This window comes from Puntigrus tetrazona, chromosome 15 (genome assembly GCF_018831695.1).
Source record: "Puntigrus tetrazona isolate hp1 chromosome 15, ASM1883169v1, whole genome shotgun sequence".
NCBI lineage: Eukaryota > Metazoa > Chordata > Actinopteri > Cypriniformes > Cyprinidae > Puntigrus > Puntigrus tetrazona.
The window spans coordinates 1,096,517-1,226,139 of NC_056713.1; the positions used below are offsets into that span (position 1 = coordinate 1,096,517).

Genomic DNA, 129,623 nt, shown 5'->3' on the forward strand with positions numbered 1-129,623 from the left:
GTGGCTGTATCCACATGCGCAAACAGGTAGAAACTGCAACTGACCCTTAAATAGGCACAGACAGAAGTATAGACTTCACACACAAATTTAGACGCACGAATAAACAAACAAGGCTCTAGAGATAGAAAGTCTTGCCGACAGTCACAAATATGACAAATCACTCACACTACACCCTAAATTTAGATGCTCAGACATTCGCACAAATAACCCTCCCTGCGCTCTTTCTTTTTTACTGTCTCTTTAAATGTCTATCTTCCATAGGAACACACAACACTATATCCTGGCCGCTGTGCACAAGAATTTGTAGAGCTCTTTTCATTTTTATACACAACGTATTAAAAAAACGAAAGACTCCTTACAAAACATTTAATGGAGAAATCGTGTGGTGAACAGAATGTGCATTTCATAATGAAAAGTTAGCGTTAAGTTTGTAAAACCTTAAAAATGGCTGCTAAACAAAAACCCTTCCACTTTAAAGACATCGTATAAAAACAAACGTTCTCTCATCATTTACTTTCCCATACGTCATTCAAACCTGTAAGAGCAGATGTTCATTTGAGTGTCCAAGCTGCGCTTTACATTGAAAGCATGTTTGCAACCAATTTGTTCGTATTTTATGAGGTGGCTAATTCACACAAATTCATACGATCACACTCCTACATTTTTGTGCGTTTTCTTAAAGGGGTATTTAGGGGAGAAGTGGTCATTCGTACAAATTCACATACATTTTTGGCCTTTTAAAATATGTGCAATTTTTAGAAAATGTACAAATTAGTACGATTGAGATTGTTGCCAGATGTTGCCAGATTTCATAATGTTCATCCATTTACAATTTTAACAATTGACTAATAAATATTTCAAGTGTATGCTAGCACTTCTGTTGATGGGTTTTTAGCTTTTAAGCTCCCTACAGGCAAAATATGTTACAATACGGAATGTGTCTATAAAAAGTCTATGTGTAAATAATTGAAATAATTAATTGCCTTAATTTAATCAGGACGAATCTCTTGATTAAATCCATTCTGTTTTACTCCTCTCACGTCTCTGACCTGATGTCTTACTCTTCACAACTTCTTTTCTACTAATAGCTGAGACTCTTCTAGACAAGACAGCACTGTACAGAACGGAGCAGATGTTTCTTTATGACCCCTTGACTCATGGGCCCCATCGGCTGCCAGCTGAGGAGTGACATCACTCAGGGACCTAGGCCCTGTTGATGGAAACCCCCTTTTCCTCAGACACTTTGCAGGGCTTGAGATTTGGGGGAAGGGAAGCTTCATGAATCTTTGCCCACTGAAACAGATACATGCCATAAAGGCAATCTGTCAGGCCTTGTGATAAATATCTCTGTCCCAGAATCAGTCGACGGCACTTTGAAGCATTAACTGTGTGGAAAAAGGTAGATGGAAGAGGCTAGCGAAAGGGTGGGCTATATAGAATTAATTTCGACAGAGGGTTCTTCATCAGCTGATAGCCTTGACTTTGTCCATGAAACTGCTAAACAATCAGTTGGCTTCAAAGAGCTACAGTACCATACTTTATGGCCTGTCGTGGAAGTGGAAGCCTCGGACTTCTATCAACCCTTTGCAGTGCAGTGTGCTTTCGACCGTATTGTTTGGTTTCCAGCGATAAGAGGTTGTGCATAATCCCAACTGCCGCGGCGAGTCAAGTTACAAAGACATTTCTATCTCTGTTCACGTTTTATTGTGCCGTTTAAAGTTCTTTATTACAGCTACAAGGAACAAGGAATTGCAAGAGGAATTCCACTGCAAAACAACACATGAATTATGATTTGTGTTGCTTTTGGAAAGGATGCGTTTCACACCCCAGGTTGGGATTTGAGCTTAGTCTACCACACGCAAATCTCATAAACATAAGAGAGATGAGTGTGTGACTGACAAGTGTGAAGGTGTAGTGGTGGGAAAAGAGTTGTGAGGTGCCACAAAACTGGTGTGAGCATAAACATTGCACTTCAACACTTGTTCTCTTGGTGGGAGACCGAGACCATTCCTTACTTCACAGCAGAGTTATTACTATTATTAGTTGTGCTTGGTAAGGCAATCATCACTATGTCTCCTACTATTTTGAAACTCAAAGTGTTACATTTAAATATGCATAGATAATATTTTGGAAAATAAGGATACTTTAAATTAGGTGACTTGTTGAGGAGTTTTTGACTGGTAGGTAAAATATCGCGTAGCAACAGACTGTAAGAATGACCTGAGCCATATTTAGGAACAAGAATATCATAGAGACTTGAAGGTGGACTCTTTTTAGGCCAGTAAGCAACCATCAAAAACTCCTAAGCAACCATATTAGTCAACAAAGTAGATAAAGGTTTATCTTATAATTGATCTGACCTAATACATAGTTGACCAAAACAATATCCTAAGCAACAACTAAGCAAGTTTTTCCTGATTTGAGGTCAGTGTTGTTTTTGGCAGACTAATGAAGCTCTCAGATTTCAGTAGGACATCTGTTGCCGCACACACCATTAGAGACCCACTGACCTCCTGTACAGTAAACCCTCCTGAACCCTAAGCCTCTGACCTTATGAGATTATCTGAAGTTGCTCTTTTGCGCCAGACTGGAACCAGTTTCACACTTTGTTTTAGTATATGTCTGATCACAAAAAGACATCTTGGATATGATATGATCTCTGATAACCACTGAATGTTGAGCTTGTGAGACATGAAGGTTGCCTTTTCAGAAGTTGTTCCACTAAAAGCAGAGATTGCACCCACAGGGTAAAACAGATCAGACCAGTCATAGGATGTTGTGGATTCCTTTAATGTTTTTCATGTTGTCACCCCTGGTTGCATAGATAGGAACAAATACCCTGCTTACATCTGATATTACTATGACTTTTTGTCAATTCGATCACAAGTAGACAATGCTAAATACAGGTGTAAATGGGATCCGAAATGCTTTGAGCTTGTACACTTTCAGCAGTTTTTTGTTATCCCCTGTCATGCTCTTATGTAAATGGCTCAGGCTTACTTTGCAATATTTGATCAAAAGATCAGAAAAGGTTCACAGATCCTCTTTAACAAATCAACAAAGTGCCTAAAAGCGAGCAAAGGATAGAGGGATTCAAACTCAGGGGTAAACGGGAATGTGTCTTGAGATTGATCGACCAAAACATTTAATCAAGACAATTTATCAAATGAAAATATTAAAGTCCCTCTATTATGGGTCATGAAGGGTTCATATTTAGGTTTTGGGCATCCCAAACAACAGGTTGACATGCATGCAAGGTCAAAAAACACTTTCATTTTCTTATAATATGCATTTATTTTACCTTATTTGTTCAACGACTCCCAAACAACTCACTTTACCAAACCTCTCTAGTGATTGGTCGATTTTATTTGATGCAGTATTTGTGAGCGTGTAACGCTCCAAAAGCGGCACCTAGCTGCAAAGAATACATTTGCATTTCATTCAGACCAACGTTAAAATCAAGTTTTCCCAGGTTAGCCCGAGCAACAAGGGGGCAGGCAATATGCTAATGTTTCATGTTGACATCAGTGTGAAACAGCTTGGGATTCATTTTAAAAATAACTAGTTTCAATGATTCAGATTACTTTATACATGGTTCACTTTCAGATTTAAATTGTTGCAGGATGTTTTCGTTCATTTAGGGCTGTGTTGCACACTGAAAGATAACTTTTAATTAAGCCCATTAATACTTCAGTTTCTACATATGTGTACGTTGTGTGTGACATGAATTTCATCATGAAGACCTTTATGGCATCCTACTGTAGGTGTATGACTTTTTAAATATGGAAAAAAAAAAACTTTTTTTGCTACAGGAAGCCTTTATTTACTTTTGTTTAGGCATGTTTTAATATGGATGGATGCACTTTATTTGATGGACTGCTGAAAAAATACCTGCCCATGACATTATAATGCTTGAAAAGCAAGGACAACATAACTCCGGGCGACAAGGACGACATTTGATTTGTCTGAAAGAAGCAAGTCATATACACCTAGGAGGCTTGAGAGTGAATAAGGACTGATCTTCATTTTTGGGTGAAATAACCCTTGAAGGTCCTTTCCTGACCCTGTTTCCAATACTTATTACCTACTCCTGCTCTCCATGTCGAAAAAACATTATGCACGTTTGCTGGTTTGAGCTGTTCATGAGCTGGTTTAATCCGATCAATTTCTGGTCATGCACTTGACCGACACAAACCAGCACACGACCAGCTAAAGCAGCCCATGAAAGGATGAAAATATGCTGTAAAATCAAGTGACTTTCCACTTTTAGATAGTTAATAGACCTTGAGTAAAACGTAGAATCTCATACTAGAGTTGTCTGTAGACAGAAACCTTACCCCTCTCACTTCACTCCCATGTCAATTAATCAACAGCTTACCGCTGTAGGCACACACACGTACAGACACAAAAGCATACACACAAACTCGTTCCTGGGTTTCTATGAATGGTACACATTGAACCTGCTGTCTCTCTCTCTCTCTTTGAAGTGTTGTTGAACTGAGCAGGTAAGTGGGGCTGGGTAACCTGATCTCCTCTCTTCTCTCCCAGGGGCTTTTTTTACCGCACCCACACACGGCTTCCATTGTTCGCCAGCACGGATATTTCCACGTCCCACTGTTTCCTGGGCCCCTCCGCTACCTGCCGGCACATTCCTGCATCCTGCCGTCAGCTTTCCCAGGCATCTCAGCGTCTGTGGAGACCACAAACAAGGGACTGCTTCTATTGTTCACCTGCAGACGCATATCTAAACACGTTCAGGGAATTTTATCTCAGTAGGCTTCAATGACATAACATTTTGTGAATGGGACAACAAATTCATGCAAAGCAACTTACGCTGCATTATAAATGTATATTTTAATTTGCATTCTTGCTGGGAATTAAACCTGTGATTTTGGAGTTGCTAACACATTGCTGTGCTTTTTCAGCTATAGGAAACGTGTAATATTGCCAAAACTTTGGAGTACCATATAAGCCCCATGAGATCGTTGCCATATAGGCAGCTACATTAAAGAGTTATATCTGTCAATTTTTGGTTTCTTGATGACTAATTTACTGCGTAAAGCCCAAAACACACTGTGTAAAGCTCAAAAACACCAGCTGTCACAGATGAAAGATTAGCATTGTGAAAGAATTGTGGCAATTTTCTGATTGACCACAATATTTTGTCTGCGAAAATCATGCAGTGTATTTTGGGCTTTAAAGTCCTCATATGAGTGTCTGTATTTATATTTAATTTTAGACGGTTTAAACAGAAGAGTCTTCAGAGAGTTGTTAGTGAGGGCACAGGCACGTTGCCAGATTCCTTTATTATAAATGTCTTTGGACTTATATTTTTCCAATTAATTTAGACTTTAGAATGTTAAAACGTCAGCAATATCTTATCTTATTTACACTACTTTCAGCTTGTTAGTTTTTGTTTTGTTTTAATAGCAATATCTGGCAACACTGAATCAGCAGCACTTGGATAAAAGCAAAGGACATCATGATAATATCTGTTATAAATTATAGCATTTAACACAAGTAAATGAAATATGCTGAAAAAAGAAAATAAAGTAATAAAAGCACCAGACAAAGTCATCATCTATATAACAATGGGGATATTAACTAAAACTATGTAATGTAACATTGTTCATCCCTCCAAAACAAAGAAAACATATTACACAAACATCTACATCTCTCTTGTTTTTTTATGTATTACATATAATGAGTTGTATTTTTTATGGGTTAACCCCATTTCTTAACATCACCCCAGACCTCACTAATATTCAATTCCTGGTTATGGACATGTACATATTATCATGATAAAATTAAATTACCAAGGTACTGCCACAGTGCTGAGTCCTAATGTATCTGTTAAAGAGTTTAAGAGTGTGTAAATTTCCTTTTATAAACAGCAAAACCTACCAGGGGAACCAATTTGTGCACCTGTAACTACATAACCCCAGAAGTTATGGCTCTTAGCTGAAGTGGAAGTCTCAGGTAATGGAGATTAACTGACAGAAAGCATGGGGTGAAATCCGGCAGCTTTATTAGGGCCCTTGTCGTGTTGTGAAAAACCCCTGAGAGCATTATATGGCAGGTGATAAAGAGAGATTTAGAGGTGGACAGCTGACATTTATGCATCTCAATCCATCTCCCTCCTTCCAGAAAACATGCTACACTCCAAAATACACAGAACAAATGATCGGCCAGGCATGAAAACAAAGTTAATTATAATAAAACATTTTTATTTTATTTTGCAGTTATTCTTTTCAAAGATCTACCATAGACATAGTTGCTGCCAAAATGTTAACTTTTCTTGCCAAAATAAGCTGCTACTATTTTAGTCAGTAACAGGACTGCTGGGTCCAAGTAAATTTCCAAGCTCAAACCCCAAAAATCAACGAAAAGTACATTCAGTCAAATTCCCACAAATTAAGGGTAATGATTTTCTCAAACTAATCTGGCAATCATTGTACATTATCTGACTTTTTGGAACATAATGCATTGGCTCTATAGCGTTTACTGAATGAATTGTAGCTGCTTGTTGTTGAAGGTTGGGTTCACCCCTCTCTGCACTCTGACACACTGAACCTGATCTGTCCATAGCCGTGTAAACGGCCCCTCTGTAAGGGAAGTAGGGACAGATGTCAGCATTTAAATCTGACTGTTTCTCCAGCAGCACTTCATGAAGCCGGTGAGATCAATTACTCAGTGAAAGCAAGCAGGCATCACGTCAACCCAAACCCTTGCTCAAATCCACCACTCCCACAAAACTGTCTACCTTCTGAAATAGGTCTATTCAGACCTGAGCTCTGTGCTGCTGATCAAGTCCCTCCCTGAGGCTGGAGGAGGGGTGAAGCTCCCCAGGGGTGCCCCCTTAAGCCAGGCAGGGTGGTCCTGTTTAGCCTAACCTCTTTGGGGCTCTAAGGTCAAAGGTTCTGGCAGTGCTGTGTGGGAAACGTGCAGTGACGGTGGTTGTGGGAGGGGAGCCGACCTCTCAACTTCCCCCATGCAACCCTGTAGTGTACTGGATTGAATGATTGCTGGAGCTTTTAGCAGGGACAGACTGAAATATGCATTAGTGGTTAGTGGTTTGGTGCTGGTCTAGCTGGTAGATCAGTTTTGCAATGCTATTCACCAGCAAAAAATAGTGAGAAAAGTAAACCAGCAAAGATTTTATAAGAAGGTGATTTACCAAAGAAGACCTTCTGGTAGAATTTCCTGCAATAACCTTGAATAAGTAGCTACCTCACATGGGTCACCTCAGTTTAAAAGTGTACCCACACCACTTTTTTGGTCCGTATTTTGGTCCATTGATTCATTTATTCAACCATACCAAAGTTTGTTTCGATCCAGACCTCTTCAGCTGGGTCTCTTTATAGTTCTTTTGTCCGCACCCAAATGTAATTGCTGTATTCACACCTGCCCAAAAATTCACACCAAGGCTGGAAACGAACTTGAATTTGATTGAGTCAAAACAAGCGAGACATAAGTTTTTAACCTAAGTTACCTTGGACAAACGTGTCTACAAAATGCATAAACATGAAATTGTAATTTGACTTAGGTCAACCATTATTTTTGACCTTATGCATATCAGTTGTTCTTATTCACAGAGGTTTTCAATTAAAAAAATGCAAATATGGTTCATGTTACGTGACCGCATTTGTTTGCTTCTCTCCTCTTCTTTTCTGTGATTGGATAATTTTAGTGACGTCTTTTCTGTTATTATTTGCTGCTGTGTTCTTATTAGGTTTCTCTATTGGTTCGCCTGATCGTCTATGAAGATCTGGAGGTCCAATCAGAAGCCGTGATGCAGAATTTAAATGGAACGGTGTTCATGTTTCGGGAGGGCGGTGGAGTTGTTGCTAGCTTCACCGTACCTCATTTGTGCTGTGGTTTTCTTTTGAGTACTGTAATCGAACAAACAGATATGAGTTAATTTAATCGTGAGAAGAGGGAGTAAGTGATGTCACGTGACGTACATATCCCCAACACGTACAGTAGGTGTACCTATGTTTAACACACTAGTTTAGGAGCGGGTGCTGCTTGTGTATTTATGTTTCAGCTAGGGTAGTTTAGTATTTGTTTTCTTTCTTTTCAGTTAGGTTAGAGGAAAAGGGGGATTTCAGTTAGTATTGTATGTTTTGTTAATTTCTTTTATTTAGCACCGCTCGTTTCTTTTTCTTCTCTCTGTTTGTTTCCGTTTGTACAACCTGTGTGTATATATATATATATATATATATATATATATATATATATATATATATATATATATATATATATATATATATATATATATATTGATTCACTCACGATCATATTTTTGGCAAGAGCCAGATATTTAATAAACGAACCACTAGGTTTGTAGTGAAATCTCGGATTGTTTTGGTTTCTTTCTTCTCCCCCGTTCTCGGATGTCATTCAAAAGGTTTATTTCTCCCGGTTATGTGCGTCCTTATTTTCCCTAGACCATCACACCAATAGGGGACGTAACAGTTCACTTTGGGTTACAGAGTTTTTCACAGCATAATTCCACAAATGTAAATTTACTCTCCTGTCTCATTTGTTTGTCAGACAAGAATGGCAGATTCAGCAATATGAGTGGTGAGATCACCAGATCAATCAAACTCCCTGTGAAAGATCAACTGGGGGGAAAACAAAAACACATTGAAACTGAGCAACTGTTGATTTAACTAGTGCTACTTAGCTTGAGATATCTTTGACCACTATATGCCTCAATAGCTTTAGGCAGGTCCTCTGATATTGGTAGGAGAGGTAGATTTTCCAAGGCTTTTGTAACATATTTGCAGCTACATATTTCAGGCCCAATTTGAGGACTGAAAAATCAAAGCCATTTCCCAAATAGCAAAACTGATGTGGACCTTTTGTACTATATACTATGGACTATTTTAGTTTTTAGTGTGCAGTTCACAAAATGCTGTGTGTTCCATTTGTCATTATGTGATTTAAAGGAAACTCATGAGCATCCCTTTGTGGCCCAGTAATTATGTGGTTCTCATTACTGGCCCTCAAAATACTCCTGCAGAGTTTAGCTCAAGAAGTTACAGGTATGTGAGTTTGGTCAAGGTTGTAGCTAAACTCTGCAGGAGGCCTTGAGGATGAGAGCTGAGAATCCTTATGATAGTTTATGTGGCTTATGTCACACAAGTATAAACTCAAATGGGTGAAGGTGGCATTTAGGACAGGTCTAAAGATTACTGGACATCCATGGCCTAAGCAAATAAAATGTACTCTTCTAACACTATAATGTCTGTCAGGACTTTTCTTTAATTTTAACTGGTGTCAGAGAAGTGCAGGGCGAATGTTTTTCCATATGCATATAGTATGGAAAATATGCCTGAACACAATGTATCTTTGCTTGGAGTGTTGGCAGCCTCTCATGTTGTTTTGTTTGCGGATTGGAGAAGCCAGATGAACAGGTGAGTAAGCTCTTTGTTCTTGAGCTGTTAAAAATTTCAGCACATGTTCTAGTGCTGCCCTGGGCAAGAAGTTTATGAACTAAAAATGAAGGCACAGCAGATGTTCCAGGCCTCCCTTGCTCTCCGTAGTTTGACGTGATCTGTTTTCATCAAATATATCCTTCAAATCATTCATTAAAAAGACTTGAGAATGAAGGTTTCAGAGAGGAAACATTTACTATTGAGAGCTCTGTAATAAAAGAAAATACTACAAACAAATTAAAGGCAAAAACAGCCAGACATTAAAGAATAAGAATAAGAAACTAATTACAAGCAACAGAGGAAAAAGTACTGTAGAACAAATAAATGTTCTATAAAGTAAGTATAAAGTAAATATTACATTATTGAAGAGAGGTTATCTCTCTTTTGTTGTTTAATTAACATGAATGCCAGACAGTAGGAATATAAGACTGCTGTCACTTTAAGAGCTGCCCAGATTCAATATACTGTATATACACGTGTTTTCTTTCTTGGCAGTTTGCTTTCACTTAAGACCTAAATTACTGTTTACGAGGATACTTGCAAAGGCGTCCGTTTAGACACATACAAGTGTGTGTATTTAACCATTCAAGACCTATAAAGCAGCAAAAATCACTCTAATTAATATTCCTGCATTCTATGGGCACCTTCTTTATTTGTATGCATCTCTGACAGTAATCAGAAGCAATTTCTCAGGCAGCACGTGCATTTATCAAAAAGAGCTCATTTCAATGGCTTAAAAGAACTTGTTTTCAACCACCACGATACGATTTTTTTGACTATGTAGCACAGCAATGTCACGTAGGCATGTAATAGCAATAGAGATAATAATCCAAAATCTCTACTGGTTGATAAATTTCTACAGGATTTGTTGTGTCTACTGGTGTATCAAGTGTGCAAGTAGAAAATTTTAAATTCTCTACAGTGTTTTGTCCCAGGAGCCTGAATTAAATGACATTAAATGTGTTTCATATTATTTTTTAAATTATCTTTTGTGGTAATTGACAGGATGACATGGAAATGCTAGCTTTGTGGGCAGCACTGAAGCGTAGCCTGTTTTTATTGTGAAATAATTACACAAAATAAAAACACAAATTGTGCACACATGGTGAAATTAAAGTTAAAGGAGAAGAAAAGTTGACTCATGTGACTCTGAAAGGATTTGGTTCATTTTCAAGTCACTTAAGACCAAAGACAAACAGATTACGGCAAAACACACACAGAGCTACAACAAAGGAAAGGCAACGCATGGTACGTGATGACACAGGAACATGCTTTATTGCCTTGTTTTCAAGGAAAATTTATTGCTCCCTGTGAAAACAAACTTCCATGACCTCCCACTTTGATCTCAGTTTGGCATAGGAGCGAGTTTTCCAGCGCTGATATTGATTTTGTTGCTCACCAGGTGGAAAATGGAACATTGTGTGCATGTGATCAATTGTCAATTGTTTAAACAGGTAAAGACAGCCATGAAGTTGAAATGAAGATGATTGCTGAGCTCTTCTCTCATGCACACCTTCAGGGTGTGGTGTGTTTCTATGAATGGAAGAGGAGATGAATCAGCTCAGGGTGAAAAATCACACAGTTTCCTCAAAAACGACGAGTTGATGACACCTCACGCAAACAAATTTAGCCAGATAACTGCTTCAATCCATTGTCAAATTTTACTGTAGCTGTAAACCAACCTCATCTAGAAAGTTTATGGCGTCTTTGGTGGTCCATCTTTGCCACGTTCCACATAAAAAACGTGAAAAATGCTGTATTTTGGAAAATATCAAAGTTACAAATCAGATTTATTACTGTTAAAAGTGCCTCTTTGGCCTGAGGGATAAGCACCATCTGAGACGTATGCATTTAGACATTCCACTGGTAAGACTCAATCTGCTGTGGTTCAGACATGCTGAGGAAGCAGCATATATCACATGATGTCAAAATTAATGGAAAACTCCATTTGAGTGGGGAGGATACACAAGATACACAACACAGAGCATGTTGTACTGAATACAACAGTTCTTGTATACTTCATGAGTAAACAAGTTTGTGAAGGGATGATTTGTCTCCATTAGCCTGGCTAATGCTAGCAGCACCTTTGCACCCTTAAACTACCTTAAAGGGTTGTTGTGTAATTTATTCTGTGGCTTAACACGTCTAGAAATCTTACAACTCACTCATTTCAGCTATCTGAACATTTTTGGATTCAGCGTGAACAGTTTGTGTGCAGTCTTGTACCTTTTATATTTGCATGTTGTTGGCTTTGCTGAACACTCTTTTGTATTTTGGTCCTTATTTTTGGCCATAAATTAGCAAACCCTTTTATTGAAAGCATTTATTACATTGAATCAGTTCTTGCATTCTTTTGGAACCAAACCTTTGACCTTGATGTTGTTGCCATGCTCTGCTGTTTGAAGTACAGGAACAAAGTAGGCATAGCATGCATGAAAATAAAGAGATTTTTCAGTTAATTGTTTGAAAGACCGCTCATGTAAAAAAGCAAAAAAGTAAATGAATAGCACACCCGAATAATCCATACAATTTGTGCACAAATTATGTAATTTTGAACTGCGTTAGCAAGCATAACAATTTACTGTTGAATATTTAATGCAGCGAGCATAAAGCCATCTGTTGACAGTCTATATGTCAGCAGGGGAGTTATTCATTACACATTTCTTTGCATCATATTGTGCATGTGCCTCTAGGGTCACCATGAGGGTCCACCATGCTCTGCATGGGGTTATTATACTTATTTTGTCTAGCTATTGTGTCTGATGTGAATGTGTTACAGACAATGGAAGATACTATAGTATCTTATATACTGAGTGTGTGAAACAGTTGGGTAACAATTGTGGATGTAAGGAATAATCTGAGCTAGCATGTGTGCCCTCCCTTCCATTAGCTTGTGCTGAGTCATTGTTCATTGAAGTTGTGTAATTACAGTCCAGCCTAATGGGTGACTGAGGCAGTTTCTTTTATGTGAACTGGAACTAATAGAGATGTTGAGTGGGTCGGGTTTGCAGTTTAAAGGGTGTGGACATCCACACCTAGCTTATCCAAGGAGGGTCAGGCGGCAACTCAGTCCAGCTCGTGTTCCTAATGATAGGCCTTTGCTTTCTATTGTGTCCCCGTCATCACTGAAGCTCTCGGTGATGGAAAATCTAATTCTAGGCCTGTGTAGCATTTAGCTTTATTAAAAGAAAAACCTTTAGGGCTAATTTGTCAACTCAATACCACAGCAATTCATAGATGGGGAAAAATGTAGTGTTAAGGAAATGTCAGGGCAATTCTGGAAATGTTGGGACATTTTACATTTGAAAGAAATGTTCCTCAATGTCAAATGCAAAGAATTGAAAAAAGGATCGTCTACAGTGCATAAAGTCATCGAAAGATTCAGCGAAACTGGAGAGATCTCTCCGCGTAAGGTACAAGGACCTATGATTCTGTCATTGACATTACTAAATGGGCCCAGGAATACTTTCAGAAACCACTATCAATTAAACACAATCCGCCATGCCATCTGCAGATGCCACCTAAAGCTATATCATGCAAGAAGGAAGCCATATGTGAACAGAAGCACCATTGTGTCCTAGGCTCATTTGAAATGAAAAAAAATGTTACATTCTTGCTGAAAATGGACTCCGTGTCCTCTGAGCTGAAGAGGAGGGAGACCTTTCAGCATGTTATCAGTGTTCAGTTCAAAAGCCAGCTTCTCTGATGGCATGGCGGTGCGTAAGTGCACACGGTATGGGCAGCTCGCGGGATTTGGAAGGCGCTATGAATGCCGAAAGGAATATAAAGGTTTTAGAGCAACATAAGCACCCCTTCCAGATGACGTCTGTTTCAGGGAAGGCCTTGTTTATTTCAGCAGCACTATGCAAAACCAAATACTGCAGCGATTACAACAGAAGGGTCTGGGTGCTGAATTATAAAATTATAAATTACATTATAAAATAGGGTTACACTTCCTTTTGATAGTCAACGCTAGACATTCTACTGAATACAGGTAACTTTGTAACTACATGTCAACTAATTCTCAATAATTAGCAACTACACGTCTACTACATTTTAGAGAAGAGCGTTAGGGTAGGTTTAATATTAGTAGAAAAAGCTGACATATACTTGCAAAATTTCTATAGTGAGTAAATGTAAATTTAAATTGTAAACACTGTTGTAAGTTCCCTCTTGTAAACACTGACAAATTTTGTTATCCATGTACTCTGAATCTAACATGACATTTGTTAAAGACATTTCCTTCTCCATTATAATGCATACAGTATTATAATATTCACTTAATATTCACGCAACAGAGCTTTTATTATCACAATTCATTCCGGCATTGGGTTCTCAGTGACACATGCAGTATGTAATATGAAATGACTAAAGCAAAGAACAGGAAGTAACTTATCTTTTTTTTTAAAGAACTTTTTTAACAAAGGTAATGTATTACAAATAATAAAGAGCAGTGGGGCTCAACACAGTGGTACACAATGAACACACACACACACACACACACACAACACACAATTGCACAGTTTTATTTAGGGAAAATGATAGGCCTGGCACAATGACACATCCGCAGTCGCTATTATGTCTAATAACAGCAACAACGTTCAGGCATAAACACACTATTCATTGCCCGAAGGAGAAAGAGGAAAAAAAAAGGAAAGATTTGGAAAGTGGGACAGGGAGGAACCACCAGGTAGATGTTCACGTGTCTTTGAATGGATGAGGGGATGGAGAGAATAAATGCACGATCGGTGTGGTTTGGAAGGGGAAGGGGAACTACAAACAGCACTCAAGATTAAGAATGGAGTGACTGTACTGCAGGTGTGCCGCACCTGGTATTATGTCATCAGTATTGTGGAGGTAGACTCAGGCCTCAGGACCCGTGAGACCTATTTGTGACACAAACCTTTCTTTCACCATCAGAAACTAAAGGGACATTCAGAAAGAGGTCAATGGTGGATTGTTACTGCATCATAAAGCCTGATACAGGTGTGCATGCGGTTGTCTCAAGTGTCATACAAATATAGTTTATGAATAGGGATCTCAAAGGAAAACCTTTTTTCATTTCAATGTAAAAAACATTTAAAATATCTGATTTTAAAATGTAACATTAAAAGATGAGAAATATGAATATGTTATATTTATAAGTATAGGAGATAATTATGTTCTCATACTGAGCATTTGTTATGTTTTTATTGTTCATTTTGTTTTGCGTTTTTTTGTTTATAAGAAATATGATACAAATATTCATGTATTAAGTTTTTTACATGTTTTTTAACGTACTTGAATTTCTAACTTTAATTTGTCAATTACATTATTTTATTTGTGTTTTAAAACGTGAGATTCTTTAGAAATATGGAAAACACGATACAACTATGTTTTGCTGTGTAATGTCTATCTTTTTATTTTTTCTTATTTTATGAGAAATATGATACAAATAATCTTCTGGATGTTTTGAAATTTTTGCCATTTTTAGCATGAGAAATTTGAAATTTTATTTTTTTTTTACTGAATTCTACAATGTTTTGTCAATTACTTTTTTGTTTAAATTGCAAGATTCCTTATAAATATGCAAAATACGATGAAATTTGGTTTTGATATGTCTATCATTGTCTTTTTTATTTCATTTTGTTTTGCTAGAAAATATCAGAAGTATAATACAATTATTGTTTTGTTAATAAAGTTTTGACCCTTTTTTATCCTTTACTATTTACTATTATAATCCTTTCCTTTAATTATTTAATTTTATTATTAAATTGTATTTTATTTCAACTGTGAGACTGTCTCGCATCTGTGTGTGCACGTGTATCCTAAGTGCAGTGAATCCTAAAATAATATGAAATGATATATATAACGTTTCAATTAATATCTATATTCAGCAAAACCATTGCTGTGAGGGTTAAAGGAAGAAGTCAAAGGAAAGTCCCACCATGATAGGTGTGTGAGTGTGTGTGTGTGTGTGTGTGTGTGTGTGTGTGTGTGTGTGTGTGTGTGTGTGTGTGTGTGTGGAAGTGCAGGTGTGTAACGTCTGTGTGGATTAATGGACCGCATCATTCCTCACAGTCACTGACATCATCCTGACATCACTGAAGGCTATACCGTTTCTGTTTGTCCTGATTCATGCTGGGACAAGCTGCAGTGGAGATCTGCGTTTAAACCCAAGCGTGAATGACCCAGGTGCACACTAACAAACATATACGGCATTGCACCCGACCGTCCGGCAAGCATTATTGTATCAACAAACGATGGTGGTCTAGAGAGGAGATTTTGAACTCTTCCGGTATTTTCTGTCAGAAACACCCCGTCCGCTTCCTCGGTTAACCTTCAGGGTACGGCATGTTGCGCACGTAGCTGTCAGGGCGCTCGAGCGATCTGCTGAGAGATGTCTTACATTAGATTCCAAATCACTGTCCGTACGTGCCAGATAATAAATGTTCGAACTGAAAGAAAGGCACTTTAGAGTGAACTGCACTGCGTTTGCTGTCAGCGCTCTGTTTTGATCCATGCTTTAATTCGGGTAACGTGCGACACGATCTCTTTCTCGCATGAATTCCGAACATTTCCCGATGACATCATTTAAGGATTCCTCAACATGCTGCATCTAGTTGACTTTTGTACCGCCAAAACATCGGGTTGCAGAACACTTGAGACTTTTGATTGCTGAACTGTGCTGTATCCTGAGACTATATGACGGTTTCCACAGTTAATATCTCGAAACTATTCTTATGCGTTTTGGAAAATCAATATGCGTGCGCTTATAGTTAGCAATTGTTTATGGCGCGCTCACGTTTCTCTGGGAATTGTTGGCTTGTGGAGCTGTTGACAGCGCAGGAGAGGACTGGACTGATAAGAGAAACGCACTGTCATCGGTCTTATGGCCCTTCCTTTAGTCACTCTCTTCCTCTTCTTTTGTGTTCTCAAGTGTAGTTTGTTTTCAGAGCTTTTTCTGGCACAAAATACAATAGAAGCAAAGCCATTTCTGTCATTTCCTTACCTTGTTCCAGGGTGTTTTTAAAATAAATATTCTGTCATCATCTACTCGGTTTCATGTGTCAGCCAGAGCTTTCATATGGGTCGAAGCATCATTGGTTGTATTCATTTATTTATTTATTTATACTTTATATATATATATGTCATCTCAAACAGATTCAGACACTTGGGAGAGCTTCAAAAAGAGTGCTATATATATATATATATATATATATATATATATATATATATATATATATATATATATATATATATATATATATATATACATACAAACTTTTATTTTTGAATATGAATATTATATTGAATATAGACGATAATATCTAACCAAAAAATTATTCCGTTATTTTTTAATTTTAACAAAGTAATTGTTGGCCAATAACTACTGCTATTTAAAGTCTTATTCAGAAAAAAATCTGCATCAACAGGAATTATACAGAGTGAATCATTACATTTTTCAGTAGCACTGCATATCGGTTTCAAAACATTTCTTTTCTTTCCTTGCATATTGCATTGTATATGAAACATATAAATGTCGCAGCATAATATAATGTTGGTATAATTTAATTAAAGGAATGATTTTAATTGAAAAGTTTGAACTCATGCTGTCATTTAAAATGTTCTGTGCAAACTGTCAAAATCTTCATCACGCCAAAAATATTACGCCAAAATTGTATATTGATATTTTGGTATGTTTAAAATTTTATCGCTGGTTCATAAATTGTTTGGTGTTTTGCAATTGGTTTTCTGCTCGAACTCATCTTAAAAACGTGTAATAGTCTTGCTCTCCTCTATTTCAGTCTCTTCAGCTAATTTATGTACGTACACTTCCTCTCTTCAACCTTGGCTCATTTTCTTTTGTTTACTAAATCAGGAAATCCATGTGAAATAGCAACGGGTGACTTGGCGGCGTGTTTGCAAAGCACTTGAGAAGCAGTAACAAGCAATAGCCAAAACATCTCCCAGGATGTATCTTTATATCCGCTCTCCCACTCTTGCTTCCCAAGGCAGTGGGGCATGTCTCGTTGCAGACAGATAGCAGAGAGAAGCGAGTTTGTGTGTGTGTGTGTGTGTGTTTGGGGCTTTTGGGGGTTACACTGCTTCCAGCCATTACCCCAGTGCTGCTCACAGAAGGTCAGATAAAGATCAGAAACTGGCAGGAGGTCGGAGAGCTCTTTCCAGTGGACAGGTCTCGAAGCGTTCCCCGCTCCCGACCGATCGTCCCAGCTCCTCCAGGGCCCAGTTCACCCTTGTTGGCTTCTGCACACATAAACAGTACACACAGCTGTGACGTTTGATCAGCCTGTTTCAGTTTGTTGAAGTCGAGGCCCCTGAAGCTTGGCCACGGGCGTTTGGACATCTGGAGCAATGTCATTTTCCATTTGAAACAAATTGGCTTCTTGTCAAAGTGAATCTGTGAGCAGTTAACAGATAACACTCCATTCTTAAGCCTAAACAGGCACATAATTCAGGTTTTATTGACCTCCGGTGGTGGCCTGTCACAAAGGAAACATGGCCTCAACAACTTTAATACGATCATGCATTTCTGCATGGCCTAGGTAAAGTGAAACAACTGCAACAACTAAAACAAAATAACTGTTAAATTACTTTGACACATATTGATTTTGTAATGTTAGCATTGAGACTACAGTATGTACAGCTTTCTGTCGGCCCAAGTAACTGATACCAGGGCCATATGTTCATTTTTATGCCTCTTCCTCTTTAACACAACCAACCTGAATGTTTTTGTGTCCGCCTGAAGGGCCTTGATAAGATAAATGCCTTGAATAGGTTTCATATACTGCATTATCTATGTTCTTGTCCTTGCCCTTGGAATACAATAGGTCAAATGTATTTGTACTATTTTTTGCAAGAGAAAAAAATAGTTTGAAAGAAATGCTTGCGTCAGTCTCCGCCGTATTGAAATTTTCCCTTCAAAAGCGCGCTTGTCTCTAAGTCTTTGAAATCTGACCGAAGGAAGGGTTAAAAACACACACAATGCCCTATAAGCGGGATTTATTTAATGCATCTGCCCACCATGTCTATTTTAACCCTTCTCTTTCTTCTGTACTGAATGAAAAGGAGGATATTGGAGAGTATACGTTGCATTTCAGGCCATTTCTCTTTCTCAAAACCTGATTATTTTAGGCTTATTGTGTCGCTAGCCTGAGGATAACTTATCAGTGCTGGACTGACAATGCAGGGCCATAGAGGGAAGCAGTACTTAAAAAGCACTCAGGAAAAAAGCAGTGACCATGTTTTATTGCTATGTTATAGGCTTACTTAATACGCAGATTTTAATACAGGAGTTTGAAGTGGTTATATGTTTGTCCTTCTAATGGCAGATGAAGAAGTGATCGCAAACTAGAGTCTGTTCAGTCACTTAAGCTTTAAGGGGGCCTTAAATGCAGTATCTCAATCTATACTTATATGCTCATGTGGGGAGAATTTGCTAAACAAAGAATCATTCTAACTTGACTTTAAAAGGTAACTCGTTATCATGACGGAAAGTTTGGTGTTTTCACTTTTAAGTGTGAAGTGCAGCACTGACTCACGTTTTATCACTAAAGAGTTGTTAAGTACAGTCAACACGATACAGTCATGTTATTTTTCCTTGGATACACTAAATACAGGGGGCTTTCCTTTCATCAAAAAATACCAAGAGATTCCAAGAAATTCATTTTGAATAAATTAAATAACTCTGCCCCCTATTGGCACAGACTTCAATATATTTTGAACTGATTTGGCAGAATGTTAATTTGAAATTTAAATGGCAGAGAGAATAATGTACTGAAATGCATGTATAAAAAATGTATTATTTTATACAGCTTAAAACGTTTTTTAACATGAAGTAATTAATAAAGAAATAATTTTTTGGTTTATGAAAGGTTCATATTTTTGGGAGTTTTGGGAGTCCCAAACAACAGGCTGACATCCACGCAAGATCAAAAAATATGTTAATTGTCTTGTAATATGTCTTGTTCAGTGACTCCAAAAGGATTCGTTTAACTATTCATTGTTCCAAAGCCCTCCTGTGATTGGTCGATTTCATTTAAAGCAGTGTTTGTGAGCTTGTAATGCTCAAAGAGTTAGCTCTTGCAAATTTTTTTTTTGTTTTACCTTTTGTTTTTCTGACATGGTAAACTTGCTCAGAAGCCCACCTGGTGCAGCACTGCATTTCTTGAGAGCCACAGTGCATACGCTTGAGTCCCACAAAACCCAAGTCAAAATTAAAAAGAACTTAAACATGTGTAAAAGCACATTTTTTTTATCTCGCATTTGCTTTTGTTAATACCATCGGTTAGGTCTAGGGCTTATGGTGGTACGTTTTTTTCCAAATGCAACAGAGCATTACTAGTGCCACTTGCTGGACATTTGCTTTCTTAATACAACCATAATTACAATAACTAATATAATAAAAAATTCATATTGATCTTTCAGGTAACTTTATAAAAATGCTTAGTCTTCTAATACTGCATATGCCAGTTCACAAACCAAGGTAAAATTATGATTTCATTTTGTCGCTGTTTTTAGATATAAAAACCTGAGGGAAATTTCACTTTACGAAAAACCAAACCTGACCTCTATCTACCTAGGACGTGCATTTGGGCTGTTTATTCGTATGCCTAATTTTAAGGTCTGCAGTTTTCACCCTCCTGCACATGTCCTGACATGTCTCTTTAGTAACACACACAAACGCTAGAACAGGCCGACTGACCTGGTGATAATGTCGTACTGCTAACAGGTTTGTCCAAGGTCATGAACAGGGCAGGACTCATAGTCTAAACAATAAAACGTATTATAGTGTTACAGCCCTCTTATGAATACGGCAGAGGCTTCAGACCATGAAGCATTGTGGTCTGAAAAAAGCACCCTCTTTTTCTGCCTCTTCCATTCAAAGTTTAGACAGTTTTAAGAAAACATCCGTGCTCCGTACGGCAAGCTGACCCCCCCTCGCTTTAATCTCTGGCAGAAAAAGACCTTTCCAAAAAGTGCTGGGGAGAATCTGTCATGAGAGAACAAAGGCAGGGAGGAAATCATGTAGATAGTGGCACAGGGATCTGTAATTTATCACCTGTGAGCCCTGGGCGGTCTGCCAGAAGAAGGGCTTTGAAGACGCGTGCACTGGGCCCCTCGAAGTGTGCATGAAGGAATGCGTGGACAGAAGGGAATGGAAGATGACAATATCCCACACTCCAAAAAGAATGGGATCAGCAAAATCAAAAACATGCAACAAACTCTTTTATTAGGTTTTGTTAACGTCTTAATACAACAGCCATCCAATACAGCGGTGATCCTTGGATGAAATAATGACTTGTCAAATGATTTTTCTGTCTTTTATAATATAAAACAAACATATTAAATATAAACTAGAATTAAATACATTAATAAAATGTATATGTTAATCCTTGATCATGATGAAGTACATCATGTCACTGCAGAACGCTGAACATTTTTGATCACGTGGAGTTAGACTGCCATCGTGTGTTTATATTGTATGCTACATTGGGGTACTTTCAAATAGGCCTATTGAGAATATGTCTGAAAACGTATTGTAATTATTATTATTATATTATTATTAATATTATTATTTTTATGTGTTCTGCTAAATACATAAATAGAGAAACAGATAAAATGTTGATACGAAAAAACTAAATGACACAATAATATTTGTATTTATGTAAATCAGCATAAAAGCAGTTCAAATAAACACAAACGGGATGTTAAAACACTTAATTAACCATTTAATGTAACACCGTTTAAAAAAATATTGCTATATATTTTTATGCTTTCAGTATTTTGTTTTCGTTGTAGGTTCCTTTCTCGATCGTGACGTGGTGAGATGCGTCATGACGTCAGCTCGGTGTCTCGAGCACGTTGTGCACGCGCAGGTTTGTGTTGTAAAACAGGAAACGGTGAGAGGCGTTAGCAGCAGTTAGCCTGTTGGCTACCAGCAGTGTGTACAGAAACGAATACAGAGCATAGCGTTTGTCTGAAGTGGGGGGAAAAGAGCATCGTCTACCCAGTTGATTGGTTTCATCGGTGGGACCGACATGTCAGAGACGTACGGTAATGACAGCTCGTTTATGTTGTTGTTAGCGCCTTTACAGCTAGAGCTTGCGCGTGCGTGTGGGTGAGCGCGCGTGCTGGATCAACATCATCGGATATGCGATTCCTGACTCCAAACCTTTTATTTTTTACACATATATCTATCATTAGTACATCATATTACAATCAGATACCTTTAGACTCATTGCTTTAATTCTGGCCTGCTCAGGTTTTGTTTAAATATGTGTTTGTTGGGTAATTTCAGCACTCTCAGATGGGCCTGTCAAATCAGTTTGTATTGGTGATGATGACGATATGTACATACATACGCTATGTGTATGTCTAAAATGAGCTGCTAAACTGATTTGATCATTGATAAATATTCCACAACCTAGCATATACATCGTATAGACTTTTCCTATCTGCTCAGAATTGCTGTATTCAATTTATTTGTAATATCATACAGTACTACACAAATAGTATTTGTCTTTATTTTCCGACAGAGAAATCACACGTGCGTTTTCACGACAGTTCTAAGCTCTGTAGTTAGACAGCGGTAAAGACGAGGGGTGCGGTCCGCTCTTACTTAGCCAATCAAAAACCTTCTCTGCCTGTCAGTCATTTAAAGTGAATTGTTTTGTTTTTTTTCCCCCTCAGTATTGTGAGAGAAACTGTTGTAATGTCACAATTGCGAGATATTGGCTAAACTCGCAATTATGACTTTTTCCCCCTCTGAGTTAAAAATGTACATCTCACAATTCTGACTACAATGATGAAAAAGTGAGATTTTACAGTTACGAGTTCTGTGAGATCTGAACTTGAAAACATTCTCCCCAGAATTGGACTTCATAACTGAATTTTGAGTTTATATCTCACAATTCTGATGAAGAACTTCTCCGATATAAACTCGCAGTCGTGAGTTTTTAATCAGAATTGAACTTATGTCTAATTATTCAGAGAAAATGACTTTTCTGAGAAAAGAACTCCTAGTCGCTAGAAATAAAGTCACATTTCTGGCTTTTTTCCCCTCCGCAGTTGTGAGTGTATATGCTGCAATTCTGAGGAAAAAATTGAGAGATGTGAACTTGCTTTTGCGAGAAAAAAAGTCAGAATTGGGAGATAAGTCAGTTATCTTTCAGTGGTGAAAAAGACGTCCATAGTTTATCAACTTTATCTGCACCATTAGCAAAAAATTAGCATTTTTGTGTATCATTAAATCATTCACTTAACTGATTTATATATTTTAAAACGAGTTTTTCCATATATCATAAAGACACTTTTCTTCTAATGACGACAGTTCATGTCAGTCAATGTCCGCTCTTAGGCATGACTTTTATCAAGATATGTGGACAAAAGGCATAAAAGAATTGTAATTTTATTCGTTCGGACATTAGTCGTTTTAAAGCAATCATAATCCCTTCTTCTCTTTCTCATTTTAAATAAGATTCGGTTGCTTTTGTTCGGTCAGAAGATCTTCACGTACAGTTCTGTTATTTGAGGAGCTCATTCATAAACAACTTGTTTAGTTTGTAGATGAATGAGTTGTTATGTTAGGAGATGGGGTGGGTTTTTGAACGGTGTGGTGAAAGTTAACTGAAATGGCTTGCAGCAGCTGTGGTTTAAGGATAGTTTGTTTCAGTGCACTGACTTGGTGCATGTGATTTCCGTCATCAACATCACGCACCGTTGCTCTGCATGAACTGTGTCTAAGCTCTGTTTCATTTTTACACACCGAGAGGAAAATCACTTCTTTAAACAAACACCACTTGTCCTTGCTGTGGTGAGCACTTGATGAGTTGAAAAGGAAATGTTTGCTGAAAGAGGTACTGTGTTTTTCTTCTTTAACGTTGCACCACTGCTGCTACTAATTATTTTATTACTGATATTAACATTTTTATGCATATTTTGTTGCATCATGCAATATCCTGCATACAATCAAACTACACTCTAGTTGACCTAAAAAGGAATATTTAGTTTATAATCATCTACTGGTGACATTCATGTGTGAGCTTTAGCTGTAAAATGTTTATGTATGAAGGTAAGAAAAAGGCTCCTTAAAGGGATAGTTCACCTTCAGTTGCTGGTTCTCATGGACTTTAATGGAAAAAACAAGTCAATAGGGGCCAACTGAAGGTGAACTATCCCTTTAAAAAAATTTAATGAAGTTGATCCATTGATGGATGTTCTTCCAAAGAAAACAAATGTTTGTCTTCATAAGCAGCGGGTCATATCTTTAAAGCTTTGCTGTTAGGTTGTCACCAAATAGTCTCACTAAATAAAAATGGCTTTGTGAAACCAGTTTTATGTTGACTTCTTTCTTTTTTTAACGGCGTAGTGTCTGTTATGAATAGCATCCTGTTCTTACCATTATCAACGGTGTAATCAATAATGTATTCACTGTATGCAAATACAGTATGCAAATTAGAATACAGTATAAAATCGCACAGTGTTTGCCAAAATATAAAGTATAACATGGAGAACACTGCAAAAAATAGACCTACTTTATACTTGCTTTATTCTTTTAGGTTTTTTTTTTTAATATGTCTAGTATTAAGCATAAATAAGAAACATTATCAACTCGTTGTAACTCGACTTTTCTCTTTCTCAACATGCAAATAACCGTGCAGTGTGCAAGTAAGCAATAAAAGGCACACTAACGTAGGAAATGTTGCCATAAAGCCTGTGTGGCCCCTTTAAATCACCGGTTGTAGGCTTCAGACATGTCTTTTGTCTGATTATCGACTGATGTATTTGTGCTGTAGATGCTAAAATATTCATGTAGTTAATGTGGATAGTAGTTTCATGTTGCAGAACCCCCCCCCTCACTCTCATATCTCCTTTCTCTCCTCCAACCCCCGTCCAGCCCCTGTGAAACCGAGACCGTTTTAGTGCACTTGGCCTACAAATCACCTTTCCGTGACAATAGAGAAAGAATGACCATCTTACCCCGGCACTGTAATTGCTCTGCTATAGCGTATTGATATCCTTAGCCGATCTCCAGGGGCACACTTAACGACAATCTATCGCTCGTTCGGGGCACCCTCTAGAATACTGATCATCTTTTTAACATGACTTCACTCCAGTATTTGTCATGAGAGACGTGCGGTATGATTCATCTGTTCCACTGTAGCAGATCAAGCCTGAAAGACATTGAAATCATGTTTTATACTGTATTTTTTTTATAGATGGTATGTGTTTTGCGACAATAAACGTTAAAATGCGTGTGTTCACGAAGTATATGAGCGTATGCCATGTACAAACACACACACGCATGCATAAAACATACATATTATGTAAGCGTGTAGTTTTGGTTAGAAGGTGATTAATCACAATTGATAGATTTTATAGCCCTGAAAAAGAGGTATGCTACTTAATGTCTTAATTAAGTCTTAATATCTTCATTTTCAAATGTTAAACCATTCTTTTTTTTATTATTGTATTTACTACACACACACACACAAGGCACACATAACAGATAACATTCTTCACTCTTAAACATGCAGTGCATATAATTCATTACATCTCACACTTTGCTTTGATAATCTCACTTTAAGCCATATCACAATTTTATTAGATGAATAGCTTTTTAGTTTTATACAATAATTGTTGCAGTCCTATGATGACAGATATGGCATTTCATTAATTTAGGAGATCGTAATAGGAAGTGAAATATGAAAGTCATTTGTTGATCACATAATCTCTTGACTTACTTTGCCTTATAGCCGAGTATGGACTTTTACCATTGTTTGGAAGTACTTTGTTCTGGCTGTCTTACTAGTGGTGTTGTGAATTTAAACCAGCTGTTACGTTGGGCGTGAAATTCGGTCATTATTATTAATATTTTCATCACATTTACACCCTTTTACTTCGTTTTACAGTTCATTAAAGGGAACTGATACATCTTGCACATGTCAGATACAAGTCATTTAAATTTTAAACATTCAAAAACTGATGTTTAAGTTGCTCGTATCTGTACAGAAAGGCAGTGGAAATTTAGTCACGAACTGCTTTTCCATGAAGACAAGCTCAAGGTCATGTTGTCAGGGTACACACACACACACGCACACACACACACACCAGAAATAGCAACCATTAGCTGACTGTCTGAGTCTGGACCACTTCATTTAATATGATTTATTATGCCTAAATGTCATGTTGGAGTGATTGCGAAAATCATTTATCCATCGCAGGTCCTTGGCTTTTTACCTTTTTTCATTATGATAGAGTATTCAAGATAGATCAGTGCCAAAAATTGTCATTGTTGAAAACGGCTGTTTTTTCAGAATAGAGAGTTCAAAGGAAAAACAGTTCTTTGAATTACAAATATTTACTGTCACTTTTAATTAATGCATCCTTGCTAGGCAAAAGTACTAGTTTATCTAAAAAAACAACAAAAAAAACAATATAGACACCAATATTTTGAATTGCAGTTTATGTATAATTTGTGAATGTTGTCAGTTTTATAAAAAAAAAAAAAAAAAAAAAAAAAATATATATATATATATATATATATATATAAATAATGTTTAAGGTGCTATTTTACTTGTTTGTTTTGTTATTGTCTGGACCGGTTTGCTGCCTATGTAGACTTTTCATAATAGCTTTTGATGTCCATGACCGTTAAGAGACTGCATGCGTAGACAACAGACACCTTAGAAGGTTTTGAAACAGTTGATGTTTGTCCAGAATGTTCTGGCACGCTTTCAGTGAGAATATACATGCTGCTCTGTGATGATCCATACTTCCATACATCGTCCTCCTGCTGTAAGACTGAATCCCTTCTCAAACCCCGCTCTGTTCCAGCCACTGTGATCATATCCACACATGCAAATACTTCTTTCTCTCTACTCTTCTAATACAAAGAGCTTTTGGGACGCTCTTGACTCACCCTGCGGCCTGCTGAACTTCTACACCACACACTCCCTCACTACGGTCACATCCTGCTATCATGTCATTGTGTCTTCAGCAAGGACTTGCATGCATTTCTTCAAATTTTTGATGAATAGAATGATTTTATTGACGTTGTATCGATGAATGATGAATAGCCTATAAAAGTTTGTGATGTTCGATGAGCTAATGATATTAGAGGCAGAGTGATAGGAGTAGCAACCAATCATGGTTGTTTAATGGTCGACGCCGGTATCTAGAGAGCATTGTTGTTGTAATATATATCATATAGGGTAGTTAGATATCATAAATGTTAATGCCAATACAGTAATTAGAGATCAAGGTGAGTGATTTATACGTGATGGACATTGACCAGAATAAGTAGAAATTATAAGTAAATTATTATTATTATAAAAAAATTTTAATGCTGTCAAATGATTAATCGCATGCAAAAGAAAAAAAATTGTTTACTTAATGTGTGTACTGTTCGTGTTTTATATATATATATATATATATATATATATATATATAATATTGACATGTATATATTTATATTCATATAGTTTATTATATATAAATATTTAAAATATAAACACATTTTCTTAATAATATACATGCATATGTGTGTATTTACATATACAGAATAAACATACACAGTACACACTCATATATTATGTAAACAAAAACTTTTATGTTGTATGCAATTAATCGTGATTAAATGAAGTTAATAAAAGTTACTGGGGCTTTAAATTCTAATAATCCTGCATAAGATTTTATAAAAAAAAGTATTACACGTTACTGTCTTCACTGTATTATGATCAAACAAATGCAGCTTTGTTGAGCACAAAAATCTTTCTGCTGGATTCATCTTTGGCAGAATCAGGCCTGCCACATAATAGCATTAATATGAGCAATCTCCAGTCTAATGCATGTTTAGTCAGTTACTTGGCAACTCTTCTTGGAAGAACATTGCGTTTCACGATGGATTTAATTGTTTAAAGAACACTCTTCAATGTGACTGACATAAGAATGGCGATCTGTAGTTCAGATGAGGATGTTGTCTGAACAACATCCAAACAGCCTTTAAACATGTTCTCTGCACAGTGCAACAGCGATATTGATTCTGTTTCCTTTCTCTCTCTCTCTCTCTCGGTTTCAGATTTCCTGTTTAAGTTCCTGGTGATTGGCAGCGCTGGGACTGGGAAATCATGCCTCCTTCACCAGTTCATAGAAAACAAGTGTAAGCCTATATTAATGTCGCACTTTCACAAAGACTTGAATTAAAACACGACCTTTAATTCTCAGAGCGTTCAGGAGAGAGGAGGGAGGCGGGGGGCTTGAATGGTAATTCTTTGTGAAACCTGAGTAGCTTTACGCTCTTTTGAAACAAGAATAAAGGCATGTTAAGCAATAAATGGAAATCGTGTTGTTAGTGAGCTTAGAAAGTGCAATGCAATATCCTTTTATTATTTGATTTTGGACATTTAATTTTGCATGTTGTAAGCCTGGTAAGCTTAAATGCACAAAAACACAGTGTTCAGTCTCTGAAATGCAGTCAGACATTTTTGACGCTCCCTCATTGACTGACAGCATGAGATTTCACTGTGAAATGTAACTTGCATTCTGGGAATTCATATTTTTAATTTGATTGTAATATACAACTGTTCAAGAGCTTCGATTCAGTTACCAGTGCACACAAGTATTTTCTTCACAGTTTTCAAAGTAATTTGAAAGTGATAGCAAATATGTTATTTCTAAATACATTTTGAAAGAGATGTATCTTAAGAGAGCATGATTGTTTTGTGAACCAGTCACAATGTAACAGGTATTATTCTAGGGGATATATTATTGAAGAATGGAGCCAAAGTAAAACGCATTTGCCCTGACAGCAAATCTGCAACCCGTGAGAAAAAGCAATATCTCATTCCTGTATCTTATTTCCCATGCGACACCCATGTGTTTTTCTAAGAGAAGATTGTCACGAAGAATTCAATTATGTAATCTGGTATCCAGGATTACTATCGTTAACTAATAATATCGAAGACGTTGTTGTTAATTGAAATAATGCTGAAATAATACATTCAAAAATATAAAATATGTTGAAATATGTTAAAGTTGATTCTGTGAAATGTTAAAGTTTAACACATTGCCATAGCAACAGCTTTTACTTTATCATTATCCCTTTCCCAGTTTAACATCAGCTGTGTTTTCACATTATTCTGATGAAGATTTGCCAGATGGGGGTGCTATAACTTTGACTCCTAATAGTCCCATCTATGCGATCGGCATCATACAACAAACAAACTCATGAAGGTTGAGCAAAATCAGACAATGTATGTGGATGTTATTAGACACTTCCTGTTTCTCATTTCTTGCCATAATTTAATCTGTCCGCCACACGCAAACCTTCCGAGATATTAAACATCCCCAATGTCTTTAAGGTAACGTTCACCAAGTGATAATGTTCAGAGGAGTACATCAAATTCCTCAACATGCACTTTTGAAACGACCCTGAATCGCCAACTTCCTGTCGGGTGGAGCCAGAAAGTTAGAGGCTTTAAGTTGTCAGTTTTTGAGTATGTCAAGGCTCCGAAAGACCCCCAGAAGCTTGGGGGAGGGGAAAAGAAAAAGAATAATCCTTAGAAGAACAGTTAATAAAAATTTAAAGGGATAGTTCACACAAAAAATGAAAATTCTGTCATTATTCACTCATTCTCATGTCGTTCGAAACTCATAAGACCTTTGTTCATCTTTGGAACACAAATGATACTTTTTATACAAATTATACAAACATATTTTTGATTAAATCTGAGAATGTAGCAAAGAGATAAAAAAAAAAACTGTTTAACCGTAATTTTACAAAGGTGCGGAAATTCTTTTTGTGCACAAAGAAAGCAATATTAACAATTTATTCAGCAATTCTTATCCCCAGAGGTACCATCCTTCACCATTTCTGAGAATACCCCGGAATATTATTAAAATAATCAGCATTGTTTATATTCAGTAGACAGCTTGTGCATGTTAAACAAAGCCACCCTGATAACGCTTATTACGTTGATTACGTACTGTGGTACTCTTCAAAAGGGCAGAAGACAATAACTCGAAGAGATGAATCGCTGAATGTATTGTTATTGTTTTCTTTTAGCGGGGTAATATCCTTTCTGTGTAAGGAGGGTCAGAAAGCTCTCATATTCCAAGGATGATAGAAGGTCTTTCTGGTTTGGAACAACATGAGGGCAAGTAAATAAAGATAGATAGATAGAATTAACATTTTTGGGTGAACTATCCCTTTAACTAAAATTTAAATGAATACCGAAAATCTAAAAATAAATTCTAATTTAATCATTTTAATAAAAAAAAACTGTAATAGTTCAAAAACAGCACTGCTGGCATCAAACATCAATGAATTGATCTTTTTAAGCAGTTTGTCAGCTCAGCTTCTAACCAGTCATCTTCTATCACAGTCAAACAGGACTCAAACCACACCATCGGCGTTGAGTTCGGCTCCAGGGTTGTCAACGTCGGCGGCAAAACGGTCAAACTGCAGATCTGGGACACGGCCGGGCAGGAACGCTTTAGGTACTTGCCTGAGATCGGCTCATTAGCACGTCCTCGCTGGCCTGTGCTGACTTCGATTGGTTGAGGTCATTCTCTGTCTTACAGATCGGTGACCCGCAGTTACTACCGTGGAGCGGCGGGGGCTCTTCTCGTGTATGACATCACAAGGTAGGGCAGCAGCGGGGGTCCGCAAAGATTAATTTCTTGCGAAATGAAAAAATAAATCTTTTAGCTGCAGGAAAGGAAGTCAAACAGAGGCACATGGAGAGAATGACTGCGGCACTGAATTGAATGAGCTCCAGGTTGCCACGCAGCTGTCCTGGTAATAGAGACAAAGACAATGAAGTAATAAAGACTGACAGCGCTATAATAAAATGTCATCTTCTGGCGAGCGCCAACTCTCGGTCCATTAGACGGGGTGTGAGCACAGTGAGAGAGAAACATGAACAGAGTGATGGATTGTGTGCGTCCGATGAGGGTCGTCCTTCAGCACTGCAGCTGCAGAGCGTTTTCACTGCTTTACTCTCGAACACATTCACCACGCTCCCTTTCGTCTGTTGCTGTGGCCACGGGCTAATGGTTGCTCCGGAGACCAGTGACTCAAACAAAACAAGATTCCTTGAAAGCACGACGAACGCACAGCGAGGAAATGTGAAGGACGGCATTATGAGTCACGTATTGTCTCGCTGGTTCTCGCAGCGCTCGGAGGTCGTCGCAGGCATTGACTTCTGAGAAGCGGTATTAACAGTGAAGTACGTTAAGCGTTCGCTGTTATTGACTCACAAAAGCCGTTTCTCTGGAACCGATCGTAAATGGTGGAAATCAAAGTAAATATTGACTCAGAAAATTAGTATCACGCATGGCAATTCTCTCGAAGTCAACATTTAATAAAAAAAAGGTTGCCTTTTGGTAATAAGGCCTGTTCCATAGGCGAAGGGTGAACCCACTCCAGGGTGAGCAATCTTAATTTAATGCCATAATTGACACCGTCTGTTTGAAAAATCTTTCTTAGTAGTACAGAATAGCAGTTTTTCTGAATTATATTTTTTTTCTGTTTTCATATTTTTTGGCTGTTTGGTTACATTTTATCCATCAAAAACATGACTTACTAAATTCAAATAATGCTTTATGTGAGTACGATGACGTTGTAGATGCCTAACAAAGGTTGTTGTTGTGGTCATGGATTGTATGGATGAGATTACACTTTTCCCTCGCCATTGTAATGCGCTGCTTTTGCAAGGTTATGTGAAAATTTTTCAGCTTTTATTTTCATTTCACACCCTAAAGAAGATATCACTGGTTCATTAAGTTCATCGAATCACCTGACCTGAATACAGCGCGCTGATTCGCTAAAATGGATTTACCGGTTTCTGTTCACAGCGGGCTTGTCAGTTTTTTTGTTCAGATTGCTCTATAGGTGAAGAAGTTTTTTTTTTTTTTTTTTTAAGTGGCTTTTATCGGTTTTTACAGTAAAACTCTTCATATGTATGTCCAACTTCATCCACATACACATACAAAAATAATATAAACAGTAACATGATTTGTTTGTAAATCTGCTGTGAAAGTTTGTTATGGAAAAAAAAAAAAGAAGCAACAATCGATTAATTTGTCTTTGTGTTCATCTTTGTTCTCTAGCCGGGAGACCTACAATGCTCTGACTAATTGGCTGACAGATGCACGGACACTGGCCAGCCCCAACATCGTCATAATCTTGTGCGGGAATAAGAAGGATCTGGATGCGGACCGTGAGGTCACCTTCCTAGAGGCGTCTCGTTTTGCCCAGGAGAACGGTTAGAGCTGCTCTTTAGGCATAACACTTTTGTAGCTGAACAGTGTGGCACAGCATAGATTTTCTCTCATACATCTACATCTGCAGATGTCATACATCTACATTTAATGTATGTATATGTTCTGTTTGTATTCATAATTCCGAATTGGCCGAACAGATGTGTGCTGCTGCAGAATGTGTGCTTTTCTTCCTCTCTGCTGTTAGAACATCAGGGTGTTTATGAGCCGCTCAATTGCAAGCTCTTCTGTATTGGCCACAGGAGTGCTGTAGACACAGCTAAAGACCATAAGTTGGTTCTTGCGGATGATGCTCTTCACACTGAAGCACCCTCATGTAGCTGATGCTTAGCAAGCCTGATAACAGGCGTCCATATGGACCTTTACAACACCAAAGCATTTGCAGGGTGAGAAGATGATTGATTTTAATGTGTTAGCCTGATTCTGCCCGTCCTCAGAGCTGATGTTTTTGGAGACGAGTGCTTTAACTGGGGAGAACGTAGAGGAAGCCTTTCTGAAATGTGCTCGTACCATCCTCAATAAGATTGAGTCGGGTAAGTGAAAACTGCACTGGCAAGGCACTATTTCTTTTTCACTATTTCAGGATTTTATGGCTAATAAAATATGACAAGAGAGTATATTTAAGGGGGAAAAAGACAACTAATTTTCATTCAGAGGCCCAGATGGTCACACTTTTTATTTTAAGGTCAATTTCTCTCTACTAACAAACCATTAATTGTGGCTTTTGCTAATTTTTTGCTAAGGCACAGTCGTGGTTAGGTTTATGTGTTGGGTGGGATTAGGGTTGTAGAATACAGTCATGAAGAATATGTGCTTTATATGTACTAAAACAACCAATATGTTATTAATTGGCGTGCTAATAAGCAACTAGTGAATAGTGAGCCCCTATACTAGTGTTACCATCCAAACAAAGCAAAAATATAGAATTTGCTGCAGATTATGATAATAATATAGCTAAAAAGCAAGATGAAATACTAATGGCTTAAATCAATTACATCTTTACAACTGCAACTTGCATAAATGCATGCAAATATGTGTTGTCATCTTTTATTTCCCAGTATTATGTCTTAAAAAGATGATACTTAAATACTATGGTCAGAAGCTCAGTAGTTTTTTTTTTTTTTTTTTGTTGTCGTTGGTAAAACATGCATAATGCAATTCAATACAATAAAGATTGAGAGTATAATAAACATTCCTCAAAAGCCTGTTGCATTTTATTTAATACCTCTTTCATTTTACTGAGAAATTATGAATGACCCAATTATTCTAAGTTGCTTAGTACATGTTCATCTTGAAATATTACAAACAAGATATGTTGTTCTTACGCTTACGTAAAATTCACAGCAAAACATGCTTACCACAATATAAAGGTAGACATTTTACAATATAGGGTGCAACAGGGCTTGGCTATTACTTTCATGTCAACCACTAGATCATTTAGAAGACGTAGAAATGTGTCAAATATGATCTAGTAAGCTTAAGCTTTGTGATCTCTTTGTGCTCACACAGGTGAGTTGGATCCGGAGCGGATGGGTTCTGGGATCCAGTATGGAGACGCATCCCTGCGGCAGCTCAGACAGCCCCGGGGCTCTGCTGCACAGGCCAAGCAGCAGTGTAACTGTTAGGGGCCTGGACTCCCTGAACGCTACCAGACATCAGACCGTACACACACAACCTCCCCCTCAGGTCAGTTCTAGAGGTCCTTTCTAGGACAGATTTAAATTACCACCAAATAAAATCATTGACACACACGCATCTGATGTACAATAATGAATTTACAGTTTAAACCTGTGGGGCGATATGTTGCATCACTGTAATTATTAATAAACACAACTATTATGAAAGCATAATTACAAAACGTAATTGTTCATTACGTTCATCCATATTATTTCATATTTTGCTACAAAGGCATGCATTTTCTTGATCAAAAATACAGTAAAATCTGTAATATTGTAAAAATGGAGTGTTTTCTATTTTCATTTATTTCTGTGACGCAAAGCTGGATGTTCAGCATTATCCCTCACACATTATCCTTGAGAAATCTTTCTAATAGGCTGATTTGATGAACATGATGTTCAAAAGTTCTTTAAAAAATGTTTTACTGACCCCAGACTTTTTAACGATAATATCATGTATCTTATAGTGCTGTTAAATGACAAATAGCATTGAAAATAAGATTTTCTATTGTGTAATGTAAAAATACTTTTTACATATAGTTGTATTCATGTAATTTATATTGTATATTAGATTTATATATAAACTTATATAAGCTATATTTATTTATACACGTATGTAAACACATTATGCGAACAAAAACATTTATTTTGGATGTGATTTAGTGTATCATATTTCTTTATTTTGATTTGAAAATTCTTGATTTTATTTTTTTTTCCAGCTCCGGGTGTCTCTGGGTATGCACACCCCTTACCCCTCTCCCCGAATGTGACCCTTCCACACCCAGACACATCTGGATCATTTCTTATGATGAAGTCCATCTGCAAACTTTGACCTCTGACCTCAGAAAGCTGTTCACCTAGGACAGATCTCCCTGACTGCTCTGCGCTGGGCTGGGAGACCCCTAGCGAGGGCCACGGGCAGTAAGAGGTGATTCAACACCCGACTGAGAGACTGTGCGTGGTTTTAACTTCTCCTGTGATTCTTACACACACCGTTTCTTCTTATAAAGTAAGCAGCCATCATCTAGTCTTCTCTAGACTGGGATAAACCATTTAACAACAGCGCTAGATTAAACATTCCTAGATCTTGTATCATTTTATACATTGTGACATATCAGATCTTTGTTCGTGTTAAACTAAACTATTTTTTTATTATTTTTTTTTGGACATTCCCAAAAATGTCAAATAAGCATATTAGTGGTCTGTGCAGGTTATGCATTTTTTTTTACCTGCTAAAATATGACCAGAAAGCCAAACATTGATCTTATGAGAGAACGCATAGCTCTTAAAACCCATATATGCTGTTGCATTGGTTGTGCGTTTAAAGAGCTTCTAAAAGCACAAAAAAGGAGGGGAAGGAAAAAAAAATAAACATCCATTCAGATCTTGTCATTGGGTTGGCGCTATCTGGTGCATAACAGATGTTTCCCGCCATCTCAGTCTGGCTTGGGTTAGAGGTTATCATCTAACTTAACCTCTCCGTTCTTTCTGCACAGACCTCCTACCTTCAGATTCATTTAAATTAAAGACAACAAATCCTCTTCATTTTGGTGTTATATGCACTTTTGCACTTGTCTGAAAGACATACAGATATTAGAGCTGTCAAACGATTAATTGCGGTGCAAAATAAATCAATTTATGTTGACATAATATATGCGTGTGTACTGTGTATATTTATTATGTATATAAATACACACACTTACATGTATATATTTAAGAAAAATGTTTATATATTAAATGGATTTATCCGTACTATAAATAATATCAAATGTATACATATACATTTTTTTTAAATGTATAAAGTGTGTGTATTTACATAAACATAATAAATGTACACAGTACACACACACACACACACACACATCATGTGAACACAAACTTTTATTTTGGATGCAATTTAATCATGATTAATCTTTTGACAGCACTAATAGAAATATAAAATAATACATTTCTTAGAGATTGGTGGTTTGAAATGTATTGAAATGACATGAAATGACACAAATGACAAAAAAAAGAAAAGAAAAAAAAAACTGCATACAACAAAAATATTTAATTTATGCTTTTGGAGTCTGCATGGGTGAATCTCCCAAAAACTCCACACCTTGAATTTAAAAGAATGAAATTAGACCTAATGTTTCCCTAAAGAACATTTTACCATGTCTTTTGACGTTTCCTCCTAAATGTTCACAAATAAATGATGCTGATTTTAAAATATTTTATTAATCGATTATACTAATGCAGTTACTATTTTTAATGCTTCATTTTCACATGAAAAAATGTCACAATGCATAAAAAATTCTGCAAATTTTTTTTTTTTTCTTTTTTTTAATTGCCATTTCTTTGTGAGACCCAACCCTGTTATTATTGCGTTAAAGTCACGTAAAAAGTGTACACCGCAGCTTCTATTGTTAGAACTGAAGAGTATTCCAGCGCAGCGGCAGCCGTGGTGTTCAGTCGTCCGTATTTCAGGTTGATACGTCCGTTGCTTGCTCTGGTTACCCATGACAGGGAGATCTAGAGGTGATGAGCGGCGCAGTGCCCCGTTCCCTCAGTGACATCATCATTATGCACCACAGACAGACCCGTTTTGATCTGTGTTTTAAATACCGTCTACGTGATGTGTGGTTTTTCCTTTACTTTTCCCTCTGCAAGTGCACTTTTTTTGTCTGTTTATATACTGTACCTATAGAATTGTAAAATTTATAGTAATTTAATGATATTAAATGAGAGAATATTGTTTGAGGAGTGATCGTTCCTTACTAAAGAACAACCGAGACTGGTCCGACACCATTTCAGCCGCACGGAGTCGTCTTGTCCTCCTCAGCTGCGGACAAGAACATGCTGTTAGCCGTAAATATGAGGTGTTCTAGTTCAAGCGCGGCCTTAACTGACTATCCACACGATTGAGGCTGCCTCATGCTCTCGTAGTCGTCCAAGCTTTTAAAACGCACTTAAACTTTTTTTTATCCACCGTGATCTTTTACGAAATGTTTCGTTTGAGCGATTCAAACCATTTTTATCCAGCAAAATTGACTCAAGGGAATATTCCAGGGTATATACACGTTAAAGCTGCACTAGACTTGTGTGAGATTTGAAAGGATACTGCAATGTTGGTTATGTGACGTCACGCTCATTTTAAAAATATACTTCTGCATTTCAAAAATTCAACTGTCCTTCAAAGCCACTGCAATGCCGTCTTCTGGTCAAATGCTGGAATCCGGCCGACCTTGACCCTTGCAATTCATTATGGGTATTCTATATCCGTTAAGTGTGAATCTCGTGATGCTTATTGATGCGGTGCATTATGCTCGATAACGTCTAGACGTTCAGACACGGCCTAGTACATTTCTTTCTTTTAATGCAGCTAAGAGTCTTCTATTGGTCACGTGTCTTCATATATGAATTCGTAGAGCGGACTTTGCCATACTTCCGTTTTACATTTTCCACATTCGCATTTAATGTAGTTTGGCAAATTTTGGAAGGGTTTCACGTTGATGGAAAAAGATTTCCCGAACACTGATTTCGCTTCAGGTTCAGATTATTGCCGTGTTGATAGCGAAAGATTATTTTTAAGATCTAAAAGAGACTTGTTGCGCTGTAAAATTTTGCTAGCAGATTACATGAATTTCAGTAGGAATCTGTGCAATCCAGAGGTTCGTGCGAAAAAAAGTGTGTAAAAGTTCATCACGCTCATTTTCTAAAGTCAGAATTGTGTGATATAATCTCTTAATTGAGTTATGAATTCAAAATTGCTACTATTTTTCACGATCGTGTGATTCTCGTCGCAATTCAGATTTTTTTTTTTTTTTCAGAATTGAAGATTCTGAATTGAAGTGAGATTAGATAGTTATCTTAAAATATTTTTTTTATGTCAACCAATTATTGTTAATATCATACATTTCACTTTTTGTCTCGTAACTACAACTTTCTATCTCGCGATTCTGACATTATAACTTGCAATTGTGAGTTTATATCTCAGTTCTAGGGGAAAAAAAAAAAAACCTTTATATCACACCAATTCTGAGGAAAAAGTCAGAATTGTGAGAAAGTTACAAAACAACTTTTTTAGTTTTTCATTCAGTGGCAGAATCTGGCTTCCGTAGATAACTGCTTTGTTTACAAGCGACGATTGTGTGAGCTTTGCTATATATAGAGAGATATATCGCAAATAAAATTACCCATTTACGCAAAATTTCAAAATTGTAAAATTTTGTGGAAATTTTTACTTTTTTTTTTTTTTTTTTTTTTTTTTTTTAATAAAAAATTTTGGACTGATTTACGAAAATGGTTGACAGCAAGTCACTGATGCTGCCTAAGGTATTTCACCTGGAATATTCCTCATTGTGCCGATATTAGTGGGTGGGAATTTTACACGGCGACGTGGTGCACGATGTTTAAAAAGGGCGATCGCAAAATTAGCGTTTTTTTTTATTTTATCGCTAGGCAAAGTTTACCGTTTAGCTGTTTCCCCCCCTATTTTCCAGTGTGTGCGAAATCCATTCATTTGAATAGGAATCCACTCAAATTTTATTTAGTTTTTTACAGGAATTTCACATGACGGTGATAGATTTCCGCACACGGATTTCGCAACTGCTTCAAGCTGTGTGGTTTAAAAGTGACTCCAAATGTGAGCGCTATCGACAGCAGACAATTTCGACTTCAAAACAGCGCCACCGCTCGAGCCAGATGAAATTAATTGGCTTATGTAGTGGAGTTTGGTAGCGTTTCATAACCAAATATCAATATGGAGTGCATTTGAAGAGTAGTTCAAAGTACTGCATAAAACAGTTGTTGCTTAGTAACCGGTGTGATCTGGTCATTCATAAATACTGTATATCTGAATCATCTATGCTGTAAATAAGATTTGAATTTGTTTATCTGAGTGTTTGGGGGGAGGGGTGCTTGTTCGTTTGAAAGAGTAAGGTTATGATTAAAGTTTGCTTGTTTTTTATGTTACGTGAATATGTCTCTGTTTTGTGTGGGAGAGCGTGACGGTGTGCAAGTTGACATGTGTTGTTTGTTGTAATGTTTATTCAAATTAGTATCCAGTTATCTCTATTTCTATGGTGACGGAAGAATAAAATGTCAAACCTGAAGCTCAAATATTCCCAACCCAGAATATGTAATAATTTTAAGAGGTGGTGATTTCATATGATTTTTACAGAAATATAATTTTTATACATCTTGGCCAACAAATGTAAAATTACTGATTAATATGAGAGTTTTGCATACTCTAGCAGTTCAATAGGGTCTGGTTTGGATCACTGAAGTCTAGATAAATGGTAAGCTTTTAAAAATTAATAATTTTATTATTTTATATATAGACACAGTGTATAGTAAAAATAATTCTATATAATAATTCTTATTTGGTGTTATTTCAATTGTTATCATATATTTCAATAATAGTCAATAGTTACAATTATTAACTATTTATTAATTATTTTTTTCATTAATAGTTTTAAGATGTAAATTGTCACGACCTATAGTGTTAAATGAATGGTGTTAAATGCTATACACGCCATCTTCAGTTTACACATTAATTTGTTATTGGCATTTTTATTAGTGCTGTCAAACGATTAATCACTTTCAAAAATGAGTTTTTTGTGTATACGTGTTTGTATGGTGTATACACCTAAAACTATTTTTATTAAATATATACTTTACATATCTTTGTTTTGTAATATATTTATAACCATTTAAATATTTTCTAAATATATGCTAAGTATTTATATAAACATTAGATATAAACAACCCATAAACAAAAACGTGTTTGGGTTGTGACATATGTCAAGGTGGCGAATAACAGACCTACACATCAAGCTAATAATTTCTATTTTCCCATATTGTTTTTATTTTCCAAACTACAAAGACGGAGCGCCTCGTGCCGAACGCGGTAAGAAATATCCCTCTAAATAATCAATCACTCGCAATTATTCTGTTTTAAAGAGCTTTAACTTTGATCACTTACATTTAATTAAATTACTGGCACGTAACCGTGCATTAATAATATATTATTTTTACACTGGCCCGCTGACAGAGACCAAAAATATTAACTAAGTGACCTGGTCAGTTATTATAATCGTTAGTATCCGGTAGATGGCGGTATAGTACACGTAAAAAAACACATTCACGGTTTGGCGAAATATGAAATACACGCACTTGAAGTATTTTATTTTATTTAATTTTTTTTTTATTTCACCTGCATGTATATATATATATACACTGATAGCAACACACACGTGAGAGTAACACCACTGCCATCATCTTTTACTCAGCAAAATCTCACAGGAACGACTAGGCAGATCTAGAACAATCTAAGGCAGAAGGGACAAGAAGAAAGAAAGACGATATAAAACATACACGTACAAAAAAAAAAAAAAAAAGTCAGATTCTCATAGTAACTCGTGAATCGATCTGTAATGGAACGTTTCAAGGCTGAGCGGTTGCCATGGAGCTCTTGGCGCGGGAACGGGCGCCACAAAAGGGGAAATTAAAAGTAGACCATCTTTTGTCATTTCCCCCCTGAGTTAAATTCTTCCGCTCAGCCTCGTTCTCTAAAGCGCTCGCTAATCGCTGGCTCGAGTTCTCCATAAAACCCAGCAGACTTCAAAGCAATTACGACGAGCAGAAACCGAGTGTTTAGATGCCTGGAATGACTGCTTGCTTCAGAACATTTACATTTAAAATAGATGCGTATAATGTACACGATACAAAACGACTTTCACAGATTCTTAATATTTGATTTGAATATCTCATTAACTGAGCTAGACATATTTGGGGAAGATTTATTTGATAAAATCAAGTTTTTATATATATATATATAGAGAGAGAGAGAGGGAGAGAGAGTAGTGCAGCCCATGGATTTTGCATGTTGAGGACCTTGGCATATTTTGGCCGGCCTGATGCTATTATCTGTGTTAGTGTTAATGAACGGGCTTGGAGACGCTGAAGTCTACTGTGCTATAAAATTGCCGAAGTATTCGATTCTGGCCGTGCCAAAGAATAATTAGGACAATAACCAGGGAGGTTTTTTTTTTTTTTTTTTTTATGAACTTGAATGTGAAGAGAACGGCGGCGTCCTTCATCGTGGAACGTGGACTTTAAAGAAAGGATGAAATGTTTGTGGATGTATTTTAGCAAGACGACACGGATATTATGGCTTGGCTGCAGTGGGGTGGGCGGGGCCTGTGTTGGTGGGCGGGGCCTGTTGCAATGGCGATTGATTGATTGATAGGCTCCTTACTCCAAAGACTGCAGCATGAGGAGCTGCTTGAGCACCTTCGTCTGGCTGGTCTCTCTGATCTCTCCCGCCAGAAACATCTCATCCACCACCGTGTACACCTGAAACGCCACAGTTAGCAGTTAGTTTTACAACGGTTCAATAAAAAGCGTACCTTATATTTGATATGCAAAACCTCTTGACTTTTCAACACTGTATAAAACCTTTTTTTCATAATCTACGCATGCCTCCTGTCATATGAAATACAGCTTATGCTTTTTAAGCAAGTAAACAGACTTAGTATGATAGTAAAATAGCTCTCATGGATTTTTGCTTTGAAATAAAATTTTTTAATTTTTTTAATTTTTTTTTACATTATTTTGGCAACACTTCACAATAAGGTTCATTAGTTAACATTATTAAACATGAACTAACATTGAACAAGGCAGCATTTATTAATCTTATTTAAACTTCAGCATTTACAGATGCATTATTAAATCACAAATTATGTTTTGTTAACAATATTCATGTTAGTTCACAGCGCAAACAGTGAACAAATGACGTTGTATTGTAAAGTGTTTCCATTATTTCAGGCTTTTGATATTTTCTTCATGTCTCTATTATTTTGTTGAACAGCATTATATGTTTTGGCCCCACAAATGAAAACTAGAGAGCCTTGAACATAAGCTAAATATTTAAATATCTTCTATACAAGATTTTATTTATATCATTTTTTGATCGTTTTTTAAAACAACCAAATATCAGTTATATACTATAAGTAGCTTTTATACTATTATAAAGATTAACGGCATGCCGGCCATAAAAGCCTAATGTATCAAATATGAGATTTTGACATTTTGTCTAAAGGTTCAATAAATTCTTCCATTTCACAAAATCTGATATTTCTGACTGTAACTAAAGTAGGTTTCATAGGGTTAACAAAAACCAGATCTCATGAGCGTGGCTTTGGTGTGGGCCAAACTGTTCATGCAGTAGAAGAAATGAAGACATCAGGTAATTAGCTGAGCAGAAATCAAATGCAATTAACTCCTGCAACTTTTTTTTTCTATAATTACTTATGGTTTTCCTTCAGCGCCAGCCTCCCTCTCGTGCTGAAAGGATGGGGATGTTCTTAATTGTATGACTGTTATAATTATGCATAAAATACCTGTTGCCATGGAGCCGCGTTGCTGCTGAAATAGAGATAATTGCATCTTTTTCTCTCACTAGTTTTTGCCGCTCGGGCCCTTTTTCGGCTCTTTTTAAATGTTCCTTTAACTGAAGAACTGCATGAATAGATGCAACCCAGATATGTACCTTAACAATAACGCCTCTGATTGGTTAAGGCGAGACATATTGAATCACGTCACTACATTTTTTGTTTTGAAAAAAAAGAAAGATGCGTTTAAATAGATTTAATACCATAAATTGATCGAATTTGCCAACTAAGAAATGTATAATGTTAGAAAAGATTTCTATTCAAAGTAAATGCTGTTTTTTCAAACCTTATATTCATCAAATAATCCTAAAAAGGTCCTATCATGGTTTCCAAATTGATGATAATAACAATAATAAATGTTTCTTGATATTAAAGAAGGAAAACAGGATATTAGAATGATTTCTGCATTAATGATGCTGAAAATTCATCTGAGCATCACAGGAATAAATTGCATTTTAAAATATATTTAAATAGTTTAAACTGTAATTTTAGATTACAAAAATAGTTTGTGACCATAAAATGTTTTGGGGGAAAAAAAAATAACCAATACTTTCAATACTTTTACATAAAACAATTTTTTAATAGTGTTTTATTTTTAGCTTACCTTGTAGAAATTGAAGACCAGATCTAATTCACACACATTGTGGAAATACTCGTTCAAAACCTGCGAAAACAGAAAAATACAGATCTCATTGGTTCATAGCGTTAGTATCTTCTCAACCAATATTCACCTCAATAAAAAGCATCAAAATCAGCGACGGGCAGCGGTCGACCATTTTAGGTTGGTGACCCATGCATTTGTTTTTTATCCAGAGTTATTCAGCATAGCGGGCTGCTTTGGGCTCAAGTGATGTGGGAGTTGTTTACAGTAAGGGTCAGAGGAAGTCCTAGAAACCATGTCACGATGTTCTTGAACTCCTGGCTGCTGGTTTTCCCTCACGGCCACATTCTTCACAGTCTTTCAGACACAGAAGACTGCAGCAATAGAAGCGCTGCTCTTACTTCTCTCCCTTACTCACCAGGTGAGAGGTCTCGCTAAAGCCGTCTCCTTATCCGCGTTACGTTAAAAGGCATTTAGATTGGAAAAGTTTAGGATAACATCGAGCACTTACATTAAGAACAATACAATTCAGTACCATTTTGATGACAGTATAAAATAATGTCAGTGATTTTAATGCATTTCTCAAATGCTGCTTCAGTGGTTTAGTTTCGTGCCTGTTTGTGTCACATATTTCTGAATTGCAAAATTCATTGGAGACGAATTAGCCATTTTACAGAAAATGCATAAATATCGAGATATATGGCCCATCACAGTATTTCTTTTAATGACTAAGATCTCGATTATGCCGCTATTTGTGTTATTTGAGGAAGAACAAGCGGCAATCATTCTTAAAAAGGGACATTTATCATGCTGAACATTTCAAACTTTCATTAAAGTTAATCTCCTGACGTTTAAAAGCCAACAGCCCACACTCCCCTTAAGAGTCTGCATATCTCATTTTGATTTGTGCTTAATAAAAGTGCATGTAAGAGAGGTTTTTAATTATGGATTCTGTGCAGTGTAATCCATTTAGTACTCAGGAAGGGTGCTGATTACACCATTTAGCTGCTTAATTGAATGCACAACACATTAGATAGATGATGTTATTCGGCGGGATTTGAATATATATATATACAGTATGCGTATGTGTATATGTGTGCATGTTTAAAAAAAGATCTATATGAAAGAGTTTACCAAAAACGATCCAATATGTAGAAATGTAGCATTACATCACTTGTTCATCAATGAATCCTCTGCAGCGAATGGGTGCCGTCAGAACGAAAAATCAAACGGCTGATTAAAAACATCACAATTATCCGAATGAGTCCAGTCCAGCAATCAATATCTTGCGAAGAAAAAAAAAATTACCGTAACGTTACAGCATGAACAGCACCTGCTCGGTGCATGTTTTATCCTGATTCAAAGGAGACGACTTTTTAATAGCAAAAAGCTGTATTATTGATAAAGAACTCTTATTTTAAGTTAAAAATATGCTAATGATGGATGTATATTACACGCACTTAATACATATGTATTAAATAGACTGGAGTTATTGTGGTGGATTATTGTGATATATTTAATCAGGTGTTTGAACTGACTTTTTTTTTTTTTTTTTTGTAAGGTATCCATAATCTATCTTTTATGGCCCATATTCAGCAGATTTTCATTTTTGGGTGAACTATTAGTTTTAAAGCTAGATCTTCATTTACCTCAACAAAGTTGTGAATCGCTTCCAGGTAAGCCAGGTTATTGTCCGTCACATCCACACAGATGCAGAAGTACAGGCCAGCATACCGCCTGTAAATGATCTTGAAGTTTCTGAACTGCAGAAAAAAATAAATAAACGTTAAACACCTCGATTTGTGCATTCCCTTGAAAAGAACTTTAAAAAATACATTCGCACACGCAACGATGTTTCTACTAATCCTGTAAGAATTATACTCATATTTTAAAAGCTAAAAGGAAGTAGAAAATGTTAAAAGTGCTGTACCTCTACAAAGTTGGTGTGTTTGGCGTCTCGGACCGTCACAACGGCGTGAACCTCTTCAATCAGCTTCTGCTTCTCATCATCATCAAACTGCATGTACCATTTGGCCAGCCTGGTCTTCCCTGCCCGATTCTGGATGAGGATAAAGCGGATCTGCGCAAGAACAACAGGAGAAAAGTTTAGACCTTATAATATAATTCTCACAAATCAACCCATGTAATTCACAGAGGACATGTCACATGCTTTTCTGTATGAACGGCAACGCACTGAACAATTTTAAAAGCTCAAAATGCACGAGCTGTTGTTATAAATGTATTACGTTCTGTATAATTCACACGTAACTGAGAAAATATACAAAGCTTGGATCAAATAACTAACGTTAGCCATGAGCCTTTAGCTTCATTCATTTATTCAGCGCGATTTCTTTTTGGCCCGAAATAGAATAACGAAAGACTGATTATTTTTTCCTCTTGATATTAAAATCAATACTACGTGTCTATATGGTTTGATTTATGACCTTGGTTGTGTTGTTATAATCGACAAATATCACACTAGCCTGTTAGCGAAGAAGAACCGACGGAAGAACTACTCAAAATAAGTCACCGTAACAAGCAAAAAATAGGCACGTGAACTTACCATTGTGCTCGGTGTTTATCGTTCACGGTGGTCTGAGTTATTTCAATCAATGTTTAATTGATTTAATAACGAAATCCAGCAGCCTCAGACTGGGTTAGGTTCTGTATCACCGCTATCTTCACCGGACAGGACGCGAGCAGAGGCCGTTGGTGCTAAGAATGATGGGTAATGTAGTTTTCTAAGCTAGCAGATAACATATAAGCGTATCAAGAGAATACTGTTTCGTACTACAATTACAAGCTTACACCGGGGTTGAACTGTCAAGGAAAGCACATGACTTAAATGTAAGATTAAACGATGTTTGATACGACTTTTGCGTTATTTATCGTAAAAAAAAAAATCATACCTAATGGAAGTGTAAAAATAATATTGATGACAGATTTTATGATCATTAATTCCGTGGGTTCAACCTTTAGAGAACCAGGGATGCATAAATAGCTTTAAAAACGTAATATAAAATTATTGTACCATATTTGACAGTTTGAAAGGCAGGTAATATTTAAAAAATCCAAAGATCATTGTTTTTTGTGTTAATGTTGTCTACAATGCATTTACACATTTGTTTATTTTAAAAATGCATACTCTCTCTCTCTTTTTATATATATATATATATATATATATATATATATATATATATATATATATATATATATATATATATATATATATATATATAATACATTTCATTAACATGTTTTGATCCATGTTACATTGTTTTGTTTTTGTTTTTTTTTACCTTTTTGGTAGACAATATATTATCAATAATGATAATATTATCAATAATGTTGTATTATTATTACTATATGTCATTTTTGTGAGGCTTATTCCAACAGCTTATATGTACAATAGCATCTGGACAGCGGGCCATGCAGTGTGAGTTCAGTCTGAAAACATGCATCTTATCCTTTTACGCATTTTTTTTTTGCCATATTTCATATAAAACAGAGAATCAGTTCTGTGTTACATCACCACAACCTCTGTTCTGTACTTTTTTTTGTAAGGGTAGTAAGTTTGTCTTCCGCAGAACACTGTCCAGATAACTTGGACAGGGTCTCTGCACACAGTCAGAAGGGGGTTGGGGCTCTGATTGTTAAGAGATTGCACAACTGTGAGAGCGAAGAATGTGGTGGCCCTTGGGACTCAGAAATATTTCAGCTGCAGTCTAGAGGTGGGAGCAGAGACCTTTCTCAGTTTCTTCACTTCACCAAAAGCAGTGCGTGGAAGGCTGCTTTTTATATATATAGTTATGTATGAAACTGATAAACTGAAAATCTCTAGGTTTATCTTTAGTTATTGTAATAATAAAACCACACTGCATATATACTTACGTGTGCCTATTTATAGAATTACAAATGAAGACAGAAAGCATGAGAACCTTTTTATTAAAACGCAGAAAAAGCTTTATTAGCGCAATTTTGGGGCAATTTGTCGCAGTGAGACCTGCCATTGAATAGCATTCATTATAAACTTTTGTACAAAAGAAAATTTGATTTATTATTTAATTTTATAAACCAACATATAAACGAAACCACGCGTTTTTCTGTGACTACCCTGACTTTTGACTCAAAAACCTCACAGCTGCTTAGACTGAGCCTTTGTGGCAACTCTCCTATCTTCTCTCTCCTTTATGGAGAATGTTTGTTACTGACAAGCATCTTATTTGTTTTCATAAGAAAACACAACAATTATAACACCAGTCCTAATTCCGCCGGATAACAGCATCTTTAGTTACGTATGCTGGCGTTGTAATAATAACTCTGTGTGTGTGTGTGTGTGTGTGTGTGTGTGTGTGTGTGTGTGTGTGTGTGTGTGTGTGTGAGTGTGAGTGAGTGAGTGAGTGAGAGAGAGAGGGAAAGAGAGAGAGCGCGAGCGTGTGTGTGTGCGGTAATTGTGTCCATGCGCGAGACTACAGAGGAGGGAGGAGAGACCGAGAACGGGAGAAGGGCCGCCATTATTGGGAATCTGAAAAAACACATTAACGCGCACATCCACACACGCTCCGCCACCGAATTTCGCCTTCACGCTGGGAGAAGTCCCCTTTTTACCGCCCGGGACTCGCGCTGTTTCGCACAGACCGCGCGCCGAACTGCTTGAAAGGCGCGATAAACATGGACAACTCGAGATGTTTTGGACACAACAAAGGAAATTATAAGTGCTCAAAAACAACGTGGTGAACCCAAGGGAAGACACAACGATACAAAGCTGTTTTTCCCCCCTCTCTCTCTCTCTCTCTCCTTCAACGCCCCCCCCTCCTTTCCAACAAGAAACTGTGATCTGATATTCCAGTCTGGTTTTTCCTCGATGCTTTTTGTCTTTTGTGCCGCGTTTGGGAAGAGGACCGCGAATCAGATTGTTGAAAACTTTCAGAATACGATCAGTCACTGAAAGAAGAGATTGCGTCGCGATCGGACAGCCGCAGAAACGAAACGCCGATGTTTATGGGACTACTGCTGGACTAGTATTATTGTTATTTCTCATCTTGATGAATTTCCGAGCCGGTTACCGCTGCTGCAGATAAAGGAGCGAAAGAGAAGAGAGAGGGAGGCATGCTGTGGTATGCACCAGTCTTTTTCCTTCCCTTCTACATTTCCTAATTCCATGGGATCCTGTGAGCAAACTTGGGCTATTTATTGAGGGCTGTATGTAGATTTGTAATTCTGTTGAACTAAAACTGGTTTCAGTGAGGGATTTTGAGATTGGTTTCACATTCCTTGATCTGGATCAGGAGTTTGTTACATCTTTGCCTTTAAATGTGTTCTCATATCTGTGCTGAGAAACCCAACCTTACAGCTGTCAGGCAGCGTGCGGCGAAGACAAGGTTTCAGAGCAGTCTGCATGCTTTACGTCTGTTAAAATAGTTTCTGGTTAATTGGTTTATGAGAGCCAAAAGCCGGTTAAATCATAATCGTTGCTAGGTTTTGTGTAAACTGAGATGGGCGAATGATTGCCTGGCATCACCCGAATAAAACCCCGACGCTTTGACTGAGATCTTATAGTGTTCGTATGCACAACAGCATTCAGCGTTTTCTTTATATAAGACTCATGTTAATGTTAGAACGAATGCCATAACTGCATTATGCCAAAATGCTGGTTGAATAAATAGAATTTTGAGTCACTTACTCAGAATATCCAACAAATTCTTCACATCCGTGGGATTGTACTTTTGGATAATGTCACTTTTTTTTATATCAAAATATTTAATTATGTTATTTTCTACAGTGACTGTAATAGTAAATGATCTGTCAAGAATTTTCATAAAAGAACGCTCTTGACTTCATTTGGATTGTGAAGAATAGACAATAAATGCCTTTTTTCGGAATAAAGCTTTGACCAAAATATAGGCCCGGGGCTTTGATGAGACATTTTTGTGCGTGTAAAATTGGTCATTGTCAATCTTGAGGCTTTTCGGGAACATTGATTTTGACGTATTGCGGTGTAGTCCAGTTGAACTCTGATTTTGACATTGTTCTTTGGTACTGCATTACATTTTACGTTACGGAGAGAAAAGAATGAAGAAAGGCTTGACTTTGGTTGAATAATCCTCTAGCTGGTGACGTTCCAAAAACAGCTGGTAGTGACCTACTCCCTGTACGTTCAGAACAGGCTGGGGAACTGGTTTGAGGCCCGCTCCTGACCTATTGCTCGAAAGTTCACTGTGACCGGAGAAGCTATTTGCATACACTGAACTTTTCATGAAAAGCAGAGCGAATCTGTTATGTCCATTTGTGTCATATATATATTGTTGTGGGCTGAAGCTCAAATCGAGTGAGATGCAACCCACTCAGACCCCTGGCTTTCCAGACTCCAGATGTTACAGTGTTTTCCAGTAGGGACTAGCCAATTCCATATTGTAAGGCACTTAATTGGCTAATACTCAGTGCTTGGAGATTATTGGCACGTCTGATATCTGCCTGATTAATAGATTTATGTTTAAGAAGTGGAAGTAGCTGATTAATTTTTCATAACAAAAAAAAAAAAAATTGAGTTACTATTGTCTAAAATAAAGCCACTTGCATTATTTATATGATATGCATATATTATAATTGGCCAATGCAAATGTTAGAATTACTAGATATCATATTAATAAGTATCCTGACCTGTCTGATATATTGATATCAGCACACATGATACTTGATGATTATTATTTTTCTGTCATAAATTCCTGCCTAGACTTTATCTGGCGCAGTCCGTGTCAATGTAAATATTTCAAATTGGTGTTTGTGTGCTTTTTTCGACTCAACATCAGTTTAGATTAGACGGTTATTCTTAGCTGAAACCTTTGAGTGATGCGTTGGCGTCCTGCATTCAGGGGCGTAAGTTTTAACCCCCCACCTCTTGAAAACCTAATATCCGTTTAATATTGAAGGGAAGAATTGATGCAGTGAGTGAATGCGCAAGTCAGACAGTGAGGAATTTGTTGACGATGCTTGATTGAGTAAAAATGAGTCGGTATTCCTCAGATAAAGTCATGCAGATGAAAGTTCATCAAATCAGGAATGAACGATAAGGGTTGGAATGTCTGTTCAGTCAAACTCTGGGGCCATTTCCCATCGGAGTATTGGCAGAAAAACTTCTTTCAGTTATTATCTGGCACTTTTACAGGGGGTTTAAAGGTATAGTTCACCCTAAAATGAAAATGCTGGCATCATTTACTCACCATCGTGTCATTCCAAACCAGATTTTTCGACACGCTCCAAATAACATTCATAACTATTTAAAATTTAGTGCATTTAGTGGCTAAATTGCATACAATTTTTACATTTTCAGTGTGCTTGCAGTTACATTTAGAGGTGGGCCTTCATGTTTTTATTCTTAAAAATGACTTTAGTACGAAAAGTGTGAAATTGCTATCTCTAGATAGTGCACCTAATAATTTTCTCATTATGTTTTGGGTTGGATAGTTTGGAAATAAAAGCCAAGGGGTCCAATGTTGTTTGGACCCTGTAATTCTTTAAAAATGGCTTTTTGTGTCAGTCATACTGGTTTGGATCGACACGCAAGTGAGTAAATGACAGAATCCTTGGCTGAACTAATGCTTTAAAATATCTGTGCCAGATAAATTGCACATACTGTTGAATGACATGCTGTTCGTTTACTTAGTCGACTGTGAGTAAATATCACTTGTGCCTGCTTATCATCAGAAGTTTCTCTTTTGGTGGCTCGCTGGAAGTGCATTCCTCTAAACGGTGTACTTGGATGGCATGCGCTCGTATTTCTGTGCGTGCTTAATAAAGCTCATGCTTGTTGCGCTACCTTCCTGTTACAGAGAGCTTAGAAACTCGAAATCGTTCGAGCGAGGCATGTGTTCTTTCCTATGATCTTTCATTTCTGAACGCAGACCCCACGACCCCTCGGAGCCCCTTAGCTGAAATGTGAAGAATGCAGGAGGATTCAATGTAATCAAACTCTTCGGGCTTCAAGCACAACTGCCGTGTTCCTCCTCCTGTTAAACGGTTAAACGTTGAGATTTCGCAGCGAGTGAGATCACCCAAAAATGATAATTCTGTCATTTACTCAACCGCGGGTACCTTACCTTCATTTTGTGGAAAAGAGCAGCCTGGGACATTCCGCTAGATAACCGCTTTGCCCGATTCAAAACGCTGAACGAACGACTGTTTTGGAATTCGGCGCAGAAACTGTAGTGATTTGTTGTTGTGTCTTGTCCTCATAACTTTGAACAGGTAGAAGTCAGAGAGACGTGATTGCAATCTGCTGCAGGCTTTGCTTTCCCAGAAATTTAACAAACATTTTGAGCCGGCCGATGGAAACTCTTGATAAACGTCATGCGCTTATGAGAGTTTAATCTCTCATTCCTCAGCCCAGTCCACCTTATCTCACATATATATATTTCTGCTGACGTGAGCCAGTCACCATGTATGCGGTCCAGTCTAGGCATCGTATGCGCTATTTTCGTGCTGCAGTGGAAGATTTGGCCGTAATAAGCGTGATATTTAGTCGTTTGTACTTGACATTAGCGTTAATAGGGACATTTGCTAGACAAGCACACCTCTTAATGCTGTCCACCTTTGCTAATATATGTGTGATTTGCACGAACAGAAGCGTCTGTGATCTATCTAAGCCCTAGCCACTGTTCATCTGCCAAATGTCTGGCCCGTAAGACCTGTCCACTTGCCAAACATCGCAGAAAGGGTGATTGGTAATTTAATCTGTCTCATTTATTTTTCCAGTTTCATTTTCCCCTTGAATTCAGCATGTCACGACTGAATAATTGTGCTTGCTAAGGCAAGCATCATATCACAATTGCTCATACTCTTAGGGTTGGGATTTAAACAAACCTTTAGCCTTAGCAACCACCCTGAAACAATGTTGGGTGTATAGTGTTTCTGCAAAGAGCAAAGATACGCTTCTCATTAGTTTTGAAATGATGCAGGTTTTCAGTGGCAAATCTGTTTTAGTAATATATATATATATATATATATATTGGCATATATTTACCAAATCAAGTTATATCTGATTTGAGAGTGAATCCTTTTTTGTCAGTTTATCAGTCAGTTCTTTTCAATAAATCAGTTTGTTGATTTCAGATTAAACAACAACGTGGAGTTTAAATGTAAAAGGTTACTTTTGCCGTGCATTTTGTCTTAAAACTATTTTCTACCTACTTATTTAAGCTTTCTTTAAGCTTAGCCTAGCTAATTTTCAACCAATGGTAATCGCATGACAAAACCTTGGCAATAATCATGGACCAAAATAAAATTTAACCAAATGAAAGAACATTAGAAAATTTTATAATGTCAACAGAAAATAATGCAATTAAATTTAGGTCTTTGAATAATTGAGCTCCCCGTGCTGTCTATAGTATGATATTCTGGCAATATGTCACCTCTCAATATTTCAGCTGAAGAAGTTTAAAATTTGTTACATATTTTACAAATTGTAGGTATATTGCTGCTTTGATATTTTGGTCCACACCGCTGACATGTTTACCTTTGTGGCTTATCCATATTGTGAGATAGATGACGACGTAGTCAAAATGCGTCATCTGAGAAGCAAAATTGTTTTGTTCAATGATTTTTGTCCCCCTAAACCCAGAAATGACATTTCGTTTGCTTTTCTTTTGTTTGTTGGCCTAATACATTTGGTAGCTCTAGCACTCTAGCATGCTAGCGGTGAGTTTGAACAGTCAAGTGCTGCTTTGTAATGTAAAAATGTAGTCATGTCCTTGCGTTAATTATATCCTAAGATTGTTTATCGTAAACAGTATTTGGTTCAGATGCCTGCTCTCTTACAAAGGAATCCGAGCTTTATTTAGTCTTTGAGTTTGTATGGAAAAACAAGCAGATGGCTGAGATGTGGTTACTACAGGCATTGACCAGCTAGGCACTGTGACACGGTCTTAGTTTCCACAGGATTGTTATGTTTCTCAGAGTGACCTAAAAGTCATATAAACGCATATAAATCCTTGTTTTGAGGCGAATTGCTGCGAGAATGAAACCCTGAATGCTTTTTGAGTAGGCCTTTGTTTGATGCGAAGGAAAAAGTGAGCATGAATTGAGTTGAGAATTGGGTTGTGTTTGATAATGTAAAGAGCTAATTATAGCCGGTTTAGCATGCGTTCCCTAGATTACACCACTTCTGCTCTGAATTGCTGCCTTGTTTGAGACTGGATTACAAGGAAAGGAAACTGGCATTTTCTAATGAGTATCCGAATTTCCATGAGGAAATCTGCTCCTAACACCACCCCCCCTTTTTCTTGACACAAGGCATTTGATCATAGTGGGCAACAACGAGAGAGTCTCTGTGGGGGTAAGAAATGCTGCATTAAACATGGCTGCAAATTACCCAGAAAGCCCCAGTAGAGTCTAGATGTCTTGGAATTGATAAGAAAATCAAGTTTCATTTGCTTTCAGGAGAAATGAACACATTGTCGTGGGATTTGAGAGGGGGTGGCAACCCTCGCATCTACGGCGGCAGCTATCTTTTGTCAGAGAGTTTCGAATCGCCCGCTATAGCACTTTGCAACAATGGCCTGTCACATTGTTTTAAAGAATGGTGTCCATGGCGACGAAGTTCCTGGATGTTCTTTGGGTGTGACCTTTGCTATCAGCAGTTCTGCTTTCGTTTCCCAGGAATGCCTCTTAAATTGTATTAATTAAAATCGGTTTTAATTTTAATTCTACTTGTGCATCTTTTTTCAAAATTAAATCCAGTCCTATTGTATTGTATTTTGCACATGCAGCTAGTTATATCGCAAATTTAAAAACAAATAATAATAATTGTATTAATTTTGACAAATTACACTGCATTTATGGAATCAGTCACTTTTTCAACTCTGAAACTCTAGGTTTAAAAGTGTTTACCACTCAAAATTAGTTTGTTGCGGCCTTTATGTGTATTGAGCTCATACATTACTTTTTTCATATACAGAAGTACATAAATACATTAAATATTTCTAACACTACTTGAACGTCCCATATGAATGTAATCAGCACGTACTACATTTGTCATGTTGTCATTTCCCACTTCGGGTTACGCCGCTTCGCTGCCATTCGCAATTCCTTTAACAGTGGGATAGTGAAGTGTCCGTTGGACGAGCACTTTAGAAGCTCACCGGAGATAGCATGTCATTTGGGCACTTTTTGGCTGCTCTCTGTATTCAGATTTACTACTGTTTTGCTATCTAGCAAGGAAGTGTGTAGTTTTGGATGCAGCCCAAGCTTTCACGAAATGGTTTGGTAGCGTTATATATTCATAAAGCAGCCTCCCGACCCTTTCCCCGGTGCCGGTTCCCAGAAGCTGCATTGGCTCGTGCGGATCAGCAATGTACATTCTGTCAATAATCAGTCTCTCTGCGGTCTCCAGCCACTCCTGTGGCCCTGAGTGCAGCTCTCGGTGACTCAGCATTTTACCTAGAGATGAGAGCATTTGGGAAACGAGAGAGAGACAGGCAGAAACCGAGCAAAGATGGCCCACAGGAAGAACTTTCTGTAACATTCAGGAATTTCACCTCCCACAGACATGGCGGCCTCCCGCCAAACTGAAGCTATTTCTCCTTGCGTCTGTATTTCTGGGCTTGGGGTATGTGAGTGTTTGGTTCACACCAATGCAGAGAAATACGAGTGGATCGTCGCCACGGCCTCCTCCCACTCGCCACAGTTTTTTGCTTTATGACATGTTTTGGTGTCTCCAGTGTTTGTTGTTTTTATATTATAGAGAAGAAAACACTCGGCATGTGATTTCCAAAAAAGATTTTTTTTTTCTTCCCTTGGTCTCCCTTCTTTGTTTGACTTTTCAGCCTCTGTTTCCTCTGGAGTTGCCCTTGCAGTTTTTGTCGCTACTTTGCGATTGTTGGGATTCCCCTCTTTCCTTCAGCCGTGCTCGGTTTCCTGCAGGATGTCCACCAGAGATGCCCCTGGTAGGGGGTAAGAGAACAAACAAGGAGAGAAGGGTTGTAGACTGCCGTATGAAAGAGCTTAGCTAGATTTTAGGCCTCTCTGTGGGGGATGAGCATTATTACATACCTCTGTCTTTAATTTGCTAGCGGTCAAGGGATCATCAAAATAAAAAAATGTGTGCTTCGTTTGGAATCCATTTTATGGGTCAACGGCACGTTCTTCTTTGTCAGATTGGTTAATTTATTAATATATTGTAATAAGGATGGCTTTATTGCACTCTTCTATAATGAATGTGTGCTGTCTCTGTATTATATAATCTCATATGTCAGGGTGGTGCAACTGATATACTCGAGAAATAATGTTATTAAAATAAGTCATTTAAATAGGCTTAATCTTTTATTAAGAAGTTTATTATTGACAGACCTTTGGCTGGAGTCATTTGATCCATGCAGAGAAATGCAGAATATAAAAAACCGTCAAGGTCAGTTATGTTTTTGAAATATAAAATTTCAACTTGTTATATAAAAAATGTTTTAGATAAGGCAATATGTCATGCTGTCAAATTCCGTATGGTGTGACTTCTCTAAAACGTAATGACATTTTAAAATAAATAATTTATGATATTTCTAAAAACACGCTATTAGTCAGGGGTCAGTTTATTTATTTTATTCAGCAAGTGCACTTCAAATTAATAAAATGTGACAAGTACTTTTACAAAAGTATTTCATACTAATATATTTCTTATAAAAACTTTTTCGTACGTTCTTTAAAATACATGCAGTTCTTTTGAAGAGCACTAGCATGTGCTCGTAAGTGAACCTTCCTGATTATGACTTCATCAGATAAAAAGAAATTACATTACATTTACCGTTTAGAAACCCTTTTTATAGCTTAAACCGTGACTTGTTTCCACCTGCCAGGCAGAAATGGAGGAAGAGAGTTGTTGCAGTGTAACATATAATTAGATATGGCAGGTTTAATCACGAGAAGATGAGCAGTCATGAGAGAAGGGGGTTTGAAAATGCCCAAATGTGTGAACGAGTGAAGGCATGACGCTATCATGAGTTCCTGCAGTGGTCCTCTGATCTCACTTCCCTCTTCCCATCTCTTTACGTCTGTGCTTAAACTCCGGCAGGCGCCCAGGGTGCCGGAAGGCCAGCACCTTGTCAGAAGCTGTTAGATGAGGCTGTCTGCTCGCAGAAACTTCGTTACCATTGCAGTGGCCTTTAACACTGCCCAGTGCTTACGGAGCGAATTCAGTCACCACAAGGGTGGAGTGAAGCAATTGGTCGTCTTGAAATGACCTCGGAGGCAGACAGCGTTTGAATAAAATTAGGACTGGACAGAGAAGAGGCAGTCTGAGTAATATGTACAACTGTTGCACTGGTCTCTAAGCCGCCTTGATTTTCGGTTTGATTTACTGTTTTTTTGTGGTCATTTCAACAAGAGTGCATGCATGAGAGAAAGATCTCCCAACGCAAGTTACAAAAAGCTACTTAAACTACATTCGAAGTGACTTCTCTTTGAGGTGGGCTTTGTACTACACTAATGACGATAGAAAATAAATTCTGCCTGCAAAATTTCACTATATCGTGCCACTACATATTTACTAGAATTGTAATATAGTTACCAGTGATGGGTTTTATTTTTTTCCAGATTAATCATTTTTTAAATGACGTGGCTTCGATATTGATTTTCAAAAGCAGTGAATCGATCTTTTATTCATTATTTAATTTCTCTTTTCATTACGATCTTAGTCATTTTATTGCTACGACTTATTAACATTTATTTCAGTTTGTTGTTAAGGCAACATTTCAAATTATTTCTAATTCTTTTTCATCCACCATATTTTCAATTTTTTTTCAAAAATCTAATCTAATGTTAATCTAATGCTAATATTTTATTTCAGCTAAAACATTTGTCATTTATTTTATTTCCATGATAAAAAAAATAGCCAACTATCATCACTGGTGACATATTTAAGTAATTATATTATACTTTTACAACAAATTATTTGCAAGCTGAAGCTTTAAAGCAAAACTTGGCATGATGAGTGTTAGGAAAGAGTTATGCTAAAGTATAAGTCATTCTTTTGTGAGGTGTGTCTTGCTTCATAATGACAAACACATCTCCTAACATCGTATGATAAGAGAACCATCTGGGATGTTTTTTTTGGCCAGCTCTTTTCTTATCTGGTGACGGTGCGGGCCGCTCGCTCATGAGTAAGTGCTGCGTTGCTTAAAGGTGCTGGGTTTTGTGTTATCAAGCAGCCCTGCAACGGCTTGTCATCTTGGTCACACTTAGCTATCGCCAGCAAGCGGGAAAGAGCTATAAAACGAGCAGCGTCATGGCTGGGAAGATGGATGAGATTCATACGAGCCGGCAAGTCAAGTGCTTCTCAGGCTGGCGGAAAAAGGGCTTTCATTTTATTTCAGCACTTCCATATGGCTTCTCACAAGAGGGAATAGATTTGTGTTTATTTAGTTCTACTTCCAGTTTCTAAACGGTTATCTGTGCAATCTGGCTGGAAATTGAGAGCTCCAGAGCTGTCGTATCACTACATCTGTGTAGTTTTTTGAAAACGTTAACTGCTTTTGTACAGCCAAAGCTTGATTTGTTTCCTCTTTGGGGGCTGTCTACGATATTTTGATCTCTTGCTCCAAGTGTAGCATTTAAAAACGATTGTAGTCAGCCTCGGTGTCAAGCAGATGGCTTGTCAGGATCCAAGGCGACACATAGGAACGTCACGACCTTTGCTTCAGGGACTACTAGACCACAAAGAACAATTACTTCAAATGTCAGGAGCACTCTCAACCTCACTCCCACTGTAATAATAGTTATTAAATTTAAGACATGTGACGGGAGAGTTATTTCACCTTTTGTGCATCTATATGTAACTTGAATCAATTTTTAGGGTCTTGTTTTATGTTGGCTCAGAGCTTTATCTGGAGAATCAGCTGTGCAAGTGCAAGCAAAATTAAAAACTGTCCAGAAGGAATACGAGCGTCTATAAAACAAAAACCTGCCCCTATAATGACAAGCTTTGTTAAAAAACATCAAGACGAGTCCCGGTCTACTGATATATTCAGAGGTACTCTTTTGCTGTGATCAGTTCTTCTAATTTAAAAATGGATTTTGGGGGCATTAAGTGGTATAAGTGCCATGATATAAGGAAGAAAAGGCTGAAAAAATTCTTTAGTAGTAATAAAAATTAAGCTCTTAATTGTATTCGTCTTTGGCAACGTTGTGTAACATAACAAAAACAGGAAGAAAAATAAAACAGGAAATGATATCGTAGAGAGGACCCCCTGCTGACCCTCATAACTGTGCGTCAAGTCAATAAGTTTTTTAAAATAATAAACCTTTTATGGGAAGGCGAGGTTAGGCTGTTAATTGTCAGGTGCAGATTTATGAGGTAATATTTTATTGTATTTGTTATGATTAAAAAAAACACCTAGCTATTTCTAAAACCTGGAAACTCAAAAATGTGGAAATAATAAGATGTGTTTTCTTGGTTTGAGGGGAAAAATATTACTTTTAACTTGGTGGTTGCCGGTGTTGGAATTATTTTCAATAGCTTTTATTTTTTTATGCATTTTATATTTTAGCTTACATTTTTTTCAGCTAAGTGAATCATATCCTTTTGTTTTAGTTAAAAAAAAAAAAAATTGGCAGTCGCACCACATGACACTCATTTCGTAAAATGATTTTCAAAACCATACGAAACCAACATGAAGTCATGTTTCAGATAACATTCCTTAAGCGTTTTCTTTATCCTTGACGCTCACTGAGTGGAACTCAAAACACGTTCAGGGCTGTGCAGCAGCATACTAGCTCTGCTAGACACGAGATGCTGTCGTTAAGAGAAGATTATCTAAATAAGAATGAAGCATGATAGTTGGTGGTTTTGATGAAACGGCATGATGTATTTCAGGGGAATGCAGGTGCCGTGTCAGGTAAAGGCACATTAGCGGAGGAATGCGGTTGGTCCGGTACGGCCCGGCTCTTGTTGTTTTTCTATGCTGCATATATGATACAAGAGCTAAAATAAGAGGGGCGTGCAGAAGAGGGACGGGTCTCTGTGCCGCCCGCTTTGTCTGTTGACATAACCAATCCAGATTGGATGAGTCACCATGCGAAAGCTCTAAGACGCGTTGTCAACATGCATTTCTTCTCATTACATTTGTGACTAGCCTCCGTGTAAGCCAAACAAACAAGGATGTTTGAGAGAGCGCAAAAACACACTGTAATCGCGCATTTCCTGCAGTGTCCCATGGAGCAGGCTTTGTGCAGATCTACCCAAGCAAATCCAAAACCCCCTTCTTTCTCTCTCTCTCTCTCTCTCTCTCTCTCTCTCTCTCTCTCTCTCTCTCTCTCTCTCTCTCTCTCTCTCTCTCTCTCTCTCTCTCTCTCTCTCTCTCTCTCTCTCTCTCTCTCTCTCTCTCTCTCTCTCTCTCTCTCTCTCTCTCTCTCTCTCTCTCTCTTTTGGGTCAGGGGTGAGGGGAACCGCGAGTGAGAGGACGTCGGGAGAAACGCGTCTTGTGTTAAGTCCAGTTCAGGAGGAAACCGGCCCCGGTGTTCTGTTTTTGTTTGGTTTTTTTGCACATCACCGCTAAAAGACAGACGCTGGATCTGTGCTGTTGGATCCTGTCTGGGTCCTGGGGGAGCGTGGGTCTTTTGTTTGTTAACCATTCCCTATGGTGTGGGCAAAGCTTACAAAAATGTACCTTTGGCTTAGCCGTGATGCCTTGACCTTTGGAGTGTCAACTGCAGCCGTCGTGCCAGTTTTTTCTGGAAATCACCGCCCTCTGATGTCATGCCTCCGTTCCTCCGGCTGTGCAGCTGCTTTATACCCCACTTTGTCAATTATTAGTGGCGTTTGCTAAGGCGGGCATCACTGCTTCTATCGGCTGTATGTTTTCAGAAAGCTTAGTGTTAGATTTTTGCACCTTGTCTTGCACCTATTGAGCATTACTATGAATAATAATTTGAACTATTTTTATTTGCTGATCTTACATTTTTATGTAATTAATGGAGTTTCTATTATGTTTTTTTTTAATTAGTTTGTTACACTTTATTTTAAGGTGCGACAGTGTTGTTATTAGGCAAATTATAGGTTTACGCCAAGCGCAAAATTAAAATTTTGTCATTATTACTTACCTGTGTCGTTCCGTAAAAGCTTTGTTTGTCTTCTGAACACAATTTAAGATATTTTAGATGAAAACTGGGTTGCTTTTGACTGTCCCCATTGACTGCCAAATAAATTACATTGTCTAGGCCCTGAAAATTATGGAAGACATAGTCAAAATTGTCCATCGGAATATCTTAAAATGTGTGTTAGCAAATGGAAGATCTCACAGGGTTGGAGCAACATGGGGGTATCTGCACAATTAATTCATAGGAAGACGTGCAGAACATCATAATGCATCGCAACGTGCATCATAATCAGTAATTAATCCAGTCCTCACTGGATGCAACAAATGCCTCAATTATGATGGTGTTTTTATTGTTTTTATATCATCATGCTGGGACATGGCATCATATTATGGTAAGGGGCATAACATTTCCGTTACATGCTTGTGGTATTCGGCCAACCACAACGCACTGGTAGCTCCCCAATCAGAGCTCACCTCGTTTCTAAGAACGATTGAGCTTTGTAAAAATCCACGCATTTCAGGAAGGAGAGGCATTGTGTGTGGAATATAATGTGTTTTTTGAATCTTAAACCCCATAAATACATTGAATTACACCAAATACACCAAATATTGTTCTTTTTAGCAGCATCATATGACCCCTTTAACACACAGTAGTTCATAGTAGACACTACCGCTTAACCAGCTAGCACTGTAGCAATCACATAACACTAGCATTATGATAGCAAGCAGTGTGTGTAAGCGCCGTTCACTTTTTCCTCAGAAAATGTCAAAATCGTGTTTCTTTTATTGGAGAACATTTCCGAGGGCCTGGTTTCCGGTTGTTGTTTTTTTTTTTTTTTTTTTTTTTGTTTTTTTTTTTGTTCGAAACGACATGTCCAGATCTGTTTGTCAATGAGAGACTCTCTGCCTCAGGAAGAATCTGACATTGACTGAGGGGGGAGAAAAAGGAGGTAATCTCATGTATGCAGCGAGACAGAAATCCTGCACGCAGAGAGGATTGCGAAGACGTTTTTGATGGGCATTATGGGTACTCGACTACCTGCTGGGTGGAACAAGGAAACCAAACAAACCGGCGAATGTAACTGGGATCTAAAGAGGAAGAGTTGCGAGCGCAAGCGATTACAAACGGCAGATCGCACGCTCAACAGTCTGCTGCTTTCCTGGAGGGAAACACCAGAATAATGGTGTTCGGTTTAATCTCGTAGTGGGTTTTTTTTCCCCTCTCTCTCTTGAGTTTGATTAGAAGAGGTAGCCTAGAGTCAGCGCCGAGAGACGGCTTGCGATTGGCCGTGTTGAAGCCGGGCTCTGGCTGAGTCATCTAATCTCGCACAGATCTGGACTGATGGGCTTCGGGAGAATCGGTTTGGTAAATTACTGTTGCAGGGTAGGACAAATCCCCTCTTATCTGATGTTCTCGCTCTCCTTCTGTTTGGTTCTCTCGCGTCGTCAGCGCTGTGCTTTGCAGATGTGCTGCTCTGACTAGAGGCCCGAGTCTATGATGGTCTCGCTCAGCGCCGCGGGCCGCATCTTCATTGGAATGGAGCGAGGTTGATGAACTGTGCTCAGCGTCCGTCTACTGAGCTGACAAATTGGTATAAGCCCTGATGCATGAATGTGCAAATTATTACAGATCCTGTTTGCTTTCTCTTCTCTACCTCTCTCCCTTTCTCAATCTGTTCCTGCTTGTCCATCATCTCAAACCCGGTGTTTTGTGTAAATGGAGCTCCTGTCTAACTTATTTATGCAAAAATACATTAAGATGTGTTATTACCTGCAGTTCAGAGCTGGTCTCAAACCGCTCCAGATGATTCACTTGGGAAGCGAGCTGTTCGAATGATTCGGATTGAATCACTGACTGAGTCAGAGCGTTTTGCTAACGTGGTTATGTGATTTGTTCATGTATTTTAATTTCTGAATTCGGGTAAAAATATAAGAAAACCCCTGTTAAATTTATGGTAAAAACTGTGCTCTTTTTTTATCATAAAATGCACCGATAACTACCATAATAATGCAGGTGATGATGAATAGAAAGACGATAGAAATTCAATAGAAAGCCACATGACGATGAATCATATATAGATATGTACAGGGTCATACACACACAGGCAGAACAATGTAACACATGACACTAAGATAATTAAATGATAGAAAATGTAACGCAAAATCCAAAATGAATGCATAACAGTGGCTTTTATAGAAAAATGTGTCATGCTGAGACGTCTTGTAATGGAATTTTACCTTGCATTGGTGAAGATAGATATAGATATATATATGACTGAAAATCAAATCACTTATAATTGACCATAAATGCACTTGACTTTAAAGTACATTTTTCCTTTTATTTTTCTTGTATATCACTGACCCGAGGAGGTTGTTTCATTTCAGCTCACACTGTAGCTCTTTATCTGTTTGAATGGCTTACAGTGACTGTATAATGGGGAAAAACAGAGAGAATACTGGTGGTGTAGGAAGTGTTCTTCTCATATGTGTGGATGAACCGGACAGACCGGTTCACAGGAAGCAGCTACTCCTGGTTTCAGCGAGGCTGGGTGATGTCAACAGGTCTCGTCTTACCTGAAACGCTGTGGCGTTTGCGTTTGGGGGGGGGGTCTCTGCGAGCCTCACCTCGCCTCACCCCGCCTCGGAGTGAGGAATCTCTCTTAGCGCTGCAAACAGACTCCAAACTAAATGACAGAGAGCTGTCAAAGTATGCAAAGCAGAATCCTGTAACCGACGTGATTATGAGTCTGGGTTAAACTATGACAACTGGCGCAAGAGACGCTTGGCGCTTTCCCGCCTCCGCTGTTGCAAGGTGCACCTTTTACTGCCTCCCATTTAATTGATGTAATTACAGACCCGCTCTGCCTCGGGGTCTTTTGAATTCACCTGTTGTTGTGTGTAAATACCACCTTAGTCTAGTGTTAGCATTAGAGCTCGGTGACGTGTTTGGTATGTTAACTTCATTCACTGAACTCGGATTAGCTTTGCATTTCAGTTTTTTTTCCATTTTCACCTGTTTAATTTCATCAGTACACCTTAGTTGAGTAGTAGCACTTTGTTTGCCCCTCAAATTAAATTAAATAATAATTTAATTTGTATTTTAAAACATTGCTTTATGCATTCAACTACCTCCAATTTTTAATTTTTTTTGTTATAAATTCTAAAACAATGCATAATATCTGAAACACAACATTTTATAGGGCACCGCTGTTAATATTTTATCAAATTATTATGTTCTATTAATTTAACATATTTTTTATTATGATGCAATTTGAATCTAAAAACAATGTTTAGGAAAAACACAAAAAAACATTTTATTTTCTTTATTACATTTTGATAAATCAAATGACTTAGACATTGCTTTTTTTAAAAAATAATTGCCTTTTAAATACATAATTTAAAAAATAAATCCATAATAATGAAAACGGGAAAACACTGGAAAAACAAAAAAACAAAGATGAATCCAATTTTGTTAAACTTTTATAATTTATATTATAATTAAGTCATTGTAATAAAATATAAATAAACAAATTGAATTTAAATATTCTAGGGTATTCAGGACAAAACAGACATATTTCTGGATAATTACATTTTAATAAATGAATAATTGAATGAATAAATGAATTTTAGTTAAAGTTTAAAGTAACTTTATTTGATTAGCCATATTTTTTGATAATTACTGTTTAATTCAAGCATTAAAACAGAAAGATTCAAACCGAATTAAAGATTTAAAAAAAACGAACCGATTTCATAGGTCCTATAGTCTCCTAGCCAAGCGGCGTGATTCCTTGTTCTCTTTATTTCTTAACAGACCATATCATAGCATACAAGAGAACCTCCGGCACACAATACAGCTCACATCTCTGCCTCGGAGGCACAAGCGTTCAGCCAAGTTACTGCGTCCATTCCAGCTGCTTGTGTAGCTTGTGTCAGGCTAATCTTTGGGCAACAAAGGACGCGGAGAGGAGGAATTTGTGTCGTGCGTGTTAAGGGAAGAAAAGATGACGGGAGTGAAATCTTTTTAGCGTGGTGACAGATAAGGCTCTTCCTTTCTGCGTAGTGGTGTTTAAGCCACGGTAAGCTGATTAATTAGTCATAATCTACGGGCCCCAGACTGAGGCGTAGCTAATGAAGTTAAGCGCCCAAATCCCGTCCCACTATTTCCCCGCGTGGAATCGGATGATGATGGAGACGATGGGCAGTCTGGAGCACGTCGCTCTGATGGAGGACGGATAGGATGTTTTGCATGCATATTTAAAATGATTGCGCGAAAAGACCCGTTTTTAACCCTCGCAGTGCACTTCAGTTTATTGCTGTTTACTAGCATTTGGGAAATCAGCTAATGTCTGCTGAATGAGTTGGACTTGATTGCTTGACTCTGCTTGAATGTGATTGCAATGTCAAGGACTGAGGAAGTGATGTGTCGCATTCTGGCGTGACACTTCTGATCGCCGGTTCTTCATTGCATGCATAAAAATAGATTTTGAGATGAAGAGTTTTTTTTCTAATCACAGCTTTGTTCTCCAGTGGGGTATTTTTAATAATAAAAAATACATTTTTGTAATGCATTATAATAGGTGATTAAAGGATATGATGCATTATAAGCATTCATAATGTGCGTTTTAATACATTATATTTAGTCGTAAGTAATTATAAGGATGGGTGTCTTGATCTAAATAGCTGTGTTTTATGATTTTGAAATAACGCCATAAAAAAATTCATAATTCTCGGCAGGAAAGACTGTGTAGTGATTTGAACAATTTAAAATAGCTATTTTTAAATATTAAAATGTAATTTAATTTAGTATGATTACTCCAGGTCTGCAGTCACATGATCCTTCAGAAATCTTTCTAATGTGCTGATCTGCTGCTCAAGATACATTTATTTTCTTAAGTTGAAAACCGTTTCATGTTATTGCGGAAAAACACTGTCTTGTTCTTTAATGAATGGAAAGTTCAAAAGAACATAATTTGTTTTAAGGATTCAAACATTTTGTAACACAAGTGCTTTACTGACACTTTTGAAAAATGTAATGCTTTCTTGCTGAAAAGTGTCATTTAAAAAAATGTACGACTCAAAGTTTAAATGCATTTTTGTAGTCTAATTATTGTTATTGTCAGAAAGCAGAAAACTAGTTTTATGCATTGTTTGGACGCATAATCGATCTTCATTCTTGCCGTCTTTCGTGAATAAAGCAAAATTGGTCCATTTCATAACTATAGGCGCTCGAGACAGCCAGAAAGTTTTTCTTTGCAGCAGATGTTCTTTTACTGAGTGGCTGTTAATAAACAATTGCTGAATTACTGTTTGCATCTGTAAATCAGCTGAACGCTTTTAAGTTGCTGATGGTAGTGAATAGATGTTTTTCTCTTGACCTCTGGGCCCTGCGTGAACCGTAGCCTGTATCTGTTTCGCCAGATTCCCTTCTTGGCTTCCTATTGTGCTTTAAATTCTTATTTTGCCTGTGCGTTCTCTCTCTCTTTCTCGTTGCTCTCTAAATTTTTCTCTTTCGCTGACACACTATTGCTCCAGTTAGCTGCAGTTGACCCATCCCCCCTGAATTTTACCCACATTCCTCAGTTCCTGCAGCCTGGAGCCATCCCAGTGCCCTTGTATGTGCATAACCTAGGCTCTGTGCTCGCTCACGGAGCAGTGGGGTGTGTGGATATGTGTAGATGTTCCACCCCTGAGACCCCAGGCTGGTTTTTGTGCTTCTGGAATGCTCTCATGGTAATGACATTCAACAGGCCTTATCAAATGCTCTCCAGACCACTTAGAAAGTGTCACGGTGTGAATCCAGATTCTTCATTGACTCGCGCCTTTTTTTACATACACCCGTATTTAGATGTGCTTGCCGTGAGACGCATGTCAGTAATGCTGTTGCTCATACATGGGGGTTTGGATATGACAACCATGCTTTTAATTTTTTTTCAATTATTCAAGATCGATCAAATTCGTTTCGAGATTTTTAGTGCCATAAAATAATAATGTCAGGGTGGTACAACTTTACTGATATCATAATGAAGGAAAAAAAAGCATCGTTACATAAAAGCGCGCCATATTATTTTAGTAATTCGTGTCATGTGGTGTAACCGACGTGCAACCAAAAAAAAAAAACTTGTCAGTAAGTCTCTTAAAATTAACAGTATTTCAAGAAAAAGACAAATGATATTCATGCATAATTCATTGTTTTTTTTGTTTATTTTTATCATGGGTAAATTGCCTTGAAAAATATATTTTAAAACGTTAATTGAATGAGTAAGATGTTTATACCTATATACAAGGTTTGAGGAAATTACATAAATTTTCTTTTATTGTTAATGATTAAATTTTAACTTTTTGAAACTTAAATGGCTAGTTTTTTAGCTAATGTGTGCATGAATATTTTAGTTCCATGGACAAAAAAAGATAACATATGTTTAATATATAGTATATCATCTTTATTTTGTGTTCCAAAAACGAACATCATGAAACATCATGACATATTTTGACAAAGGAAAATGAAAAATTTTCTTGGTTACACCACTTGACATTTTGTCTTATTATTTACAGTATACGCATTTTATAAAACATTTTATGAAATTTCAAAAATCATGAATTCATGTTACCATGTTTTTTTTGTTTTATAGTGTTTATAAACATGATTTTTGAAAATTGTTAAAGTTATCTATTTTTGTAAATTAACTTTTATGGACTGTCTTATCACTGGCCCATATAACTTTTCTCTCTAATCGTTTATTTTTTTTTTTTTGAATGGTGGCTGTTAAAACGGTTATTCTTCATAACATATCATAACATATCAGTCATCAACATATGCATCTTGTCCCAGTCCTCGCTTCGTCATTACACACCGTTTTGGCTTGCTTTTCTTAGTGGATAATTACATGTACCACAATTACGTTATGCCCCGTTTAACGGTGTTGTTTAATTATCTCGGAACTCCTCTGTTATCATCGTCATCTCTCTCAAGTTTCACAGGCTAAATTAGTAGAAGCCACCGACAAAGTAATGGTCTACGCAAGCACCGATGCACAAGTTCTTGTGTTATTGCAACCCTGGGTGGTTCAATGAGGCAGGCGTTGTACTGCCGTTTAATCGATAGGCCGCTGTAGGTTAGATGATGCCTTAATTCAGAACATAAGTGGCCTTGGTTAATTGCAGTTGCCCCGTTTGCTTGTTACATCGGGTCTTGCTTGGACAAATTATTTGCTAAAGGTAAAATGAGCTCTTAATGTTAATGGCTCCTCTCTCTCTCTCCCGCAACTTCCTTCCTTTTCCCGAAACCTCAAATCACCAGCTTCGCTCTTTTAAACTGTCTGTCTGCTTTCTGTCGCGCTCTTTCTCACCTGAAGCTTTTGTTTGCGAGCCCCGTCTGCCTCTCCAACCTGTTTCCTCTCTTTCCTACGCAAAGTTTCTTTGTGCCCGTCCAACTGCAGGGAGCCTGGAAGTGTGATGGCTGGGTGGAAGTTGTTGATTAGACTCCAGAGTGCTCAGGGCTGTTTTGCTTGGCCGCTGAATGGGCCGCGAGCTTGGGAAGAGTCGCGGTTCAAAGAGAGCTCGGAGAAAGTGACCTCTTGTCTCACAGAGTCCAAGGAATGAGCTGAATTTCCAAACGCAGAAACCATATCAAGAAACCGAGCGTCGGCGGTTTAGGACAAAAAGAAAAAGCGTGTGTTTTTAGAAATTTCTATCATTTGTAGTGTTTCATTCAAACACTGATTTGGGTGAAAGGTGCTAGACCTGTTTGGATGAAATGGTTTTATGGTTTTTCTCATAAAGTATTCGTAGGAGTCATGCCATATTTGAAGTATTGATATTAAAGTCTGTTTTTTTTTTGAGTCCATTCGTCTCTCAACTCTGCTCATGACCCTGACCGCCCTGTTTAATCAGAATTACAACATGTTTGCTTGCCGCTCTGACCGCCTGCTCAGGTTAATATGTATTAGCTGGATTAGTTAATATGTATTAGCTGGATCTGCCCGCATGCGTGTGTGGCCTTGACCAATATGATCAAATTCTCAAAGCAAACTTTGTGCAACACTGCAGCTCCGATTCTAGTGCACTTTCATCTCACTCAAGAACAGCTGGACCGTGACCGGGAATATAACTCACATTTTCACAGAATTATGGAGTGTTCATGAAGAAGAGAATGAATGGAAAAAAAACATCAGGTCTAGAGAGACTTTTTTTAAGTTGATCAAATTTAAATTCAGCTCAGTTTTTTGGTTTTTTTTTACATTCAGAATTGCAATATCTGAATACTATATCATCCCCAAGACTTTACAAATATATATACTCACACATATACACACACACGCACACACATCTCTTATATACCATTGTTTTTTTAAGAAAAGGAACTTCTGGTTGAGATGACAGAATAATCATTTTATCATAATCATGTGATATATAACTCAAGTAGTTATTTGCCTAAAACGGCTAATTAATCGTAAGACTCGGGCATTCACAGAAAGTAGCGTACTACTGTGTAGCAAAATAATGTAATTTTTTGAACTACTTTTAACTTATGTTATGCTTTTGAAAATGCTGTTTCATGCCTGAGATGCCATCTACGTCATGTTTACATAGAAATATGACAACACGAGATACAGGGTAGTGGAATCTAAAAAAAATCAAAGATAGAGACGATTTTTTTTTTTTTAAGCTGGACCTCTTTTAAGTTGAGTGCCATGCTTTTATAGTGGCATGTCTCAGCACATGGTAGACGTGATTGCAACAGTCAAATGTGGAAGTATAGAGCATGATAAAATAGAAAAAAATGGAAATGCATTACAATGTAACAAGAAACTCTGGGTAGTGGAGTGAAAAAAATAGGCCTCTACATTTGTTTTTAACTTGGGTGCATGCTTTTAGAATGCATTTCCTGCGCCAGACGCTGCCGAAGATGCAAAATGCAAGCGCATAAGTCTAACATGTTTTATGAAAAACTGCATATTGAAATGTAAATCCACATTCTTCATGAAAGGCCCCTTTGAATTGCCAGTTCTCAAGAAGTACTGCTCATTGTTTCTTTCTATTTTAATTTACTGCATTTTTTGGCATATTTGATTTGGCTTTCAGTTTCCAATAAGAGTGTAGCGTTCTCAGTCCTGTTTAATTTAACAATTTCCGATCAAAATTAGTACCTCTGGACCGTGAACATTAGACAACGAGCATTCAAGTTTAATCATGACACAAAATGACTCCTTTCTGAGCTTCTCTTGGCCTAGAAGCACCGCTAGCTCTTCCACCTCTTCTTCAATCCCCCCTTAACGTATCCCATCATCCCCTGGATTACTGTCCCTTACCCAGACTCACTTAAAGACCGCTACAAATCCCGCTAGCTCCGCTAAGCTGTACTTACCGTGTCTAGATTGTTTTTGCCCCACAGAACCTTCCCTGAACCGAGCCAAGATCAGCGCAGGCTCTCAGTCAGTATTCCTCCTCTATCCTCTCTAGCTCTGAGGCTCACGCACAGAATTTGAACGGTGATGCCGTTTTCAAAAACGCTACGATGAATTGCTGTTTTGTCCCTGCTGCACTCAATAACTGTTGGCGCTAGCAGCAGACTTGGCAGCAGAAATTGTACCCTATTTTGATTATGGATGAAAGTAAATGTCAGGCATAATGCATTAGTACAGCTCCTTAAGGATCGCTTGAACTCTCTTGATGTGTGCAGTTCATTTTTTGTTGAAACCAGAGGAGGGCTTGTTTTTGGTTTCAATTGGCTAATAGGTTTTATTTGTTGTTGTGCAAGATCCTGCCCCCCTTGAACCCAGTGATTCCTTTGACTGAAACAACCCTTTTTATGTGTGCATTATAGAAATAAAGCTAAATAAAACATTTTCCTTTGTTAGTATTTTTCCTACTGGTTTAGCATAGCATTAGCTGGCTTAGTAAAGATCCAAGATGTGTTTTTACATTTACGTATCACATATTTGCTAACACTTTACAATCAAGTTGTGTTTGTTAATATTAATGCACCATGAACTAACATGAATAAACAACTGTACTCTCATTAACTAACGTTAACAAAGATTAATAAGTAGCGTAATAAACACTTTGTTCATTGTTTATTCATGTTACCTAATACATTTAACTAATGTAATGACACCTTACTGTAAAGTGTTACCAAATATTCTATTACCAAAACTGTTCTCGTTACTATCTTACCTTAGCATTAAATTACTTCTCTGAAAACCCCTACGAAAATTAGCTATAGTTTTACTAAAAAAAACATGGTTATTAAAATAAATTGATTGCAACCACTTACCTTAAAAAACTTACCTTGTTTTTTTTTTGTTTGTTTTTTTTTCAGTGCAGATTGCCATTCATTTTTGTCTGTTTTCTTCAAAGAGGATGTTGGTATACATCTAACTGCATGCTAATTGTTAATTTAGTTATCTTTCACATGCATTATGCTGTTCACATTTAAATGGTTTCATAGATATCAGACAAGGACTGAAAATCACAGAAATTCAGTTCTGGCATTAAACGTTAGACGGCGCAGTCATTCTGACATAATTACATGATTATCATATGGCATAGCTTTTTTTTTATCGGCATCTAATGAGCTGATAAATGATGTAATGACCCTCCACGTTCAAATACTTGGCTAGTGCTTGCTGTAGAAGTTCGGAAACCTCTGCAGCAAGCTTCAGAAACCCTCTTCTTCCCCAGCTCCACCTTATAGTTCTGCTACAGGGCGATGGGGGTTATTTTCTATGTTGCATATGCAGCAGCGGTACTTCTTATACGCTCACAGCAGCACGTTGTGAATGCATTGGCAGTAGCAGGTCTCTGCAGCAGCGTAACAGACCTGTTCCGCCAAGACCAAACACACTAACATTGCCATGTACATTACCATCCCTCCGAGAGCTGTCCCGACAGAACTCTGTCATGAAATTTTGATTTCGCGTGCACATCTACGCTTCTGCTCTTCAAGAAAACGTTCGCCTTGCATTCGCTTCGGTCAGTTAGCCACAGTGCACAGCTTTGATATTTGCGCTGCTTAGCTTTTGTTCACGTCAGTCACAGTCTCCTTGTGCATTCCAGGTCCAAACACACACACACACACTCGTCCAATCATTGCCTACAGCGACATGTGCTATGCTAGGCCCGAAACGCATCTATCTTCCCTCCTTCTTTCTGTGTCACTCACATATACATAGTTGAAAGAAAGAAGCCCTTATCTTCCTCAGCAGAGACACTTAGTTCATGTGCCTGCATGCAAATGAATAAATATTCAGTGTCCTCACTCACTTCTCTCTCTCTCTCTCTCTCTCTCACACACACACACACACACACACACACTCAACCGGATAGAAAAGCATTAATGTGTGTGTGAGGAGGGAGGTGCTGTCAGGCAGACATGCCATGGCTGATAAATGCCGCGGCTGTGTTGTCACTGCAGTCAGGTTTGAGTTCTTTTGTGCTCGGCGTGTAGCGCCCGCACCTCACACAATGCAGCCGCCAGACGCCCAAAACTCTACGTGGGTGTGTGTTTGTGTTTTCCTCGCCGTGTCTTCGTTTGTTTATGCCTGGGCAAGACCGTTTAGATAGAGCGATCATTCCGCCCTCCGCCGCTAACGCCTGTGGCCACATTCGTTCGATCTGATAAAACGTAATGTTCATTTGCCTGTGAAATTCTTTCCTTCCTCCACTTCCCTCGCTTTTCTTACTTCACACAACACTGTGACGCGAGGGCTCGGTTGTTCATAAAGCATGACCCATATATTGTTCGCCGTGCTGCTCCGCTACATGATTTTTGTGGTAATCTGAGGATGGGTTTATGAATCCGTAATTAGTTTGGGTCTCTTCTCATATGCGATATCTTAAGTGTACGTGCACACAGGTACTTGCTAAATGCTGTTCATTTTATGGAGATGCAGCTTTTTCTTCTGATGCAGTCGTAGCATTTATTTTCTGAGTAGTCTGAACCGTAGGAAGATGTTGCTACAGTATTAAAGGGTATTAATGTAAAGATGTGGTCAATAACAAAGCTGCAGATGGATCTATTTGGTGTTATGAGCGTTGCCATAGAAACAATCGTTTCTAAGTCCGAGGACAAGATCAGCTCAGAGTAGAATCTTGTTTTTGTCATCTTATGAATGTTAATTCTAACACAGGGTAAACTTGAACTCTAGTGCTCATTTAGAATTATTTTAATCTCTAAAACTTTATCTCTTTAATTAAAAAGTGTTGTGAAAAGTATTTTTGCGTGTTTAAAAAGAAAAGTTTTAATTAAATCGATACTTTTATTCAGCATGTTACAAAATATTAGCTTTAAATCAATTCTGTTCTGAACTTTTTCTATTCACGAAGGGTCTTTAAAAATATATCACTGCTTCCACAAAAACATTGCTGATAATAATAAATGTAGTAACACAATAGGTAGCACTTGTTAACTATTAGCTACGACTTTTGCTTCTGTAAGTTCTTAATTTGCTGCTTATTAGTAGTTAGTAAGGTATTCACATTTAGGTATTGGGTAGGTTTAGGTATGTAGAATAAGGCATTAATATGTGCTTAATTAGCACATTTTAGTAATGTGCATGCTAATAGATGTAACCGTAAAATAAAGTGTTACCATAAATGTTTCTTAATCCACAATGGCTGATTTAGCATTTTGAAATACATGAAATCTTTTAAATCTTCATTTTTAAACAGTATTATATATTCAATTTGACTGTATTTTGGATTAAATTTAAGGGGAAAATTCTGTGTGTGGTTTACTGACAGTGCGCACATTTAAAGAAAAGACACAGCCAGATAATTTCCACAATATTGAGCAGAGACTACCAAGAGCAGGGCAAATTACTGCCTGCTTTAAGACATGCTATTTATTGCTAAAAAATGGCACACATAACAGTAATTCGACGTAATTCAAAACTTTAGTTCATTCACTTTAACAATCCCCTCCCATAAATTTTGCGCCTGAAAGAACAAACTCCTGTAAATGCATATTCACTAAGGTCAGGCACATAACTCCGTCCATGCCTTTTTAATGCTAATTCTTCACTGGCCATTGCCGGAAATCAGTGATTTGTTATAATTTAAAAAAATATCAGACTCCGTTCTCTGTGTTCGTCTGAAAGAAGAAAGTCATATGCACCTAGGAAACCTTGGGGGAGTAGATTCTGGCGTAATTTTCTTTTCTGGGTGAGCTATTGCTTTAATATTGTAAATGATACAGCGCCCCCAAAAATCTATATTGGTTGGTCTTGTTTACATGTGTAGTTTAAGATTGATGCATGCCAACAACCGTCATGATGGCGAAATAGGAGCAGGTATGTACACGCACATTTGAGTTCGAGCGGTCGAACAGGATCAGCTGTATGAAACTGGAGAGGCCCCTAAGGTATTCCTTACATCTCAGGAAAACGGCAACGCTTGTGCTTTAGCTGCAAAAACAGAGAGACTGAGCCTGCGTGTCTTCTGGTTCATCTTCACTAAACCACAAACACTGCGGAGCACCGATAAGGATAAATGATTGGCGGGTGTTTAAGAGGACAATTTCGGCGGGTGCTGTTGTCTGTCTCTCACAATTAGCTGAGTAATAGGGTGTGTTCTTGGGGCACGAGAGGGTCACCTGAGTCAGCCTAAGCTCGCATAGCAACAGCAGAATCTCTGTCCATTTACTGATTCTCAATGAGAAATAACAGCCTTCTTTTTTTAAATTCAGTTCTTTCGTCTTTTAAAGATGTTCTTGGTAATGGACCTATGAGTTGTGGGTCATCGCATTGACCACAGTCTGGTGTAGTCTTCTCACTCCATGTTGCTCCACTAAAGCGTGTGTGAGTACGTTTAATTGGTTAGCTGTCTGAATGACTAGTTGACTAATCAGTTTTAAGAACGCCCCATGTAATAAGGGTGTTTCTAGATTCACTTGATCGTGATCAGACATGTTTTGTAGAGGGCATTCAAACACCGATTCAAAAGTTGGGGGTCGGTAAGAATTTTTAAATATTTATTATAAGTCTCTTATTATCCTTTATGAATATTTATTTGACTGAACAGCATATTTAGTTGAAATATTTTTTTTAAACGATGTTAAAGTCGCTACTGTCCCTTTTGATCAAATTAATGCATCCCTAATGTAATTATTTCTTTTGTATCAACAGTCATTTTTTTTCGTAACTCATAATAGGATAATTTGAGTATGTGTTAAGGTATCTTAAAAGGCAACATAAAAAGGTTTCTTACTTTCTAGAACAACACAGCGAAAGTGGCTTTTTTCTTTTATCACTGGCATTATTATTTTGTGAAGTCCAATCAAAGCTTTAACTGCAAATCATAAATCTAAACGACATAAGGAAATTCATGATTGTAAAATGTATGTCCATGTCCCAAATGCTGTAAGGAAACACAATGGAAAATCCAGCCGTCACCTCTTCTTCCTCTTTATTGTACCTTTATGTCACGAGCCTTATGCTAGTCATATTCCGACCACCAGAGGTTTTTAAGTAAAGTGATGTGGAATAGAGCAATTATAGTTTGCCTGACAAGCAGAAAGAAGCTTATTAGAGTATGTGGAGGAGTAGAATTGTTAATCAAGATTGGATCCGCTGCTATATTCGTAGAGCGTTTGAGTGGATAAATTCGACAAGCTCATAGGGGATATATGGGCATTTAGCTCAAAGAGATGTCTAGATATCAAGTGCAGCCTATTTAGTGGTGCTTTCTAAATGCAGGCATTATTCATTTCCTCAAAGCCCTTAATCTTATGTATTAAACCTCGGAGTTTAACTCGTGCCACACAGTCTGCTTTATGGACGTGAGTGATACGGCGAATTGTCCAGCTTGTTGAGCAGAGGTGTGTTGGTATTTATATAAATCATTAAAAAAAAACATTTAAGCATGCTTCTCATTTAGTAGCTAATGCATATTTGAAACGTTTTGGAAAGTGCCATTCATTCATTTCTTTTTGCGGACTTTCGTTGTTGCTTATCGATGCTGAAAACCTGAGCTTAGAGTATTTTCCTGCCTCAAGCCTGTGATTTTTCTGTAATTGAGGCAATGCAGGCCTGGAAAACTCTCCAGGCTCGTGGATCGAACCTCGGAGAAGAATTTCTGAGTCAGCATCCACTGAACTGTACATTATTAAGGCCTTTGTAGTTCGGTTCTGAGAAATTCCTCCCTGCGCAAAGCCTGTGTTTTGTCCATTTCCTTTAACCTTCACGTTATTGTTGTGTCGTTTCTCTAAAGTTACTCATTTGTGCTGCTGGATGCAGTAATGGATGAAAGTGCACTTAGGGCTCTGCTGCTCTCGTTCTCTAGCCATTTCTACCATAGCGTTTGCTCACAAAGTGCAGTCAGAGCAGTGGGTTATCTGGCCTAATTCGTTTATTCCTTTCTTTCCGGCCCTTACTTTTCCCTTGTCTGAGAATAGATTTTTATCACAGTCCACTCCATTCCTCTCTTGTGTACTGGGCATTATGAATTAACCCCGCTGAAGGTCGTTTGGTCAGCATGCCTGCCTGAGTCTCAAGAGCTCGAGTGTAATTTGAGCGTAATCTTGCAGGAAAATCTAGAACCTGTCAAGTCGCCCTCCACCTTTTGCCTCTGTTGTCAAAGCTTGTGTTAAATGCTTATATAGCGCTCACATATATCTCCGCAACGAATAAACTCGCCATAATCAGTCAACAGATCACATGTGGTAATCAATGGATGTCAGGCGGGCTGAGGGAGAGGAAGACAGGTTAACAAACGAAACCAGATTGATGGGTAGAGATGGGGATTAAATGCAGATGTCTAAAAATTCAATAGTTGCTAAAAATGCAGATAACATTTTTCATGTTTACAATATCTATTTTCATGCCACTCTGTTGTTTTAAAAAACATAAGACCTTTGTTCATTTTCAGAACCCAATTTAGGATATTTTAAATGGAATTCAAGAGTTTTCTAATCATTTAAGCTTTTAATGATTTCCTTTCTTGCTTTGAACTTGGTGGTATCGTTGCTGTACTGTCAGAAATATCTTAGATTTCATCAAAAATATCTTAATTGGTGTTCTGAAGGTGAATGAGGGTCTTACAGGTTTGTTATGACAAAAAGAATGTAATGACTCAACCTTCTTTTTTGGACGAACTATCCCTTTAAAAAGTTAAATATTCTAAGTAAAAAATGGTTTAAAAAATCATTCAACAAAGTTAACTAAATTAAAAAAAAATGATTGTGCCCTTCTGTAAGTAAAGAGCAAAGAAACTTATTACAAGTAATAAACTTGTAATAAACAAATAAAAAAATTGAAACAAAACTTTTAAATATTAAAGTGTAGCCTTCAAGTGTTTTTCAAGTAAATATAATTTTTTGTGTGCATTTTCTAAATATAAAGAGCATAGATGCAAATAAATTCAACTGTTATCTAGTGGCATTATTGAGTGTTCAAAATAAATAGGAAAAGCAGTGACATTCTATTTTTCTTTAGAATTACTGCAAATTTTGCAATAGACAAAACCTAATATATTTTATTGCAGCTAGCTCGACCCAGGTGACCACATTCGGGTACCAATATGATTCAAAAGTAAGAGAAGAAGTGAATAAATCTTATTCTATGCCTGTGTGTGTGTGTGTGTGTGTGTGTGTGTGTGTGTGTGTGTGTGTGTGTGTGTGTGTGTGTGTGTGTGCGTGTGTGTGCGCGTGTGCGTGTGCGTGTGTGTGCGTATGTGTGTGCGCGTATTCCATTTTACTGTTGACTCTTCACCAATAGTGTTCAGTATTTTTTTCTAACATTCAGCAGACATGTTAATTTCTATCAACTTGTTTGCTATGATTTTTTTTTTTCCTCGTACTTCGTATCTACCTTGTATCTAAAGTAGTCAATGTTTGAAGTGGATCAAAAACTGTCAAATCTGTCCTAAAACCAAAATGCGTTCTTGCCTTAGGACGACTTCTGATCTTTTTTGATCCACTTTATATGTTGACTACTGTAATGTTGCCCTTGGTGAGGACCCTTGCTCACTTCGTAGTGCACTACAGCAGAAGTAGTGAGTGTATCTCTGCGCAGAGAGCAAAAAAATTGTCACAGTGCCACATGTGCGTGTTGAACGATGATTGGTAAAGTTGCAGGAGGTGTGGTCGAACTCCAGCCCCGAGAGGGCCTGGGAAAAGTGGCGGCAGTGAGAGGCTGTGCCAGTCATGAGGTTGCGAAAACTCACGTTGGGTGGGGGTGGAGATGAAAGCGGAGGAGATCAGGAGCATTCTGTTGCAGGGCGAAACAGGAAGGCCGCTAAAACACTCTCATTAACACAAACGGAATGATTTCATTCGTGTTTTTTTGAACACAGACGTATACATGAATGTTTGACTTTTTCTTGTAGAACTACTCTGGCAGATGCTTCCGAAGTCCCTTCGCAATCTGGCCAGTGGAGCCCGCGCTAACACTTTCAGCCTCCGTAGCCCTTCAAGCTGCTGTTTATTCTTCTGCTTGGCCGCACTGTTGGCAGAGGGTACCACTGCGCTGTGAATGTGTGAGGCCTCCTTGCGTACAGCTAGTTTCCTCCAACTGCTTTCATGCTGTTTGGGACTGGAACAGAACATTGGAGACATGTGGCTGTGTCCCTGCCACCTGTAGTGATTCGGATGGTGATAGTCCACTAAGGTTAGATGAGGGATCATCGTGGGGTGCTTTGGTTTCTGCAAAGCATCTCATATTGAACTCTAGTGGATTTTGACAACTGATCGCCACTCGTTTACTGAAAACCTTTACGTACACTCTAGATTTCAGTGAGAGGAGCCATGGTAATTAATTCAAGAATCTTTCAAATGGTTCTTGACTCAATGGTCAGGGTAGTTGACCAAAAATGGAAAATTCTTTGAAACACAAATGAAAATATAAAAGATTCAGCTTCAAAAAGTTGAAGTTAATGTTTCAGGTTTATTCTTGTGATTTTAACAATTAAACCTATAACAACTACAACAACAAGTGAGGAAAAGGGTATGAAGTTTAGTATATTATGGTAGTTTTTTGAATCCTTTTTGATCTTTAAATATAATTTGTGTTTCTCTCATTTTTGGTTGGTGAAGTATTCCTTATATCTGCATAGAGTTTCCAGAACAAAACTGAGTAACTAGTTGTCAGTGCCAAATAATTCATTGTTGCCTATGCTAACGAATAGCATTCTCCAGGAGTTGCTGACAACCTTGGTCTAAATAACCCCCTTGCAATTCTGTTTGGTATATCTAGTGGCACAGAAATTGCATGCTAGTCACTGGTGTAAGTCGATTGGTTCCTCAGGTACAACCGAGACGGCCTGCGCATTAAGAGCAAGGTTGTGGACTGCTGTTCCAAGGAGTCTGAGGTTGTTGCCGCCCATGGCTGAGTCAGTGCAGGCAGGATGGGGCTAATGGCATTCCCCGTCTGAATGCCCATTTAAAATGGACGAGCAAGCACAAACCCTCCAACCTCTGGCTGCCTCAGGGCTGTTTTCGCAACTGCCAAAGCCAGCGGCGAGTCTGACCGAGCAAGAAAAACATACACATACTCTCTCACTTGTTTGTGCGACCAAGCTTTTTTGGTTTCCTTGGGTATCTGGTTTTGTCAAAACAGAAAGTGATGACATATTACAGAAATTGTTAGACAATTCACGCTGGTCACTCTTTCCTTGCAATTGGCATAAATGTGGACCACAGCTTTCAAATTTAAGATGCAAAAAATGTCTGAAATTTAAGTCATTATTTATTGATAATCTTTCTTCCAGTGAGCTCAACAAGTCAGTGAGTTGAACTCTAATGCATTTTTTGTAAACCAGATAAAAAATAATAATTTTAAAGATCTTACTAGAAAGAATGATTTGTTCTTATGAGATGCACCTTTCAATTTTGTCAAGATCTACGGCAGATAGTGCATGGCATAAAGTCTGTATGAAATTTGTTGTATTAATTTGTAATGTATGCTATTGATCATATGCCGTGTTTTAACTAAAATGTCGTAACTGGATGTTCTGGTGAAACAACAGGCGAGTGTGACATATGACAGGCATCTTCAATCATTTAGGCGGTATAAACTCTTCCAATGGATAAAAACATTTAGTTATTTTTCTATATGAATGGTTTCTCTCTGAAGCTACTTCTGTTTCATAGCAACTTTTTATTTTTGTCATATAGCTTCAGAAGAACTTGAATGCAGTATGAAAGTTGTATGGACCACATATAATGACGGTGTATTTGTGTCAATTATGGAGCTTGAAATCCTTGATTGCCCTGTAATTGAAAAAAAAAAAAAAAAGAAAAGAATAGCCAGTACATTCTTCAGTATTTTTCATTCTGTATTCCATGCAGGTCAATCAGTTATATGAAAAAAGAATGAGTGAAAAAAAATGCATAGAGTGAACTAAGCCATTAAAAAAGGCAGAAAGTATTTGATTCTTTTGGTCTTTTGAGTTGCCCTCTCTGAAGAAAGCAAGCAGAAAAACCGTCCACAGCCATCTGCCAGTGCTGCAAGAGCGAGTTACTGTGGCAACAAGTAAAAAGTCATTATCTCTAATTGACACCATGGCAGGTTCAGGTGTTTTCATAGTTTGCTTTCACTCTCTAGAGAGTGAGTCAGATGTTTTGTGCTTGCCTAATATTTGAGGTTTTTCTCTCAACCTTCTACTCAGACTCTCATCCTATGCTTTAATTTTTTTGTTAGATCTAAATGATTTGTTCTGTCCTTCTTTTTTTACTTCCGCTCTGTGTTTTTCACTGTGTAATTAACCACAAGGGGAAAGTGCACCATTATCATCTGCTGTTCAGGTGCATGTCTGGGCATATATAAGAATTTTACAAAACTCTACAGCACTCCAAGTGAATGTGGCCCGTTTAGTGAAATACTGCTGCTACCAAGTCCTGGTAACACCCTGTCAGATCTTTGTATTCTTTTGTAAAGTCTTTCCCTCTTGTTGGTTCACATCTGTTGTATCAGGACTGGAATTTATGTTTATTACGCTGGTGTTAAAACGTCGATTACCATATTGAAAGCTTCCCTCTCTGGTTATCAGCCGGACTGCCAACTGACAGGAAGTACTAAAACTGTGGCATGGAAATATGAGCAGGAAAAGAACAAGAAAACTTGAAAATGTAATTCTACCTTTATTTACACCAGTATACCAATTCATAGCGTTGACATTAGTTATTCATGTACACATAAATATCAGTTATTTGCGTTTAGTTATAAAAACCCATTGATCGACTAAAAGAAGAAAATCATGTAAACCTAGGATGGCTTCAGGGTGAGTGAAATATTGGGTAGTTTAAATTTTTGTATGAACTATTCCTTTAAGTAAAGTTGTAAATCCCAAACCCTGACTGTTAATGTAACCACTGAAATGTAGGATTTCACACTTGAAGCTGTCACGCAACGATCTTGTAATTTGTTTTAATTGATGTCACAATTCGGCAGTGCAAGAACATATTGTCTGTATCAAAGAACGTGCTTTAATGTTATATACTCATTTGAAGAGACCAAACTGGTTAATGAGTGTGTGTGTTACATTAGAGACTTTGACGCTCTCTATCATTGCAAGAGCAGATGGTACATTATAAGTGTGGCGTATGTGTGGAAGAACCATCTGTTTGAAAGAGAGTAACCCTTCTGTGCTGGTGTCCCATAGGTTATGGTGTTTACATATAACACATGCTTGCTTAACACACATACTATATATCATTACACATAAAACAACAGGGATCCCATGATTATGGGAAAACCTGAAAATATCCTGGCCTGGAAAAGTTATGGATTAATTATTGTTTAACGTTAGAAGTCATGAAACAGCTTAGACTTTTACAGACATAAGATGTTGCAAAATTACTCTTTTCAACAAATTAGTCAAACCAGTCCACAGATTGCTCTGAACGATTCATTAACGCATCACTATCAAATGAAATGATTCCTAAAATCCTTGCCCAGAATTCATAAACAGCTAAAAAGTTCATGGAGAAGTCATAAATTCATTAGTCAAAAAATATGGAATCTCATTCCATAAGCTCCTACACTATAAATTCAGGTTCAACAGAGATTTTATCTATTCTCTAGTTATACAACATTGTTTTTAAACAATGCTAGTTTCCAAAGCAAAGTGTCTCTGTATTTGGTTCATGGTTTGAAATTGACCTAAGGACTTTCAAGGCTTGGACGACCCTCTTTGTACTTTCAGCTCCCAACACCTGTGCCTTACTACAATTAACTAGCCAATTAGCTTGTAAATCTATGCTGTAAGTGGGATAGATTGGCAGCTGGGAAGGGAGTGTTGGGCCCTGAAGGAAGGAGACATTGTGTAATTATAATTGCCTCTTTGTTTGGTAGAGTTGTGTACATTTGCACCTGACTTTTTATGCGAGGGTGTTAAGGGTGTGCCTATCACATTTTAGTGTTTCATCTATCTATAATATATATCTGTATTAGGTTGTGATATTAAATTTACCTGCTTCAACACACTGTTTCGAGTAAATCTAAAGACCTTGATTAGTTAGTTCAGTTATGTTTGATAAAGCTAAATTGAAGATTTTGCAGATTGATTAAGCCTGGACTTAATGATGCATTTATACTGCCAGCAGTGACAAAAGTGACCATTAACTTTGTTTGCTGTTTGCTGTATAACATGTTGAGCAAACACAGTGAGAGAAATCAGATGAGTTATAACAACAGCAACCAGCAACTAAGAATAGAGTGACTTGGTGACCTTGAGCAATTAAATAGTTTGAATCGCTTTAAGGGCACTTAAACTCCAGGGTTTAAAAGAATGCTGCAAGTGTTGCACTGGATTTAAAATACAAGTCTTCCCTCATGTAGAGATGGATATCGAGTTCGATACTTTTTAGGCACTGACTGAATTGCGTTGAGACCATTGTAAAATGTCTTGTCACTCAATACCAAATTTAGATACCCAAGGGGTTAATATCATCAGTGTCAGTGGGCCAATAAGCCTGAAGTACTCTGTGATTTCGACTTGAAATTGCAACGCACAGTTTGATTGGTGTTTGACATCCATGAGAGCGATCTGAATGCATAATAATGCAGTCTGCTCTCAATAGCTTTAATGGTAATATGCACGCTAAAACGATTTTAACTTTATTAAAACTGTTTGCACTGATTTGTCGTGTTGGATATATTTTGTTCCTTTGTGCAGTGACTCAGGCTTTGAGTCTGTGTAAATGTTAACAAGTTGAAAATAATATTTTAAATCATGTAATCTTAATAAAACTGATTGCATAAAATTTGGTTCTGAAAACTCAATGTATCCATAACTTTATCAATATCAAAACTTTTTGAACAATACCCAGCTCTACCTTCATGCCTTCAAAATGGATCATAACAATGGAAATATGCATCTTTATTTGTCAAACACAATGTCAACACATGTGCCTCCTTTTTTAGCAGATTTAGACAAAGATTTTAAGTTTCTACCCATGCTCTTGAGTCAGGGAAGCCACATAAATATAGCTAACACAAGATAACCAGCCCCCAAACAACACTGTCCAACACTGTTCTAAACACCTGCTACAGCTGCGGTCTTGCCAGCATTTTTTTGGCCTCTTGTCAACTGTCCCAAGGTATGATGAGTAGGCACAGGTTAGGAAGAGTAACTCCAGAAGAGTAGAGTCGAATGAAGGTCATCTGTCTTTGCAAAGGCTTTGCAGTAGTTTGGATTGCGAAGTTTGGCGTGGGCCGCTGTGTTGGTGTGTGGCTGAAAAGAGGGAGCCCCTATCACTGTCAAACCTGCCACCATGCCTGCTGGTGTGAGGAATTAATAGCTGTCATCACTCACAGCTCCCTGATGAGAAATATTTAGAGTCTTTATCGTGAGAGAGTCATGGTGTTAGAATTGAGTTACAGCAGCTAACCTCAACTATTTCTAGTCGCCCTACACTTTTTCCTCTAAACAGATAATTTTTTAGTGCATTGTTGTTTTCCTTTTTCTTTTTAGTTCTTCGTTTCTGACACACACCCTCTCTTTTCCTTCTCCCTCTTTACAAAACCTGAACTCCGTTCCAAGTTTCAGGCTGTGAAAAGCATGCATGTGTGTGTCGAGAGCAAGAGCAAGAGAGGAAGCCATCCTGCAGATTGGTCATGATCACAATCTGGCTTCAATGTGAAATCCCCCGCTCGCCCTGCCACTGCAAGCTTCTAGCACAAGGAAGCCAAACTCTGCAACCCAAAAGGTCGGTTTTAAAGTGACGCAGAGAAGGATGATATTTGCAGTGGTTAAACAAGTCAATAACAGATTTTAGGATCTAGGTCAGGGGCTTTATGGTTGTAATGGTTTCTTTTTGCCTGTTTAACTGCATTATATCATGCCTGAAGAGCCAGTCATCCTGGAAATATAAAGATGCGGAGACTGCCGTGTTAATCCAGAGTAATCCGGTGTACTTTGCATGCAAACCGTTGCTGGCGACGGTGAGATTATAATCTCGGAGTAGTGGCCTTGCTGCTTATGACGTATGAGCATTGAGTTATGGATTTGTCTGCATTTGTGTTACTGCAGTAGTAGTGCCACCTTCGTTAATCAATCAAGTTGGGACAGTTTAGCCAAAAGGGTTTTCAAAACAGGAGTGTCCACTACTGTAAACATGTACAAATATGCAGTGCTTAGGAGCCTCAAGGTTTGAAATTTCTTGGTTTAAACCTGGAGTAGCCAACTCGTAGCCAACTCTGCTTCTTTGAGGGCTTCCCTCTTTAGACTTTGTTTCCAACCCTCTTCCAACAGCCTTGGCTGTTCTATTCAAGAAATCCTCAAGACCCTAATTAGCTGGAGTGTTTTGGTTGGGGTTGTAACTAAACTCTCTAGGATGGTAGCCCTTCAGGAGTACCCCTGGTTTAAACGCATCAAATATTAAATTGTTTGTTTGGTTGTATCAGTGTAAGTAATGCACTGTGTATGTGATTGAAGTTAGTATATTCACATTTGAGGGGATTTATATGTACGATACATCTGTTTTCTGATTTATTGGTCAATGCGCGTTAGGCTATGCTTATTGGATCACCCATTTTACAGCAGCAGAGAAACACACTTACTTGCCTCTCAGTTCTGGATACGGAGAACATGGTCTCTCCCCCTCCCTGGCCATTCTAGCTGAATATTTTATACATCTTCATTCCCCTTTGTTCATCTTCCCATCCCTGTACGACTCTCTCTCTCACTCTCTCCACTGCAGCATTAGACTCTCTCCCCATACAGGAAGTGTTGTCCGTGCAAAGGCTCTGTTCCTCAGTGCCCCAGGCAGTGCTCTAATGGAGTCCAGGTCTCGAGAGAGACTGGGAGAGGGATCAGGGGTGGGGGGAAATGGATGAGTAGACTATCTGCTGTTACGACCATATTAGTGCTGATTCGGTGGGAGGAATGGGTTTGCGAGTAGCATCAGTCAAACTTAACTGTGTTTACTTCGCTCCTTCCTTGCTTTGTCATCATCGGCAGATCTGTCGCCTGTAATTCTTTTATGAAATGTGGCATTGACAAGGAGAGGCCGGAAATGGAATGGACCTAGACACCGGCCCTGAGGGACACCGTATGTATGGCCTCTCATTTTCTAAGCCGTGTGGACTTCAGCTGCAGTAAAGATAACACACTAGAGGAGGATTCTTTTTTTTTATATAATGCCGATAGCTGGACAAAAATCTCTTGTCATAATTTTAGTGCTGAAGCACGTCATTAGGAATAATATGTGCACCAGCACATTATTGTCACATTGTAATACTCTTTCAACAATAACAATGTACCCAAACAATGCACATCTCTGATTTACTGATGTTCTGCGACATTTTCAATCTTTGCTTCTTTTGAAGTGAATATAAAAGAGCGATTGATCTGTGAGAGTGTAAGTGGATGTTTACAGCTTGTCGGCCTGATTATGTGTGTGACTGTCTGTTTAGACAGGCTTTTTCACAGTAGTTTGACAGGAAACAAATTGTAGTTTTCATTTCTGTTGGTATTAATTATAGTCTTTGAAATTGCTTTTGTCTGCTGCATTTTACTGTCCTAAGACCCATTCACAGGGGCTGTATTGTTGTTTTCTATATTGTGTTTGCTATGGAGTTGTTCATTATTGGAGGCTGATGGAAATTAAACAGTCAACTAACATTAGGCATTTTATTTAGATCATCTTTTATATGGTGTCTTAGAAATGTAAACGTTAACTTTATTTTCACTTGATGAGAAACTCAGTGCTTAACTTAATAGATGTTTTTGGCTTCATCCAACATTCTAACTTGTATTTTCATTGTCTTCCTACTCTTGCTTATCTAAAGGTCAGGGGCTTTGCTAGCATAAAAAAGAAAGGCATACTGTACAAATGTCTTCTTTTAAAACACAGTGTCCTTATCTGATGCAACTTTAACCTTTAAAAAAAACTAGTGAAGCTGCAAAGCTGAACATTGCACATCTTTCAGACTTTCAGTGTATGGATTGCTTCCTATGATCAGCTTGGCTCCTGCCATTTTAATAGTATTCTTAGGTGCAGGTCAGACCCAATGCCGGTGGAATGTGACCTGTTTTTAACAGTGGCCTAAAGCTCAGAAGGCTTGTGGAGTTTAATCCTTGACAGTTCCTTAAAAGACTAAACTGCCCTGTAATGAAGCTTTGGAATGCTCTGATCACTTATGATTGAACCGTCTCACTGGAACCCACTGCTATGAACAAGAGTGAACTTCACGCCCTTTTGGCCACTACATGCTGTTTTAGGTTTACCCACGAGCCCGACCCCCTGTGCCCTCTTTCACTCCTCTACTCATTATGTAGGCAAGTGGGCCATGTATGAGGGCAAGTCCAGGCATATCCTCATCTATTAGTGACTGTGTTTTGACACAAAGGGTAGGATGAAGTCCTCTCAAGCCTGCAGGTTACATGCTAGCCTAGCTTTGGCTTGATGGACTATCATGTAGTAAACAAACATAGTCATGGCAGTGATTGTATCTTACGTCTGATTGGTGGATGCTAAAACATCTGCTTTTTGCTGTCTGTTGGATGATATTTTAGCAGTGGTCCCTTTTTTGTGCTATGGGTGTCTGCAAGATTGAATGTCTTTTTGAATGTATTTTTTGCCTACTTTTTTAATTCTTAAAGATACAGACTTTATAGTAAACAGAGGAGGATTGGCGAGGTTAAGGTTGACATTTGAGATGGGACCTTGTCTTGCTTGAACATGCTAGTAGCCAGTAGTGTATTGCAATTTGATTATGAATATTTTCATTAATATTTGAAATTTATATTTGTCAAATTTATGAATCTGAGCAGTTGTTCAACAAGAAGTATTTAGAATTGCAGATGGACATGAACAGTTATTTAGTGCTTGAATGTCTGCTTGAAGTGCTTGAATTTTTATTAGTTGATTTTGTATCAACCATACTAGCCATCTGTTCGCATGTTTGTGATATCTATGATTGTTTGTTGCTGCATTAGTTCATCAGGGGAAAAACACAGGCTGATTTGGCTCTCGTCTTTGGCTGTTGTAAATTTACATTTTGTTTTATAGCACTGATAGCATGCCGAACATGGAAAGACAAAGCATTACATGGAATTACACATCTGGGACAGATCAAGCAGATGTGGCTCTTGCGCTGGCGGCAATGTGTGAGTTTCAGAGAGCTAGGTCATGAAGAGCTAAAGAATAATGAGCACTTCCTTAATTAGACTAATGACTTTCACAATTGGTCACGAACCAGCACGCAGTGCGCCACTTGTCATGTTGGTGACCCAACAAAAAAGATGCACAGATTTTTTTATTGCTTTAGTCCCAGAAGGTGGAGTCACCACCTGGTTGTGCGTGTATGTGTGCGACACATGGGTCATAGCTGATCTGTAGCCAAGCAGCTGTCATGGTTATTTGTTAATGATTTCTTTTTGGTCAATAATAATTTTCTGGTATTTGTTATAGAGCTCTCAAGTGTGTCTCTGATGAAATGAATTTTCAGGATATGGATTCTCACATTTGTTCTTCCTCATTGTAACATCTTGGAATTTTAATATGGAAAGCATTACCATAGGTGGCACTTACAGCAACCTGTTCTTGAGCATAATTACTTAATTACCTGACCCTTTATCAGCATGAATGGTATAATTACTCCCTCATAGCTTACTAACTGATAACCACATCTGAGGGCTAAAAGAGAAACAAATGGTTCATTTGAAATCTTATTGAATGACTGCGATGAAAATATATCTAGGTTACATTTTATACATTTCTTGAGCAGTACAGGTATAATATTTAACATACAAAATGGAGATGATGTTTCAGAGTTATGTTACGTGGAGCTGGTCAGTGGTTGAACAAACATAACTCTGCCACACCCACAGCACCGCATTGCTCTCCAACTTGTTTTGACTATAGTGGGAGAGTAGAATGACAAATTCATTCTTGACATTTCAGGCTTTTTTCTAGCTAAGCCAACATACCTCACTTTTGTTTGCTATATTGCAAGTTTCCAATAACGCTGCCTAATCGTACTGTAGCAAAATCTGTTTTTGAGAGAGTTATACAAGCCTGATTCTGCTGGTCTTATCACTGATCCAACATTGACTGGCATTCCGAGGCTCAAACTTTGATACCTTTTTTCCGCTCAGATATTAAGTGTCAGAAATTCAAATGAAATGTTAAAACTCTTACATGTTTTGTGATTTTCAAGAATGCTGGCTGTTACATAGAAGCTATTTCACAGAGCAAATTCGCCACAGCAGAATCATTTCTTTTGGCCCAGACTGTGACAGTGACATCTGCAACTGCAATCATGTGTCTCTTGTGATTGCTAGATGTAGTGCCTTGAGAGCTGTTGTCAGCACGTTTACCTTGCCTCCAAGGTGCAGCTGTTGATGAGGCAGACGGAGGTCTGTCTTGGTATAGCCAAGTGCCTATATATATATATATGTGTGTGTGTGTGTGTGTGTGTGTGTGTGTGTGTGTGTGTATGTATGTATGTATATATATGTATATTATATTTGTTTCCAAAACAAATAGCAGTATTGCTATCAAAAGCGATGGATACCCTTTTACTTTTTTCATCTTTTTTCAGCATTTGGCAGACTATTGTGGCTTAGGATTTTAAGAACAATGTAAAAGCTTCTTTTAGCACTTGTCGTATATTGTCTAGAGGGTTCTGTTCTTTTTGTAGATTTCCACAGGCCTTGACTTAATTTGTTTTTGTATCCACATGCTTTCACCACTCAATTTATACATCATACATTTTCTGTTTTTTATTTATTTCTGAATTTGATTCACAGTATCAAATCTGTTTGAAATGTTAATGGAGTTGTTAATTTTTGTTATAGCAAAAACCATTTGAAAATTATTTTTGAGACTGGAAAAGAGCCAATGTGCAGGGCTTCCTTTTTAAGGGCCATTTTGGGTTTCCCTGGTTGCCCAATTAAAACTGTATCTCTGAAGCACTTATCACAGCTTTCATCTGTGTGTATATCTGTGTGTATATGTTTGTGTGTGTTTAGGGATTAGAATGTGGAGCCTTGTAGCTTTGAATCAATTAAAACAAATTTGGCTTTGGTATGATACCAGCCTCTTATACCTTGGTATTGATACCTTTAGGTTATGCATAAACAACCCTGGGCAACTGATAAAATAAATCAGGGACTGGTAATGCAAAATAATCAAATTACTTGTGACCTTGCATTTACGTAGCCCCTTAGTGTACTGAAATAAATTTTAACAGACAAAATTCATTCATTAATTTGATGTGAAAGCTTATAGCTTTGTAGTCATATTTGGACAAATTTGAACAAAATTAATTTTCCTTTAAGTAGTCTTGGATATTTAATTAATTAAAATGTCATGGACAATTTATTATAAATCTGTCTTTGTTTCTATTTTGTAGTAACTTTCTAATTGTAATGTCTCTTTTATTTCTTGCAGGGTCAGATCCAGGTTGGGAGAACCTGAAAACTACAGTATTTCTGTGTCAGAGTGCCCCTGAAGAGAGGAGATGGGCTGGAATAATACAACCTGCTGCACACCCGCCTAAGTCCACAGGGACTCCTATTCCCCACCCTCAAACCCATTCCCTTCTCCCCTTTCTAAACCTCTGCCAAAATCGTGAATAGCCAAATGACTGTGGGTTTAAAAATTGACAATTAAAGGGATTGTACATACTGTCCCTGCATGGAAAAAACCTAAAGTAACTTTCAGGATCTTTAGAAATAAATAATTTCCCAAGCCTGGACACATTTGGATGGAACATCAGCCCAGCAGCTTTCAAACTAGAGCTTCTGGGAATGGCAAAATGAGTGCTGTCATACGATGATGATGGCAAAAAAACAAGATGCCCGGGCACCAACCTACAACCTTGTTGTGGTAGGTTTGTCCGGGACTGAAAAGGAAAAGGGGCAATGTGGAGTAGGCAAGTCATGCCTTTGTAATCGCTTTGTTCGCCCCAGTGCTGATGATTTTTATTTGGACCATACATCTGTTTTAAGCACAAGTGACTTTGGTGGTAGAGTGGTAAACAATGACCACTTTCTGTTTTGGGGTGAGGCGGTACGAATGTCGGAGGAGGGTGCTGAGTGCCGAATGCACGTGGTGGAACAGACAGAGTTCATTGATGACCAAACGTTTCAGCCACATCGAAGTACTGCCTTACAGCCCTATATCAAGCGGACAGCTTCTACCAAACTAGCCTCTGCTGAGAAGCTTATGTATTTCTGCACAGACCAGCTAGGACTAGAGCAAGACTTTGAGCAGAAGCAAATGCCTGAAGGCAAGCTTTTAGTGGATGGATTCTTACTGTGTGTAGATGTGAGCAGGGGAATGAACCGAAATTTTGATGACCAGATGAAGTTTATCACCAATCTCTATAACCAACTAGCTAAAACCAAGAAGCCGGTTGTACTTGTGTTGACCAAGTGTGATGAAGGAGTTGAGCGGTACATCAAAGACTCTCACACCTTTGCCTTGACCAAGAAGAATTTGCAAGTTGTTGAAACCTCAGCACGCTCTAACGTTAATGTTGACCTTGCCTTTCTTACCTTGGTGCAGTTGATCGATAAGAGTAGAGGGAAGCCCAAGATCATTCCATACTTTGAAGCGCTCAAGCAGCAGAGTCAGCAGATAGCATCTTCTAAGGATCGCTATGAGTGGCTGGTAAGCCGCATTGTGAAGAACCATAATGAAACATGGCCCAACATCAACCGTAGAATGCAGACATCCCCTGAATACAAAGAGTATGTCTTCCTTGAGGGTACTTCTAAGGCCAAGAAACTATTCCAGCAGCATGTGCACAGGCTCAAACAAGAACATATAGAGAAGCGGCGTAAAATCTATCTCAGCACACTCCCACAGGCTCTCAATTCCTTGGTACCAGACCTGGAAGAGATTGATCACCTGAGCTGGTCGGGAGTACAGAAAGTTCTTGAAACAAAGCGAGAATTCTCCCACTGGTTTGTAGTGCTGGATGACACACCTTGGGAAACCACATCACACATTGACAACATGGAAGATGAACGCATTCCCCAAGATCTTTTGGAAACCCCTGCAGCAGAGCAAATCTATGAGGATCACTTACAACACCTGCGCAATGAGCGAAAGCGTGCAGAAATGCGATGGGAGTTCAAAGACAAACTTGCGTCTTCACCATTTGTTACACCTGGCAAACCCTGGGAAGAAGCTCGTAGCTTCATCATGAACGAGGAGTTCTATCAGTGGCTGGAGGAGCTTGAGTACCTTGATATCTATAACAAATACCAGAAGATAATTATTGACCAAGCCAAGGAGGACTTCCAAGAACTTTTACTGGAATACTCAGAGTTGTTCTATGAGCTTGAAGTTGATGCTAAGCCCAGTAAAGAAAAAATGGGAGCCATCCAGGAGGTTCTTGGTGAGGAGCAGAGGTTCAAGTCCCTGCAAAAACTTCAAGCTGAGAGAGATGCCCTAGTCCTCAAGCATATCCATTTTGTCTACCATCCTACTAAGGAAACCTGTCCTAGCAGTCCTCATTGTGTGGATGGGAAAATTGAGCAACTCTTAGCTCTTCGTTTTCCCACTCGATATTGCTTTGATGGGAGCTCAAAATCACAATTTGGTGAGGGGAAGGTAGACAGAATTAATCTTGTGATCCTTGGAAAAGATGGACTTGCAAGAGAATTAGCTAATGAGATCAGAGCCCTGTGCACCAATGACGAACGGTACGTGCTAGATGGAAGGACTTATGAACTGGCTCTTCGACCTATAGAGGGAAATGTACGCCTTCCAGTAAACTCCTTTCATACCCCCACTTTTGCCCCACATGGTTGCCTCTGCCTCTACAACTCAAAGGAGTCCCTATCTTATGTTGTTGACAGTATTGAGAAATTACGAGAGTCAACCATAGGCCGAAGGGATACCAATCTAGTTCAGCTTCCCTTGTCTCTTTTGTTGGTAACCAAAAGAGGCGTTGGGTCAATTTCTGACATTGGAGGTGAAACGGCACAAAGCCTGATCCAACAAGGTCAACAAGTGGCTGGCAAATTTCAGTGCAGTTATTTAGAGCCTGCTTCTCCAGGTGTGGGCTATGGTCGCAATGTAAATGAGAAACATTTAAACCAGATACTCAAAGGTCTGTTAGACACTCGAAGACCCTCAGTTAGTCTTGGCAGTAGCTCCCCACCTTTGCTTCCTGCGTTTGCAGGTTTCAGAGACTCTCAACAGAGCACAGACGGTGACTTGCGAATCGTAATGTGTCTGATGTGTGGAGATACTTATGATGTTGACCAGCTTCTTTCACCATTCTTGCTGCCCCAGCACTGTCGGCCCTCTTCTAATCTGTCCAGTGGAACATCAGTTTTGTTGGATTTATCAATCGGTGGCCAAAGGCAAAGCATTGATCTCGCTGTTCTGTCTTACCACTCATCTTTTTCCTTACGTAAAAGCAGATTAGTGCATGGTTACATAGCAGTGTACTCAGCCAAACGGAAGGCGTCCATGGAAACCCTATGTGCCTTCCTTTGTGAGGTCCAAGATATTATTCCAGTGCAGTTGCTTGCTGTTGCAGAGACTCAATCAGAACTTGCCGACTCTGAGGCAGTCCGGGAGCAGCTTGGCCAAGGGGAGGAACTGGCCCATGAAATTGATGCCCGTTTCAGCTCTGTAATCTGTGGACCTGGTGGGGTGGTGGGAGGCTTGCATCGGATAGACCACTTTCAGCCATTCTTTAAGGAGGTAGTGGAGAAGAAAACCATTGTAGAGGCAACATACATGTATGACAACGTTGCAGACAATGTCACCAATGAAAATATTTCTTCACCTAGATGTGGCTCCCCAAGCATCACATTGCTGGACTCAGAGGATGATATTGAGCCTTCTCCACCTTATCCCACTCTAAGGGAAGATGGCACTTTAGTTCATAGTGTAGGTTTCAAGGTCCCAGATATGGAGGGTGATGCCTTCTCACTGATCTCTGAAATCACAACCTTTGAAAACAAGCTTAACAATAAAGTCCCACCTCAGGTGCGACCAAAACCCAATGTCACCTTTGACATTCCCAAACCCTCAAACATCAGTTCATACATGGACCTGAGTCTACATGGACCTAACAGGCGCTCATTACCATCAGTCACCTGGCCACCAGCAACTGAAGGTGGTTATGATCCATCTGACTATGCTGAGCCCATGGATGCAGTATCAAAGCCCCGACCCACAGAGGAGGAAAATATTTATTCTGTACCACATGACAGTACACAGGGCAAGATCATCACTATTCGCAATGCAAACAAGAGCCATTCTAATGGTGCAGGAAATGGATCAGACAGTGAGGCTGATAGCAGTTCATTGGAACGTAGACGGAAACTATCTGCTCTTGGAGTTAAACCTCGGCTGTATCGTGATCGCTCCAAACGTCTTGGAAAGTTCAGCAGCTACCGCACAAGCTTTATTGGCAGTGATGATGAACTTGGAGGTCTCCCCAAGACTAAAGAGGATGAGCTTGCTGCACAGAAAGGGGACAGTTCCTTGAATGAAGAAGGCGAGGACCCAAAGAGGAGGAATATCTTGAGAAGTCTGCGAAGAAATACCAAGGTAAATTTTGTGGTGTTCTTTTACTGCATATATTCATTGTACTTCAGTGCACATTATACAGGTAACTTTTTTTTTTAAGATGGCCAGGATTTATTTATTTTTTATTGATATATTATTCTATAATTTGCCATCAGTGCTGTTTTTTTTTTTTTTTTTTATTAGACTATATTTTTGTATTGTCTGTGTATTGTCAGTGTTTGACAGACTCTTACAGAAAATGTGTTCTATCTAACAAGAGGTGGCATGCCCTTTTGTTGCACTTAGGCAAAGCCTTTGACCCATTATCTAAATACAAATTACAGTCTTGGAGCAGAAGCATGATAGGCTGTGTTTTTCTTAATTTTCAGAATGTCTGTCCACTGAGAAAAGACCAAGTTATTTTTTTTATGTGTCATGGATTCACAGACTAAAATCTTTTAAACCTGTTTTTTGCTTAATAAGTTGTAAAATGTAAATTATATTTTGCTGGGAATACTATTATAACCATCACTCCCATAATGCGCTGTACTCACACGAACAAACATTTCAGTTACTGCAGTTCTCGTAGAGCATGTGACCGCCTGAGGGCATATGAAAGGATTGAGCCACCAGTCCTTCTCATTGCACAGCAGTGTCTTTATTACTTCAGTGGGGTTAGAATGAGGCCATTGGGTTAAATCACCTTGCTTGCATCAATTGCCTTATGGGACTGATCCATAAAGCAACCCATAAAAAAGCACAGCAGCCCAGTAGCCCCAGGGGTATGTACTGGTTTAAGCCCTGTTCAACAAAGACTGTCCCCTTCTGATGTTAAAGGAGTTCAAATAAGCCTTTCCTGTTTCTGTATACTATCCCATCTGGCTCTCTCTTTCTCAGTATGTTAGACGGCAAGGCCGGAAATGTTCACTCAGCCTTTTAAATTCTCCTCACCCAACAAGTGGAATGTTTTAGATTCCACCGTCACCTAGTTCCTTTCTAATGCCCCCTTTAACTTTACATGAATAGTTGCATGGTGGAGATCAATCAATCAATCATTTTTATTTATATAGCGCTTTTAACAACACAGGTTGCATCAAAGCACTGTACAGTATAATGACAGGGATGTATAGTGACGAGAGTGACCAATTTCTTATTAAATGCAGAGACGGTCTCTGTAGTCAATTCAACGATAGTCACTAGAAGTTAAGTGTCCCCAACCAAGCAAGCCAGAGGCGACAGCGGCAAGGAAACAAAACCCCATGCATATATATAGATACCAAGGGACTTGTTTCAAAGTAAAGTTTTCCACCACTTGCAAACACTTTGTGCACAGATTATGAGGTTAGTGAGGCAAAACATTGAATTAATTCACATTACAACACTAAAGTATCCTGTAAGGTTGCAAATAGGTGGAGTAGCAGTTATAAACATGATGTAGCTGGTTTTCTTTGTGCGCTTTGGTCTGGGTTGCTGTGTGACCTGCATTGCAGGGTAATTCATTACTTTTGCATAACATTGGCATCCCAGTAATACTTCCTGTGAACTGTAATTGGAGCTCAGATTCTTTACCGAGAGCTTGAAGAGGGGAGGGTGGTAATTATGTAAACGTCTTTGCGAGGAGCCAGTGGGGATTTAGGTGAAATCTGAAAATAAGAAAAGGAGTAGAGCAGTGGGAAATGTAAGGAGAAGCAAAAAAGAGAGAGAGATAGAAAAAAGGGAGGCAAATGTGGCATGGTTCCTGAATGCATGAAAAGCAGAGCTTTGACCTGCGGATGTACCAGGAAGCCAGCTTGCCTTCTAGCTATAGAGCAGACAGACTCTGGCCTAATAAGCGTCATAGCTTTTTCTCTTGTCTGACAGTACTGCAGACACGCCAGCCAATGAGCCGTGATGCCCTGCTGCAGAGAATTATGGGAAGGCAGGAGGTGGGGAGGAAGTTCTGAGTAGTGTGTCCTTCTGCCGAACTCTAAAAGCAAAAAAAGTCAAATCCAATGTACAATGTATAAACTGTTAAATTGCTGAAGTCATGTGAATGATTTGACTACCTTTAGGGTGATCTGATGCAAAGTATTTGGACTCAGATATGACACTTCCAAATATCAATTTCATTGCATACAATTCTAAATATAAATCCAATTGTCTACAAATGATATTAAACAATGTCTTAAAATTAATTTTTTTAATCAACTGATGAGAAGGTGATTTCAGTGTATTTATGCATTCAGTTCACCATAGAATCACTGCATTTATACATTATGTTCCCATAACATTTGACATGTATGTTTATTTTTAATATTATAATTCATTATTTCGACCTGTTGATGCATTTTATATTAAATTTGTGGAGATATTGTAAGTGCTTAATTGTGGCTCAAACTTAGGTATTGTTATTGTACCAGCAAATAATGTCTTCATCTCCTGTCTCAGAAAACACGGCCAAAGGCCGTCAGTCATCGTTGTCCAAACCTCTGGAAAGTAACTACTTCGGTGTTCCCTTGGCCAATGTTGTCACGCTAGAGCGGCCCATTCCACTCTTCATCGAAAAGTGTATCCGTTACATTGAGACTACAGGTAAGCAATACACAGCCAACATTCTGACTTTTGTATTATTACTTTAGAGCAAGGTATTTAAGTTAGCCAGACGCGGTGTCAAGAAGTATGTAGTTTGAAGATGTGTATTTTTTTTAAATGGCATTGTTTTGAACATACATTGGTTTGTAATTGTATTGTATTCCAGCAAACCAAACCAACCAAGCTGAGAGACCGGCTATCTACCTTAGGCCGGTATAAGATGTTTTTGTTACCAGGGTATATGCTGTACCTAACCTTTGTTCATTTTGACATTTTAAATGATACCACAGAGCTCAGTGTGCAAATAACAGCCTCTCATGTTCAGCAGTATGATAATGCAATGCATGAATGCAGGTATGTGCGCTTGTTAAGTGTGTATCTACGCAGCTGTGATTTGATTTGGCTCGGTAGCATTAGCGCCATTAGCTTCCAAGGATTAAGCTCATCAACTGAGAGCAAGTGCATTTGCTCCGGCTGGGGTTTTCTGTAATGCTGAGTGTCGGAGACTACATCAGTATTCCCTGTGGGATGCATCTGTCCATCTGTAGTTCAGATGAAGTCAACCCTGCTCAACCTACTGTATAATGAGCCCCTGTTAGTCAAATGTTGGCGTGTTCACGGATGCAGATCTCACAATTACATTGCTTTGTGCGCTTCTGGATTATCACTCAAGTGATTTGACTGGATCCTCACTGCTGGATTAAGATAGCACACATAAGTATAAAAGAAAACATTGGTACAATATCTATATAAAGCATCAACTACATGCTTTTATGTATTACATACATAGCTGAAGTGTATTCATTTCAAATCCCTAGGACAGCACTCAACCCCACCCTTTAGATCGAACGTGTGAACCACTAGAGGGCAGAGTGGAGTCAATGGCTGTGTCATTAATAGTTTTCTTAATTCAGCTCCTGATCTTTGTCCCTCGTTTCCATTTCCTCTTCTTCCCACCCTCCTCCCGCCTTTATGTTTCGTTGTGTATGTGTGTAAGCTGCCAAACCCCTTGCGGTAATTTTCTGCCTGATAACTCCCTCATTGAGATCGATATCGCATAGCAGAAATGGCGAACAATCTTTCGGGCTCAGCTCTTTTTTTGTGCTCTGTGGGTGGAACTGGATTCTACAACAGCCTACAGCATGATTTGCTGATAGCACCCTCAGCGTGAACACTAGAGGATACACATTCACTCACTCACTTTCTCACTCAAAGTGCCTTACCCATCAAAACAATACAACCTTATCTGAATTACACCGAATTGCTTTTACAAAGGCTTTTGTAGAAAAATGTCAGTTTGACATGTCAAGCAAGTCTTGCTAACAGCTGCAGCTGAGAAGTGCTTAGTCATAGCGGCTTAGTATCGTACATATGGCAGCGCTGTGTATGTCAGGGCCTCATAAAAGCTAAATTTACCTCTAGCTGTATAACATAGGGATTGGACACTGGTCGTATGAAAAAAAGCTAGTGAGTTTATAAGGTCAGATAGTGAGATTTAATATTTATTTAGTGATATAGCTGAAAGCAAAATTAAATAAGTAAAATACTAAATAAGCAAGTGGCGAGGTATCTACATAAGTGTTATGTGAATGAAATTTGAAGCTTTTGTGGAGGTCTGCTAGTGCAGATTCCTTGGGAGCCTGGGCTTGTCTAATGCAACATGCCTAATTATGCAAGGTTTATTTAAGATCCGCTAGTTGTTTTCAAAGTACTCTACCATTCAAACGTTCGGGGTAGATGTGCTTAAATGTTTACGCTGATCAAGACTGCATTTATTTGTGCATAAATACTGCAAAACCGTAATAAGGTCAAATGTCATTGCAATTTAAAAATAACTTTTCCATTGTATTATTCAAAAAAATTAATGCTTGTGATGGCAGAGCTGAATTCTCAGCATCATTGCTCTTCAGTGTCGCATGATTATTATTGCAATATGCTGATTTGCTGCGTTAGAATCGTTTATTCTTACGAATGTTATAAACAGGTTAGTGTTTTTGTCGAAACCTCAATTAATATTTTTCAAAGTTATTTGATTAATAGAATCATTTGTTTAAAAAATAAAGTTTTTAACATCGCAAAGGTATTTATTGTCACTTCCCTTCAAATGATTGTATTTTTGCTTATGTAATTATAATGCTTACATTTTCTCAGCTGGAAAACAAGCAAAGAACATTACATTATCCAAGAGCATCATCTCAGGCTCAGTCTAGCGGGAGTTTGTGCACTTTAAAAACACTCCTATTATAATCAGTGTCAGAATCTACGCTGTATGACGTATAAATCTTACATCACATGTACATCTGCACTTTGTTGTTTATGATGAGAATTTGTGAGTTAGAGTTCAAGGAAGCCTCATTTGAACTCTTCTGTTTGGCCATTGCATTTATAAGCTCAGCAAAATCGTGTGTAATTGGTTATAATGCAAAATACTGTAAAAATGCATAAAAAATATATAATGCAACAAAGAAGTTAGATATTATTACTCATAATAATATTAATATATTGTGCAACATGCTTTACCGTCCGAATTACTTAATTGACTTCAAATAACTCTAAATTATTCAGTCTTTCTTTAATCACCTACATATCCTATGTACTATATTTGTACGAAACTGTATTTTGTGAATGTTTCAGGCCCAATTTATTGCTGAGTGACCATCACATTAATCAAAATGACTTATTTTAAAGACTTTTTTTTAAGATTCAGTTTATGTGCAAACTACGCAAGTTACGCTTGTATATTTCTAGAGAAGGGTTCATGTCATTTTCTCCTGCATTTTGTGTTTGATGGGGCAGAAATGAAAACACGGTCGCCGCCTGTTAGGTAACCTCAGATTTTATATACAGTAGTTTCTATAGGGATCCATTTCCGTCCTTTCCGTTATGCCCTCTGCACCAAAAATACTTGCCTTCCCCTATTGTTCCGCTCATTTCCCGTTCATTCTTCTAGGTAAACCTGTCTCTCATTTAACTTCTCTTTCCTTTTTATGTCTTCTCTCACTCTCTATCTGTCAGTCCTTTTCTCGCTGTAGCAATGGGATGGTATGATAAATGAGCGTTGCTTGTTTTAGGGCCATTGGGGTCACCGTCTCCACATTATTCACTGCTTTTCATAGCAGCAGGACCTGTTCCAGAATCAGTCCAGTGCTTCACATTATGGGAACAGGAGATACACTATATAGTCTCAGCCCACAGGCCACCAACTGTAACCCATCAATCAGACCCTATTTTTAATATTAATAAGATAATGAAATAGCTCTGGTAGAAACAGCTCTAGTTATTGAGACAGGGAAGGAGGGAACGTGACAGCCGTTAGAGGAGGAGAAATGCTGAATTGGCTGATACTGGCCCCAGAGGATATGCTGAAGATGATGGCAGGAAGCGGCAGGGGTTTGTTTGGACATGTTGCAGGGTTATCTGTGCATTAGGAGGGCTTTAAGCAAAAAGGTCATGGTGAGTTTCAGTTAGCGAAGCCCACGAGGCTCAAAGAGCTCTGCCTTTTTTTGAAATGCCTTAACGTGGCGTTCTCTTGACACTGCTAATGGACTGAATGTTCATTTCAAAGGCCAGTAGATTGAGAGTGATGGACATGAAATGACATGAGAGAAATTATATAATGAACTGGAAATATGGTGGCTTCCTTGTATTGTCCTTGACTGTCCTTCAGAGGATGTTTCTCTTTCTCCATCATGCATTCCTGTGGCTTCTGTTCTGTTTGAACACTTTCTTTAGGAGTCTTTAGTTTGTGGTTAAATTTGGATTAAGCTATGAATGGATAATCTTGAGTGATTTTGTATGATTGTATGATCTGAATTGAGTTCATTAAGCTTCATTTGAAGAACTTCCTCCTAAAGGCCAAATGAAAAGCCCAATCAGGGCTTGACAATAAGGTTGATCATCTGGCCAGAGTTGAGAGTTTCTGACGAGTTGATGAAATGGTGACTTGCCCTTACAAGGTTACTAATACATTGTCACCAAATGCAAAATTTGTTGATCTTGAGCATGTTTTATGCTCTGTGAACTGTTGTTTTTCGCTTATGTTAAGCATAGTTCTATGAATTCTGTTTTGTTATATATAAATATAATGCATGCTTATGAGGTTTGGCTTTAAAATGTAATGGCATTTGTGTTGCTGTGGTTTATTTTTAATGATGATGCAATCATATTTAAACGGACAGTTTTATATTCATATTATATTTGAGACTATTTTAAAAGAAACTTAGATTGGTTGACCAGGTTGTCCCTGTGGTTTTCTCAGACATCAAAAGTAGAGTTTTACAATCAGTTCAAATCTATAACGCAATATGAAACTTCATCTTTCAGAAGTTTACGGTTCTCTTGTCGCTTTTCCCTTTCCTTTTTTCCCCTCATGTTCTTACACTCCGCCATAAACACACCCTTCCTCTCTACACACATTTCCCTTCCTGCGGCTCCACAGAAAAGCTTTTATGGATAATTGATCAGGAGAGGTGAGGCAATCAATGCGGTCTGCCTCGGCAACGCGCCGACTCATTTCCGAGAGTGTCTCTCTGCCTCTCGCTCTGTCTTCCTCTTTATCGATGTACTTGTTTTCTCTTTGCTCGGGTGAGATGGGCCAAGCTGAGCCGTCCTCTGGCTCTTGCCTTCGTCTGCATCTGTGGGGCGCAAGACGCAAGCTGCTCTCTGCCTGTGGCAGCCCTCATTCTTCATGTATGACTGATAAGTCAAACAGTGAAGATATGACAGTCGGAGTGTGGTCGCGCAATTAGCCACCTCAGATATAAATTAAATATGTGTAATGAATTGTACATTCTGAGCTGGAGATAACACCATTGTTGGATCTTATCAAACTCTGACACTGTAAATGGAATGGAGTGCAAAACTCATTAATTAATGTTAACTCTCTCTCTCTCTCTCTCTCACACACACACACAGGGTTGAGCACAGAGGGGATCTACAGGGTGAGTGGAAATAAGGCCGAGATGGAAAGCATGCAGCGGCAGTTTGACCAGGGTGAGTCACATGACCTGTCTGCCTTTCACTTACTTTTTCTTTTGATCTCTCTTTTCAGTTTGTTTTCTGTGCTTTATTGGCCTGGCAGATACATATAAATAGAACAAAATGCAGTGTAGCTAAATAACATGCAGTAATATTCGATTTAAAAACAAACAGTGGCGTGGAACGTAAGTTGAAATAGCAAGGAATGAAATTAGTAAGGGTAAATTTAAACGATTCAGCGTTGGGAATGTTTCATGTCAGGCAGACACAAATAATGCATTTAAATGCTAATCTGCCTCAGTATTTTCTTTTATTTTTTTTAACCTTTGCTGCATTTTGCAGTGTGAATTGAATGTAATGAGAAGTCCATACAGCACAGACTTGAACAAATGAGCAGATTCATTTAATGGTTTGAAACCGGATTGAAGCTTCGCTACCATTGCAGTTTTGAAATAAGAAGGAATTATGCGTGTTATGTAATTAGAACCAAGATATTGAATGAAAAATGAAATATTGATGCTAATACTACCCATAACGCACAGTAATTCTATAAACAGTCCAGTGGTAGTAACTGTTGACACTGTGGTTGATTCTGGATGTTGACACTCCAATATAGTAGTTGCCGGTGTTTCACCTTATCACTGTTTGACATCCATCAGAAAATGGAAAAATAAAGACAATGACTAGTGTGTAGCTAGTACTGCTGCTCGAGACGACAGATGTAAGCGAGACACTCTACGTTTAGCCGAAAAAGTTAGTGTAGGAGTTTTTGGATCCTGTTAAAAAATGTGGAGTCTTAGCTGGTGCCGATCGACAGTTCTTTTCAAAAGTTCTTTCTGTACACTTTTGTATAGTTGGTTCCCTATACTTCCCTACACTTGCGTTTAAGTCATGTAGTGAAACTCTGATAACATGACAGCCCTGGTATGAATCTGTCAAAGTCAAATCAAACCCCGACTGCTGTCCTCCAGTCGTTCTCACTTTTCTTCCTGTCCACTTTACACTATATAATCTTATAAAGGCAAATAAAAAAAATCTAAGGTAATGCTAGACGCCGAAGTTTGCAGTATCGAGATGAAAATATATTGTCCCACTGCCTCACTCAAGTATGTACTTTTGCTATCTCCACAGAAAGTAGTAGCTTTTAGACTAGTAATGGGGTTTTCTTTGATGTATACCTTTACCATGAAACACTGACATTATCAAGCTTAAAGTTTGAGTACAGAAGGCAATACTTGCATACCAATATGCATACTTCCCTACTGTATAGTAGGTGAAAACAGCATTTAGTCTGTACCCAGATGACCTACTACTACTACTACTTAGTCTACTACTGTTATTCCAAAGTGTGCATCTGATGGGATGTTACTCTTATAAGGCTAGGGGAGGAGAGATGGGACTAATAGTAAAATGATGTAACTGATGTGCATAGGTTATGTGACAACATAGCGTATGCAGATTTAGAACAGGCTTTTTATAGTGCCCCTATTATGGATTTTTTAATACTGGCTTTCATGCAGTGTGCAAAGCAGCTCTAAGTGAAAACATCCTGCGGTGTTTTAAATCTGAAAGTGCACCGTGTATAATCATAGTCTCTCGAAAGAAAGAGTCGACTCTGAATCATTGAAACGAGTCTTATTTAAAAAGAATCTCAAGCCGTTTCATGTTGACGTCTCTATTAGCATATTGTCGAAAACGAAACCCAACAAAAATTTGTTTACGAAAAACGTAAATTCATTCTTCACCACTAGGTGCCACTTCTGGAGTGGTAAAAATAGCTGTTTTCCCGGTAACGCTGTGCATAATTCAGTGCTGTGCTCACATATTACAGACTTTAAAAGCATTATGAAATTACAATGTGACCAATCAAACCTATCACTGCAGGTTAGAATCACGCAAAGGAGGGGTTTATACGAATCATTTTGTAGTCTTTGAGCAAATACGGTAAAAAAAATTGCATATTATAATACAGTAAAAGTATTTTTTGACATTGCATGCATGTTAACCTGTTGTTGGAGACTCTCGAAATAAAAATATGATAATTTCATTGCAACTGTCGAAGTGTCCCTGTTCTGTTGTAGGCAGAGTACGTTCCTCATCTTATGTAATAAGTAAGTACTAGACAATATGCAGTTTCACCTAAAGACCGTTGTACACAAATATCTTTTGTTGCATTTCAGGTAAGACTCTTGTTAGCAACAAAACTGTACATTAAATTTGATGCAGAAACCAAAATGGGTCTTGTATTTGACCCATGTTCAATATACACTACACTGAAAGCCGAAACATTATAATACCGTAGTGCTGTTTCAAAAGAGTGCCTTAAAAAACCTGTAAAGCTAAAAACGCGTTACTGAAGTATAGCAAGAGCAATGATTCTCACCTTCTGGCTTCTCTCTCTCTGTTTGTCTTGGATCCATGAACTTTCTTGCTCTCACATAACCCTGTTGTTGTAGCAGCATAATCTAAAGACATCTCGCGGATATCATAGAACTCTGTTACTCATATTTGCCTTGGGGAAAAGTTTGAGTGGGCCAGTCACAGCAGACCTGGCTGACCTCGCTGCTTTCAAAGAAATGGCTGCTATTCCTCGGTGCATGGATCACATTTCCGTAAATGAGCACATTGTAGAGCAGATAAGCTCAATTAACCGGGACTGATCCACAGCTATTGATCCGGCTCACCGAGGCCCATTACGAAAGCATAATGTAAGAGCGCATAAAATATGCCTGTATTATGTGCATACTTAAGAAAAGGCAGTACAATGTCTATTTTCGCTTGTTCATTTACCTTATACATGTCTATATAGTTTATACACTATATTTATACACACACACACACATATATATATGTATATATATATATATATATATATATATATATATATATATATATATATATATATATATACATGTGTATATATATATATATATATATACATGTATATATATATATATATATACATGTGTATATATATATATATACATATATATATATATATATATATATATATATATATATATATATATATAAACCTATTAAAATAAAAACAATATTTTCAGTTGTAATAAAGTATCTATATTCATGCATTTAACTGTATTTTTGATTAAATGTAACCTGGGTGAGCATAAGAGACTTCTTTCAAAAACACATTTACTGATCCAAACGTTTCAATCATAGTATATCTCAAATTTGACCAATTAATCAAATGTTAACCTTTTTCATCCAGAATAGAATATAACCTTTATAAATAAAAACGCACCTAAATATGCATGTTGCAAGTATTTTGTGCTTATAAAGTAATATTACAAGCAGTATTACATGTTAATGTCTTTACGAGTATTTACATAAAATTTCATGTGTTTTATTAGTTAATAGACATGGACTGAATGCCCCCAATCTCTCATTTTCATTTCATCAAGCTCTCTGAAGAAACTGTTGTGGATGTATGTCTGTGTGTGTGCGGCACGACGGGCCGCCCTGTTTGTGTGTTTGCGCCGGAAGAGAAGGTCAGTTAATTACCAGCAGATTGGTTTGGGTAATGAACCGCGAGCGCACACGCTCCACTGATCTGGTCGGGCCCGGTTCGGATCGGCGTGAGCTAATAGAAGGCGAAGGCTTGTGTCTGATCGATCAGAACCCCGCGCGGCCAGGTGACAATACAATTACGGCGGAAATTACTGCGCAGGTATGTGCTCAGCAGCATCCCGGCCAACTCCAGAGAAATGTCAGACGATTCACAATCAGGTGCTACACGGCAGTTATCGATCTCTGATGAAATACAATCAGGACGGCTGGGGTAACTGATCTGGGGTCAGCTGCATTCAACACGCTGGTCTGAAAGATTACAACTGTAATGCGAATGTGGAGTGCTTGTCTGTGATTGGAGCTTTAACTCGATCGTACCGGCTGAAGCGGAGATCAGGATTGTTCTGTGGTTTTAATCGGCGCTTGTTTTGTTTGCGGCTCGTGACCTCTCACCCTCTCCTGTGCGCTCATTTCACGGCTGCATGCTAAACGCACGTTCGCCAATTAGATTTTGCTGGATGAGCCGAGAGATTCGAGATGCTTCCAGACGGCAAGAAGGGGACAGGTTGGATTGTGCTTTCGAAGGGACCCCTTCTGTGAACAAAGCTGCGTTTGGAAGAAGTTCTTGCTCATATGATCAATCTCTGAACAAGAACAGAATTTCTGGTTTTTGGAAACAGATTGTTTGCTGTTAAGGCTGATCAAATACCTCCTAGAAGAATGTGTCAGTTTGCCGCCTTATTCATCTTGGTGCCAGTATTTCAGGGTCATTTTTTTTATTATTTGTTACTATCCTAGGTCAGTGGTTTTCAATTCCAGTGCTAGGGACCCTCCTTTTTAACACACCTGGATGATCCACGTGTGTTTAATAAGGGACACGTGCAAAATGCTCAGAGGTGGAGTTGAGAACTGCTGCCCTAGGTTTTACCCATTTGTCACTGAGGCCTTTTTTTAATAATTTAAAACACAATAAAATGTACTATGCTTCCTTATTCTTTTATATATTTTAATAAGTACAAGTAAAATAATTTTTACATGTTGTGTTACACTAAATGACGATGTAACATTATTTCATTTGACATTTTATAGTGTATAGTGGTCTAAATGTTGCTGTTCACCATCTCAGACAGCTATCTTACAAAAATCAAAATCCTCAGACAAAAGCACTTTGCTAATGAAACAAACCAGTAGGCCAGCAAATAAGAAATTATTTAAAACTTTCATAAACAGCAATATTAAGGAAAAATGTTCTGTGATGGTGTTAAATGATTAATTTATCACATTGTTTGCCAAGTCTATTAATTAAAGTGTATTAAAAACACCAGATAGACTTGGAAACCATGTTCAAAACACAAGGGGTCTTGAATATTTTCACACATTTACTGTCAATTGTTGGGCAGTTTGAAGACATTTATACTAGGTTTAGCATATCAGCATAATAGCTTGGTTTCTGAAGGATCATGTGACCCTGAAGAATGGAGTAATGATGCTGAAAATTCATTTTTGCCAGCGTAGAAATATGTAGTAGTACATATTATTTCTATGTAGTAATAGTAAACAGTTCTTTCAAAAACATTAAGAATTTAAAACCACAAAAAAGTAGATTAGTGCTTTTAAATGATTAATCATAATTTAATTGCTTTCAAAATAAGTTTTTATATATGAATATGTATGTGTACTGTTTATATTTATTATGTAAATATAAATTCACACATACAGTATATATTTATATAATAAACATTTATGTTTATGCATTCATATATTTATATATTTTAGATTATTATGTGTAAATGTATATACTATTTGAATTGAATATATACATATAAATATAGGAATTTATTAATTAAACTTGAAAATTGTTTTCATAGTTTTAGATTGAAGGTCTGAGACAAAGGACAAAACTAAATTTAGTGTTAAAAACAGAAAATTTGTGAAAAGTTTTTACAATCGCTATGTAATTCTGTTGGTTTTAATAAAAATCTAGTCCCTGCTCATAAAATTGCCTGAAGTTAAGGAAACACCCATTAGAAGGATAATGTACGTTTAACCAGTCGCACCCTGAAAATGATTATGCTGCATTTCCTTTTTAGACTGTAATTTAACTTTTAAATTGCAAATAGCTTGAGAAGGTGCAGAGACTCATAAATTTCCATTTAAAAGTCTAACCGAATTTTCTCCCTCTTTCTGTACCTCGCAGACCTTAACATTGACCTGATCGAGAAGGACATGTCTGTGAACACGGTGGCAGGAGCGATGAAGAGCTTCTTCTCAGAGCTGCCCGATCCTCTGGTACCATACAGCATGCAGACGGAGCTGGTGGAGGCCTTCAGTGAGTATCAACACCAGAGTGAGCCGACTCTAGCAATCAATAGAAACACCGATACAGGGAAGATTTTCCACAGCCAGATGTTTACTGTCAGAAAGCAGCTTGCTTGGTCGTAGTCCTCTGAGGTTAGTGTGCTCTGGAGAGCTCCTCTGCTGGACATCCTGTGTGTGGAGATGGGAGAAAAAGAAAAACAAGGGATAAGCCAGCAAGTAGAAATGGATTGAGTTTCTGCAGTGTGCTTTCCTGTTGCGGTATTATAGACTTCTCTCCCCGTTTTTCAATACACACAAACTCTCTCTCTCTCAGTGTGAAGTTCAGCTTTGTCTGCTCTGGGCATCGCTCCAAGCCAGCAACACACAAGCGATGAGACTTAAGCCTAAGATTGCCGTTAGTCCTTCACTCCAGACTGTTTCTCAATAAACAAGCCCTCTCAAGTCCTGCCATGCTTTAAATAGTTTCACAAACAGCAGGCCTGATTCAGCAGAAAACAAAGCGTAACACCCAAACCTGCATTGGTGGCTTTTGATTGGTTAAAATGTTGGTATACAAAAATAAAATCTTAGTGCTGTTCAAACCTTCATTTGAGTCAGTTGCGTGTTTTTTAGTGAATTTAATTGATCGGATACCAACATTGTCGGATGCTAATTTTAGCTGTAAAAATTAGCCTTGCTTTTTTCACAATCAAAAACGCATTTGTATGTTTTCTGCTGATGATGTGAGGGGATCTTGCCTGTGTGAATATTTCTCAGTAATGAAACTAGTGCCGTTCAATCGCGATTAATCGCATCCCAAATAAAATGTATTTATATGTACGAAATAAATATACACAGCTCACGCACAAACACATGCATGCGTACATTAAAGAAAACCATTTAGTACGGGGAATTTATTTTTATATATATAATTATAATGTATAAACGTAACTATTTTCAAAATATATACTGTGAATGTGTTTGTATTTATATATACACAATATATAAATATGCATAGTACAGTACACACACACATATTACATAAAGAAAAACTTTGGATGCCATTAATCGTTTGCCAGGTGTTGTAGGTGGTTCCTCGGGCGTTCAGATTGGTGTTTGACGTGTGGAACAAGTTACGCAGCAAACATTAACGTAATAGTTCACCTAAATTAAATTCATTTACGCTCCCTCGTGTCATTTCAGACGTGTTTCAGTTGGTGTCTTCTGTGAAACACAAAAGAAGATATTTGGAAAAACGTCAATGCTTTATCAGTACGATGCAAGTCAGTGGTAACGAAAACTATTTGCTTACCAACATTCTTTAAAATATCTATTTTTGCTAAAGAAAGCAAGGTTTGGAACGGCACTCTTAACACTTAATATAAGCAACCGCTTACTAATAGTGAAAGTCGCAACTGCACTTTTAACCGAACATTATTAAATTCAAGAACATTACAGAAGCCCATCGAGAGTAAGAAAGAGGATAGCGTAGAGAGCGGACAGACGGCGGGTCACCTGACTGCCGTGTCACTCTCAGCAGGTGGTGGGCGGGGCTTTGCTCTGTTCCGTCTGTTACTGGATGCCATGGCAAGAGCCCAGCAGGCTTGTTCTGTTTTAGTCTCTGAAAACGCAGGAAGCACCTGCACTGCTTTAAGACCTTCACAATGATCCTCTGCTTTGTCGTTCTGCCATCTATTAGACGTCTCAATGGGATATTTAAATGAATGCATTGTCTTACTGGCACTGCAGGTTTATTTATTCGATGATATTTGCATATTCAGTCTCAAAATCGACAATGTCTGTGTAGGTTTTAAAAACATGATGATTTGGGATCATTTTTATTACTGCACAGGGCGGGGCAATATGGCCAATAAAATTATAATGATAGTTTTTTTCATAATTATCACGATAAAACTTTATTTCTTTCAAGTTTAATGCCAGAATTTCTCCCCGAAGTGAAAGTTGCAGAAACCAGGCCATCAATTTTCCTTAACTAAATATAGAAACACAAAAATAAATTTCTTACTTTCTGCATGTTCTAATGAGTGATATTGTTTCAAAACTGGTTCGGGTTGCCTGATAATAGTAATAATAACTTTTTTGTCTCTTAGCAATGCACATTTGATAGTAGATTGAGTTAGAAGTAAATTGTTATTAAATTAAAATTTTGTTCATTACATAAAATTAGTGACCTCTGATAATTAGAAATAGTTTTTTATTGTTAAATTTATTCTAACCAAGTTTTTATTTCTTTTTATTTTATTTTTAATAAAGCATTTGTCTCCTATAGTAGCATGCATTTAAGTCATGATAAACACAGTAAAAGCCACACATACAGCATGATAAATGGCCCGTGTGGCACGATTCGTGTGGTTTAGCACTGCTTTTGGTGCATAAACATATCAAACATTTACCAAACTCTTCATATCGCTTCATCAAGGAAAATTACATAGTGATGATTATGGAATTATCGCCCAGCCCTACTACTAATAATATAGTTCAGGTTAGGTTAAGTCCAAAAATGATTAGATTAGCGTACAGCTGAACCTTTGTATGCCTGTGCAAATTTTGCGAGTAGTATGTCTAAAAATTCAAAGCGCATGAGATGAGCACGCCAAATATACGTGGTTAGAAAAATCAGCCTATGCGTATATAGTAATGATGACATAACATGAGTTTATGGATTCCCAAGCTTACCCATAAAACCTGAGGTATTTGGTCCCATACAATTCTTTCTGTTTTGATGCAGACTTGCTAAGTATACTACTTTTGACAGTTACTCCACATTTGCGCAGTTACTCCTCGTCTAGTGTTATTTCTTTCTTAAGCCCTATTCGCACAGGATTAGTATTATTTGGGGAGATCATGTGATTTAGAAATCCCCACATCTGAATTTCTTGTGGTTCATGATTTTATGAGTAAATGAAGTCAAGGCTCTGCGTAAAATTATATATCTCAAGTTCCTCACTGCACTCTGCTATACGTGTTATCCATCTCCATCCGATCACTCTTTTCGTTTTCACTCTTCTGTTGGCTTTCAGCTCTCCATTTCTGCAAATTGTACGCATGGTGTACAGAGCTATGACCCGGCAACGCGAAATACTATAAAAACACTCCAAAGCAGCCTCCGTTCTTAGCAAAAGATGGATAAAAGACGAGCATGAAACAAAAACGTAAAAAAAAAATAAATCTTTAATCACAGAGATACCAGTTCACAGGGACTAATGTTATCACAGAATCTGTGTGAAATACGGTAGGTCCTTTGAGGGGGAATTTTTTTTGCTCAAAAATTACAGACATTTCACGCAGGATTCACACAGGATTAAGATCACAGACAACCTCCGCAATTATTACAAATGACTAGAGGTCACCAGGTAATACTAATCCTGTGCGAATAGGGCTTTAGAGTTATAACTGATAAAAATGTTAGCAGCGGTGACCCAGAAGAGAATGCACTGTAAATCACCCTAGCTAGCAACCATATAGCAACAACCTGGCATTATAGTGGTTCTGCGCATTTTCTTTCGAGTTTGCTGCAGTAATTCTGCGTCTGGGGCCACAATGCATAATGCTGATGTCAGTGTGTGAGTGTGTGTAACGCTGACATCAGAGTGTGTGTGTGTGTGTGTGGCTAGGGAGGAACACATCTGCCGTAGTGGTCACATGTTCTGACACAAGGCTCACAGCGTTAAGGGCTGATGTACCGTTCTGACTCACCGCAACCATCAAGCTCGCTGCACCCAGGGCGTGTGTGTGTGTGTCTGTGTGCGTGTATGACTGCACACACTACACAATTATTTCTGTACATGTACTGTTTGTGTGTGAGAGACACTGTGCTTCATTGAACAATCCCTCGGTCACCCCAGATGAGACTGATGGGAAGTCTACTATGTGCACACACACCTTTTCACTGTTACTCCTCCCTAGAGTTGTTGTTTATTGATTTAGGTGGAGCGTGCTGCTTCCTTTGTGCATATTAGAACTCATTATTCCTACATTACTTCCTCAAGCATCGCTTCCAAGCAATCTTGAGGTCCCAAAAGCCAATCATGGGTATGTTTTAAGAAAGAGTCCCCACTCAAATTTTATCTGGAAAAAATCAGGTGATTCAGTTTCCGCACACACATTCAATCAAAGTCTCAATTAGTATTCAGCACTTTTCACAAATCTGGTGCAAAATTATTTGATTTTTGATTTGATTTAACCTTTAACTTTAACCTTTTAAAAACCATTTTTTACACCTTTTTATTTAAATTATAAATTTGGATTTATTTGAACTGTAAACACAATATTTTTTATTTATTAATTTGTCCATTCAAATCAGATTTTTCTTTTATATTTGAAAGACAAGTAATTTTTTTTTTTTTAAGTGTCACTTCTAGTACTCTATGCAAAAGAGTGCATCTCTAAAAATAATAAAAAACTGCACTGTTTTAAATTACATTTATATTAAGTTTTCCGCCTTGTCACACTATTGCAAAAATATGTCATTTTAAAACTTAAAAACTTTAAAAATTTTAGTTTACTATTATAGTTAACTATCCAATTGTTGTTTCATGTAATGATTTAGAAGCAGTTAAAAGGTGGTATAGTTACTCCAGTCCGATGAAATTAAAAAAGTCTTTGGTTAAAGGATCTATCACAGTATACCGGTACATAGAATAGGTAACAGTTGCAGATTAAGCTTAAATTAAGACAAGCTAGTTTGCAACCAAATGTAGATTTTAAGTATTTACATTTTGATAAGTTTTTATTTCCCTTATATTTGCAGCATTCAACCCTGTTTTCAGGACTTGAGTAACAGGGTTGAAGATTCAGCTACTGCAGTCAAATCTACGATTTGTGTAGAAACTGAAAAATTGTTATTATGTAATTGTATTTCCAGTAAAAATGGTTTACATTTTTGTTATAAATCAATTTGGTAACAGGGTTGAACATGTTGTTTGTGTGCGACAGCTTAATGTTATGTTTATGATGCATACATTTGTTACATATCTATGTATTTTAAATAGCTTGGGGTCTGTGACTTTGTTACTTTAAATAAGCTAATGGGACACATTACAGAAACATGCTGGTCTTGAAGGTCCTCAAGCATTAAAGCCATTGTCAAACTGACTTCAGTGTGTGTGTGTGTGTTGTCGCCCTCTATCTATTCGTGTTCCAAGGGACAAGTGAACACCTGTGAAGCATAAAGAAAATAAATGTGTTTGTGTCTCACCTCATGTTCTCTCTCGGCCCCCTGCAGAAATCAATGATCGAGAGCAGCGCCTCCACACCATGAAGGACGTGCTCCGCAGGTTCCCTCGAGAAAACTACGAGGTCTTCAAATACGTCATCACTCACCTGAACAAGTGAGAATCAGAGCCATCCCTAGGGCAACACACGATCAAACTCGCTCGCACCAGCTTTTTCAGTTCTCACTGTTTTTCTCTTTCTCTCAGGGTGAGTCAAAACAGCCGTCTGAACCTGATGACCAGCGAGAACCTGTCCATCTGCTTCTGGCCCACGCTAATGCGGCCCGATTTCACCACCATGGACGCGCTGACAGCCACACGCACCTATCAGACAATCATCGAGACCTTTATCCACCAGTGTGCTTTCTTCTTCTACAATCAGCCCTTGGCCGACACACCCAGTGGCCTGTCCGGACAGCCCGCCTCACCCACCACAACCTTGTCTTCTGCCTCCTCCGTACAAGGCTCTGCCTACTCCGCCTGTTACGCCCCCTTACAACCTGTAGCCCCGCCCTTCAGCCCCGCCCACCAATCCCCGCCCCATTCTCCACCCCCGACCCCTCAATCCCCAATCCAGAGCCTGCTGCCTTCGCTCCACCCCCATCACACCCCTACGGAACAACACACGCTGTGAAGCTGTACAACTTTGAAAGAGATTAATCTTCCGAGGAGATTGCACGTGCCTGACTTACCACAAGCAGAACGAGAAAGAAAGAGGTCAAGAATACATGAGCTACGTCAGCTACACTTCATCGCCCTCTTTCTGCATCATGCCTCTCTCTAAATTTCTCAGTTCTTGGCCCTGTATGCTCCTCACACACATTTAGAGAACTGCACATGAAGTGCTGTAACCCCAAACCCAGATTTCTAATAGGTCCATCTGGTTGCTGGTTATCTTCGTCAATTGGCGACCAATGGGAGATAGGATGTTTGTATTCGGGTGGCCACTATAGGCACCATCCTACAAGTAAGGATAAGCGGGCCAACAGGGTGGCCTACGTATTTACCAGATTTTTGTTGTAACTTTCGACCACTGTTAGAAACTACGAAAAATAAATTCTTTTTTGCGACGCAGCAACACGACCGTATTCCTCCCCCTTATTTATCCTCTAACCGCTTTTAAAGAGAGACCGAAATCAAAAGACAAAACTAGAACTTGTCGAACTGGATCTGGTTTCGCTGGCAAGGATGTGTGTGGCACAGCATTCTGGGATTTGAAGTCTTTTCCTCCCCGTCACGTGAGCCTCCAGAACATGCTGGAAGACTAATGCTTCTTTTATTGTAGAATGTCCTCACAACCACACAACCTTCGCTTTCCTGCTCCGCGAGGATCTTCGGCTTTGTTCGGTGTCTGTTCATTTGGGAGCTGTGTTATTATTCTTTTTACACGTTTGCAGGAAGGTTCCTCGCGTTAGATCTGTGGACTGCTTCTTGCACTCATTGGTGAACCAGTATGAGTTCTAAGGGATGGGTTAGGTTGTGGTCCTGTGTTTTAGAGGAGAGGTATGCACTAAATTGAGAGTTACCTCACAGTTCTGGAAGGTAAAGGAAGTTTGCACTAGAGGAGACGCTGTGCTGTACCTATCGATGACAAGCCTAGTGAAGGATGAGAGTAAAGATGGCTCTAATGGCATTCGGAAAAGATAGTCTTGGAAACAGCATGTGGTGCGTTATCAGAGTGAGAATATGAGCTTTTTGTCAAGACTGACTAAGTGTCTCTACTTCGGAGTTGACCTCAGAAGGATGACATTGTTTATAAAATGACAGACGTTTTTAGGAGAAGAAAACCTGGGGTTAGAAACGAGAAAGTTAACGCGGTAGCTTGCGAGTAGGCTTCCGTTGGTGGGCTCTCGGAGCGCAACACTACCACCCAGCGTCCAAAGCAGGTATTGCATGTTAAAAGTCAGCTCGTATTCACGCAATAATGATAAATTTGGGTTTTTCTAGAAATTGCTGGATGCGTTCACAATCACATGGTTTAAAAAAAAAATACAAACTTGCCTTTTAAGTTCATATCAATATTCCCCAGCACTTATAAATTGACTTACTCCAGATTAGATTAAGGATCGTTTTCTGTCTCTTGTTCTGTTTGAACTCAGAAGAGTTGGTTTGTTTGCGAGCCGTGGTTTTCAAACGGGCAGATGCTGTGAAACTGTAGAAACAATCGCATTTATGGAGAAAAATGAATGTATCCCACAGCAGATTGGACTTCAGTTTTGTGCATATCTCTCGCTGTAATACATTAAGTGAACCACGCCTGCCCCGTCCCTCTTTAACTTAAAACTACTCTGACTTCTGATTGGCTGTGATGAGCTGCAACTCTTTAACCGTTCTTGCTTAAACACTATGTCTTTTGCCCTCAGAGAGCAGGAGTAATGGTATATTTTGGGAAATCGGGAGCTGTGTGGCCTATACGCCCCTGGTACTTTGTATGAATGCTGCATTCTCTGTGTATTTTCAATGTATTCTTTCAGAGCCGACTGTCCTTCGCAGCCAAAGACTGTGCAGAAAAAAAAAAAAAAAAAAAAAAGTAGTAAAAAAGGGCAGTGGAATACGACTAAAAGCAACATGACAAACATGTATTAAAAATGTGACATTGTTTCAGCAATTCAATTTGGCTGCATCACTTTATTATTTTTTTTTGTTTCGTTTTCTTTTTTCAACAATGGTGACAGATTGTCTGTTAAGTTAAAGGAGGCAGGAGCAAAACTATATTCAGAATGGTTGTTTATTTGTACGTTAGGGGGTCCGACACTTTGCCCTGTAGTCAATGGTGATAGAAAAGGTGTTCTTTTTATGTTTTATTTTAATAATTAAAAAAAAATGAGACAAAGCATTTTTAACAGTCTTTTTTTTTTGTGAATGGTGTAAAGGCCACAATGATGTAGTGCATGATTCAAGACCAGGTCAGGGAGAGGGGTCTGCCACTCTCAGTATTAAAAAAAAAAAAAAAAAAAGGAAGAATAATATGAAAAAATAGAATGGGGGAAAAAAAAAACAGATATAAATGAAGTTACATCAACAAAAATACACGTCATTATTTGCCAAGAAGTTGGTAATTAGTCTCAATGGGAATGGTGTATAAACAGTAAGGCCTTCTGTGACCTGTATTATAGTTAATAAAATCAATCTTGTAAAATTGTTCTCTTGTCTTTATTATTTTATAGGTACAGAATGTTTATATCTGTCCTTTTGCCATTTACTGCTTTTCTGCTTTTTTCACTTAGGTGATGTTTTGGGGGGGTTTTTTGTTGTTTTTACGAATTTATTTTATTCAGCAATGATTAAACTGGTCATATGACGGTAATGAATTTTACAATGTTGGAAAGAAATTTAAAATTAAATTTAAAATACGTATTCTGTTCTTTTGAACTTTCTATTCATAATGGTTGTAACATATGACGGTTTCCACAAAAATATAAAGAAGCTCTATTTTCAACAATGATAATCAGAAATGTTCTTGAAAGCATATTGGACTGGTTTCTGAAGAATCCTGTGACACTGAATGAAAATTCTGCTTTGCACCACAGGAATTAATTGAATCTTTTTTTCACGATATTTTTATTTTATTTTGAGCACTTTGAATACAGCCTTTTACAGTCACAAACCATTTTTTGGTGTTTTGCTGCATTCTTTTTAGAAGGATACATCAAACAATTCTAACAACAACAACACAAAAAAACTCCCAACAAAACCAAAAATAAAAAGAAAACTACATTGAAAAAAAGCAAATCTCCTTTAAAAAGTTTGTATCTATGAAATCGGAGCTGCATTGGCCACATAGATTGATTTTCCCCTTCTTCATCCATTATATTCAAATCTTTGATGTAATTTACAAATGGTCTCCATATTGTTTCAAATACATGCTGTTTAGCTGTCAAAAAATAAAATTTTGGCAATATTTCTTATCCATTGAATTGTACTGTCTGTTCATCTCTATCTACAGTGGAGCTTTTGAAATGATCTTTCCAATTATAACTCTTGTTTTTTTTTGTTTTTTTTTCATAATTGGATCTTCCTACATTGCCAAATACAATGGAAAAGAAGTTCCCCTTTCTCCCATACACTTTCTATTTGTGTCTGGTACATTAAAGCCCACTTGTACAGTAGTTGTCAGATTTCAAATATCAGGACCCATATTCACAAAACTCTTAACACTATGAGTTCTAAATTGCAGTGAAAGTGTTTAGCTGAGAGTTTTCTCTTAAAACCTGTTCACCAAGCTACTGAGACAAACCTTTACTAAAGAATAGAGAAGTCATAAGCTAAGAGTTGACCGCGTTGCTGTGGATGACGTCAGCATGCCTACTAGCTATGAACACAGTGATTGGCTGATAGGAGAGGGGAGGAGTCTGTCAGATTTATTAGAACTATTAAAATAAGGGTTTAAAAATAATCATAAAAAGTTAATTGGAACGTTCAAATAAAGATTTAAAAATGTCACTAATAAAAAAAAGCAATTGCCACCCTATATGCTTTTATATAAAAAAAAGAAGTAATAATAATAATCGAGTGTTTATTTACGCTTAGTGCAAATAACCCGCCGTATAACGTCATTTCCTGTGGCGCAGGTGTTAAAACGGATGTTGGGTGTGTTTTGACGAGGGACCGCATCCGCCTTCTGACATTTTTTTTGTCCCGCTCTAAATTTAAAATTACATCAGAAAAGCATCTATTTTCAATAAAAATGAAGGAAAAAAACAACAACAAAAAAAAAAAAAACAGTTAAAAATAACGTATTCGGTAGGGTTAGGGTAGGTGCAGCGGTGGCTTTATTGTCCCAATAAGGGTGTTAACCATAGCATCTATTAAAATGAACATTTACAATCAATAAGTTTTCATTTGTTTCATAATGTACTTCAGTACTGAGATGCAGATAATCGCCACTTGCAATAAGTATTCTAAATAGCAGATAATGCTATTTGCACTTAAATAATATTGCTATTTTCAATTGGTGTAAATGGTATCTATACTAGGGAAATATAACTTCACATTGTGTAAATAGCAGATCACAAAAACGCCTGGTGTAAATAGTATCCATTGCTATTTGCACCTAATGCAAATAGCCTCCTAATAATAATAATAATAATAATAATAATAATAATAATAATAATAATAATAATAATAATAATAGTGAATATGCAAATAAAAAGCAAAGATTTATTCCTAAATTTAAGACACGCCCACTATTTTTAGGATTTTCTCCTAAATCTACAAGTTAGGAGCTACTTTTATCCTTAAGATCTTTTGTGAGTACGGGCCCAGAGCCATAATCTGAAGCTCCTAAATAGGCATTATTTTTCATCTTTTTAAAAAAAGAACCGGTCAGTGAAATTGTTTAAATATGAAAAGTTTAAAAGTCTAAAATGAATAAATGGAATATCACTTAAACAGAACCGTAAAAAAAATTACAGCCTTTGATTTAATTATGGAATGGATTTTCTAAAGTCAAGACCATCAGGCCACATTATATTATGGGCTGTTGTCACTACGTCCCAAGTTACAAGTGTTGAGGTTTCACTACGCAATGACAGAAACTGACCACTAGGTGTCTCGCTTGTTGAACTTTCAGAACCGGACCTTTGACATTTTCCCCACGTGATACGAATCATTCGGACCTTTGCTCTGACTCACGCCTGTTAACGTTGATGAACTATTTTCATTAGAATCACACGTTCATTATTTAAATGTCCAGCTTATTTTTTTTAATTTTTTGAAGAATGAATGATGTGAACGAGCAGAATTAACAAACGCCTACTAAAGACTTCACGTAAACGACCTCGCATTTAGGTGCTTATTTATTATGCGCTATACACAGGGTCATTGTTTCTTGACTCTTTTGTCTCGTTCAGATCAGAAGTCTGGTCTGCTACTTTCCGGAAAGTTTGAGAGTCTGAAGTAAATCTGTGTGTCCGGTTCGTCTTATGATCAGTCAAGGCACGTATCGCTGCTCATCCGTGTCTTTCCGAGTCTTGAATTCAGATGCGTCCGACTCCAAACGATTCATACCGCCACAAGTGGAGCAGCTCTTATCAATATCAATATACTCCAGTAACCATCATACTAATGGGCTACTAGAGTAAATGTGGTTTAGTGTTTCGTACTATGACAATAAGAGTCCAAAAATGGCTATATGACACCTATTTTCGGTCTTGAATTTGATTACTGGGATTTCATCATTTAAATTTGAATTCCAGTATCATTATAATTTTGTAATATTTTCGACACTGGACTATAAACTCACCTTAATTAAGAGGCAATTATACATCATCTGAAAGCTGAATCGATAGGCTTGGTGTGGTTTGCTATGATAAAGGACCACATTTGGCCAGGATACAACTATTTGAAAATCTGGAATTAGAGGGTCAAAAAGGAGAGAGAGAGAGAGAGAGAGAGAGAGAGAGAGAGAGAGAGAGAGAGAGAGAGAGAGAGAGAGAGAGAGAGAGAGAGAGAGAGAGAGAGAGAGAGAGAGAGAGAGAGAGAGAGAGAGAGAGAGACAGAGAGAGAGAGAGAGAGAGAGAGAGAGAGAGAGAGAGAGAGAGAGAGAGAGAGAGAGAGAGAGAGAGAGAGAGAGAGACAGAGAGAGAGAGAGAGAGAGAGAGAGAGAGAGAGAGAGAGAGAGAGAGAGAGAGAGAGAGAGAGAGAGAGAGAGAGAGAGAGAGAGAGAGACAGAGAGAGAGAGAGAGAGACACAGAGAGAGAGAGAGAGAGAGAGAGAGAGAGACAGAGAGAGAGAGAGAGAGAGAGAGACACAGAGAGAGAGAGAGAGAGAGAGAGAGAGAGAGAGAGAGAGAGAGAGAGACAGAGAGAGAGAGAGAGAGAGAGAGAGAGAGAGAGAGAGAATTGTCTTTGAAATTAAAGTCCTTAGCAATGCATATTACTAATCAAAAATGAAGTTTTCATATATTTACGGTAGGAAATATTTTAAAGGAACATGATCTGTACTTAATATCCTAATGATTTTTTAGCATAAAATGAATATTTTGACCCGTGTGTTTTTGTCTGTCTCTACTCATGTGACCTAGGACTGGTTTTGTGTTGCAGAATCGCATTTATTGCATAACTAAGAAATACAATAAAGTCCAACAAACATACTTCATCTGAAAGGCACGTTGTTCATATGAAACAAAAATGCAACTATTAAAGCAACTATACATACAAAAATATCAAAACATTTTTGGCCAGCCTGAAAATTTGTGACAACTAACCCCGGTCTCTTTTAGGCCAGAACAGGAAAAGACGGATTTCTTAGGCCCGTGTTTGTCCTTACGACACATCGATTGTCCGGGTCACTGTGGGTGTTTCGATTCTGATACCTCGATTGATGGCGGTGCTTGGAGTAAGGATGCTGCTATTGATCATTTGATGGTCAAATTGATGAATGCTGCTTTAAATGGCGCTGGCACTATCAGCTGAAAGCAGTCAAATACAGCTAGCAACACCCAAGCTCCACATCACTTTTTTCATCCAGTGCATACAGTGATTAGGACACTGGGAAAACTTTGAACTGTCTCGCTGGATTTAGTCCCTTCTAAACAATAAAACAAAATGGGATTTATTTAGAAGAATTTTATATAAAGTAAATGTATTAGTCAAGCAAATATTTAGCTTGGTAGGGTTTAAATAAAAAATGTGTTGTCAAACAAAAGTTAAAATAATCTAGAGCTAATTTTTAACAATTTTAAGACTCTTGGTTTTATATTTTGTCATGTAATGCAAAAACGGTAGCATTTAAAAGTTTGGGACCAGTAAAATGTTTTTTTTTTTTTTTTTTTTTACCAATGCTGCATTCATCAAAGTACAGTAAAAATAATACTGTAAATATATCAATATGATTTTAAATGAACATTTTCTGTTTTTGTGTATTTGTGTATAAATGTATTTCTGTTAATATTCATCAGCCATTACTTCAGTCTTCAATGTCTTATTATTGGTCAAAAATAATTTTAACATGCTGATTCGCTGCTCAAGAAACATTTGTTGAAATGCAGTTTAATATTTAATCTTTTAAAGAGTTTTTTGATGAATAGAACAGATGTATGAACAGCATTTACTTCTAACTAAAATATTTTTAATATTAAAAACGTCTTGACCGATACTTTTTGAAGCATTCATTTTCTTTAAAAGCAAAATCTGTGATAATGTACGAATCTGTGAATCTTAAAATACTTACAAATATTTTAGTTGACTCAACAAGAAATGTTTAGGTAACAAGTTATTTCAAGTTGATTTGATTTGATTGTTTTTCACAGTGTAGTATCCATTTATAATTTTGATTAGGCATAAATGAGACGTAACTTTCTCGTTTATTAATCATTTTAATCAGAACTATGTTCGTTAGCGCTCTCTAGGCCAGACGAAATCAGCTTTAGTGATTTAGATGTAGCGCAGATGTGTTCAGGTCGCTGATTTTTGGCACTGAAGGCCAGGCAGACAGCTGATGCAGATTAGTTAGTCAGTTCATGGTTGGACTGATTGCGTTTTCTGATGTGGAAAAGAAAAGCAATTATTATTAAGTTTATTAGCGATGTGGTTGTTTTTTTTCCCCTTCTCTCGCTGTCTTTTTTTCTGCTTTGATTAATTATGCTGTTTAATTCTGAGATTCACCATAGCTCTCCTGTAATTTCCCCATGGTCTTCTTGTGCGCGTGTGTTTTTTTCGCTCTCGTTTTGTAATGAGTCGTGAATTCAAGCGTCGAGTTCGGTTTCACCCCGGGGAGCGCCGACTGAAGATGATTGCATTGACCATTCAGAATCAATATGGATGCCTGGCATGATTCTATAGCAAGTAGCGAGAAGTGAGTTAAGCACATCCAGTCTTTTCACAGGCTGCTTTTTTTTTTTTTTTTTCTCCTCCCCAAGTTCAAACTTCGAGTAGCTCCGTCTTCCGTAGAATATTGAATAAGGTTACCGTGGCATGGTGAGCACGCGCGAGCGGCTCCGCGCATTGAAGCGGCCCCTGCGAATCTTCCTGCCTGGCTTTCAGAAGCCCTTCATGCGCACTTGACAGTTCCAGGTTAGCTCCTCGCCTCTCCACTTGCGCTCCCAAAGTTCCCCTGGAGGATAACGCCGAGATCCAGGCCTTTGAGCCCAAAACCCAGCCTTAATCCCTAGCATCGATTGCCCTGAGAATTTCCTCCGGAGCACAGCGGGCATCCCAGCGCTCCAGCCCCGCTGCGGCCCAGTCAGCCTCCTCTCACACTCTGCCCATCTGCGCCGCCGGAGCCGTGCTTCCTGTGACTGCCGAGCTAATTTCCTTTTCCTCTCAGAGGTTAAAGAAGAAGCAGGATTAACGGACAACACTGTGATTAGAGCAAATAGTGAAAAAATTGGAAAATAAGAGCGTATATTATAAGCATTGTTGTGCTACACTATATATAACTATATATTAGATGTCAGTTCTGAAGTATATAGTGTTTGTACTCGGTAATGTGCTCCGATTTGATTTAATTTTTTGATACTTTAGAAAAGAAAAGATGTTTCGTTACTTTAATGACTCCAACGACGTCATGTGGTGCATAACGGTGACGTATTTTCCTTACTGGCTTTTAAAGGTTTGCGTTTTTTGAAAGAAATTAACGCTTCTGTTCATCGAGGATGCAATAAGCTTATTGAAAGTGATGGTGGAGATGTTTAAAATGTTGCAAAACGTTTCTATTTCAAATGAATGCTGTTGTTTTTATCGTGGAAAAAACAGAATGCATCACGTTTAGATAAAAATGTTAAGCGGCAGATGCATTTTCAACATTGATAATAATAAGAAATGCTTTTCGAGCACCGAATTAGCACGTTAGAATAATTCAGTTTTACCATCACTGGAATAAATAAAAAACAAACTATTCAGATATTTTAAATTGCAATAAGATTTCAAAATATTACCGTTGTCGCACTAATTTGATCAAATAAAAGCATTTTAAAACATAAAAAAAAAATGAAAAAAATTCTCAAATGCATTTTTCAAAGCAAAAAGGACTTTTACAAATATCGGTAATGAATAGCTCTACATTTTTAGTTGCACCAGATGACATTTTATCATCTAAACTAACCTTGCCTTGTCATAAACAGCAAAATGATTATTATTTGGATTTTGTAAGAGGCTAATTGACCCTGACTCAGTCATGAGGGTTCCTGCGTGTTTCTGCACCACTTTGCTGCAGTAGACAACATTTTACCGAATGCTTATAATATTTTAACAGCACTGACAGCGTAATATTTTTTGGGGTGCCTCCACAAGATCCATCAAGACCAGTACAGGTCAGAAAGACCGAATCTCTGTCTTTTCCCCTGTACTGCGCACACCAAACAAACACGTTCAAATACGATGAATTTGGATATCACGCCCGGAAAAATTAATTACGACATTTTTATAAACTCGAATATGGCCGCCGTGACTGTACCCTGCCCTAATTAAACGTGCTCCCCACCACAAACTCTCCTATAGCTGCCTTATTAATTTATGGTGCTGTTATGCAGGCTGCGTGGTGCTGCTAATGAAGGCTTGTATGCAGATGAGGGGCTGAGGTCGTCTCTAGAGCAACACTGCTCTGTCTGACCCGGTGACCTCCACCGTGGCTTTCTGACTGCTACAGGTCAGTGGCAGCTGTCAATCACTCTGCGGCAGACACAGACGCTACGGCGAGGTCACGCAACAAACACCCTTATATTCAAACTCTGCACGGAGGAGACGCACACAGCTGCAGGTGAAAACGACAAAGACGCACCTAACGATGTGACGAATAACACTAGTACAAAATACACACAAATGGGAAAAAAATGCTCACGAAAAACACTTAACATTAACCGCATGACACCACACGAGATGCTTCGGCCCTGACGAATTTGAGCTTTTCAAGGAAGTTATTATTAGTGTTATTTAATAAATGGCATTGTGTTTACGGTGAGTTTTACAACCCGAACCAAATTCTGCCTAGTCATAAAAAGGTCACATTATGTGGTCTTTTAAGAGGCTTGTTGACCTTAAGACTTAATCAAGAAGGTCTGCATGAATCTTCTCTGTAACATCACTTCCTTTTTTTTTCATTAATCTTGATCGTACTGGTATGCTTTGATTTGGCAGATGCATGTTTTGCAAATATTAAAGCAAAGCATTTTTTTTTACTGAGGCTCATTTTCAACACATTTTTGTACATTTTTTGAAATGTTTTATAGGACTATTTCATCACAGCAGTTGTATCACCCTCAAAAATATCAAAATGAATTGTAATTAAGCAATTATTGCTATATTATATTTTAATATATATTATGCATACGATGCAAACAATGTTAACTTGCTATTTTAAACTGTTAAAACATACAATAAAACTGAAATATTTGATTGAACTAACAGAAATAACAGTGTAAAAATACTAACTTGAGTAAAAACTGAAATGAAAATGAAGTAAACCTAAATAATAGTATTTACAAATAACCATAAATAATAAGGACATAATAAATTGTATAAAATTAAATGAAAACGGAAAATATAAAATAATCATTTTAATAGTATTAATAATAATAAAATAACAAACACTGGTGACGTCTTCAAAAAAAAAACTGACACTGACTCACCTTTCACCTCAAATTATCGTCAGTAATTTTTCTTTGTGCATTTGACAGTGTGCACAGTTCTGTAATTTCCATCGGTATATTTTTATAACTCTGACAGTATAGTAAATAAATGTGCATTCGTGTGTAAAATATGCATAAATATTTTCATATCAGTCTCCGTATCTCTATTAGCAGTGGGGTAGTACCTCACCCTTCATCTGCGGCTCATATCTATGCAAAGCCGGGGTCCTGCCAATCAGTTGCCCCGGTGACACGGGGCTCCACCTCTCCAATTAGACCTGACAGGGCAGGATTAGGTGCTGGGCGGGCGAGCGGCGACCTGCCGGCGTGTCAATCACGCGCAAGGCATCCGCTCGGCTGTTTACTGTCAGATCCCATCTATGTCTGTCAGGCCGAGAGAGACGCCAGGGGAAGTGGAGGGAGAGAGAGAGATCTGATCAGAATTAACTATGCTTCCCCCTGCAGACTGTTCTTTTAATTCATGAAAGGGTGAGAGAGAGAGAGAGAGAGAGGGGGAGGAGAGCGTTTAAATCCTCCAGTTGCCCGCCTTCTGTATGTTAAGAGCTACGCCGGGTTGTTCTGTCTGATTGTGCAGTCTGTTTCGTTTCATTTTGACAGTCGACACGCAAGAAACACACAGTTTTGATGTGATGCAAGCACTGCGGCCAAAATATTAATTATATATTTAGAAAATGCTTTTGACAGAAGAATATACAAACTTCTGGCTTCTGGTCTTTAGTCTAGTAAAAATTAAAAATATAGTTTTTGTTTTTCTTTTTACTGTATTAAGACTAATCTCTTTCTCTCTCTCTCTCTCTCTCTCTATATATATATATATATATATATATATATATATATATATATATAGAGAGAGAGAGAGAGAGAGAGAGAGACATACAATAATATAATATTGTATACATATGTGTGTGTGAGTATAGGTATATATATATATATATATATATATATATGTGTGTGTGTTTGTGTGTGTGTATGTGTGTCTTGTTTTGGCTTCATCTTTATTCATAATAGCAAATATGCATATAGCAATACATATACACATCTACAATTAAATAAAAATATGTGGTATATCTCAGATGTATTTATATATAATATAAATATATACAATATAAATATATATATATATATATATATATATATATATATATATATATATATATATATATATATATATATATATATATACATGTAAATATATTTTACATGTATGTATTTTACACACCTCTCCAATCAGACCTAATAATGCACACTAATAATGTCTAGTCTGTGTGTTGTTTCAGTCAACTTCTCAGAGTTCCCATCTCAGCATATATTTTTGAGCTTCCACTCTCCAGGGGGGGACGACCAGCTGCCCCAGAGATGTGGTCCCGTGCCCCCCCTAATCCCAGTGCAGACCCAAGCAGACCCCCATCAGCGAGGATTAGAGACTGATCAGTGAGAGGGCAAACCCGGGGCCAACCGACACCAGCACAGCAGCCAGCCGGAGCCACTAGGGAGAGATGACACTGTAACCTGAAGCGTACATGAAGAGAAAGACCTGCAAGACACAGCGTAGAAGAGAGAGTGAAAGAATCAACTGGTCATTGACCAAAACAAGCAAAAAATGCCCTCGCGCGAGCAACTTGAACGTTTAAGCCTGATTCCGTAATGCATCGGAATGCAATTCGTAACGCAATTCATGTTCTCAATTTTGTCACAAGTAGCGCTGTAGTGGAAATAAATACAAATTAATGTAGGCTATAAATAGTACGCCAGATAAAAACGTAAACTTGTGCTTGTTTGCTACGATTTTTTTGGTGTGCAACTGTGGCTTGGCGAACGCTATGTCGTGTTCAAAATGCATTCTTCTGGCAAGCCAGTTCAAGCTAAAAATAATTGAAGACATGCTTTTTTGGGGCGTTAAATGTTTTTAGCAGCGCAAACATTAGCACGGTCCTCTCCTCCCATAACTTGCGTTCTGAAAGGGAAACTCCTGCAGATGCATATTCAATAAGGTCAGGCGCAGAAATAACTGTCCGCGCATCTTCAGCGACACTTCACTACTGAGCGTCTTTAGTAAAGAATTTGATTATTTCCTGGATTATTAAAGGGTTGGTTTGTCTAAAAATGAAAATTCTGTCATTAATTACTCGCCCTCATGTCGTTCAACCGCTATTTAAATTAGTTAACCCAAATTTTCTAAACTAGTTAACTAGATTTAGCCGCTGAGCAGCCTGTTTAAGGGTGACGCTGCAGTAGGTCAGAGCTCTCTGAAGACATAGAGTTCACAAATTATACGAAGACATTTTTTCGATTTCATAATTGCGTTAATTCTAATATGCCATTTTTCCTCACTCAGTATTCTATCAGTAAAGAATCGCTTTGTGAATGCTGTATTAAGTTCAACCGCTACAACGGATAAAATGTAGTGACTTTTTTTTTTTTTTTCACGCATTTTCAGTCATGGCATGTTAACTAGCCAGACTCATGAGCTCTGTGAGTGAGTCAGAGAGCACACGGCAGGCTTCATCCCTCAGGATTCGTGTGTTCTGTGTGCTCCCATCTCCTGTTTGTTCACCGTTTGTTTGTCGGCCCCTTCCCTGTCTAGCAATGTGTTTTGCATGTAATTGTTGGCTCCCAGCATGGCATATTTTCTCAGGCTTTCATTCAACAAAACAACAGTGGGTTGTATCTCAATTTCTTGCCCAGATATGAGATATTTTGGGCTTAAAGCTCCACTGCAGAGATGTTTTTTAGCCTTCTTCTTGTACGTAATAAATAGCGCCATTTATCATCTGATATTCTATTCTTTTCAATCACAAAATATTAAATATGCAGAGAAAACATGGTGCCAACTGTGGTGTTTTTTAAAAAACAAAATTGAGCTCAAAGTAACCTTTTGGCTCAAAAAGTCACGTGGGTTTGAGGCAGGACTATCTTTATCATTGGAAGAAAAAGGGAAGGCAGGGAGAAGACATTATTGAAGCAAAACTTTAAACCCATAACTTGGGAACAATATTTCTGACGGAGCAGCCACTTAGTAACCAACCAGGGGTTTCCCATACAACATATTCCCAAAAAAGTTTGTAACAAGGCTGTTTTGGGTCACCATTGACTCTCATAGTAGAAAGAAAATACTATGGGAGTCAATGGTGACCCAAAAAAAGGTTACCCCAGGGTGAGTAATTGTTGATAGAACTTTCATTTTTACATATATACATATACATTTTCTTATTTTGCTAAAAAGGAAATATGGCTCTAACTACATGCGATTTTTTTGGTTTTGGGAAACATAGAATCATTTGTCTTTTTTTGGAAACAAACACACAAGCATCCCTCTGCTGTACCGTAGCAGCCGCCAAAAAACCATCACGATGAAAAGTTTTCAACATTGTTGCAGTTTGTTTCTACTACTGCTAATATAAAAAGATACAATATAACAGTCGACACATACATTTCAACACTCCAAACTGGCCAGGTACTTACGGTCCAGGCTACAGAGCATAGCAAAATAGATTGAGCGGCTTTTGTCTCCCGCTAACCGCTCTTCCCAGAGCTTATAGCTTTAGCGCTAGCAGAGGTCTGATGCCGTATTTCTTTGTGTCTTCATTCTCTCACTCAGACCGGTAGCGTTAGTCTGAGATAGGGCAATCAAGTTAATTGCCTTGTATATTGCTGAGCAGTCAGCCATGTCAATGCACATTCACAGCATATTACACATAACTGGCAATCACAGCTCATTCCCAACACAATACGGAGGGCACCGCTAATAATGACTAGAGCTGCGTCCCGTGCCCCATGCCGTTTGGACTGATAGTCTGTTTATGGCAGAATATATGAGCCTGGAAAGATGGAGAACGCTTTGTATGGTTTGGAGTGTACGTGTGTGTGTGCCCAGTGTGCTCCGTGTGAGTTTAAAGTAACAATGCATTCCAAATGTATTTTTATTTACTCGCCCTCGTCTTCCAAACCAATATGTTCTTCTATGGAATAATCTTGGCTATATAACGGAGGCGAATGAAGACTGGGCTGTCACAGAGAAAATAAAAACAAAATAACACTTGGAATTTCTCTAACAAAATACGGAAATATTCATGGCTATGCTCAGCATGCAGGTATATTCATGCGAGTGATTTTTGAAAGGAAACTTAGCATGAAGGTCCAGCCCTGAAACTAACCATTAGTGAGGGCCAAAGTTTGCACAAAAATGTACAAATGAGATTGTATACATTTATATGAATTAGTCACCATTATGGTAACACTTTATTTTACAGTTTCATATGTGTCACGTGTATTTATTATAGCAATAATAGTAAAATGTACATAATTATAAACCCTAAACTTAACCCATATTTTAAACATAATTGTTTTTACTTAATTGTGTAATTGTGTAAGGACACCCAAAAATAGTTTTTCAGCCGGTACTGTGCACTCTTCTTTGTATTTATGAAGCCTAAATGCACATGCAGCGTATTTAACATTTTTATTGTTATTGCTTTTGGTGGGAGTAAATAGTTTTTCCTCGCTCAAGACGCAGGGAGAACATTAAAAAATAATTTAAATAATTTAAATTCCTATTATTCAAATCTAGTACCTTTTTTCTTATGATTCACAGTGAATCATTCTGAATTTGCAAAAACTTAACAAAACAAGCAAAAAAATGAATCAAAACCTTTAAATCATGAAGAGAATTGAGTTTTGCTGTTTTATCATCTCTGGGTCTGTTTATGTGGGAAATATACATATTATTTTTCCCATTAGTAACTGCTGGGGATGCATGCGTGGTTCATGATTGTTGAATATTACAAACTGGTCCAAATTCAGTTTAAAAGCTTTCGACTTTCGAGCAATTTGTTTTTAAATCAGACAATACAACCTGACTTCTTGAATTATTTTTTTACAATATAATATAATAATTTAGCATTATGCATTATTGCACATTGACGACAATATCTCACGAATTCATGCAATTTGATTCATATCAGAAAAAATGTAAGTGTGAAGAGATTAACAATTCTCCAAATTGCAAATTACTACAAAAATTTCAGATTTTACAAATTTTTATTTTCTATCTTCTATATCTTTTCTCTCTCTCTCTCTCTCTCTCTCTCTCTCTCTCTCTCTCTCTCTCTCTATATATATATATATATATATATATATATATATATAAACACACACATATATATTGTTTTGTAATTATGAAGTAATAGCCAAACCCATATTTTTTTAATGTCACTTTATGGAAAAGTGGCTAAGAAATTCACACTTTTTTCTTCCACAGAAGAAAGACAACGGCTTGGAATGACATAATGATGAATAAATAATTTTTGGATGAACTAATTCTTAAAGCGAATATCACCGTTATGACTTGAGAGCTCTCACACAGTCAAACTATGAAAGATTCGGTGGTTCAGTACGGCGGGGCGGACATGAGAGTGAGGAGATTCTTATTCGCCTGAACATTTTGATGCCTTTAGTTTAATGGCTTTGGCACAGGAGGGGAAATCTGGAGGAAGTTGTCATCCATCATGATTTCAGATGTACTCTTTCTGATGATGCCGTGGCGCTGTGATTGATGTGCACGAGGAGAGAGAGAGAGATGAAAAGAACTGAGGTGTTTAATGGCATTTCTGGCGGGTTAAGTTGTTTACTCTGATGTGCGTGTGCTTGTGGCATTGATTAGTAGTGTTTGCTAAAGCCAGCATCGCTGTTGCTAGCGCTAGAGGTTGGGGTTTTTCGAAACTCTTAAATATTAAACCTAAAAGTGTTGCACATTGCATATGGTGCTTCAAACGGTTGGTCAATGACAAATCAGACTTTTGAGACTTGCTACTCACGACCTGCTGCTGTGAGGAAGTTGTCATCCATCATGATCTCAGATACCTTTTTTAAGTATCATGTTGGACATTTGAGTTAACTGAGTTACATCATTATAAAAGTAACTAATTACCAGGGGAAGTAACTATTCAATTATGTCAAATAACTTGGATCTCCCCAATATAAATATGTTAAATGAATGAAAACGACTCTAAATATAATACTTTTTTATGTATAAATCGGTGTACACTAATCTACACTGTTTCTATGGGACAAGGTGAGAGACACCCATCAAATCAATATTATTGTAAATATTATCAACTCTCTATGGACACCTTGGGAATAGAATCCCCATAATATTATTTATAGCTTTATAAAATGAATGTGAACGTGTGTTTGTTGACTGACCGGTGGTGTTTATATTGTTTGTCATTTAGTGATTGAAAAAGTGATACTAATAACAATGTAAACCACACTGGGATTAATGAGCTGCTGGGTTCATGAATATTAATCACGTTGTCTGCGTTTGCTCGAATTGATTGGCTGAAATCAAAACAGGGAAGGCAAGAGGTGAGAACCGGCCAATGAGATTGTCATTAGCGCGTTAGTTCCGCCCACTACCAGAAAAATCGGCAGTTCCTAAAAGCTATACCTATAATAATATAGGCATATAAATTTAACACTAATGGCATTGTAACAGGGGAAACCCTAATTAGTTTCATTACTCGTTACTGGAAACAATAACGCTGTTTAATATATATATATATAAAAAAATATATAAAAAAATTCCTGTATATAACTTATATAAAACCATCCCGTAGCAGACTAATACAGGTGGAGCTGGGGAAGGGGAAGGGTTTCTGTAGCACACTATAACCTTTTCATAAGAAATACCATTTTTTTATTTATTGCAATGCCAGGACAGTTGCATCTCCCTGATATTTTTACCAAAAAAAAAAAAAAAAAAAAAAAAAAAAAGTGTAAATAAATGTAACTTGATGACGATTCCTGAAAACCTCACGGATTATAAAACATGCAAAAAAAGTGCTAATCGCTACAGAAAACGTTAAACACTCTCTTGTCACAAAAAGTTTGAAGTAGCTAAAGGTTTGATGTTTTACAATCCACATAATGATGTGTGTGTTCTTCCCCGTGTGAAGGATGAAGTCTTGATGAAGTTGCCGTGAGCTCA

At 37.9% G+C, this 129,623-nt stretch overlaps 3 protein-coding genes across 8 annotated transcripts; 2 read left to right on the top strand and 1 right to left on the bottom strand.

Annotated features, from left to right (window-relative positions):
- The first annotated feature begins 21,315 nt into the window (after window positions 1–21,315).
- On the top strand, window positions 21,316–35,056 carry rab4b (RAB4B, member RAS oncogene family). Of its 6 annotated transcripts, none has more exons than XM_043259856.1 (8): window positions 21,319–21,500; window positions 27,526–27,606; window positions 29,831–29,945; window positions 30,030–30,092; window positions 31,560–31,714; window positions 32,168–32,263; window positions 33,240–33,416; window positions 34,126–35,056. In XM_043259856.1, the coding sequence occupies exons 1-7, from the start codon at window positions 21,485–21,487 to the stop codon at window positions 33,353–33,355; spliced, it is 642 nt and encodes a 213-aa protein (XP_043115791.1). In that variant the 5' UTR covers window positions 21,319–21,484; the 3' UTR covers window positions 33,356–33,416; window positions 34,126–35,056. The 6 variants fall into 6 exon arrangements, with proteins under 6 accessions (XP_043115794.1, XP_043115793.1, XP_043115791.1 ...); XM_043259857.1 differs by lacking the exon at window positions 21,319–21,500 and adding an exon at window positions 23,159–23,302; XM_043259859.1 differs by lacking the exon at window positions 32,168–32,263 and having other exon boundaries at window positions 21,316–21,500.
- Window positions 35,057–37,628: 2,572 nt separating this feature from the next.
- On the bottom strand, window positions 37,629–45,159 carry ap2s1 (adaptor related protein complex 2 subunit sigma 1). Its single transcript, XM_043259043.1, has 5 exons — window positions 45,009–45,159; window positions 44,376–44,525; window positions 44,095–44,208; window positions 42,449–42,508; window positions 37,629–40,747 (listed from the first exon to the last, which is right to left on the bottom strand). Exons 1-5 carry the CDS (start codon window positions 45,009–45,011, stop codon window positions 40,646–40,648), a joined length of 429 nt encoding a protein of 142 aa, XP_043114978.1. The 5' UTR covers window positions 45,012–45,159; the 3' UTR covers window positions 37,629–40,645.
- A 1,714-nt stretch (window positions 45,160–46,873) lies between these two features.
- On the top strand, window positions 46,874–114,190 carry arhgap35a (Rho GTPase activating protein 35a). The gene is given in 8 exon segments (XM_043259745.1): window positions 46,874–47,562; window positions 88,355–92,485; window positions 94,871–94,888; window positions 94,891–95,014; window positions 99,929–100,006; window positions 105,717–105,848; window positions 111,063–111,168; window positions 111,259–114,190. Coding segments are annotated over 7 exon segments (4,632 nt in total). The 5' UTR covers window positions 46,874–47,562; window positions 88,355–88,738; the 3' UTR covers window positions 111,686–114,190.
- The last annotated feature ends 15,433 nt before the right edge of the window (window positions 114,191–129,623 follow it).

Coding starts and splice junctions, on each gene's coding strand:
- rab4b (XM_043259856.1), top strand. Junction 27,607..29,830: donor CCAGTTCATAGAAAACAAGT/GTAAGCCTATAT, acceptor CTTCTATCACAG/TCAAACAGGACTCAAACCAC. Junction 32,264..33,239: donor CCTCAATAAGATTGAGTCGG/GTAAGTGAAAAC, acceptor GTGCTCACACAG/GTGAGTTGGATCCGGAGCGG.
- ap2s1 (XM_043259043.1), bottom strand. Junction 44,209..44,375: donor AACACACCAACTTTGTAGAG/GTACAGCACTTT, acceptor TTTTTTCTGCAG/TTCAGAAACTTCAAGATCAT. Junction 40,748..42,448: donor TGGTCTTCAATTTCTACAAG/GTAAGCTAAAAA, acceptor GTGGCGTTTCAG/GTGTACACGGTGGTGGATGA.